The sequence below is a fragment of the Pseudorasbora parva genome, chromosome 25 (assembly GCF_024679245.1).
Source record: "Pseudorasbora parva isolate DD20220531a chromosome 25, ASM2467924v1, whole genome shotgun sequence".
Taxonomy (NCBI): Eukaryota; Metazoa; Chordata; class Actinopteri; order Cypriniformes; family Gobionidae; genus Pseudorasbora; species Pseudorasbora parva.
Window position 1 is genome coordinate 12,832,741 of NC_090196.1, and position 144,179 is coordinate 12,976,919.

At 38.6% G+C, this 144,179-nt stretch overlaps 3 protein-coding genes and 1 long non-coding RNA gene across 7 annotated transcripts; 2 read left to right on the forward strand and 2 right to left on the reverse strand.

Annotated features, from left to right (window-relative positions):
* Nucleotides 1-2,419: 2,419 nt before the first annotated feature.
* LOC137065574 (uncharacterized) lies at nucleotides 2,420-4,325 on the reverse strand. Its single transcript, XR_010901667.1, has 3 exons — nucleotides 4,044-4,325; nucleotides 3,063-3,155; nucleotides 2,420-2,635 (listed from the first exon to the last, which is right to left on the reverse strand). It is a non-coding gene; the product is annotated as an uncharacterized lncRNA (long non-coding RNA).
* Nucleotides 4,326-8,622: 4,297 nt separating this feature from the next.
* gse1a (Gse1 coiled-coil protein a) lies at nucleotides 8,623-85,515 on the forward strand. Of its 3 annotated transcripts, none has more exons than XM_067435763.1 (16): nucleotides 8,623-8,776; nucleotides 32,821-33,018; nucleotides 49,628-49,809; nucleotides 56,167-56,330; nucleotides 56,414-56,614; nucleotides 61,509-61,676; nucleotides 64,762-65,090; nucleotides 69,164-69,479; nucleotides 69,640-70,127; nucleotides 72,205-72,338; nucleotides 72,840-73,113; nucleotides 74,403-74,516; nucleotides 74,608-74,919; nucleotides 76,212-76,475; nucleotides 82,706-82,809; nucleotides 83,130-85,515. In XM_067435763.1, the coding sequence occupies exons 2-16, from the start codon at nucleotides 32,823-32,825 to the stop codon at nucleotides 83,265-83,267; spliced, it is 3,384 nt and encodes a 1,127-aa protein (XP_067291864.1). In that variant the 5' UTR covers nucleotides 8,623-8,776; nucleotides 32,821-32,822; the 3' UTR covers nucleotides 83,268-85,515. The 3 variants fall into 3 exon arrangements, with proteins under 3 accessions (XP_067291864.1, XP_067291866.1, XP_067291865.1); XM_067435765.1 differs by having other exon boundaries at nucleotides 72,205-72,317; XM_067435764.1 differs by lacking the exon at nucleotides 8,623-8,776 and adding an exon at nucleotides 29,582-30,139.
* Nucleotides 85,516-90,847: 5,332 nt separating this feature from the next.
* sigirr (single immunoglobulin and toll-interleukin 1 receptor (TIR) domain) lies at nucleotides 90,848-102,449 on the forward strand. The gene is made up of 9 exons (XM_067436114.1): nucleotides 90,848-91,106; nucleotides 94,489-94,693; nucleotides 97,421-97,548; nucleotides 97,628-97,768; nucleotides 97,857-98,000; nucleotides 99,228-99,330; nucleotides 100,296-100,446; nucleotides 100,527-100,704; nucleotides 102,066-102,449. Exons 1-9 carry the CDS (start codon nucleotides 91,049-91,051, stop codon nucleotides 102,236-102,238), a joined length of 1,281 nt encoding a protein of 426 aa, XP_067292215.1. The 5' UTR covers nucleotides 90,848-91,048; the 3' UTR covers nucleotides 102,239-102,449.
* A 7,679-nt stretch (nucleotides 102,450-110,128) lies between these two features.
* On the reverse strand, nucleotides 110,129-137,888 carry pkp3a (plakophilin 3a). 2 transcript variants are annotated; one of them, XM_067436812.1, is made up of 13 exons: nucleotides 137,795-137,888; nucleotides 132,563-132,669; nucleotides 128,402-129,234; nucleotides 125,567-125,690; nucleotides 125,281-125,485; nucleotides 120,508-120,682; nucleotides 119,226-119,343; nucleotides 118,962-119,126; nucleotides 118,688-118,870; nucleotides 115,148-115,301; nucleotides 114,863-115,058; nucleotides 114,687-114,774; nucleotides 110,129-111,346 (listed from the first exon to the last, which is right to left on the reverse strand). In XM_067436812.1, the coding sequence occupies exons 2-13, from the start codon at nucleotides 132,647-132,649 to the stop codon at nucleotides 111,305-111,307; spliced, it is 2,370 nt and encodes a 789-aa protein (XP_067292913.1). In that variant the 5' UTR covers nucleotides 132,650-132,669; nucleotides 137,795-137,888; the 3' UTR covers nucleotides 110,129-111,304. The 2 variants fall into 2 exon arrangements, with proteins under 2 accessions (XP_067292913.1, XP_067292912.1); XM_067436811.1 differs by lacking the exon at nucleotides 137,795-137,888 and adding an exon at nucleotides 135,485-135,867.
* Nucleotides 137,889-144,179: the final 6,291 nt, after the last annotated feature.

Sequence of the window (144,179 nt, forward strand, 5' to 3'; positions counted from 1 at the left end):
AGAGATGTTTATGATCTTATGCCTAGATCATTATGGAATAATTATTTAAATATGTGACGCTTAGTTATTTAACATAAATAAATAAATGATATAGGGTTATTCCCACACATTAAATTAGTCATATTTTTTCTTTATTAATTTGTACCTGATGTGTGTTTGCTTGTTACATATGCAATGCCCAAAAATGCATATTAGCAGATGTTCAGGACATTTCAGCGAGTGTTATTATGCCAAAACTTACAATGAAGAAAAATGCCACAGGCCGATTTACAGATTTGAACAGGAAACCAATTGGCAAAAGAACAATTGAGACATGAGGGGAGTTCTGGGTTTGATGTTCATCTAGATGACTAAAATGGCTGCAAAAATATTTTTTTCCCCTGTTCAATATGCATCAATATGACCAAAATCAAGATCAAATCTATGTCAGATTAAGTATAATGTATGAAGCTGAAATGAGAGACTGCTAAACGTAATGAAAGGTGATACTTTGACTGACTCAAATGTATTTAAGCAAAATAAAAATAAATAAAAAATGTACAAAAAAATACATGAAGTGTTGCTGTGACACTATATCAAGATATCAAGGAGATTTAAAGATGGTGGATAAATTTGGAACTTTTTGATATTATAAATATGAACTAAAATGGGAAGAACTTTGATGTTTGCTTCACAAAGCATTGCCTGAAAGTTTAAAATAGTTTTGAAAGCTTGAAGTCAAACGGTTTTATAACAGTAGGCGTACAGTCAGCATTAAGGGTTTAATAGATAGACAGACAGAGAGACGATTCAAATTAGACCTTGTCAGATAGATAGATAGATAGATAGATAGATAGATAGATAGATAGATAGATAGATAGATAGATAGATAGATAGATAGATAGATAGATAGATAGATAGATAGATAGATAGATAGATAGATAGATAGGACAGAAAGGACAGACAGATGTAAATGTTGGTAGATGGATGGATGGATGGATGGATGGATGGATGGATGGATGGATGGATGGATGGATGGATGGATGGACGGATAGCTAGATATAGGATGGATGGATGGATAAATGGATGGATGGAATGATGGTTGGACAGACAGATGGAAAAGCGGTTGGACAGATTAGTGGAGGATGGATGGATGGATGGATGGATGGATGGATGGATGGATGGACGGACAGATTGATGGGTGGATGTATGGATGGATGTATGGATGGATGGATGGATGGATGGATGGATGGATGGACGGACAGATGGTAGATTGATGGATGGATGGATAAATGGGTGGATGAATGGACAAATTGATGGATAAAATGGATAGATGGACAGATTGGTAGATGGATGGATGGGTGGATTGATTGATTGATTGGTAGATAGATGGATGGATGGATGGATGGATGGATGGATGGATGGATGGATGGATGGATGGATGGATGGATGGATGGATGGATGGACAGATTGGTAGATGGATGGATAAACAGATTGGTAGATGGATGGATGAATGGATGGATGGATGGATGGATGGATGGATGGATGGATGGATGGATGGATGGATGGATGGATGAACGGACAGATTGGTGGGTGGATGGATGGACGGAAGGATAAATGGACAGACTAGTAGATTGATGGATTGATAAATTGATGGATGAATGGACAAATTGATGGATAAAATGGATGGATGGACAGATTGATAGATGGATGGATGGGTGGATTGATTGATTGATTGGTAGATGGATGGATGGATTGACTGATTGATTGATGGACAGACAGATTGGTGGATGGGCCTATACAGGTTGATTGAACTTAAAACATTTATGGAAACTCGTTGCCCTAAAAAAGTTGATTTTGTCTTGTTGAAAAAACAAAACATTTCCAGTTTAATGTACTTAAGATTTCAACAGCATTTAATTTAATTTAAACTTTTAGTTAATTGAACTAATAATTTTTAATTCAGTGCTATTGAAATTTTACGTACATTAAACTGGATTTTTTTTGTTTTTTCAACAAGACAAAATCAACTTTTTTAGGGCAACGAGTTTCCATAAATGTTTTAAGTTCAATCAACCTGTATATGCTAACATTTATCATGGATGAATGTTGCAGAACCCAAAACTTTAATTTAAATAGCTATTTACGGTCAATGATTTAATAAAGATATCAAACAAGGACAAAGGATAACAATGATTTATTTGGACTTACAATTTATTGGAATTCACTTATCAAAATCAGTTTTCAAAGAGTGACAAAAACAGTAAAATTGCTGAAGTACCAATTACCCAATTGTAAATCTTTACAACAGTATTTCAAAACTTTTCCAAAAATTTTTCTTTACCCTTTTACATGGTAAGCTGATTTGTAACAGCCAGAATCTTGCCCTTCAACTCCTTCTTGCCCAAAGCAAGCAAAACTTGCTGAATGAAAAATGCACTTTGGGTAGTCTAGGTGCAGGGCATAAGTTAAACCAAAAAGAAGACCTGGTCTGGGGTATGTTGTCTAAATTGTCCATTACAACATTCCCCTCCAAAATGATTCCCACTGAGGATGGGTGGAGGCGGAAGGACAGGGGTTGCAGAGCCACATCTTCATTTTCTAAGCTGAGGATTCCAACTGGCACATGCTTGTACGAGTCTCCATCATTAGAAGCCTGGACAAGAACATGAATATTACCAAGATACATGTTAGCACTAGATATTAATTTTATTGATCATGTTTTTATTAGTTGTATGCAGGCATATTTTTTCGTGAATTATGTATAAAAATGTTTCCAGAAGGTCAGTAATATTTAAACATTAAATGTGTGTTTTCGTTTACATTTGTATAAATCTTTGGATGACATTAACTACTGATTACATTAAAAATTATGTAAAATTATGAGATTAACCAGGATTGTATTTTAGAGTTTTATAAGTGTTATGACAGGAATTTAAATTTATCCTTAATGACTTAAAACTAAAACCTCATCCTTACTCCATTCATCATTTAACTAAACTATGACATTGTTTTTTAGTGGGGTTTTAAATGCACATCCAGAAAAATATTACAAAAAGTAAAACTGCATTAAAAATACTTACAAAGCCTGCTTTGAAGAACTCAGTTGGGTCATCGCCAAGGAGTACCGGAAGCCCTCTCATAGCAACACGTCGCATGTCAACGATATCAGTAGCCTGAAGTGTGGTGGTTGAAAAGAAAATATAATTTGTCAACATAAAAGGAAGGCAATTTACATTAATCATAATTTTGTCTGCGTTACTGAACAGTCTTAAAGGGATAGTTCACCCAAAAATTAAAATTATATGTCTATCTGCTTACATCAAAGGACTCCAAGATGTAGGTGTGTTTGTTTCTTCAGCAGAACACAAATTAAGATTTAACTCCAACTGTTGATGTCTGTATAATGTAATCGTATAATGCATGTGAATGGTAGCAGAATCTATGAGAGTAAAAAAAAAAAAAAAAAACATGCATGGACAAATCCTTTTTAAACACAGCGGCTCATGATGGCACGTTGATGTCTTAATACAAAAAACAATCGGTTTGTGGGATAAACCGAAAAGTATATAATTTTTACCACACCACTATGTCCAACAGCCTTCAGCGCGTGATCACTTCCACTGAGCGCCGTCAATGTACACGATCTGGCTTAGCATGTGCCAGAAGTGATCTCTCTCGTGTATCTCTATACCATATTGTGTACATTGACCTCACTCAATGGAAGTGATCACGCGCTTAAGACTGTTGGACATAGTGGTGTATTAGAGGTAAAAATTATATAAATACTGTTCGCTTTCTCGCACAAACTGATCTTTCTGTGTCTTAAGACATCAATGTGTCATCACAAGTCACTGTGTTTAATAAGGATTTGTCTGCGCATGTTTAGACTGCAATGGCTGGAGTTAAAAATTTGTGTTCTGCTGAAGAAACAAACACACCTATATCTTGGATGCCCTTGGTGTAAGCAGATAAATATTACATTTACATTTTTAGGTGAACTATCCCTTTTAAGTAATCTGGCTTTCAAAATTAAACAATGGCATTAACTTAAATTTACAAACCTTGGCTTGATGCAGAAGATCGCTCAAAATCTGCTCAGTGAGACCTCTCTTTGACCTGAAGATCTGAATCAGTTGTGGACAGTGACGATCAAGAGAGCCATACAATTCTTGTTTAAGGTTCTTCCCAACTACCCGGCTGAATTCTTGATACACCTGAAATAGTAAAACAAAAAAGCATGTGTTAACATCAGGGAACTGTGAAGATTTAACAACTGTCAAATAATTATCTAGCCATGATTTGGACAATATGTCACTCTCTGCCACAGTCTCAACTACCTCTTTCACAACTGACTCATCTACATGTCCAAAGTGTTTCTGAAAAACAGCCTTCACATGCTTGTGCAAAAGTGGCTGGGACAACTGGATTATATGGCAAAGCTGTTGAATTACTTCCTGAACAGAGTTCTCTGGTATGCGAAGGAGGGTTTGCATTTTTTTTTTTAAAGAGCTGCTAAATTATATTCCAATTGTTCTCCTAAATCTTATGATAGTGTTTTGTTTGCTTCTGCATTGAAATCATCTTGGCCCAATTAATCTGGAAGCATTTCCTGCACAGCACACTCATGAGTGTCAACTACACTGTCATCATTTTTTATTTTCATTACTCTCTATTCTTACTATTAGCTCTGGTTTTAAACATGTTCTCATTTTGATCTTGGTGATGCTTACTTTTGTGTGCACTGAATGTGGAATATACACTGCTTTCAAAGCTACAGCCTTGAAATGGACATTTAACTTTTTGGTGGTCTTTGAGATGTCTGTGCCGAAGGTGGGCAAAATATTCTGTAATCTTAGAGGGTTCAAGAAAATCACAAAGCTGACAGCGAAACTTAGCTTCAAATTTCCCCACAGATTGTTGTTTTTCAGTCGCTGTATGAAAACGAGATAAGTGTATTTTAAGGCTATTAAAAAAACTAAAAAGTACATAAACATTCCTGATATAAGCATGGAAAAGGCTGGCTTCTTGCATAGCTCCCATGTTTAAGTCTGTAATGTTTTAATAAGTATCCCCTTTTGTCACAAGCATATATGCAATACTTATTGATTGATTGATGGACAGGCAGATTGGTGGATGGATGGATGGATGGATGGATGAACGGGCACATTGATGGATAAAATGGATGGATGGATAAATGAAATAAACTAGTGAAAGTGTGAAAAGTGTTTATTTTCTCCATTGGGTCAAAAGTGCACATAGTTGAAGAAACAGCATATATGTGACAACCACAAAATAGTGTAGTGATATATTATTAACAGAAGGTGATGTGGAAATACTGTACTAATGAATCTGTTCAAGACATTCACACACACACTCTCTCTCTCTCTCTCTCTCTCTCTCTCTCTCTCTCTCTCTCTCTCTCTCTCTCTCTCTCTCTCTCTCTCTCTCTCTCTCTCTCTCTCTCTCTCTCTCTCTCTCTCTCTGTGTGTGTTTGTGTGTGTAAGTAAGTATGTGATCTGAGCTTTTTGGCGAGCACCAAGGTCAAAGCAGTGAGGTGCATAAATGCATTGTGGGATGCTGGGAGATTGTGTTCCCGCTGAGTAGAGATAAATCACGTCAGTTCCACACACACACACACATACACACACACACACACACACACACACACACACACACACACACACACACACACACACACACACACACACACACACACACACACACACACACACACACACACACTCTCTTAAAAGCACCAGGAGCACATGTGCCGCCACACCATCATTCCTTCCTGTTGTCGCTCTCCGTCTTACTCCACTGTGTGTGTGTTTCACAGCTGCAGGTGCCTCGGTAATCAGTTAACTGTCACGCACGCACGCACGCGCGCGTGTACACACACACACGCGCGCGCGCGCAGAGAGAAACAAAAACAGACACAGATTAGGCTGCAGGTACCACACACATAAAAGCATCCTTCTTTCCTCACCATTAGCACTGTGTGTGTCATTTGATCACGCATTAGACACACACACATGCATACTAACTCAAGGATGCCCTGCAGGTGTAGTGTGTGTGTGTGTGTGTGTGTGTGTGTGTGCCCAGAATCAGTTGGAAATTGAGGCTTATATGTGCCAGGTTTTAAACATTTCCTTGTCTTGTCTTTCTGAGAGAGACTATGGTAAAAGCTTATGAGAATACAGACTTACATTTTTTTTAGAACTATAACTGTGATTTAAAGTCAGTGTAATATTTTTTAGGCATGATATTAATTGTGTTTTTAATTTAAGATGTTTCATTATTTAAATATTATTTCATTAAATTAGGTATATATTCAATTTTATGAAGTTATTCTAAAACATTTACTAAAATATAGTTATAATATATAGTTATGTTATATCATTTATGATTTTATCATTCCTAAAGGCAAACACACACACACACACACACACACACACACACACACACACACACACACACACACACACACACACACACACACACACACACACACACACACACACACACACACACACACACACACACACACACACACACACACACACACACACATTTATATAGTTTATAGTAAATATAGGTTATATATATATATTTACAGTATAGGCCTATATGTCTATATATTTATCATTTGTTTTTAATTAATACAATTATATGAATGCTTAATTATTGAAATTATCATTAGTCTATAATTAAAAAATATTATATTTACATATTTAATATAAATTATATATTTAAAATTATATATATGGCTACAATAAGCTTATATATGTGTAGCCTATGTCAAATTAGTTTTTAATTTATAAAATTATATGTATTATATGAATGTTTAACTATTTAAATTATTATGTCTGTATTTTAAATTATTACATTTGATTTGATAATAATAATAATAATAATAATAATAATAATAATAATAATAATAATAATATAGTTCACAGTTCTCTGTCACATGACATGCATGTAAGAAAATAAAAAAATAAAAAATAGAAAGTATTTTACTTTGATTTTTATATAAAAGTGTTGTTTTTTGTTGTTTTTTTTTCACACTTTTACATTTTTATGATTTAATTTAATCAATAAACTTACAAACCCCAAGCAGTTACTTCACCAATCACAATCTGGGAAACCCTTACGTAATTTAATATTTAATACAAAACAAACAATGGACTTTTCGTATTTTATATTTTCATTCTATAGGCTATATTTATAAATATGGTGCGAGATTATCTAAGAGTACTGTAGCCTAATCAAGTGCAATCTATTTTACCTTTAATAATGGAATTGATGAGTAAAGATTACAATTTCAAACTAATTTACCCAGCATTGATTATGATTGTTTTGTTTGTAATGTTTTTTGTTCTTTACCAAACAAACACTAGCGTCAATGAAATATCTAACTGGCAAAACAATTTTTTGCATGTTTTTTATGATACACTGATTTTTTTCAGTTTGTGAATTTACAACATTTACATAGCATTCCTTCGAGATGAACACACACACACACACACACACACACACACACACACACACACACACACACACACACACACACACACACACACACACACACACACACACACACACACACACACACACACACACACACACACACACACGTTGGTCTATGTGGTTTACAGGGACTCTCCATAGGCGTAATGGTTTTTATACTGTACAAACCGTATTTTCTATCCCCTTACACTGCCCCTGCCCCTAAACCTACCCATCACAGGAAACATTCTGCATTTTTACGTTCTCAAAAAAACATCATTTAGTATGTTTTTAAGGCCATTTGAATTATGAGGACATTTGATATGTCCTCATAAACCACATTTATAGTGTAATACCAGTGTAATAACCATGTAGTTATACAAATTTGTGTCCTCATAAACCACATAAACACACACACACACACACACACACACACACACACACACACACACACACACACACACACACACACACACACACACACACACACACACACCAGGGCCCAAGGCAGTAGGGGGCCCTTAGAAGTCAGTTTTCTATACATACATATACATTAATCAGAGTGTGGCTTATTTTGTTTCCGTTTTAAGTGTTTTTTATGATAAAAATGCAATACCCCACCCATTGATATCACTATGGTATTTGGTACGGGGGCTCACGCATCACCCCCCCCCCCCCGCCCCCCGCCCCACACACACACAAACATTGCATAGGCGTAATGGTTTTTATACTGTAAAAAACGTATTTTGTATCCCCTTACACTGCCCCTACCCCTAAACCTACCCATCACAGGAAACATTCTGCATTTTTACTTTCGAAAAAATTTCTTCCTGTAGCCTATGATTTATAAGCATTTTGAAAAGTGGGGACATGGCCAATGTCCTCATATTTCACCCTCTTTTCTTATAATACCTATGTCATACCCATGTCATTATACACATTTGTGTCCTAATATGTCACAAAAACATGCTCAAACACACACACACACACACACACACACACACACACACACACACACACACACACACACACACACACACACACACACACACACGCAGTGTGGCATGACCTCCGTCAGTAGGAGGTCCGTCACCCTTGACTGTGGCTCTGCCTCCGGGGCGGATCAGTGGAGCAGGTGCTGCTGCTGCGAGTCTCTAAGCGCCGCCTTCACTCACTCCACTGCGGCTCACTCAGCGCTCTCGACCGCTGCGCTGCTGCCGCCGGAGAAACGAGATGGATTTACTTCAGCACTAAATACGTGGGAAATACGCTTTTCTTCCGTGTTAAGGTGAGTTCTCGCACGCGGGCTGTGTTTAAAGAGGCTTCGGCTGAAGTGAGCTCTGCTTTTGGGTGCATTTGTTACGGACAACATCGCGTGCCGGATAGAGCTGCGTGATGTGGGGCGCTTTGTTTTCATTCATAGTCGTTCGTGGTCCATCCTGCAAGTGTACAATTAGCTTATTATTTGTCATTTGTATTCAGTTAGTTTGCGACGGTTCTGTTTTAGGATTCTAAGATCTTCCACGAGAGAGATTGATTTTATTGGCTTTGTTATTAAAAAATGATCTGCTTGATGTGACCTTTGGCTTTCGGCTGAGACTCATCAATATTCAAAACTGTTTAACAGTCTTTGAGTAAAATGTTGGGTTTTCAGGCTGTGAGTAAGTGCTTAGGGAGTCACGGTGAGTTATATGACCTTCTGCTTTTCTATCACCTCAAGGTTAATTTCCCATCCATCTCAGATATCTATCCTGGATCTTATGCAAATTAGTTTAATAACACAAAAATGTATGTGGATTTGTCCAGAGGGGGAAAAACGCTTAATGGATAATCCTGATCGCATAGAGCACAGAGAGAACTCACTAAAACATTTTAATGTCGTTTTTTAGACAGACTTTAGTAGCCCACAAAATATGAATTCTAGGTTAGTATATTAATCTTCCATTTTTGGCCAATTTGAGATTTACAGACAGGCTTGCCTATGAATAATAAGTATAGATTTTGTGTAAAATAATCTTTTTGGAAATGTACATCTGATATTGGCCATGCAACTTTGTAAATATCAGTATAGTCCAATTAAAAACCCATATTGTTAAACCAGTAACTGTTGGTTTGGTCACATCCTGTGTGTTTCACACATAGACATGTGAAGTTTCTGAAGTCTCTTGTTTCCTCTTCTGAATTTTCGTGTGGTCAAATAAATGTCAGTGTACCGTAGAGGAAAGTCATATTTACCCAGCAACCTGTCTATATATACCTATGTGTTAGAGCTGCAAATGTCTCACTGAAAGATCATTTTTAAATAACTAACGGCTGAGGTTTTATTTGATTAGGTGCGAAACTGAAATACAACTTGTAGTTTGCGTTAAACTGGAAAGACTGGATTAGTTGGATGTTATGAGAATGAGTTGTTAAATGAGAAGTTACAGTAATTACATTCACACAAAGTCACACATTAAGACTTCATGAAGTCAGTAAAAATTAGACAAGTTCAGAAAAATTCCTATTGCCACTGTTTGAAAATATACTAATGCCAAAGCACAACGTAAGTATGATATTACGGTAAATATGGTTGTTTTGTGGTACAATACAACACTATAGTTTGATTTTTAGTAGGAGAGGATCATGGGGGCGGCAGCGGGGGGGGGGGGGGGGGGGCGTTGTGGTGTAGCTGGCGTGCTATAAAGAAACTTCACATTGACCATCTGACTCCACCCAAATCATATTTGCTCATTAACCAACTTGAGAACAAATATTTTGTTCTTGAATGCTGATTTGAATCGATGATTTGTTATTTGACCTTTTTAAACAGGTAAATTTGCCTGAAAATGCCATGGAGTGTTGTAGGATATGATACATAAAATTATTTTATGTAAAGCATGACTTTTTGATCAGGTGTAAAATATGTGCATATTAATTATATTATATTAATTATATTAATTATGTTTTATTATTATATTATATTAGGGCTGTCAAACGTTTAATCGTGATTAATCGCATCCAAAATGTGAAAATACACATGCACGTATATATTTAAGAAAATTTGTTATATTTACATTTGAAATATGAATATTTATATACAATATAAATTACATAAACTATACATAATAAACACAGTAAACGCACATATATATATATATATATATATATATATATATATATATATATATATATATATATATATATATATATATATATATATATACATGTAAACACAAACTTTTATTTTGGATGCGATTAATTGCGATTAGTAATTTGACAGTCCATATTATATTATATTATATTATATTATATTATATTATATTATATTATATTATATTATATTATATTATATTATATTATATTATATTAATCATAAATTATTTAGCAATCATTTATATAAGGTCCATAAAAAATTTGTCATTATTTTTTGTGGATTTAAAAAAACAAAACTATTTTTTTATTATTTAAAAAAATGTATTCAAATGTAAAGTTTATTTTATTGTTATTTAATGTATTACGACTACACTTTATTGTGAGGTGCAAAGCTACACGATAAATTCAACGGCTTGGTTTTGTGGTTCAATAGCTGGAGTAGTGTTTATGATAATCTCTGGTTTTCCGATTGATTAACAGGATGTTGTGGATGGATTATAAAATGAAAAAACTTGTGCCAAGTGTGTGTGTGTGTGTGTGTGTGTGTGTGTGTGTGTGTGTGTGTGTGTGTGTGTGTGTGTGTGTGTGTGTGTGTGTAGTCAGCAGTGTTAAACCCTCAGAGACCGACTGTATTGGGATTAGCTCAGATTTCTGCTGCTTCTTTAACTGATGTTGGTCAGCTGCTATATGTATTTACACACACACACATCGGGTGTTTGCACTACAGCGGTCCTTATTCTTTTGGACAGTCTGTCTGGCTGAAGTGACAAACGAATGTTTATACTATAAAAAAAACGTTGGCATCTTAAAACCTAAGAAAAAGCCGACATGAATTATTAAAAAAGTTGGAACAGAAAGTTAATGTGGCCTTAGAAGAACCACATGTAATGAGATGCCATGACACAGATAAGAGTGGGAAAGAGAGAGTGGTCGAAAGCCTAAATTGATGACCAAAAACATGTGTCTCCAGTTTTCCAAGAAAGGAAAATGACAAGATGTGAAAAGACGAGAGAAATACCGTCTTTTTTATCCTATGTTGACCTCAGAAACCCTAGATATCCAATATGACCAATCAGCACTGCATACATAGTGACAGTGGGCATATTCCCAAAGCATAAACACTTACCCAGCATACTTTGATGTCTGTCAGCAGTTTTAAGGGCTTACAGATGCCAAGCATCCCTTCAGATGGGGCAGCGTGGGTTGTAACTAAAGCTTTCTCTTTTTTGTTAGACATTTCCTGCTGCCCAAACACACACACAAACCTGTAGGTCAAACTGCTAAGAGTATGTACCGTATGTTGTAATTGTTTACACTATGTCTGTAGGGCTGGGTTTCGATTCAAATTTCAAGAATCGATTCGATTCCGATTCTCAAGATATTGAATCGATTATCATTATTCGATCTGATCTGATCCGATCCGATCTTTTCCGGTTTGTTTACCTACTCTAGTATTCTCTGTCCACGGCGCTTCTTCAGCACGGCGGCGGCGGTATAGTGACGAGAGCTTCGGCTTGAGTTTGTTTACCTACTCTTGTATTCTCTGTCCGCGGCGGTTCTGGAGTTTTCAAAGCTGACATGTTCGTTGTTTTAATGTCCTTCCACCTCGCGCGCATGCGTGAATTCAATGACGCTGCAAATTAAAATTCACGGGGAAAATGTAGGCCTATTATTAAATCGATCCTCTGAGTTACGGATCGATCTTTAGAAATTAATATGAAAATCGATTCAGAATTGGTAAATCGATTTTTTCAACACAGCCCTATATGTCTGATAACAAATGCCCTAACCTGCCAGGTGAAGTTCTAGTAAGTGTAAACTTGGTATCTAAAAGGGATAATTCTGTCATTAATTGCTCACCCTGATGTCGTTCCAAACCCGTAAGACCATCGTTCTAGCCTAGAAATCTATAAGCACTCTAGCGGTAGCAAATGTAATTTGCAACCAGGGTCGTCTAGCAACTCTCCGTTGGCTTGCGAGCTAGTCAGGCCAATCACATCGTGTAGAGAGTCGGTTAGTGAGCTTAACATAATGATGACAGAGCTCCCTGCTACTTGAAAACAAAGAAGATGGCTGCTGCTGGCAAACAGCGGTCTTTCGAATCTGCTTTGGTCGTGATTTTGGAAGACTTTGAGTTTAGCACAAAGAACAAAGAACTGCACTGAAGTCATTTTTAAAAAAGGACTACTCTCTTGACTACGTCACCTTCTTCGTTGCTCTTGTTGGTTGTCGTTCTATGCTATTGCTCTATCCTAAAGATGAACGATTGTCTTACAGGTTGGGAACAACATAAGGGTCAGGAATTAATGACAGAATATTCTTTCTTGGGTGAACTAATACTTTGAATGAACACTCCACCGTTTTTAGAAATAGGGCTTATTCAACCTCTTTCCTACATTTAGATATGTGGGCAAATGCATTTTTGTCTCAGTGCATGCATTGTTTTAGTCTTGCAGGGTCGCCGCTAGCTTAGCGTAATGAATGGAATCCTATGTTAACAGCTAGCATGTCCCGAGTTGATCTCAAAAAACAAAAAAAACACCTAATTACTTCTTGTGGCCTGCATATTTACAATGTTGTGTTACAACGCAGAGATGTAAAACAACACATTGCCATCGCTCAACAGCCAGAGGACGTGAGGATGAGAGCCGTGATATCTCTGCGCCAGAGAAGCAGTGATTTGCCCGTGCTTCCACATAATATAGTCCCAAAACAAATATCTGCCTAGGAAATCGCCTAGTCTTAATCTGCATCGCTATTTGTACTCATTGTGAATACGCAGGCCACAAGAAGTAATTAGGTGGGGGTTTTTTTTGGATCACTTTTACTCGGGACATGCTAACTGGAAACATTCCATTCATTATGCTAAGCTAAGCTAGCGGCGACCCTGCCAAACTAAAACTGAGACAAAAATGCATTTGCCCACATATTTAAATGTAGGAAAGAAGTTGAAGAAGCCCTATTCCTAAAAAAGGTGGAGTGTTCCTTTACGCATGGCATTATAACTTCTGAGTTAATTGTTTGAAGCTGATTTGGATCTCTTGAAAATGAATGCGTTAACCATGAAACTTTGGCAATGCAAACCCTTGTTTGTCATATCAGTGAAGGGTCTATCTAAACATCTTAGAAATGAACTTTTGAAACATTGATGAGCAAGACTTAGTGCCAATGTATTTCTTGGAATAAAAGAAATTTGCATTAGAACACTAGAGTTCTCTACTGTATCTGCATCATGACTGTATCATTGATAGTTTCATGTGGTAACTTTAAGGTACCTTGCATGTTTGATGTGGTTCTGTTCACATAGAAGTTAAGTAAAACCGGCTGAAGATTACTCATTTATACATTTGCTTTTCCTGTTTAAAACAAGGCGAAAGTGTACTACAGACTGCAATGCTTCATTTATGTTCATAACCCTTTCAAAATGACTAACAAGAAAGTACCAGATTACCAGAACAGGAAGATGAGGATATGGGTCAGGTGCTAAGGTTATACCACAAGAGCCTTGATTATCAAGATCTGCAAATGCTACAACGATTGTGTCTATATATAGCTATGCTCAGGTCTAAAGATGAGTCATCTTCTCTTCAAATGAGTCGTCAAATTGCAGTGCCGATGGATTGGTACATAATGAGAAAAAAGGCATGTTAAGTATTCTAGTAGAAAGTCTGCGGTTTAGTTGTACATTATCTTGGGTGTGAGTGTAAGACGTTTAAGAAGTGAAACCTGAAAAGGTGTGTCTCAAGGTTCTAGGTTCAGTGTTTGATTAGAAAGATGTGTAGTGGTCAGGGTACTCCAGAACTAAAAGTAGCTGAGCCCTGGGGGTTTATGCCGTGTTTAAATAATGACTCGTTTCCACGAGCGTTAATCTTTTTTGCTGTTTCCATTGAGAGAAGTTGTAAAAGGTACCATAATTCCGAACCCTACCCTACCACTCTTTTGGCATCCTTCCGTTGGGGTACCTAGCACAGCAGTTCAGTACTAGAATGTGGAGCTAGACTCACTGCAGAACCTTGATTGGTTGACAGAATCGTCCCTTTTTCTGCTGTGATTTTCCTTGCAGCCTTGGCTTTAAACAAAGGGCCGTCTTCTTGTGAGCCACATGCCGAGAAGCAAGAACAAAATCTACTGTATGTCGTCCATTATTGTTTACTTTGTGCGAGAATGATGTCGAATCCTGCAATTCTGCCACAGAAATAAGAAGAGTTAAAAAAACAGAGAAGAAGAGTTGTGGCTAGAAGGGGTATATCAGTGGTAGGAGGTGAGGCAAAATCTCATGATAAAATAACAATAAATACATTTGCTACTTAACAGATGTGTTTTATTACCGTCTACGCCAGGGTTGTCCAATCCTGCTCCTGGTGGGCCACTGTCTTGCAGAGTTTAGCTCCAACCCCAATTAAACACATCTGAACCAGCTAATCAAGGTCTTATTAGGCATAATGGAAACTTCCAGACAGGTGTGTTGAGGCAAGTTGGAGCTAAACTCTGTAGGACAGTGGCCCTCCAGGACCAACTTTGGACACCTCTGGTCTACACATACCCCAACCCTAAACCTACCCTTACAATAATGCAAAATAGGGTAATTAAATGACTCAATTTTGATGTGCGCATGCCCAGTGTATCCCGTAGTTGTATCCCTTTAGTCTTTCACCATGCTGGATATAGTGTGATGACATCACCGTTTTAAAATATACGGATTGGCTGTACACACGAAAACGCAAGAATGTCGTTTTCAGATTTATCCACTCTGGGACCCGTTTTAAGAAAACATCGGATTCATGCTGCCAAAGCGCCATATCCGAGTGGACAAAACGCTGATACGGTACAAAATGTATACGTTTACAGCTAAACGCGTCTTTGTGTGGACGGGGCCTTAGGTCTTGCAATCTTTACTAACAAGCTGTTGAGTTGAGTCAGGTGTGATAAATTAGGGAGACACAAATAATGTGCAGGGCTGGGGTGCCTCGGGTTGCCTTTGAAAACCACTGCCTTAGGCCACACTCCCCAAAACTACCAAAAGAAGGGCCCGAATACAGTGTGAGCAGGCCACAAGGGTCCCCGAGCCTTCTTCACATACAGTACAAGCTGACCACTATGGCCTGTGTGCATCCAATACAAGCAGAATATGTGGTGCAGTCACAAGGGCCCCTCAGAGAGTACAGAGCCGGATAGTCATTCTGCCCGGCAGATGGTATCCTAAATTTGATTGACTTTAGAGACAGAGAAAGAGGCGTAACGTGAAATAATTTCTGTAAATAACAAAATAACATTTTGTCCAACAGTCCCCGGGACCTATATCCCAGAATATTGTCCCTATTTAAAACACCAACAAGCTGATTAATTAAATCAGGTGCCGTTTTAATTAGTGAGACATCTAAAACATTCTAAGAGGTGGTGTCCCCAGGACTGGAGTTGACAAACACAAGACAAGAGTGTGGGTTGTTGAGTAAGTTGCCATAAAAGGCCCATTTGTACTTGTAAAGAAACCTAAAGCTTGGGAGATCTGGTTGTCTAGGACGACATCAAAGGTTTTGTTTACACCTAGAGGGGATGACACTGAGACCGTCACCAGAGATTAATGCCACCTTCACGCGCTTTCGGAAGTTTCCTACTTCCCACTTCAGAAGTCGTGATTATTGAGCTTGTTGTGTTCAGGTGCTTTGTTGTCGGAAAGAATGGAGGACGCCAGATTCTACTTTTGTGTGCTAGGGAAAATGTTATTTTAACACTGAAACCATTAGAGTCATTTCCCGGTCCCAGAAAATCCTAGAATCACTGGCAAACACTAGCACAACAGGAAAGCATATTATTTATAGTCACATTCACAATAAAGGCATGTGGACAAGACAAGGCTGCTTAAAGACTAAAATGGTAATAGTTTTCAGCCATATATCCTTTTGTATAGCTACTTTTACCACACTATCTTGATAGTCAGGTTGCTCAATATTCATGAAGGATGGTCAACTACATGCAATTTTTGATGTGTTTAAAATACACAGTATGCTTCAAATGATTATTATTTATGTAAATATGTACTATAGGGCTGGGCGATATGACGAAATATATCGTCTGGACGATAGAAAATGTCTATCGTTTTATATAAGGCTCTATCGCTTACGCGACGATAAGGCGTTTATGGCAGAATTCAAGATGCACCTCACGCCACGGCATGCCCATGCACGCTGCAATACATAAACAAACGTGGAGGAAGACGGTAGTAGACGGTTCAGACCAGGGTAATTCTCAGAGTAATTATGCCAGAATAGTGGCATAAGCACTCAAAACAAACTTCATACACAGACGCTGCAACGGGCTTTTACGCGTGGCACACCATATAGCCATATATTGAAATATTTTAATGGCAGGTGTAGGGATGACGAAAACTAAACATTTTCTTGACTGACCACCGAGCCTCATTAGCCGGTTGAAACCGGTTAACCGATTAGTTTAAAATATGCTGCGCTATTTGAAATAACAGCCGCGAGCCGCGCTCCCTCTGTCTCTCTCTCGCGCTCTTACTCACACACACACGCGCTGCCGCCTCCCTTCCACTCACGTCACTTTTTTAAAATCCCCCACAGCGCGAAACACGAGTCCCGCAAACGCGCCGCAGAGGAGCTTGTTTGTAATCAGAGGACAAATGGTTCCTTAGTTTCGAAATGGTTTGGGTACAAGGTGATCGCGTTGAAAATAAAGGCGTTTGTCCAGCGTTAGAAGCTCATTTGAATCATTGCCGCGGCTCATTTAAGAATGACCGCTCCGAAGAGACGCCGCTTTAGTTCGAGGTAGTGCTAACAATAATAAAGAAAGACGATCAACACCTTATGTGTTTCCACTGAAAGTTGATGTAATGTATTTACAAATGTAAGCCCATCTTAAGCGAAATGCACGCTTCATACTGTCGTCTGCCCTGGCTCTAACCTCGAGTGTTTACTTTTTGCAAACCTTGTGAGCGCGCAAACCCAAACGCTGTGACCTCGCGCCAAATGTTTTTATTGGTTTATTAAGTACACACAGGCGAGTTATGAAAAATTGAGTGCGAGGGATATGTTCACTTCACACAAAAGATTTTGGAATGAGACGGCCAACTGTAGTGTTTAGTCCACTGTCTATAATAGCCTAATTTAGAGATCACTTTTTTATTTATTTTAACCGACAACTTTGATCGGTTAACGTTGATACGGTCAACCATCGGTCAAACAGTCATCGGTTAACATCCCTAGGCAGGTGTTAACTTTACCAACAGTCTTGCTTTAAAAAAAGGTTCTAAATAAAATAAAAATGTAGTCCATACCTTTATTTGTTTTGTATATCATTTCAAACTGCATTTCCACATTGCAATTTTGTATAGACTATTCATAAACTGAATTAACAGAAAAATTGCTATATCGTTATGTATATCATTATCGGGATATCAAATGAGCTATATCGGGATATTACATTTTTGCCATATCGCCCAGCCCTAATGTACTACTTTAACATAGGGATGTTAACCGAAGACCGTTTGACCGATGGTTGACCGTATCAACGTTAACCGATCAAAGTTGTCGGTTAAAAAAAAACAGTGATCTCTAAATTAGGCTATTATAGACAGTGGACTAAACGCTACTACAATTAGCCATCTCATTCCAAAATCTTTTTGTGTGAAGTGAAAAAATCCCTCGCACTCAATTTTTCATAACTCGCCTGTTTGTACTTAATAAACCAGTAAAAACATTTGGCGCGAGGTCACAGCGTTTGGGTTTGCGCGCTCACAAGGTTTGCAAAAAGTAAACACTCGAGGTTAGAGCCAGGGCAGACGACCGTATGGAGCATCATTCCGCATAAGATGGGCTTACATTTGGAAATATATTACATCTGCATTTCAGTGGTAACACATAAGGTGTTGATAGTCTTAGTTAGCACTACCTCGAACTAAAGCGGCGTCTCTTCGGAGCTGTCATTTTCTTGAATGAGTGGCGGCAATGTTACAAATGAGCTTATTATGCTAGACAAATGCCTTTATTTTCAACGCGATCACCTTGTACCCAAACCATTTCGAAACTAAGGAGCCATTGTCCTCCGATTACAAACAAGCTCCTCGTCGCCCCGTTTGCGGGACTCGTGTTTCACGCTGTGGGGGATTTTAAAAAAGTGACGTGAGTGGAAGGGAGGCGGTGGCGCCAGGACAGTGTGTGTGTGTGTGTGTGTGTGTGTGTGTGTGTGTGTGTGTGTGTGTGTGTGTGTGTGTGTGTGTGTGTGTGTGTGTGTGTGTGTGTGTGTGTGTGTGTGTGTGTGAGAGAGCGGGAGCGCGGCTCGCGGCTGTTCAAATAGCGCAGCATATTTTAAACTAATCGGTTAACCGGTTTCAACCGGCGGTTAATGAGGCTCGGTGGTTGGTCAAGAAAATGTTTTTTTTTCGCCATCCCAACCTTAACGACAAGACAATGAAACCATTGCGGAAAAAAATAAATAAAACTTGTCTCCCATCCGCTATTTTTAACAGTTATACCACGCCCATCTCGGAAACTTGGGTATCAAAATTATTTCCGAACTTCCCAGTGGTAAACACGAAATCAGAGGGTGTTCATGTGCAATTTTTACCTCAGAAACTCGTATTTACGTTAATTCAGATAGAACGTGAAGGCAGCATAAGACCATGACCATTGGAAAGCTCTTGTCTGGGAAAAAGAGTAGCCTAGTCTTGAAATCAAGGTCATTACCAATGAGGTTTATTAGATGTATTCAGACAGCATCACAAAAAGATCAAAATGGGGATGAGGGATGAATGGTCAAGTGTGGTCAGAAAAGCCTTGATTAGAGAGGTATATGACTGGATGCTGGTACAGAGTGATCTGGTCGAAATGGAGAAGTTTAAGGGACTAATTAATGAACCTTGTGGGGCACCAGTGGTTTTGGAGCATGGATAACAGAATGAGCCTTTCAGGGTAACTTGGGAAGCCCTGTTATCCAAGGAAAATACAATCCTAAATGCGCTAAATCAGTTTTGAGATCAACAGGTTGTAGATAACAGTGTACATTTCTGCAGACGGATCCAGAAAAATCAATACAAAGTTCATCAAGGGCATTCAAGGCTAGCGTAAGGGTTTCACTTATGGCAAGTAGAGTTGTTACGGTACTTGAACATCAGTCTAAGGTCTTCAACCTTCAAGCCCTTTGTGACCAGTAGGTCTGTGATCAAGGTTCTCTCTAGTTATCAATCTCAATTGTAGTCGAAACCAATTAGTGCATTTCTCTCTGGAAGTATCAGTACCTTCTTAATCCTCATCCATCTTTAATATTGTCAGTGAAATACGCACACACACGGGTTAATGAGCAGGAGGCAGGTGTGTGTGAGGTGCTTTATCTAGTCTTAATGAATGCCGAGGGTAGCAGATCTCTGTAGTTGCTCATGCATCAATGCTTGTCTGTCATCATTATGGACATGCATGTGTGTGAGTGTGTTCATTTGTGCCCAACAAAGCACTTTGACACATCATCCATCACCCAGTCTTTTATCCCTGCTGTTTCTCCCATTGAATTTACATGAGCCGGTCATGTCGACAAGGGCTGGGTCAATTTGCATTGGCTGTACTGTTTAATGAACAAGCTTATTAGAGAGCCAGTGGGGAGCAAAGGACTGTGGGACTATTTTTGCTGACTCGAACCACAGCTAAAGCCTCTGGGAAAAACAGCACAGCAGGATTTCATCTTTGAGAGAGAGGAGGTCTTCACATAACAAGCCTTGGGTGCTTTTAGAGAGCCATTTTAAAAGATTTGGCCATTCATTCTCAGCCAGCTAGAGATCTGATGATTTTAGTACAATATTTGTGTTTGTGTATGTGACTATACTCAAAGGTGTGAGGTTGATAAGCCACAGACTTTCAGTAAATCCTGCTAGACCAGGGATTAAAACACTTATGTGGTAGTTTGAGGTGTAGGTGTGTAAGTGTGTGAATGGATGTGCAATGGTGTGGGATATTTTGTTAAGCACGCCAGCTGACTAATTAACTCCTTTAATAAGGTTGTAGGTCATGCTAAAAATTGCAACGAAGCAGCAATGTCTTGTGTTGTCAGAGCAATAATATAGTTTAGTGAGATGCTTATCTTCAAACCTCTATCGATTGATTTATCAAACTCTGATTTAGTGGAATCATACCAGACATAGGCTATTTGCTATAAATACTTTTGATATTATTATGTGCTGAAAACAAATAGAATATCATATGACTTATGACTTATATTGTGTTATTTTTGGAGCTTGACAGTTCTACAGTAATTCCCATTTAATTAATTGTAAAAGAGCAGCTTGGACATTTTTGCAAAATTTCTTCTTTTTGTGTTCCACTGAACATGAAAGTCATACAGGTTTGGAATAACATGGCTGATTCAATTTTGAAAGAAGTGTCATTTTTGGGTGGTTGAATCTGTAAAGTATGGTGGCCGAGAGAGTGCAGCGTTGAAACTAAAGAAAACACAATGCAAACTAAAAAGGAACCAAGAAAAATAAGAAAACATCTTTATCACTTTGACAGCACGTGCTAAAAATACCCACAATGCAACCAAATATAAAAGTGCTCTGCAAAAACTCACAACGCAACCAAATACAGAAACATTGCAAATACTCATTAGCAGGTTTCTGTATTTGGTTGCGTTGTGACTAGGGATGAACAGATACCATTTTTTAGAACTTATCCGATCCGATAAATAAAAATTCTGAGTATCAGTTGATACTGATCCGATACCAATGCAATTTTGTTAAAAAATTCTATGTAGAATATCTAAACCTTAGTGTGTTGAATTGAAAATCACTCTTTTGTGATTTAAACACAATCAGCTAAATACAGACTTCATTATAAAGAAAACCAACAAATAAAAAATATATATAAAATCACAATCTATGACAAAAATAGCCTACTACTATAGATGGTGAATAAATAAGATTAGTGAATAATTCAGCAGCAAAAGTTACAAAATCACGAGTGCGCAATAATTGAATAAAATCTAAACATTTAGTGGGGAAAAAATAAAGGAACCCACAAAAGTATATAAGTGTAGCTGTAAATCTGCTAAAATGTTACACAAAATATATTCATGAAAAACAAGTAAATATATTTATAGAAATAGAAATTACATTTATTCTAAATGTATAGTGCATCTTTTTAATGAGGCAGCAACATATTATAGCTATGACAAAGCAAGAAAGGCTATTAATAAGGCTTTCATAGCGCAAAAGTATTATAATATAGAGCGTCACATATGGGATTACTATTCTGCCACAATTCTGCGTGCGCAATATCATATTTTGAGCGCATAAAAGGGCATTTGCACATGTGTGAACTGAGTTTTCGGAGAAATGTTCGTCTCGCAAACAATAAAGTATTTTGAGCCAACGAAAATCCATCTTACATTTAAGGCCATGTCCACACTAATACGTTTTCATTTGAAAACGTATATTTTCTCTCCGTTTTGTCCTTCCATCCACACTGAGACAGCGTTTTAAGTCAATGAAAACGTATCGTCTTGAAAACGCTCTCCAACGCGGATACATTTGAAAACGCCGTCTTCGCGTCATAGTGTGGACTGTGAAAACGGAGGCTTTTTAAAACGATGACGCATTTTTAGCCATGTGATGCAGTCATATGACCAATTCAGCCAAGATGGTGAACGACATTGTACAGCAGTTGTTTTGTATGCTTTCTCTTTTGACAGCCTTGTTAAATATTAATGTCAGTTTGTACATACTGTTAAAAAACTCAGTGCCTTTTCTCGACATTGTCGCAAAATTTCAAAGAGTAAATAAACGAGTATAGCGGAAATGACGCAAGTCGAAGCGTCTTGGATTTCCTCATATGCAGTACAGGGATGTAAGCGTTTTCAGAGGTTTCAGTGTAGATGAACATTTTTTGGAAACCGATTGAAAATGATAGTGTGGATGCGGAGCGTTTTTAGACGAAAACTCCGTTTTTAAATTTATCCAGATTAGTGTAGACGTAGCCTAAAATAGGCTTATTTGGATGTGCGCCGACTTTATATTTCACATGTGCAACGTCTCGTTTGCTTGCGCTCCGATACCCGCTCTGACTGCTCGACGGCTCGCATAATTCCAGCTGATCAGAAATGAGATTGCTAAATTCTGATAGACTGGCTTAACAACCTATCAAAAGACTCCCTGCATTACTTTACAGCGGACAAGGAAATATACATGGTGGAAATACATGGAAAATCTAATTTAACACTGTTACACTGCTATGTGTGTTTGTCAAATGGTAGACATTTGAACTTGGAAATAAATGTCAAAGACTTTAAACCAGTGTTCAATTTGATTTTCCATGTATTTCCACTATGTATATTTCCTTGTCCGCTGTAGGGAGTCTTGTGAGAGGTTGTTAAAACAGCCTATCAGAATTTAGCAATCTCATCTCTGATCAGCTGGAATTATGTAATATTGTAACATTGAGCTGTGTTGAGCAAGGGAGCCGTCGAGCAGTCAGAGCGGGTATCGGAGCGCAAGCAAACGAGACGTTGCACATGTGAAATATAAAGTCGCCGGACATCCAAATAAGCTTATTTTAAATGCAAAATTGATTTTCGTTCGCTCAAAATACTTTCTCATTTGCGAGACAAACATTTCTCCGCAAAACTCAGTTCACGCGCGTGCGAAATGCCCTTTTGCGCTAAAATATGATTTTGTGCGTGCATAATTGTGGCAGAATAGTAATCCCATAGGCACAAAGCGCGTATGCATATCCCGTGCGCAGGATGATGTGCTTGAAGCAACGCTCTGTCACATGCTCACAGTATCAGTATCGAATTTGTATCGGCTCTGTCTGACCGATACCCGATCCGGCAAATAATGGCGGATCGGTACTGATTCAGATACTGAGTATCGGATCGGTGCATCTCTAGTTGTGACTATTTGCAGCGTGTTTCTGTATTTGGTTGAGTTGTGAGTAAACTCGCATTGCTCGTGAACTGGAGCGCATCTCATCCTAATTTAACGAAACTCAGCATACGCCTCACAGACATGAAATATATCTTAAGAAAGCTTGAAATGTCTTTTAACAATTTAAAACGAAAAGAAATAGGCTACTCTCTGATTAGGTAATCAGAATATTTGCAGTGTTTCTGTATTTGGTTGTGTTGTGAGTATTTGCAGTGTTTCTGTATTTGGTTGTGTTGTGAGTATTTGCAGTGTTTCTGTATTTGGTTGTGTTGTGAGTATTTGCAGTGTTTCTGTATTTGGTTGTGTTGTGAGTATTTGCAGTGTTTCTGTATTTGGTTGATTTCTGAGTATTTGCAGTGTTTCTGTATTTGGTTGTGTTGTGCGTATTTGCAGTGTTTCTGTATTTGGTTGTGTTGTGCGTATTTGCTGTGTTTCTGTATTTGGTTGAGTTGTGCGTATTTGCTGTGTTTCTGTATTTGGTTGAGTTGTGAGTATTTGCAGTGTTTCTGTATTTGTTTGTGTTGTGAGTATTTGCAGTGTTTCTGTATTTGTTTGTGTTGTGAGTATTTGCTGTGTTTCTGTATTTGGTTGAGTTGTGAGTATTTGCAGTGTTTCTGTATTTGGTTGAGTTGTGAGTATTTGCAGTGTGTCTGTATTTGGTTGAGTTGTGAGAATTTGCAGTGTTTCTGTATTTGGTTGAGTTGTGAGTATTTGCAGTGTTTCTGTATTTGGTTGTGTTGTGAGTATTTGCAGTGTTTCTGTATTTGGTTGATTTGTGAGTATTTGCAGTGTTTCTGTATTTGGTTGTGTTGTGCGTATTTGCAGTGTTTCTGTATTTGGTTGTGTTGTGCGTATTTGCTGTGTTTCTGTATTTGGTTGAGTTGTGAGTGTTTGCTGTGTTTCTGTATTTGGTTGAGTTGTGAGTATTTGCTGTCTTTCTGTATTTGGTTGAGTTGTGAGTATTTGCTGTGTTTCTGTATTTGGTTGAGTTGTGAGTATTTGCAGTGTTTCTGTATTTGGTTGAGTTGTGAGTATTTGCAGTGTTTCTGTATTTGGTTGTGTTGTGAGTATTTGCAGTGTTTCTGTATTTGGTTGTGTTGTGAGTATTTGCAGTAGAGCTGCAACTAACGATTATTTTTCTGTCGACTAATCTAACGATTCATTTTTTTACCCTTTGAAATTTTTCAAAATTCTGTGGCACCCCCTCGCATAAGTTACGCTAGAGGTGTAACAGTACAGACTGCTCACAGTTCGCTTTGTATCACGGTTTTTGGTTCACGTTTCAGTACAGTTCGGTATTTGCTATGTTCAGGGGAAAAAGGACTACTGTCAAATGAAAATAAAGAAAATAAGAACAGATAACTTAAATAGAAGCAGCAGCACAAATAAATACTATTGAGCAAAGATGAGAATAAAATAAACAATGCTTTTCAGGATTTTCAGGTAGGTCTAACATTAGTTTTTAGGTAGAGAAATGGAATTAAGTAATCAAAAGTAAAATAACCACACATTTAACTGTTTAAAATTAAAAAATAATCCTTATTAAACTTACAAAAGCTATTCAGTCAGGAGCAGTGAGTGATGTCTTTATCTTTTGTTTGACATTAAACAGACAGCAGTGAATGCTACTGCCCCTTTAAGACCCACGGATAGTCGTCGTATTTTCTGTATAAAGTTCACTTAAGGCATAGAGTAGGCTATGACATTTTGACATACTTTTTGTGAGTTTGTCCGTTTAAGCACAGGATTTGAAAGATAACTCAATATTTGCGCGCTTTGGGACGAGTGCACAAAGACAGATCTTCTCATTCGAGTCTCCTGGCTAACGTTACACGGGGGTGATGACGGTGAAAATGACTGCTCATATTCGGACATACAGCAGCACTCGCATGCGTTTTATAAAGTTTACAAAGAGAGACCGTTTTGCCCACGTTTTACTTTTATTATCGCTGTTGTTGTAGTGTACCTGAGGAGTCAGCACGTGTATCCATCGACAGAAACATACATAACCATTTGGTTGAGTTGTGAGTATTTGCAGTGTTTCTGTATTTGGTTGTGTTGTGAGTATTTGCAGTGTTTCTGTATTTGGTTGTGTTGTGAGTGTTTGCAGTGTTTCTGTATTTGGTTGATTTGTGAGTATTTGCAGTGTTTCTGTATTTGGTTGATTTGTGAGTATTTGCAGTGTTTCTGTATTTGGTTGATTTGTGAGTATTTGCAGTGTTTCTGTATTTGGTTGAGTTGTGAGTATTTGCAGTGTTTCTGTATTTGGTTGAGTTGTGAATGTTTGCAGTGTTTTTTATTTGGTTGATTTGTGAGTATTTGCAGTGTGTCTGTATTTGTTTGTGTTGTGAGTATTTTCAGTGTGTTTCTGTATTTGGTTGCGTTGTGAGTAGGGGTAGGCGGTATAGCCTGAAAATTACAAACCCGATTCCAAAAAAGTTGGGACACTTTACAAATTTTGAATAAAAACACAATGCAATGATCAGGAATTTTCAAATTTCAATATTTTATTCAGAATACAACATAGATGACGTATCACATTTTAAAACTGAGAAAATTTATAATTTTAAGAGAAAAATACGTTTATTTTTTTATCTAAAAAAAGTTGGGACAAGGCCTTGTTTACCACTGTGGTATCCCCTCTTATTTTTATAACAGTCTGCAAATGTCTGGGGACTGAGGAGACAAGTTGCTCAAGTTTAGGAGCTTCTAGTTGCTCAACTGTCTTAGGTCTTCTTTGTCGCATCTTCCTTTTTATGATGCAACAAATGTTTTCTATGGGTGAAAGATCTGGACTGCAGGCTGGCCATTTCACTACCCGGATTCTTCTTCTACACAGCCATGATGTTGTAATTGATGCAGTATGTGGTCTGGCATTGTCATGTTGGAAAATGTAAGGTCTTCCCTGAAAGAGACGACGTCTGGATGGAAGCATATGCTGTTCTATGCTGTTTCCAGATGTGTAAGCTGCCCCATGCCACACGCACTCATGCAACCCCATACCATCAGAGATGCAGGCTTCTGAACTGAGCGCTGATAACAACTCTGGTTGTCCTTGTCCTCTTTAGCCTAGATGACACTCATCTTACCACATAATTGTTTTCCAGTTTGCCACAGTCCATTTTAAATGAGCCTTGGCCCAGAGAAAACACCTGCGGTTGTGGATCATGTTTAGACATGGCTTCTTTTTTGACCTATAGAGTTTTGGCCGGCAACGGCGAATGGCAAGGTGGATTGTGTTCACTGATAATGTTTTCTGGAAGTATTCCTGAGCCCATGTTGTGATTTCCATTACAGTGGCATTCCTGTATGTGATGCAGTGCTGTCTACGGGCTCAAAGATCATGGGCATCCAGTATGATTTTCTGGCCTTGACCCTTACGCAAAGAGATTGTTCCAGATTCTCTGAATCTTTGGATGAAATTTTACACTGTGGATGATAACTTCAAACTCTTTGCAATTTTTTCCTGAAAAAACTCCTTTCTGATACTGCTCCACTATTTTTCGCCGCAGCATTGGGGGAATTGGTGATCCTCTGCCCATCTTGACTTCTGAGACACTGCCACTTTAAGAGGCTCTTTTATACCCAATAATTTTGCCAGTTGACCTAATAAGTTGCGAATTGGTCCTCCAGCTGTTTCTTATATGTACATTTAACTTTTCTAGCCTCTTATTGCTACCTGTCCTAAATTTTTTAAATTGTGTAGCTCACATGAAATCCAAAATGAGCCAATATTTGGCCTGACTATATTATATACTATATTATATATGACATCTATATTATATTGTGAAAAAAATATGTGTTTATGAGATTTGTTAATTATTGCATTACTTTTATATTCACAATTTGTACAGTGTCCAAACTTTTTTGGAATCTGGTTTGTGTATTATATATATTTCAAGAATATTTGCGATAACGATATTTATTATGATATAGAAAAAATATATAGAACACATTTTTTTACTGGTTATTGCAGCTGGTAGGCAGTAGCATTTATTATGGAAAAAAAATGAAGGGCTTTTTCCATCCTTTTCCTACTGTCATTGATGAGAGAAAATTTAGTTCAAAGTATAAATCTATTGTCATAAGGTGGAAGCAGCAGCTTTATAGTCACACACAGCACAAATCAAATGAAAGCAAAACTTGCCTTGGTACAAGTTATTCGTGTTTTTTTATTAATAAACACATCTTCGTTTTTAATCGATACGCTGAACAGACCCAGTCACACAGGTACGAATCTCTCTTTCTCTGTCTCCCTCGACTAATTCATTCAAATGAATGTAATCTTACGCACTACCTTATCTCTGTGTCTGACTTAAAGTAGGCAGAATGCTAGATCTAATGAGCCGTAACTGACAAAAATAACCGCCACTGTTACCTTTCTGGTCAAATATTGCGCTGCAAACATCAATTTTTAAGCTTTAAGTTATCAATGTTTTGTCAGTTGTCAAAAGGGCTGACCTCTTGTAAACAAGTAGGTCACTTTTTATATCGTCATCGGAGGCTGACATGCTGACAGGTGTTGTTGTGTGCGCTAGGGAATGTAAATGCATCATATCATCCCGTTGCTATATCATTGATATCACGATATGACACTTTTATCATGTAAAAATTGATACCGGTATTATCGTGGACTGTGTGATATGGCAAACCCGTAGTTGTGAGTATTTCCAGTGTGTTTCTGGTTGTGTTGTGAGTATTTGCAGTGTGTTTCCGGTTGTGTTGTGAGTATTTCCAGTGTGTTTCTGGTTGTGTTGTGAGTATTTCCAGTGTGTTTCTGGTTGTGTTGTGAGTATTTCCAGTGTGTTTCCGGTTGTGTTGTGAGTATTTCCAGTGTGTTTCCGGTTGTGTTGTGAGTATTTCCAGTGTGTTTCTGGTTGTGTTATGAGTATTTCCAGTGTGTTTCTGGTTGTGTTATGAGTATTTCCAGTGTGTTTCCGGTTGTGTTGTGAGTATTTCCAGTGTGTTTCCCGTTGTGTTGTGAGTATTTCCAGTGTGTTTCCGGTTGTGTTGTGAGTATTTCCAGTGTGTTTCTGGTTGTGTTGTGAGTATTTGCAGTGTGTTTCCGGTTGTGTTGTGAGTATTTCCAGTGTGTTTCTGGTTGTGTTGTGAGTATTTCCAGTGTGTTTCTGGTTGTGTTGTGAGTATTTCCAGTGTGTTTCTGGTTGTGTTATGAGTATTTCCAGTGTGTTTCTGGTTGTGTTATGAGTATTTCCAGTGTGTTTCTGGTTGTGTTATGAGTATTTCCAGTGTGTTTCTGGTTGTGTTGTGAGTATTTCCAGTGTGTTTCCGGTTGTGTTGTGAGTATTTCCAGTGTGTTTCTGGTTGTGTTATGAGTATTTCCAGTGTGTTTCTGGTTCTGTTGTGAGTATTTCCAGTGTGTTTCTGGTTCTGTTGTGAGTATTTCCAGTGTGTTTCTGGTTGTGTTGTGAGTATTTCCAGTGTGTTTCTGGTTGTGTTATGAGTGTTTCCAGTGTGTTTCCGGTTGTGTTGTGAGTATTTCCAGTGTGTTTCCCGTTGTGTTGTGAGTATTTCCAGTGTGTTTCCGGTTGTGTTGTGAGTATTTCCAGTGTGTTTCTGGTTGTGTTGTGAGTATTTGCAGTGTGTTTCCGGTTGTGTTGTGAGTATTTCCAGTGTGTTTCTGGTTGTGTTGTGAGTATTTCCAGTGTGTTTCTGGTTGTGTTGTGAGTATTTCCAGTGTGTTTCTGGTTGTGTTATGAGTATTTCCAGTGTGTTTCTGGTTGTGTTATGAGTATTTCCAGTGTGTTTCTGGTTGTGTTATGAGTATTTCCAGTGTGTTTCTGGTTGTGTTGTGATTATTTCCAGTGTGTTTCTGGTTGTGTTGTGAGTATTTCCAGTGTGTTTCTGGTTGTGTTGTGAGTATTTCCAGTGTGTTTCCGGTTGTGTTGTGAGTATTTCCAGTGTGTTTCTGGTTGTGTTGTGAGTATTTCCAGTGTGTTTCTGGTTGTGTTATGAGTATTTCCAGTGTGTTTCTGGTTGTGTTGTGAGTATTTCCAGTGTGTTTCTGGTTCTGTTGTGAGTATTTCCAGTGTGTTTCTGGTTCTGTTGTGAGTATTTCCAGTGTGTTTCTGGTTGTGTTATGAGTGTTTCCAGTGTGTTTCTGGTTGTGTTGTGAGTATTTCCAGTGTGTTTCTGGTTGTGTTGTGAGTATTTCCAGTGTGTTTCTGGTTGTGTTGTGAGTATTTGGAGTGTGTTTCTGGTAGCCTTGTGAGTATTTGCAGCACATATGTGCTGTGCTGTTTTTTAAATTTGCTGGTATTTTTCCTATTTGCATCCGTTTCCTTCATTTCCAGCGTGTTGAGCTCTCTCGGCCACCTTATTTAAGGCATCCTAAGGAAAATAAATGTTATCTCTCTCCCACTCCTTGAAATTACTGCTAATAAATCACTCTCTGCTCATCTGTGTTGGGTGGGATGTCTCTCCCAGAATGGCTGTGTGTGCCTTAAAATACCTGTGGCTTTTCTCATTTCCACAGCGACCAGAGACTCTTTGTTATCTCTAACTGACACTATCCAGGAGGGAAAGTGTGAGCAGCAGAGGAGAGAGGAAAGGGGGTGGGGTACTCATGTGAGTTCAGCAGCAGAATGATTGAGAATGTTTGTCCAGAAAAGGAGAATGAGGGAGATAAAGAGAAGAGGTCTGTTTGTAGCACGCAAATGAGTGGCCGAGAGACAGCTGTGCTTCAAGAGCACATGATATGATGATTTGATTGATAAGCTCCTAACAGGATTGGAGAGCGACTGAAATGGCGGTTCTCTTTATGACAGGGAGAACAGCAAATTATAATGCTGCACTTGATTATTATCCTATAAATGAGGATTACAGCTAACCTTTTTATGAAGCCTCTTTGCATAATGTATTCTTAAGATACAGATAGATTCTTAAATCATTAATACCGGTTATGTTTTTTACTGTATTTAATTTATATTTTTTATAACAATTTTTGGTTCACTGAAAGCTCTGATGCCACACATTTTGCTAAGCTTTTTTGTTTGTTTTATTTGATTGCATTTTGGGTTTTTATTTAATTTTTAGTTCACTACGAAAGCTTAAGAAGATTTTGTTTTGATTTCTTATGTTTTATTTTATTTTTACTTTCATTGTATTTTGCTATTTTATTTTGTTTAGTTCACCACAAAAGCTTTAAGAGGCCATACATTTTTGTTTGACTTTTATTAGCCTATATATGTATATATGTATATTTATTTTATTTTTTATTTTATTTTTTTATATTTTTTATATATTTTTTTATTTTATTTGATAATTCACTATGAAATCTTAAACTCTTAAGAGGCCATATATTTTGTTTGAATATTGTATTTTGTTTTTTATTTCAGTATGTGTTCACAGTTTTGTTATGTTCTCAAATAATGTGTTAAATTGTGCTATTTTCATTTTATTTGTTAGTTCACTATGAAAACAGGTCATGCACATTTTTTTGTTTTGTTTTTGGTCTTGTTTTTGGGTTTTTTGGTCTTGTTTTGTTTCGTTCTGCTTTTGGTCTTCTTTTATTTCGTTCTGCTTTTGGTCTTGTTTTGTTTCGTTCTGCTTTTGGTCTTGTTTTCTTTTTGTTTTTGGTCTTGTTTTAGTTCTTGCTTTGGTCTTGTTTTTTGTTTTGTTTTGTGGTCTTGTTTTATTTCTTGTTTTTGTTTTTGTTCTTGTTTTTGTTTTGTTTTTGTATTTTTGTATTTTCGTTTTGTGGTCTTGTTTTGTTTTTTTGTTTGTTTTTGTTTTTGGTCTTGTTTTAGTTCTTGTTCTTGTTTTTGGTCTTGTTTTTTATTTTATTTATGCACTTATGGATGGATGTATGGATCCATTTTTGTACAGTTTTGTTTCCTATTTATGTTACATTGTGCCTGAATTATAGCATTTTTTTTATTAATCAGATTAATTTGTTCAGTTGAACAGCAGGACATATTATGCTCTTACTCTTTGGATGTGTAAGGCTCCATTAAGTCGTAATGAAGTTGTGGCTGATGGCAGAGGATGCTGCTGCCAGCTCTCCTAACTGCCCTAAGTTCATTATTAATTGTTTTGCTCGGTTCAGCAGAAGGGCAAGGGGTGAGGCACAGTTTATCACGATAAAGCAAGCTTTTGTTTGTTTCTAGTAGAGACATTGGCAGTAAGTGATAGCTGGAGGTGTGAGAGAGATATACACAGGAAGGAAGCTGTAAAACACTCACAGTTTAGAGTTGGAACTTAACATGTGAAATTCACTTTCAAATGTGTTGGATGTAGTCCAAAAATATAGTCAGGCTGATTCAATCATATTAAATAATGTTTTTTGAGACCAGAGATCGAGCCTAAGGTCAGAGGTTAATGAAGATGTATTTAATGCAAGTTTTTTAGTTTTAGTTTTTTTTTACAGTAAAGCTGAAGGAAGTATTCTCTATTCTCCCCTCCAAACCTTTATTTCAAGAAAAGATGAGCACACACACACACACACACACACTTTTGTTTTGTCAAGCCTACATTTATGAAGCAGCTTGTACTTTTCGTGCCAGTTTGGAACTTTTTTTCTAGCACTTCTAATGTTACTGTCACTTTAGAATGGATCGCTTCTGTTGTAGTATTTCACTTTGGATAAAATTTGGTTAAATCTGTTAAATGAAAAGCTATAAAATGTAATGTTCTTGCTGGTGGTCTGATCTTGTCATATTTGAGTTCTTCAGGTTTTTTAGGCTGGATTTGAATCAGTTCCAAACCACTTAATTAATCAGTACAGGCAATGCATGCAAATTAATGTGATTTATAGTTTGTGTGATTCATTGTTATTGAACTCTTCCTTTAAATGTATTTGAATTTCAACAGAACCTTTTTAAACACACACACACACACACACACACACACACACACACACACACACACACACACACACACACACACACACACACACACGTACACACACACACACACACACACACACACACACACACACACACGTACACACACACACACACACACACACACACACACACGTGTACACACACACGTACACACACACACACGTACACACTGACACACGCACACTAAATCAAAGCATGTGGTTCACTTGCATTGAGGGAAAATAAAAACAGAGTAAGCGATTTGAATTCGGTCTTAAATTCGAAGCAGCATCTCAGACCGGGACCAGGTTCGGCCGGGCTGAATGCCAACCTCTACTCTTTCTCTATGAATATTCATTCAAATCTGAACAGAATCTACAACTGAATGTGTTTGTCTCTGTCTCTATCTTTATCTCCCTGCAGGTATGAGCCATGAGCCAAAGTCCCCAGCATTAGGAATGATCTCCGCGGCACCATGCACCATGGCGACTGTAAGCCCCCTCACTCCGTCCCCCATCAGCGGCGCAATGGTCGCCAACGGAAGCCCGGCGTCCCAGTCTGGACACTCCGGATTCGCCGCCGCCCTCCGCAAGCTAGCCAAACAGGCTGAAGACCCAAGGGGTGAGTGCGCCCTTTCCTCACCTTTTGCCCATCAATCCTTACACTCTTCTCTTTATCATCTCAGCCATGATGCCATGCTGGAAAGGAATATGTTGCTGTGGTCAGCAGATCTTTACTAGGCCGATTCAGACTGTTTCTACCCAGTTGGTTAAAATCATAAGCAATTTTTGTATTATTTAGAGATGGATCTTGGCAGATATTTGTAGGGGCTTATATATATATATATATATATATATATATATATATATATATATATATATATATATATATATATATATATATATATACACACACATATACATACATCTTTTTGCAGAATAGTCGACAATTCGGTCCCTAGATTGTTGATATAGGGCTTCCAGACACTATAAAACTGGTTTAGCTGACCATTACTAGCCAAGTTAAATATTCCAGCAGAACTAGTTCCATCAAAATCTGGTGCCAACCCGATGTATTCGGCGTCTCGTCAGTTATCCACTTCAGTAAAAAAAAAAAATCCTGGCTGCAAAAATGAGGTTATTGCACATTCTTTTTTCTTTTGATGAAATCAAAACTTTATCGGGTATACCAAGGATCAAAAACAAAGGATCCAGTACCTACTCCTTATTAAAGATATTACTCATTTCAGAAACTATCTTGGCCCAATATATAGTTGTACCTGATTACTTGACCAAAGACAATGAGTGAGTGTATCAATTTGTGTTTAGCACTTAAGGCATAGAGGTGAGAAGGTATTATTAAACTCATGCTGTCTACGGTTTGGTGAAATAGGCATCCTATGTACAATTTTGAACTGTATAGCCTTGGCACGATTACATAGATCCGAATAGATTTCACATTTCCAGGTACTTTCCCATTCTTCATCACTAGAAAGGTCTCTCTCCCAAGCATTCTAGTATTCAGATCTACATTTCCCTCAGATCTAGCATTGAGAACCTTGCATAACAGACTCACTGACTTCTTTCCAGATGTCTGAAAGAGTATTTTTTCTATAGGAGACAGACTTTTGTTATTACATAATGAGGTATTTTTCAGAATATAGCTTCTAATCTGTAAAAAAAAAACGGAAAAAAGTCCTGTTTTCTTGATTGATACCGCTGTATCATCTGCTCAAAAGACATCAAGCCTTCTTCCTCAAACAAGTCTATAAGCAGATTAATACCTTGTTTCACCCAAAATATAAACCTCCCATCAGATCTACCTAGAAGAAAGTCTGGAATTGGTGTGAGAGCAGAGGTTAACTTAGTTCTTCCTTCAAACCGACAAACTTGTAATGTGTGTTCATTTGTTTTTCTCTTCTTTTTTCTGTTTTGTGTCGTTTTGTTTTGTAATTGTTTTTTCATTTGTTTTTCTTTTCATTTCTTTCGGTTTGTTGCAGTTTGTTTTGTTTGTCTGATTTGTTTTGTAATTGTGTGTTCCCTTTCGAGAGAGGTTCCTCGTATTACGTATGGGGAAAAACTCCTTTTCTCGAGAATGTGAAGCAAAACTTTTAATAAAGGTATCTATGTAAAGCGCAGTGAGCTGCACGGCCATAGCCCAGCGCGAGGAGCGCTCTGATTGGCCGGGCTGCGGCAACTGCAGGAACCTATGGTGAGGCGGCTGAGAGGAACGAACCAATGGGGGGCGTTCCAGAAGCCCGCCGAAAAAGGTGCTTATATTTGCATACAGGAGGCTATATAAGACCCTAATTCGCCATAGGTGTCAGATTTTATCTCCTTCAGCGATACCTTCGCTGGTCTCCGGAAGAAGCACCGCCGTTGAAAAGGCACCAGCGGAACCTGCAGCTGAGGACGACGGACTCCCTCTCCGCCTTCTCTGCCGTTCCAGCTACGCCATCCGGCGTTATATATCCTTTAAACTGTGTCTATGTTGAGTGTTATATGTGTTTGTGTTGCCGCTGCAACGCCACTTCTAGAGCTTACAGGCTTGTTCTACTCGAGGACTCTCTCGTTCCGCCGCGTCGTTAAGCGCCGCGGAAAGACGGAGCTCTTCTCACTCTCCCTCTGCTCTCGTCCCGTCGCGCTGAATAGCGCCGCGGAAAGAGAGAATGTTAGAGGACATGAGCACACTCAAGCCGAAGCTCTCTTCACTCTGCCGCCGCCGCGGCTCTTCTTCCGCCGCTGCCACAGAGTTGTTCCCACTCTTCTCTCATTCCGTCGCGCTACAGCCGCGGACAGAGAATACTAGAGTGAATAGGCGAACTCGAGCCGAAGCTCTCGCCGTGCTAGAAGCGCCGCGGACAGAGTTTTACCTCACGCTTCCAATTCTCTCGTCCTGTCGCTCTATCGCCGCGGACAGAGAATACTAGAGTGAATAAACAAACTCGAGCCGAAGCTCTCGCCGTGCTAGAAGCCCCGCGGACAGAGTTTTACCTCACGCTTCCAATTCTCTCGTCCTGTCGCTCTATCGCCGCGGACAGAGAATACTAGAGTGAATACACAAACTCGAGCCGAAGCTCTCGCCGTGCTAGAAGCGCCGCGGACAGAGTTTTACCTCACGCTTCCAATTCTCTCGTCCTGTCGCTCTATCGCCGCGGACAGAGAATAATAGAGTGAATAAACTAACTCGAGCCGAAGCTCTCGCCGTGCTAGAAGCGCCGCGGACAGAGTTTTACCTCACGCTTCCAATTCTCTCGTCCTGTCGCTCTATCGCCGCGGACAGAGAATAATAGAGTGAATAAACAAACTCGAGCTGAAGCTCTCGCCGTGCTAGAAGCGCCGCGGACAGAGTTTTACCTCACGCTTCCAATTCTCTCGTCCTGTCGCTCTATCGCCGCGGACAGAGAATACTAGAGTGAATAAACAAACTCGAGCTGAAGCTCTCGCCGTGCTAGAAGCGCCGCGGACAGAGTTTTACCTCACGCTTCCAATTCTCTCGTCCTGTCGCTCTATCGCCGCGGACAGAGAATAATAGAGTGAATAAACAAACTCGAGCCGAAGCTCTCGCCGTGCTAGAAGCGCCGCGGACAGAGTTTTACCTCACGCTTCCAATTCTCTCGTCCTGTCGCTCTATCGCCGCGGACAGAGAATACTAGAGTGAATAAACTAACTCGAGCCGAAGCTCTCGCCGTGCTAGAAGCGCCGCGGACAGAGTTTTTCCTCACACTTCCAATTCTCTCGTCCTGTCGCTCTATCGCCGCGGACAGAGAATAATAGAGTGAATAAACAAACTCGAGCCGAAGCTCTCGCCGTGCTCATTCTACCGCCGCCGTGCTGAAGCGCTGCGGACAGAGTTTTTCCTCACGCTTCCAATTCTCTCGTCCTGTCGCTCTATCGCCGCGGACAGAGAATAATAGAGTGAATAAACAAACTCGAGCCGAAGCTCTCGCCGTGCTAGAAGCGCCGCGGACAGAGTTTTACCTCACGCTTCCAATTCTCTCGTCCTGTCGCTCTATCGCCGCGGACAGAGAATACTAGAGTGAATAAACTAACTCGAGCCGAAGCTCTCGCCGTGCTAGAAGCGCCGCGGACAGAGTTTTTCCTCACGCTTCCAATTCTCTCGTCCTGTCGCTCTATCGCCGCGGACAGAGAATAATAGAGTGAATAAACAAACTCGAGCCGAAGCTCTCGCCGTGCTCATTCTACCGCCGCCGTGCTGAAGCGCTGCGGACAGAGAATACTAGAGTAAGTTAGACGAGCGAGCTCGGGCTGTTGGGTATGTCAAGAACAATGTCGCTGCAGCGCGCGCTTACTGCCAAGGAAGTTGTAATGGCTGCCTTGTCATGATAGCGCGCGCCCCTTCCACAGCGCGTTGCTGACTAGAGCGCGGCTTACGTCATAGCACGCGCTCACTGTCAGAGCATAAGGGCGTCGGAAAATGGCTGCCAAGCTAAGCCCTTTTTTCACTCTATCACTTCCAGTCCCCTTTATTCAGGCGGCTGGAAAGGTTTTTACACTGTAGACAAAGTGTCCACTACACAGTGTGCACCCCTACATAAGCACTGTTAATTCAGCCTCACAATATCACAAATAAATCCCGCCGCGGCCGGATTACACCATATAAAGTCAACTAGCCTTATTGCAGTCAACTAGCCTGTGGTCAAACACGCTTGTCTGCATGCGCGCTTTCAGTCTAGACTAGAGCATAACGGCATTGTGGAATGGCTCACATACCACCCGCACTTCCTTACATTCTCCCAGTTCCCTTAAGTTAAGTGACTGGAGATGAAATATTGCAATCAACTAGCCTGTGTTAAACACGCTCGTCTGCACACTAATGCTGTGTGCGTTTACCCCTGTGGATTTGCTCACTGGTTTGCACCGTGGGTATTCTACGTAGGTTGTGCGCCACTGCACATTGTTTACACTACACACAAAAGAGCTTTCTATGTAGGAAATGTGCCCACTTTACAGTCTGCACTCCTGCACCCAAGCACTTTTCACAAAGTTCACTCTCGCACACACAATATAAATGTGAGGCGTGCGCCCACTGCAAAGCCTGCACCGCCAAAACTAACACTATCCCCACAGTGTTACAAGCAGTGTTACAGCACAAGCAACCCGGCTAACAGGCCCCTATTACTAAGCGGCCAGCCCCCGAATCTAATTCAACCCCTGGCTTTACGAGCCCAGGCCTGGCAGGCCATTCCTGGTATATAATATTGGGTGTTGAACATATAAAACGAGGTTCCCGCTACAGTTTTGCTCGCAGACCCCGCGATTCAAGCCGTGGTCGAGCCCTCTGTAAGAAGCAGTGTCAGTCACGTGCTTCTCGCTGAGGCATTGAGACTGTTAAAGGAGAGAGCGGCGAAAACAGTACACCCGACGCTAGCGAGTCAGGTTTTTACTGTCGCTAATTCCTCATGCCGAAAATGGGTGGCGGTCTCAGGCCCATTTTCCAGGCATCTGAACAAAGCACTTATGACACGCTCGTTTCAAGGTGCTGACGGTGAAACAAATCCTCGCGCACATTCGCCCCGGGGATTGGGTTTTCTCAATAGATCTGAAAAACGCATACTTCACGTTACGATAACCCCCCACCCCCACTACAGGCCATTCTTGAGATTCGCCTTCGAGGGGCAGGCTTATCAGTACAGTCATTGTCATAGACTCAAGACTTACGGCATAAGAACCACCACGTCTTGATAATGTACATAAAATCGCTAGGGCAGCCGAGATCAGACTCTGTTCACTGCATGGCTAAGCATCTCCTTTTATGGGCAGAGCACAATCTGAGCTCCCTAAGGGCGGCTTACGTGCCAGGTATTCTGAATCAGGGTCCGGACATGTTATCCAGAGGACCCATGTCCCCAGGGGGATGGTCCCTTTACCCGCAAACAATTCAGCTTGCACAGCACACGCTGCCCAATATTTTTTCTGCAAACGCAGGGATGCCCTGGCCCATGTTGGCCCAGACTCCCTCTATATGTTCCCTCCGATCGCGATCCAGCTGCAGCCTGTGCTTTTTAATAGCCCCACTTTGGAAGAACCGCACATGGTTCTCCATACTGTTTCAGCTGTCAGACACAGCCCCATGCCTATTCTGCCAATGAAAGGGAAGGTCTGGCATCCCAATCCCGAGCTGTGGGCCCTCCACGTATGGCCCATCAGCGGTATCCCGGAACCTCTCTGACAAGTTATGAACACTATTTCGGAAGCTAGAGCCCCTGCTATCTGGCAGCTCTGCTTGAAGTGGTCAGTGGTTTTCTAACCAATGTGCTACGCGAAACATCGACGCACACTCATGCGAACTGGCGGAACCGCTCGCTTTCTCTAAGAGCTAATGGACGCGGGTCGTCCCCCCTCCATACTCGGGGTGTGTGTCTCCGCCATAGCAGCTAGCCACGCTCCTATCGCGGCACATTCACTAGGGAAAAGTGATCTTATTGTGTGTTTTCTTAAAGGGGCCAGGAGATTCAGCTCGCCTTGCCCCTACCTCGGTCCCTATTTGGGACCTCGCCATGGTTTTGGAGGCCGTGAAGGGTTCCCCCTCCTAACCACTTCAGAACACGAGCTTGAAGCACATATCACTCAAAACCGTTTTTCTGCTGGCTGTGGCCTCGGTTAACCGAGTGGGTGGCTTACCTGCACTCTCCGTGAGCCCTTCCTGTCTTGAGTTTGGGTCCAGCAACTTCAAGGTTGTGCTCAAACCGAGGCATGGTTTTATGCTGAAAGTGCTTTCAACCCCTTCAGTATGCAGGTCTTTGCACTGCTTAACCCGCGTCTCAGAGAGAATAAGACGCAAACCTATTCTGCCCAGTCAGAGCATTGAGATTGTATCTAGAGCGCTCCGCCCCCTTCAGGCAGTCGGATCAGCTCTTCATTGCTTCGGTGGCCGCACTAAAGTTTGTGCTGTCATGAAACAGTCTCTCACACTGGATAGTGGATGCAGTCCCACTAGCATATAGGTCCAGGACCTAACCTGTCCTACAGGCATTTAAGCCCACTCCTCTAGAGGCATGGCCTCATCTTGGGCTTGGTCGTGTGACATTTCTTTGGAAGATATCTGTGCGGCGGCAGGCTGGGCCTCTCCGTCCACTTTTATCAGATTCTACAAGTTGGAGGTTCCAGCTCTACAAGCAGGGCTTCTCTCCATCTAGGCTCTATCTTGACCCTGGCAAACAGATTGCCTTACATTTTGGCCTGTACACATTAGTCCTTAAGCACTATTCATTCATCATAAGATCCGACTATGTCCGATCAGCTGTTCAAACGAACCGACTCTTCCGGTTCTTCATTCCCCTTATAAGCCGCCTCTGTCGGTGTCTCGGGGGTTTATAACATGTGCTTTGGGTATACTGGGTCAGTCAGCACACACGGCGCTTTACATTGTGTTCCCATACGTAATACGAGGAACCTCTCTCGAAAGGGAACGTACTCGGTTACTTTCGTAACCTCGGTTCCCTGAGAGAGAGGAACGAGTATTACGTTCCGTGCCGTGTTTATGCTTCTCAGGTATCGCTTCAGTCGATCTTAAAACCTGACACCTATGGCGAATTAGGGTCTTATATAGCCTCCTGTATGCAAATATAAGCACCTTTTTCGGCGGGCTTCTGGAACGCCCCCCATTGGTTCGTTCCTCTCAGCCGCCTCACCATAGGTTCCTGCAGTTGCCGCAGCCCGGCCAATCAGAGCGCTCCTCGCGCTGGGCTATGGCCGTGCAGCTCACTGCGCTTTACATAGATACCTTTATTAAAAGTTTTGCTTCACATTCTCGAGAAAAGGAGTTTTTCCCCATACGTAATACTCGTTCCTCTCTCTCAGGGAACCGAGGTTACGAAAGTAACCGAGTACGTTTTCATTTGTTTTTCTTTTGTCTGATTTGTTTTATAATTTTGTTTAGCTGTTTTGTTTGTCTGATGTGTTTTGTACTTCTGTGTTTTCATTTGTTTTTCTTTCGTCTGTTTTGTTTCGCTTGTTTTGCTTGTTACTTTGCTTTGTTTTTTTGTTTCTGTGTTTTGCTTCTTTGAACAAAAGCGACATTAATATTAGCCACCACTTACGTGGTCACTGATCTATTATGCATTGTAGAGTAATTACCATTAGCGTAGTTGCACTCTTTTAAGTCTTTTAATGCAGAATGTAAACAAGCACACCGCCATATGTATGCTTGTAATATGGACAGCCATTCTTTGCTCAGCGTGTGTATGAGTGTGGGTGGCGTTTTCTGACAACAAATTGTGAATAGATTTGAATAATATTTGCATATGGGTTTTCAGCATTTCAGATGGCTGGCACAACATTTAGCTGCCCATCTGTCTGTGTAATTGTTGTAGTCATCGCCAAAAAAACCTGAACACTCACACAAAAACTCTGATAATGCTCTGTACATACAATATCAGGTTCTCAGACAATGTTTTCTACTGTTGTCTTGGCGTGAAAGATCTACAAAATTGTTGTCTGTCAGTTTTTCCCCCTTACATTAAACAAAAACAACATGAGTTGCAACTGAAAGAAGCTATTCAATTGCATTATGTTGTGGAGAAAAACAAGCAGTTTAACAAGCATCTTGAATGATCTAGCACTGTCTAATGCTTTCTCGAGAATACATGGTTTGGCCATGTGTTTATCGACATGATCCATTGTGAGTGATCATTATATTCTTCTCTCTAAAGCTTCGAGACGGAGAGAAAGGGATTATATTGATTGGTTAAGAGCTTGTATGCCAGTAATTTCTATAGACCTTCTCTAAGTGTCTTTTTACTGCTGTCTCTGTGAGTTTATCACACTGTGCATACTGCTTTGCCATTGCTTGTCACTTTATGCGTTCATACAGTCTTTGACTAGGGTAATTCAATGACAGTCAATGCTCAGTCTCAGATTGCTAAGCCTGTTTGGGAAAGCTGTCTTTTGTTTAAGGCTTTAGTGGCTTTGGGGCTTTTGGTGTGTGTGTGTGTGCTTCTCCGAATGCACACATGCTTTTGTGAATGTGTCCTTGTTGATGCTTGTAGTAGTACATAACTGACGTCTTCCCCGCCCCCCACCCACCCAAATACACACATGTATGCACAACTTTCTCTCACTTTCTTTGTTCCCTCGAGAGTTTGACTGATAGCATGACTGTAAACAATTAATATACTTCTAGGGCATTCAGATGCAAGTAAAACTAGATGTTAAATTTTCTTATTAGCATCTCACCGAGATGCTCTAGGTTGTTCAGGGTGGTTGTGACTGTGAGTGTTTTTTGTTTTTTTTTAATGTTTTTATTACCTTAGAATGAGCATTTCTATCTCAATACACCGCGGGTCCCCTTACAGTGAAGTCGCCATTTTGCGTCACCGTGTTTAGTAGCCCTAACCGGACAAACTGCTCTAGAGAGGGCTAGCTACTCTCTGCTGTCTGCGTGCTTTGAACTTTTCCGTCCGCTAGAGGGCGCCTATTCAAAACAAAGGCGTAGTTTGATGATGCCAAGATTTTGAGAAGAGTTTGAGCGAATCTTGGGGCATGTGGTCTTCATCATCATCATCAACTTTTATTTATAAAGCGCTTTTACAATCACGATTGTGTCAAAGTAGCTTCACAGTGTCAAACAGGATAATATTGCAACAAAATTAGATTTGGCTGTACAGTCGTACTGGAGAAAACAGTGATGTTATCAGCTTATTTTAATTTATCATATACCAACAATGTTGGCATATCAGTATTATAGTTTATAGAATTAAATAAAACCTAATTAATAAATTCAAAACATGCAGAAATGGCTCCCTCTGCTGGCTGTAGTCTTTAGCCTTTGGCCAAACATTCCTCCTATGATGCAAATATCGTCAATTTGCATCATAGGAGGAAATTTTCCAGAAATAAAATGCATAAATCTCTTGTCTCAGGGGGATATGAGGGGGGAAAGCACAATCATTTGAATATACTCCAGGGTTTCTACTGATACAAAGCCATATGCTAATCGCTGAAGTAACCCTTTAAGTACAGTCCCTGACAAAAGTCTTGTCGCTTGTGTACAAATTGACCTAAAGTGCCGCTGAAATATATTTGTAAAAATATTTTTTTACAAGAAATGGCTCATTTTAATCCCACCAGCTTTTGTGATAATGTTTCAGTGAAAAACTAAACTTTCAAAAAGTATTCTAATATTCACAGCTTGGTAAAGCCCATTGAGTCAATTTTTGCAAAGACATAAGTGTTGTCACCTTGTCAAATGAGCTTCACCTGTGACTGATAATGGATCAATTAGGTCTCAAGTGTGTATAAAAAGAACCCCAGTACGCTAGACCTTCACATCAACTGCAACTAGACCTCTGCAAACATGCCTAAGATTCACCCTGAGACTAAAGTTTTGATTATCAAGGGGCTGAAGACCAGATCCACTGCTGATGCGGCAGACACCTTCAATGTGTCTCAGCGTCAAGTACAGAGGATAAAAAAAAGATTTGAAGAGACTGGAGACGTTTTTGACAAGCCCAGGTCAGGCAGACCCTGCAAGACAACTGCTCGAGAGGACCGTTTGTTGGCTCGAAAATCCAAGGCCAGCCCATTTTCCACTGCAGAAGAGCTCCACGAGACCTGGTCACCTGAAGTCCCTGTGTCAACCAGAACAGTTTGTCGGATTCTGTCTCGAAATGGCCTCCATGGTCGAATCAGTGCCCAGAAGCCAGCACTAAACAAAAGACAATTGAAAAACCGTGTGGCATTTGCCAAGGCCCACAGCCTGCTAAAAGGATGGACGCTGGAAAAGTGGCAGAAGGTGGATTTTTCAGATGAATCTTCTGTTGAATTACACCACAGTCGCCGCAAATATTGCAGGAGACCTACTGGTGCCCGAATGGATCCGAGATTCACCCAGAAAACAGTGAAGTTTGGTGGCGGAAAAATCATGGTCTGGGGTTACATCCAGTATGGGGGTGTGCGAGAGATCTGCAGGGTGGAAGGCAACATCAATAGTCTAAAATACCAAGAAATCTTAGCTACCTCTTATTCCCAACCATAAAAGAGGCCAAATTCTGCAGCAGGACGGTGCTCCATCGCATACTTCCATCTCCACATCAAAGTTCCTCAAGGCGAAGAAGATCAAGATGCTCCAGGATTGGCCAGCCCAGTCACCAGACATGAACATTATTGAGCATATGTGGGGTAGGATGAAAGAGGATGCATGGAAGACGAAACCAAAGAATATTGATGAACTCTGGGAGGCATGCAAGACTGCTTTCTTAGCTATTCCTGATGACTTCATCAATAAATTGTATGAATCCTTGCCAAACCGCATGGATGCAGTCCTTCAAGCTCATGGATGTCCTGCAAGATATTAAATTTGGATCTCACAGCGCCACAACTGAATTTGCTGACATATTTTTGTATTTGCAGTAAATTTGTTCAATTTCTGGATAGGCGACAAAACTTTTGTCTTGCCAAAATTTGACCTTTCTGTCTTGATTAAATGATAAATATTTTTTCTGTGAAAATTATTTATTTCAGTGCATTAAACATCATTTGGGAGGGTTTTAGCTTTTCATATGAGCTTTTTCTAACACCAATGAATTAATTAAAAGTCAGGTTAATATCAGGTATTTCTAGAAAATAGATAAGCGACAAGACTTTTGTCAGGGACTGTACACCTGAATGTGAAATTTCTTAATTACCTCAGGAAATATAGTTAATGGCTTCTTTTGAATGTTGTGGCAAGCTATGAAAACTATGGTCATATAAACAGTAATCAATCACAAAATCATCATGGTTAATTTTCCAAAGTGGCGATGAACAGTCTTACAAAAGCAAGGCTTACAAATGCTACAGTAAACACTACATCAATACTGTAATGTTAGTTAACAGGCTAGCAGAGGCAAAGCTTTGTCCTTCATTTACATGATAGCAACAACATAAAACATAATTGGAACTGTTGATATAAAACACGGCTACAAATAGTAAGACGAGTTGTGATACACAAACAACAGATTGTCCCGACAATGTGGGAACTCCGTTTCAGGAGAAGTTTTTGTGCGTAGCCTGCATTGTACTCTCTGTTCTCTGTAAAATGTGCAGATAAACATTGGGTTTATATTGTTCAGGAACAGTTTTTAAAATAAATTAATAAATCAAATAAATAATGCATTATCCTTCTGAAAAAATCTACAACTGTTTCCATGAATGTGTGTTCATGGTCTGCAACAATGCTTAGGTAGGAGGTACGTGTCAAAGTAACATCCAGATGGATGGCAGGACCCAAGGTGTCCCAGCAGAACATTAACCAAAGCATCACAGTAGGTGTTTCTCAATGTCAAGGATGCTTCCTTGGAAGGACTGATCCTTCCAAGTCACTTCCTTCAGAGGCTAGGCGAGGCTCCTCTTGAGCATTCGGAGAACACGTAAATGGAACAGGCTAGCAAGTGCACGTCATTTGCATTACGTCAGTGAAAAGGTATGAACGCATCCATTTGTTGCTTGGTCCCTGTTAAAAAAGACGAGAAAGCTATTAATAATGCTGTGAATGGTATAATATTAACGTTAAATTAATTTGTAGGCCTACAACTTAACTAGATATTTATAAAAGAAATGCCGTTGACGGCAACCAAGCTTAGTTAAATGACAGGTCTGTTGGCCATCAATAACGTTATGTGTGACGTTATTTGAATATTTTTTTTAAATATCTATACAATAGTAATTTATACCGGCATTTAAACGTTAAACTTTACTTATATTTACTACGGTTATAACAAATGTTTGGTAACGTAAATATACTTAAATGTAAAAGCATTGTGGCTAGCAGCGAGGCGAGGGACCGTGAGAGCGGGCCGGTGGAGTGATGATGAGCGCCGGCTGCACCACACCGGTCTCGTCTCACGGTACAGTGACTGGAGTATAAAAAGAGGAGCGTGGAAGATGAGAGAGGACCAGGCCTGGACTTTGTGTTATGGTTTGTTTATGTTTTATTATGTGCGTACAGTCGTCCGTGAGAAGCTACCCGCGTTACTTTTGTTTTGTTTGTTATTTATTATAAAGTTGAACGTTCGCCGGTGCCCGCCTCCTTCCTTCCCATCTACAAACCCTGTTACAAGCATATTTCCCCCGTTAACGCTCCGACTCCGCCAACGTCTGAAGATAGCAAAGCTGCGCGCATAGGATTGTGGGTGATTTAAGAGCGCAAAGGCTACTCATATGCATCCTTTCCTGTATATGGCATATTTTTGGAACGAAGGACTTTGGCTGAAATTCCGAGGATCCTCGACATTGGAACAGTCCTTCGACGGATGTCGGATGTTCGACGGAATTCTGGCTTCCGAGGATCCTTCCTTGACATTGAGAAACGCCTACTGCCTCTGCCGGCTTGCCTTCTTCCCAAAGTGCATCCTGGTGCCATGTGTTCCCCTAAGCTACGCACACGCACCCGGCCATCCACGTGATGTAAAAGAGAACCAGATTCATCAAACCAGGCCACCTTCTTCAATTGCTCTGTGGTCCAGTTCTGATGCTCAAGTGCCCACTGTTGGCGCTTTCGGCGGTGGACAGGGGTCAGTATGGGCCTCCTGACTGGCCTGCGGCTATGCAGCTCCATACACAACAAACTGTGATGCACTGTGTATTCTGACATCTTTCTGACAGAAAAAACGACATTTACGTCCTGAGCGATTTGAGCTTGAGTAGCTCGTCTGTTTGATCAGACCACATGAGCCAGCCTTCACTCCCCACGTGCATCAATGAGCCTTGGCCGCCCATGACCCTGTCACCGGTTCTCCACTGTTCCTTCCTTGGAGTACTTTAAAAGATACTGACCACTGCAGACCGGGAACACCCCACAAAAGCTGCAGTTTTGGAGACGCTCTGACCCAGTCGTCCAGCCATCACAATTTGGCCTTTGTGTAACTCACTCAAATTCTTGCTCTTGCCCATTTTTCCTTCTTCTAACACATCAAATTGAGGGCAAAATGTTCACTTGTTAACATATCCCACTCACTAACAGGTGCCGTGATGAAGAAATAATCAGTGTTATTCACTTCACCAGTCATAATGTTATGCCTAATCGTTGTACAATACAGTTAAGTTAAGCACTTAAGTTACGAGTCTAAGTTTTAGGTATTTTTCACTTGTTTTATATGGCTTAGAAAGCAAACGATGTGGATTTGAACTACAAGAAGTCCACGATATTAGGTATCCATATATCTCTGTAGCATAAACCGTGTAGGATGAGTTTATTTCTCTTCCGAAAAAACCTATCCATAAGTTTTGGTAATAGTTATAGCAGCACTTCCCTTAGTATAAGCCATTTGGTATTTGTTGTCAGTTCTTTCTAGGTAGAAATCTAGAAGGTATTTAAAAGAGTAAAGTAAATTTAACACAAAAGGAGCGAAGTACTACAAAACCCAGAGTATTGACTTCTTATCAGCTCTGTGGCAGACACAAGCGCTCTGAGGAGGGCTGACCTACTTTACTCTTTGTGTTGGGTGTCTTATATAGATACTGCTTTTAGCGGCAATGGGTTCTTTTCTGTGCTTGTGTGGTTTCAAGCCTTGTGTAGGTTTCTGTCTTAATGAGGGGAAAGTCATTTCTCACACACACTCGCTGCAGTCGAAAACCACAAGAAGTGCATATTATGGAAGGGATCATGTACAGTCAGCCATTCATTATTGCAAGGGTGACCAGATCTTTTATCTTACTGTACATTATGTATTATTATCCTGCTTATTAGACTGCTACAGTTGCCAAATATATAGAAACACATTTATTTGAACTATTGAGCTAGGCTTAAATTATTTAATTATCTTCCTCCTCACTTTTAAAATCCCAATTTAACCATCAATACAATGCAGGAAGTAATCTGCCTAGCAACAAGAACACTGTTACAATATTAAAAGATTATGTATTATATACATTTTTAATCTGAAATTCAAGCTCGTATATTTACATGTCTTCCTCACTCATCCTGGTCTTCGTGCCTTGTTCTTTCAAGTGACATTTTTGTTTGATTGCTTCTAGTCATCTCTCAAAAGTTCATCTCATGAAATAAACACAGAAGTCCTCCAGGGCTGTTTTTACTGCAGTTGATAGCATTTATTTATATAACTTGATTTGTTATGGAAATAGACTGTAGATTGATATGAGAGATATTAAAGTAAACGTACCATGCAGTATGTTGCCACACTGTAAACATTTTTTGTTGGTTTTTGTTGGTTTAACTTAAAAAAAGGTAAGTAACCTGGTTGCCTTAAAATTTTGAGTTTATTGAAATTAAAAATTTGAGTTGATACAATGAAGGAAATTTGTTTAATAAATAGAAACTCAAAATATTATTGTATCTGAACCACATAAAAAATTTAATAAATCATAGCACTATTTGGCATGTTTCACTGCGTCATCAGAAATAAAACACACACAATTACCCAATATGCTTACAAAATCTTTTAATAATATTTGAATAAAGGTTGTCAAATCTCAAAAAATGTTCATTTCAATGAACTCAAAATTTTAAGGCAACCAGGTAACTTTTTTTCTAAATATTTTTTTACAGTGCATTGAAACACTATGGAAATACTATTTAGCAGACATTATACAAACAATTGATTGCTAAGTGCTGATATTGACCAATCAGAATGAAATATTCCAGGGCTTAGAAATAACGTTGATATAATGTTGATAACTGTAGAAATAAAGTTTCTCGCTTTATGCATTTTGTTGTGAGACACAAAGAATGTCTTTGTTTTGGATTTTGGAGTGACACACACACACACACACACACACACACACACACACACACACACACACACACACACACACACACACACACACACACACACACACACACACACACACACACACACACACACACACTCAAATTGTCTTTGATCACAGTAAAGCGCTGCATTACCACGGTGGGGGTTTAGAGGAATGAGTGCGTGTTCATGTGTGTTTACCGCAGGGAGATGGCAGTGTTTGTTTCTTTATCTCTTTAAACTGGCATCTGATCTGACAGCCCAACGGGACTTTGATAGCGGCGAGGTTGGCACTCAGGGAAGTGATGATGTATGTTCACTTCATCTGACAAGTTGTTAGTTCTGTCTGGCATGCACACACATACAAATACATCCCCCTTTCTTCGCCTCTTCTACTAGTCTAGATAGCCTGTTGTTGCCTCTGATGTTATTATACAGTACGTCTCTCTCAGAACGGCGCACTTTTGTCAGAAACTTGCATTATTTAGCTGTGGAAGATTCAGGATTGTTGAGTCTAATTTATTAAAGTAATTTATTTATGTAATGCATTTAATTTTATTTTATAATGTAGCAATATAAAGTGTGTTTTTTGTGCGGGTGTGTGTGTACATTTACAAACTAGTAATATATAATTACACCTAACATTAAAAGTTTGTATACACACACGCACACACACACACACACACACACACACACACACACACACACACACACACACACACACACACACACACTCACACACACACACACACACACACACACACACACACACACACACACACACACACACACACACACACACACACACACACACACACACACACACACACACTATATATATATTTACAAACTTTTATGTTAGATGCAATTAATCAGGATTAATATTTTTGACGGCACTAATATATAATCATAACTAACAATTTATACACACACATTTTTATGTAAATAAAATACATTTTATACATAACACGTGCGCGCACACACACACACACACACACACACACACACACACACACACACACACACACACACTATATATATATATATATATATATATATATATTTACAATCTTTTATGTTAGATGCAATTCATTGTGATTAATCTTTTTGACACACTAATATATAATCATAACTAACATAATTTATACACACACATTTTAATGTAAGTAAAATACATTTTTATACATACACACACACATACACACTATATATATTTGCAAACTTGTATGTGAGATGCGATTTATCTTTTTGACGGCACTAATATATAATCATAACTAACATTATTTATACACACACATTTTCATGTAAATAAAATACATTTTATACTTAAAACATACACACACTATATATTTACAAACTTTTAGGTTAGATGCGATTAATTGATTTGACTAATGCATAATCACACCTAACATAAAAGTATATATTCAAATATTTAAATCAAGTATTCAAATTATATCAAAATAAGATATCACGATATGTAATATATTTAATGATATATCTCATCTGCCTTTTTTTTTTCAGGCTCCATTAGTAGTGAGTCATCACATGTTTCCTCCCCGGTGACCAATCACATTTCTCCGGTCAGTACGCCTAAGCGGGTTGCCATGGGTACCAATCTGGGCCCGCCCACAGGCACTCCGCCTGTGGTCACCATCGCCCCAACTAAAACAGTCAATGGATTTTGGAGGTCTGAAGGACGTCAGGTATGACACAATTGATTTTTTTGCAAAAAAATATGTCTATTAGCTCTATATATGCCAGTATATTCCTAAAAGTTGACAAAACAAACTGAAAAGCCCTTGAAAATTTCACACAGAACCCCGAAAATTATGCAGTTATAACATATATAAAAGTTTTGTTGGGATATGCAAAAAAAAAAGAGGTAGAGCTATGAAATTGTCCGACAAGTCCATTTTATTTCGACCAAAGCTGATGATTAAAAAAGCTGCCATACTTATTTAAATCTTCTGAGATGTTCAGTTGTCCAAAAATCTTAGAACTTAGGTTCTTTGTGCTTTATTCATGTTTTATATTCATTCCAATAAACTATTATCTGAAATGAGCATAAAAGAGCTGTAACTAGTCCAACAAGTGTGAGGTCACTCATTTGGTTGAGAAAATTAAAAGCGTATGTTTATGACGGCGTCTTTTCTTTCCCTTCTTTCCCTTTATCCTTGCCAATCAATACAAACAGAAAGATCTCTCCAGACCGCTGATATTATGTTTGTGTGGTCAGGAGGGCTTGACCGCAGGCTTCCGCTCTGCACAGGGATTGAGGTCCTGATGGGGTCGCAGGGTTTAAATTGGGCTGGATTAGTGCAAATGGGCTGATCTGTGGGTGTCCTGCATGTCCATTATTTGGGTGACTCTCAGGCGCAACCACAAGATCAGGCCAGAATTTGTGTGTGTGCGGATTCGGATGGATGGTTTGTTCAGCTCTCGTTCTGTGTGGCTTTGAGTTTATTTAGCACTGCAGTCAGGGGACATCAGGAGAGACAATAGGCACTTTCCCCTGATCAAACTACCCTCTCTCTGTTTACACAAAGAGTCTTCTGTAGCTCTGCCCAGAGAGAGAGAGAGAGAGAGAGAGAGAGAGAGAGAGAGAGAGAGAGAGAGAGAGAGAGAGAGAGAGAGAGAGAGAGAGAGAGAGAGAGAGAGGGAGAGAGAGGGAGAGAGAGGGAGAGAGAGGGAGAGAGAGAGAGAGGGAGAGAGACAGGATAGAGGGACCAAAGCTCTGGATTCTCAGTCAGCTTTAAGCCAGGCTGTCTCTCTTCTTTGTGCCTGTCTCGACCACACACACTTGCTGTTTCATCTATAGATTCTATATTTGGCACTATTTGAAATGTAATTGAGTTGCCTATAAAGTAAAAGTATGTTTATATATTTTTATGTTCACACAGCAGCCGAATACTTAAAAGGTAAAGTGACTCGAAGGCCAAGTATAGTAACCCATACTCAAAATGTGTCCTTTGCATTGTGTTGTCAAAAGAACCTGATTCTTATAGACATCTGATTGGCTGTTGTGTTCACATGCTCAACATGCACTATTTTACCCAATATTTTGGGATGCCTGCCTTTACATGCAAATTAACTATATAATGACATCTCATTTTGAATCTGTAGGCTTTAAAGGGTTAGTTCACCCAAACATAAAATTTATGTCATTAATGACTCACCCTAATGTCGTTCCACACCCCTAAGACCTCCGTTCATCTTCGGAACACGGTTTAAAGGTCCCGTTCTTCACGTGTTTTCAAAGCTTTGATTGTGTTTACAGTGTGCAATATAACATGAGTTCATGTTTTGCGTGTAAAAAACACAATTTACTTATCTGAACACCGCTGTTTCCTCTGTCCTAAAAACGGCCTGATGATTTCCTTGTTTGATGAAGTCCCTCCTTCAGAAGCACGTAACAAGTTCTGATTGGGCCAGCGCTTCCTGTGTTGTGATTGGACAGCAGCTTAGCGCACTTTGCCCGGAAAGGTCCCGCCTCTTACCATAACGGGGAGATGCAAGCGCTGAATGCGCGCTCTTCTCCACGTGGGAGAGCAACAAGACCACGCCCCCTATTTTGCGTGTTCTTGTGGGCGGAGGGTTAGTCAACAAACGGTTCTAGTGACGTCATTACATCCCTGCACTTCCTGCTGGAGTCCAAACCGGCCGTTCGCTGTAGGCTTTGAAAGGGAACTTCTGTTAAATAAAATATCTCGCTTGGCATTGAACTTTGAGCTTTGAAATTTTACAGGTATTATTTATGCTCTAACAGCAACATTACACACTAACTAAAGTTTGAAAGATGGAATCGCGACCTTTAAGATATTTTATATTTATGCAGAGAGCTTTTCTGCTCCTTTAATGAAAGTGTATGCACACTATACTGTCCATGTCCAGAAAGGGAATAAAAACATCATCAAAGTAGTCCATATGTGACCTCCAGTAGAAGGCGATGTGATGTTGCAGGTAGAGGTAAAGTGATTATCTGGCAATGTCTGCAGGTCTGTTTAGACACAACAGAACTGTATGTAAACTCTAATCCCATCACAAGATGCACATTTGTTCTTTTCTTATTGTTGTCATTATTTTAATTTCTTTGAATTCAAGAGGTTGAATTCACTCACTCCCTTCTTCACTCACTCCCTTCTTCACTCACTCACTCACTCACTCACTCACTACGCACTCACTACGCACTCACCCACTCACTCACTCACTACACACTCACTCACACTCACTCACTCACACTCACTCACTCACTACGCACTCACTCACACTCACTCACTCACTCCCTTCTTAACTCACTCCCTTCTTGACTCACTCACTCACTCACTCACTCACTCACTCACTCACTCACTCACACACTACTCACTCACTCACTCACTCACTCACTACGCACTCACTACGCACTCACCCACTCACTCACTCACTACGCACTCACTCACTACGCACTCACTCACACTCACTCACTCCCTTACTCACTACTCACTCACTCACACTCACTCACTCACACTCACTCACTCACTCACTCACTCACTCACTCACTCACTCACTCACTCACTCACTCACTCACTCTCACTCACACTCACTCACTCCCTTACTTACTGACTCACTCACTTACTATGCACTCACTCACTCACTCACTCACTTACTCACTCACTTACTATGCACTCACTCACTCCCTTATTCACCCACTCACTCACTACGCACTAACTCACTCCCTTATTCACTCACTCACTCACTACGCACTAACTCACTCCCTTATTCACTCACTCACTCACTTCGCACTAACTCACTCTCTTATTCACTCACTCACTCACTACGCACTAACTCACTGCCTTATTCACTCAATCACTCACTTCGCACTAACTCACTCCCTTATTAAATCACTCACTACGCACTCACTCACTCCCTTATTCACTCAATCACTCACTTCGCACTAACTCACTCCCTTATTCACTCAATCACTCACTTCGCACTAACTTACTCCCTTATTCACTCACTCACTCACTCACTCACTCACTCACTCACTCACTCACTCACTTACTATGCACTCACTCACTCCCTTATTCACCCACTCACTCACTACCCACTCACTCCCTTATTCACCCACTCACTCACTTCGCACTCACTCCCTTATTCACTCACTCACTCACTACGCACTAACTCACTCCCTTATTCACTCACTCACTCACTCACTTCGCACTAACTCACTCTCTTATTCACTCACTCATACTCACTCACTCACTCACTCACTCACTCACTCACTCACTTACTATGCACTCACTCACTTACTCACTCACTTACTATGCACTCACTCACTCCCTTATTCACCCACTCACTCACTACCCACTCACTCCCTTATTCACCCACTCACTCACTTCGCACTCACTCCCTTATTCACTCACTCACTCACTACGCACTAACTCACTCCCTTATTCACTCACTCACTCACTCACTTCGCACTAACTCACTCTCTTATTCACTCACTCATACTCACTCACTCACTCACTCACTCACTCACTCACTCACTCACTTACTATGCACTCACTCACTTACTCACTCACTTACTATGCACTCACTCACTCCCTTATTCACCCACTCACTCACTACCCACTCACTCCCTTATTCACCCACTCACTCACTTCGCACTCACTCCCTTATTCACTCACTCACTCACTACGCACTAACTCACTCCCTTATTCACTCATTCACTCACTCACTTCGCACTAACTCACTCTCTTATTCAATCACTCACTCACTACGCACTAACTCACTGCCTTATTCACTCAATCACTCACTTCGCACTAGACATGTGCCGATTTTCGATAATGCGATTTATCATGATAATGAATATGCACAATATTGTTATCGTGGGCACTTTAAAATATCGTAAATAATAATTTATTAACAATTTATAATTTTTTTATAATGCACTCAAGAATACTTTGCCCATCAACCGTATAAATGCTCAACACCGCTGTATTCTGCATCGAAAGGGACACGCGCTCAGATATAAACAAGCCCAACGTGCTTTTGCACATGACTGAACCAGACGCGCTGCTGAAGTGCCGCTCAGTGACAGCAGAGGGCGCTGATGAACTGCAGAATGCTGCAGTTACCCCGGAAACCAGCAAACAAACAAAAAACGCGTGTAGTTTTTGTAATCTCAATGTTGTTCATCACAGCACCAAATACTTAATACTTAAAGACTTAATAGGCTATTTATTTTCAAACTTAAACATTTTTATGTTTTAATCTGGACTACAACATGCCCTAATAATTAGAACTGTTCTGATTATTTGTTGTTGTTCAGTAAAACTTTGAGACATAAGACTTCATTAGTTAACATGTTAATTCATTATTACCAAACTGACAATGAAAAATACTTTTAAAGAATTAATCATTCTATGTTAATTTCTTAGTTACTGTTTAATAACATTACAATCAAAATCAAAATAACTTTTTTAATGGACCTAAGATAAAACTAACAATGATCAGTATTTCTTAACTAACATTAACAAAAACATTATACTTTCTGTACCAAATGTAGCTATTGCTCAATCTTAGTTAATGCATTAAATAAGGAGACATTATTGTAATGTGTAAGCCTACCTGTTGTTCTTTATAGCCTAATTCTTTTGCAATTTAATCTGTTTGAAAATTGTACTTTTACAGCTCTGAAAAATATCAAGAGACCACATAACATTGATTTCTCAATGAGGGGTCTCTTAATTTTTTTCCGGAGCTGTATATATTTTTGGTGCATTATTGTATTTAATACATAAAATAGTTCTTAAAGCTGTTATGCTATGGCAACACTTTTTTTTAGCAACTTATTTCAATATTGTGATAATATCGTATATCGTGATAAAACTTCATCAATTAATCGCAACATGAAAAATTGATATCGGCACATGCCTACTTCGCACTAACTCACTCCCTTATTAACTCACTCACTAAGCACTCACTCACTCCCTTATTCACTCAATCACTCACTTCGCACTCACTCACTTATTCACTCAATCACTCACTTCGCACTCACTCACTCCCTTATTCACTCACTCACTCACTCACTCACTCAGTCACTCACTTCGCATTAACTCACTCCCTTATTCACTCCCTCATTCACTCACTCACTCACTTCGCACTAACTCACTCCCTTATTCACTCAATCACTCACTTCGCACTAACTCACTCCCTTATTAACTCACTTACTCACTCCCTTATTCACTCAATCACTCACTTCGCACTCACTCACTCCCTTATTCACTCACTCACTCACTCCCTTATTAACTCACTTACTCACTCCCTTATTCACTCAATCACTCACTTCGCACTCACTCACTCCCTTATTCACTCACTAACTCACTCCCTTATTAACTCACTTACTCACTCCCTTATTCACTCAATCACTCACTTCGCACTCACTCACTTATTCACTCACTCACTCCCTTATTCACTCACTCACTCCCTTATTCACTCACTCACTCACTCACTCACTCAATCACTCACTTCGCATTAACTCACTCCCTTATTCACTCCCTCATTCACTCACTCACTCACTTCGCACTAACTCACTCCCTTATTCACTCAATCACTCACTTCGCACTAACTCACTCCCTTATTAACTCACTTACTCACTCCCTTATTCACTCAATCACTCACTTCGCACTTACTCACTCCCTTATTCACTTACTCATTCACTCACTCACTTTGCACTAACTCACTCCCTTATTCACTCACTCACTTACTCATTCACTTCGCACTAATTCCCTCCCTTATTCACTCACTTACTCACTCACTCACTCACTCACTCACTCACTCACTCACTCACTCACTCACTCACTCACTCACTCACTCACTCACTCACTCACTCAATATTCTCATTCTTCTGTTCAGTGAGGGTGGAAATTTGTCATATACCTTTACATTATACAGCATAAACATATGCATAAAATAAAATAATTGAAATTACCTTATATAATACACACAGGTTTGTGTACAATGGTATTAATATATCTGCAAGAAAATTATGCCTTAACCATTAATGTTTTTTCCCCCTTTAGGCTGATGCAGCATTGAGAGTATCCGGCCAAGAGCGTTTGGCCCCAGATCGGCCTTTACCAGCCCAGGAGAAGACCTCCCTCTCTCTCCCTCCATACCTCGGTCCATCTCACCCTTTCAGCATGAACCCGAGTGCTCTCATTCAAGACCCTCGTCTTCAAACGCAGTGAGTACCTCACACATTCTCACACACCTGCACATCTTACTGCTTTCAGTCTTTTTTCTCATTTTCTGTTTTCTCTCTCTCAGCCTGTCCAGGCAGGTTCCTAATATGCTGCTGGCAGGGTCTCCACAGGAGGAGTATCTTCGCGATGGCTTTCGTCCGTACGCCTCCGCTGAAGAGTTGCGCATGCCTTTGCTCCCTCTAGGGCTCAGTCCAGGAACCGCAGCCGACACTCTCGCGTACTTTCACTCAGGATATTTGCACCACCCCTCACTTGCTTCATACAGGTGTGTGGTGTGGTTTTGGTGGTTCTTCTGAATCTATAGTACCTTCCTATATTAGCCCCGAAAAACCTTGCTGATCAAGTTTTTCATTAGTTCTTAGGGTTAGTTCACCCAAAAAGGAAAATTGTCACCATTTATTCATTCTCATGTCGTTCCAAACCCGTAAGATTTTGTTAATCTTCGAAACACAAATGACAATATTTTTTATGAAATCTGAGAGCTTTCTGTCCCTCCACTGAAACACTTCAAAATGTTCATAAAGAGATCATAAAATAAATCCACATAAATTAAAAGGAGTAATCCATGTCTTCTGAAGAATGTGTTGACTTTCAATGGAGGGACAAAAATCTCTCAGATTTCATTAAAAATATTGTCAATTGTGTTTTGAAGATGACGTCTCATGGGTTTGGAATTACATGAAGGTGAGTAATTTATGACAGAATTTAAATTTTGGGGAGAACTAACCCTTTAAGCTCAATTTTGATGCATATGTGTACCAAATATTCATACTATGCTAATGAGGAAATTTACGTTTTGTCCACTGTATGCATACCCATGCCAAATATAATTTTGCTTTAGCTGGGTCAGGGGCTTAAATGTCACCTCATATAGGCCCTTTTTTTGTCCAGAATCCAGTTTATGCTGATTTAATGACCAATATTACTCTAAATTCACACAAATAAATGTTTAAACAATGAAGTGCACCTCAAAAACATACAGTATTTGGCTGCTGACAGTTCGCTAAGCTCATTCCCAGAGTTAAAAATGTGTACATTGAGTGCAATATAAGTCACAGCACAATTATTACAGCACTGATAGATGATTTAAATGTTTGGTTACAAGCCCAGGTTTTTTTTTATTCATCTCCTCTCAGCACAAAGTTTATTTGAACCACCAGATTATAAAGAAATTGCATTACGTATTTATGTATATATATAGTATATATATACGTATATATATATATATATAGGTCCTTCTCAAAAAATTAGCATATGTGATAAAAGTTCATTATTTTCCATAATGTAATGACAAAAATTAAACTTTCATATATTTCAGATTCATTGCACACCAACTGAAATATTTCAGGTCTTTTATTGTTTTAATATTGATGATTTTGGCATACAGCTCATGAAAACCCAAAATTCTCAATCTCAAAAAATTAGCATATCATGAAAAGGTTCTCTAAACGAGCTATTAACCTAATCATCTGAATCAACTAATGAACTCTAAACTGCAAAAGATTCCTGAGGCTTTTAAAAACTCCCAGCCTGGTTCATTACTCAAAACCGCAATCATGGGTAAGACTGCCGACCCGACCCTGTCCAGAAGGCCTTCATTGACACCCTCAAGCGAGAGGGTAAGACACAGAAAGAAATTTCTGAACGAATAGGCTGTTCCCAGAGTGCTGTATCAAGGCACCTCAGTGGGAAGTCTGTGGGAAGGAAAAAGTGTGGCAAAAAACGCTGCACAACGAGAAGAGGCGACCGGACCCTGAGGAAGATTGTGGAGAAGGACCGATTCCAGACCTTGGGGGACCTGTGGAAGCAGTGGACTGAGTCTGGAGTAGAAACATCCAGAGCCACCGTGCACAGGCGTGTGCAGGAAATGGGCTACAGGTGCTGCATTCCACAGGTCAAGCCACTGCAGCACTGGACTGTTGCTCAGTGGTCCAAAGTACTTTTTTCGGATGAAAGCAAATTTTGCATGTCATTCGGAAATCAAGGTGCCAGAGTCTGGAGGAAGACTGGGGAGAAGGAAATGCTGGTGATGTCAGTGATGGTCTGGGGTGCCATGTCAGCTGCTGTTGTTGGTCCACTGTGTTTTATCAAGGGCAGGCTCAATGCAGCTAGCTATCAGGAGATTTTGGAGCACTTCATGCTTCCATCTGCTGAAAAGCTTTATGGAGATGAAGATTTCGTTTTTTAGCACGACCTGGCACCTGCTCACAGTGCCAAAACCACTGGAAAATGGTTTACTGACCATGGTATTACTGTGCTCAATTGGCCTGCCAACTCTCCTGACCTGAACCCCATAGAGAATCTGTGGGATATTGTGAAGAGAAAGTTGAGAGACGCAAGACCCAACACTCTGGATGAGCTTAAGGCCGCTATCGAAGCATCCTGGGCCTCCATAACACCTCAGGAGTAGAGGTTAGATCGGGCTCAAAAAATCAAGCCCGACCCTACCCGAGCCCGTGAACGTTGTGTCCGAGCCCGGCCCGGCCCGACACATTAACTGTAATTATGAGCCCAAGCCCGATTTAAACCCGACCATTGTTCAATGCGTGGGCGTTTTGACGAGAACGAGCCTGTAATGAGCAAAGCGCAGCGAAGCGGACTGGTGAGGCTCATGATAAAACTACATTTAGTTTTCAGTTTTCTCCACAGCGACTGTACAGCGGAATAACATTTTGTTGCAATATTTTCATGTTTAACACTTTGAAGCTGCTTTGAAACAATCGTCATTGTAAAAGCGCTATAGGCTATAAATAAAGTTGACTTGACTCCGCTCAATAATCCGCAGGCGCGCGCTCATGATCCGCTCACCGGTAAACTGATGTTTGCTCAAATCCAGCTCAGACATTTATCTGTAGCTTACTTTGTTGTAGCCATTAAACAATGTGTTTTTTCCTTCATATTTATGTTTAAATATTATAATATTATTTTTACATTTCATCTGATTATGATGAGTGAAAAGATGTGAGTGGGTCAGAATCAGAAATGATTTTGGTGGTTATATTTAGTTTAATATTAAGTTTTGTTTTGTAGAAAGCATTTATTTTGTTTTGTTTAAATTGTATCTTAATTTTAAAAAAGGTTTCTTAGGCCAATTGCCGGGATTTAATAAATAAAAAGCAAATAGCAGACTATCGTGAGGTGAAGTCGTGGGAGTGATTGCTTTCATTGCAGTGGAGTGCGCGTCTCATAAATAAACCGAAACTCAGCAGGCTTCTCGCCTCACAGACATGAGAAAAATGCGTATAGAAAGCTTGAAATGTCCACTTTTAAACGAAACGATTCGAAGATATTTAATTAAGCAAAGTGCAGTGTTCACGCGAGCAGCTCTTGACACAGAGCGTTTCTGTTTATAATGCTGCGCTCCATCACTGCTCGAGCTGTGAGTTTAACACGCGTTTTTACACTAATCCTGACTTGTGCAACTTTGTAGCTTACACATTTGTTTCTTAGTTGTTGTATTAGTTCTTACTTTGCTAAATATAGGCTACATATAATTTCTGATTATAGCATAGCTTTCTGCCCACTCAATTAGACTAGTAAAGTAGGCTAATGATTAAAAAAACAAACGCTTGATCACGGGCCCGGCCCTACCCGACCCGAGGATAGTGCAGGGAAATCTCAGCCCGACCCGGCCCGTGGGTCGGTTCGGGTCAGGTTCGGGCTCGGGCTCGGGCAGAGAATCTAAACTCTACTCAGCAGTGCCACAGGCTGATCGCCTCCATGCCACGCCGCATTGAAGCAGTCATTTCTGCAAAAGGATTCCAGACCAAGTTTTGAGTGCATAACTGAACATAATTATTTGAAGGTTGACTTTTTTTGTATTAAAAACACTTTTCTTTTATTGGTCGGATGAAATATGCTAATTTTTTTAGATTTTTGAGATTTTAAAATGCTGGGTTTTCATGAGCTGTATGCCAAAATCATCAGTATTAAAACAATAAAAGACCTGAAATATTTCAGTTGGTGTGCAATGAATCTAAAATATATGAAAGTTAAATTTTTATCATAACATTATGGAAAATAATGAACTTTTATCACATATCCTAATAAAGGACCTGGATATATATTGGATATATATATATATATATATATATATATATATATATATATATATATATATATATATATATATATATATATATATATATATATATATATATATATATATATATATATATATTACTATTTGTAAAGTTTTTGAAAGAAGGTTCTTCCACTCATCAAGCCTGCATTTATTTGATCAAAATACAGATTTTTTTTATATTGTGATATATTACAATTTAAAATAATTGGTTTTCAGTTTATTATACTTTAAATGATCATTTATTTCTGTGATCAAAGCTGAATTTTCAGGATCATTCCTCCAGTCTTCAGTGTCACATGATCCTTCAGAAATCGTTGTAATGATGATGATTCATTTTCAAAGTTGGAAAAAGTTCTGCTGCTTAAAGCCGCACTTGGCTACTTTTGCTCTCGGGGTCCCCCTACAGTTTGGAAAAAATAATGTCCTCAACTACTGTCGTAAGATCTGTCATCCTACATCAGGGGATGCCATCGCACGTGCATTTGTTGACATGACAATCCTGATAGCCCTGAACTAGTGATGCGCGGATCGTCTCATAACCCGCGGTCCCCGTATGTCTCCGTAGAGAAGTAGCTCCGGCTGCAATGCTCTTCCTCAAGACGCATGCAGTTCTGTTTATTAACCGCTAGAGTGCAAACAGTTACGTATATGTTAACCTATTAAGTAGCTGATTATAGTGTTCCTTTAAATCTCTAAAGCATAAATAGACATTGATATGTAAAAGTTGGCAGTCATATGTTAATGTTTAATTTTGCAGTTTCGTTTCCATATTTGAACTGGATGGATTGGTCTTTGTTTGTTAGTCTGGATAGAGCAAGGCATATCCTGTTCTCACACATTCCACAGGGACACATTCTCGGTTTGATCCTCTTTTGTCATCTCTCTCTCATTCTGTATAAATAACCCCCTCAGCATGTCTCTTTGCGGGACTGAGCGGAGGTGAGACAGCAGTGACAGAAATAGGCAGTGATGTTCATGTCGGAGGGCCAGAGAGCAGAGGTTAATGAACAAGCCAGTTATTTCTAGAGGCACTAATTAGCTGCTGTCTCTGTCTCTGCTTCCTGTGGCTGATCAGGATGGAGGATTACTACAATCTGTCCGCCTTGCGCTCGCATTACTACCCGCTTCCAGAGGGGGGAGCTCTGCCGGCCCTCCACCCATCTGCTGTTCATCTGCCCATGCCGGGCGTCTTTTACCCTCCTGACATCACACACCAGTCTCTGTCAGCGCTGCACTCTGAGAGGTACACACACACACACACACACACACTACACTACACTACACTACACATAAAATGGATGTTCAAGATGGAATTAATAATTAAAATGGTTGCATGGCAAGCACTGAATTGAAATGTCATATGATTTGTTCAGTCATTTGTCATTTTCTCCAGACTTCATTCAGACTTTGTTTTGTGAATACTTTTTAGTTTATATTAATTTAATTAAATTCTATTACATTTTATTTATGTATTTATGCATTTGTTTATAATATTTTATAAAATACTTATATATTACATAAATATATCTTGAATAACATTTAAACTTAAATATTACATAGATAACATTGAATAACATTTTAATATTAAATCATTTAATATACATTTTATTTTATTATACTATTTTGTTAGATATGAATTATATGTTGTCATTGTAAATAGATTAATTATATTAAATTAACTACATATAATTATTAAATATTCATTTTAATATATTCATGTGATGATTAAACATTTCCCATCCTCTCAGTGAATCTAATTGGCTGTTTTAGATATGGCACCTTTTATTAAATATAATAAATATAATATATTTATTCTGTATTCATACCAGTTTTATTTATTTATTAATTTTGATTAATTTTGATAATTATATATAATTATGCAGATGAATTAAATTTGATTATATATAATGTTTTAGATGGAATTAATAATTATACTGGTTGCAAGGTGAGTAAGGCATTGAAATATAATTTATTATATTAAATAAATAAAATATAATTCTTTATCATTTCTTCTGTTATTCGCTGTCTTCACATTCAAACTTTTTGTAGATCATTTTATTGCCTTGAATTTTTATTATGAATTTTTATTATGAATTTTTATTCTTTTACATTTTTATTTATTTTTATGTAATATTAAAAACATTTTAATATTACATTTTACATAATAATATTTTACCTAAATGTATACATTTATAGAAAATAATAATAAAATACTTTAAAGCAGCACTTGGTAACTTTTGCTCTCGGGGTCCCCCTAAAGTTGGGAAAAAATAATGTCCTCAACTACTGTCGTAAGATCTGTCATCCTACATCAGGGGATGCCATCGCGCGTGCATTTGTTGACATGACAACCCTGATAGCCCTGAACTAGTGATGCGCGGGCCGTCTCATAACCCGCGGTCCCCGTATGTCTATTTAATGGTCGCGGGTGCGTGGCGGATTGCTTTCCTGCAACAAAACCTTTTCTTTCTTATTTGTCTCTGCTGCTTCGGACATGACTATATTATCCGCCGAAAAAAGTTGGGCTCGCACGTCCGAATTTAAGGAAGTGTGGGTGTTGGTGGAAGTGACGTATATGCCGTAAAGCAGTCGAATTTTGTTCTCGGGTTACTACCCGAAACCCGAAGTTTAAAAGTACGATTAAAAACGATACAGACCCCATCAGGCTATGGCAGACGTGTCATTCAACCTATTGTAAGTCGATGTATCATCACAAGAGTCTTGAAAATATATTATGAAGGTTGAAAAGTTACCTAGTGCTGCTTTAATATAGTTTATTGTAATTACTGATAGCAATTCTTACTGTAGTAATATTTTTTAAATCAGTAGTTTTCAACTTTTCTGAAAAGTGCATTAGCGCGTTATGAAGCTAGACTTTTAACTTGGAAATTCATTTTTACAAACAGTAACTTTTATTTTTAACAAACATGGATGAACATGCAATGTACAAGTGAATCAAATGTTCTATATTGGTATGATTATGAAACATTTGCAATAATCTGCTGGTGGCAAGCATTCATTTTTCAAATGTTCCTTCATTCATCGTCTAGCCTGTTGAAAACCAGCCTAAGCTAGTTTACCGGTCTTAGCTGGTCTCTCAGCCGGCTCACACTGCCTCAGAGAACCTTTGGACACTTTTCAGCTTCTCAGGGTAAAGAGACCAGCGGAAAACACACTTGCCAAGGAGAAACCAGCGTGAACTAGATAAGACCGGCAAACCTTCTTAGACTGGTTTTTCTTTGAAAGTTAAAGATATCATAAATCTGACACACGCCAGAAATGTTGATATCCGAAATCTAACTGACCACAATGATATCTCTGTGAAAATCTATATCTATTTTTCCATCTATATTGAATGTTGTTATATATCTGCTGTCTTTCTTTTCCCCTTATTATCTATATTTGAAACTTTTTTTAACCAACATTTTACTACAAACCTCATCACAATTTGGTTACTGCTTTGAAAGCGCACATATATGCAAATCTAGTGATATATACTGCATTATATATGCAAATCAGGTGAATGCACTCCTATTGGCAGTTGCCATGTCACAGAGGTGCTCATTTGCATACCGTTAAAGAGATAGTTCACCCAAAAAATGAAAATGACCCAATGATTTACTCACCCTCAAGCCATCCTAGGTGTACATTTCTACTTTCAGACGAACACAACTGGAGTTATATTAAAAGATGTCCTAGCTAATCCAAGCTTTATAATGGCAGTGAACGGGCACTACAAATTTGAAGTCCGAAAAAGTGCATCCATCCATTATAAAAGTGCTCCACACGGCTCCAGGGGTTAAAAAAGACCGTATGAAGCGAATCGATGGGTTTGTGTAAGAAAAATACCCATATTTACAATGTTATAAAGTAAAATATCTAGCTTCCGTTGGACTCCCTTCCGTACGGAATATATCCGTATATTCAAAAGCCTGGATTAGCCAGGACATTTTTAATATAACTCGGATCATGTTCGTCTGAAAGAAGAATGTCATATACACCTAGGATGGCTTGAGGGTGAGTAAATCATGGGATCATTTTCTTTTTTGGATGAACTATCCCCTTTAAACCGAATATTCCAGGTGTTTTTTGTGTAAATACGATCCTTCCGTCATCAACACAAGATATTCTCCCATGTATGTATCTCACGCACGTGTCACCTTGACACACACAAACACGCTCTCGCCATCTTCCCCGTAGTCTGAAGCACATCATCAACACTCTCCCGTGTTCCCGCGGCCTCTCGCTGGCTGTATTCTTCTTGTTCCTGTTGAGAGTGTTGCATCTCACACCATTTGCGCGCGCGCGTGTGTTTCGACCCTCCGCAGGCTGCAGATGGAAGAGGAACTTCGCCAGCAGGAGAGGGAACGCGAACGAGAGAAAGAGAGAGCGCGTGAAATCGAACGAGAGAGGCAGTGGGAACAGGAGGTGCGGAGGGAGAAGGACAGAGAGCGAGAGAAGGAGAGAGAGGTCGAGATTAAGAAAGAGAGAGGGAGAGAGATCCAGGCGGTCAAGGCCATGGAGAAACGCCACCTGAGCCACGAGCCGCCGGCGAACCAACACTTGATCTCTCACTCGCAGTCTCATCCGTATGCACACCGGCAGCCCATGAAGGAGAGAGCCAAGCTGGAGGAAAGACTCGCTGCTAACAGACTGGGTATGATAACCTGACCCAACAACACAATATTAACAAAAGAAGACACATTATGCCCTTTTACGAAGTCTTGGGCTCTACTAGAATAGGTTTTCATGCTTGAATGTTCATAAACACATTATTTTAGTAGTATCACTCTGTTTAGATCCTGTCTCTATGAAGCCCCGCCTTCTGAAAAGCACAATGCGCTCTGATTGGCCAGCTCCATCAGTGTGTTGTGATTGGTCATCCGCTTCGAGCGTGTTTAGGAAATGTCCCGCCTCTGATCATAACCACAAGTTTCAGCACTACTAGCTCAACCAGGCCCTGCCCCTTTATTTTGGATATGCTGGAATTATTTAAAGAGTTAGTTCACCCTAAGATTTCTTTCATTGACTTACATAGGAGGAAAAAATACTATGGAAGTCAATGGCTACCATCAGCTGCCATTCTTCAAAATCTTCTTTTGTGTTCAACAGAAGAAAGAAACCCGTAAAGATTTGGAACAACTGTAAATGAAGACAATTTTCAGTTTTGCGTGTACTGTCCCTTTAAATGTGGAATATTGCTGACATTTTTCGCGCAAACGGCAGCTTTACCCACTAAAGAAAGCTGAAGACTTAAAGGGAAAAAGGTCCTATTTAAAGCGACGTTCACCCAAAAAGTAAAATTTTAACATCATTTCATGTCTTTCTTCTTCTGTAAAACACTAATTAGAATATTTTGAAGAATATTTCGGCTGTTTTTGTCAATGAAAGTCAATGGGGTCCAATATTTTCATGCTCCAAAACGGACATAAAAGTAGTTCATATATGACCTGTGTACTATATTCCAAGTCAAATGAATTTATTTTTATGAGAACAGATTCAAATGTTAGCCATTCAAATGAAGAAGAACAAAGTGAGTAAATAATTATTTTTTATAAAATTATTTTAATTAAAAAAAAGATTTTACCATCTGTACTTTTATTCCTATATCCTCCAATGAGGATGTAAATGTAATTGTGCAATTACATTATAATAATACCAAAGCCTAGAAATGTTTTAAATATTATTATTAGATATTAATATTAGGGCTGTCAAATCGATTAATCACAACCAAAATAAAAGTTTCTGTTTACATAATATATGTGTGTACTGTGTGTGTGTGTATATATATATATATATATATATATATATATATATATATATATATATATATATATATATATATATATATTTAAAATATCAATATAATTCTTTCCTTAAATATATACAGTACATACATGAGTGTGTATTTATATATACATAATTCTAGATAGTCCACACATGTTATGTAAACACAAACTTTTATTTTGGATGTGATTAATCAATTTGAGAGTGCACAAATAATATTCAAATTATAGTATAATGGAAAATGTACAATACCGTTCCAAATATGTGGTCCCTAATATTTTTGAATGTTTTGAAGTCTCTTTTGCTCACAAAGGCTGCATTCAAAAATCAAAATGAGTGAAAACAGTAATATTGTAAAATAGTATTTCTATTTAATATGACTCTTTTCTATTTTAATCAACTTTGTTATTTGTTCCTGTGATCAGAGCCGAATTTTCAGCAGCATTACTCCGGTCTTCAGTGTCACTTTATTTGATGTTTAAAGAACAGCGTTTATTTGAAACAGAAATCTTTTGCAACATATTTTCTGTCACATTTGATGAATTTATTACATCCTTGCAGAATAAAAGCCTCCAAACTGACCCCAGGCCTTTGAACGGTAGTGTATAGGCCGATGTATAATGTATTTTTTATGACATCATCCACATTATTTGCTTCTCAAATTAAGTTTCTTATTGTAATGCAGCTGGCTTCATGAATATTCAGAATTTAAATTATGATTGATAGTTCACTGTGAGAAATATTACCTGCCGAGACACCAGAGACTGAAATGGGCCTTTTTGCATTGCTCATAAGTTATCATGGGTAATCATAAATTAATATAGTCGGATGAATCTGGATACCTGTTTGGAGAAACCCAAAGGATGCCTTCAGTGCTTTTTGTCCTCTGCCAGCTGTTAAACATGGTGTGGCGGCAATCTCGTAGAAGTCAGAAGGTTTTATGGTTGCTCTCCATAATTGTATAATAGCAAATGAATGAGAGCATTGATGTGAATCCCATGATCCATGATGAAAACAACCTCACGCTCACAGATAAATCACTTAAAGTGGCTTGAGGATCCATTAAGATGGTCTCTTTCCAAAGCCTTTATCTCTCGAACACCTGGAGAACTTCTCTTCTGACTACAGATCAGAACTCAGTGTCTCAGCAGAGCTCAAGCATTTCAGGAGACTTTTCTTATTGTTCACCAAAACCAAAAATTATATTAAAAATTGTATTCGTTTAGTGAACTTTTCAGTTAATACTAATTCAGAATACTTTTCAGTTAAGAACTAATATTACTGAAATAAAAGTAAGTTAAAGCTAAATAGAAATATTAAAAAAAGAAACAAAAACTAATACAAATTACAAATGTTGAACATAAAATATATTTATCTTTATCTTTATTTTAAATTTTAGTATTAATAGGTAAATATAAATAAATACTTTTGAAATAAAAAAAAATAATAATAAACTAATATAAAAATGACAATTAGCCAACCTTTTTAATAAAATAAGTTGTTGCCAATAAAGCTGAAATAAATTAACTTAATGTACTAAAATTACTAAAACTGATTTTTTTTTATAGCTAAATATGAATATTAATAAAGAAACAAAAACTAATAAAATTACAAAAGTTAAAAACTTTAAAATAAGTTGTAAGTTGCCTTGGAAACTAACTGAAATAAATGAGCTTAAGTTAATGTACTTTATTTTAAATGTTACTTTATTTTAAAAAAAATGTAAAAAGCAAAATAAAAAAGCAACCCTTTAGCAAGCCTATTTAATTCATTTAGTTGTCATGTCAAGGCAACTAATAAGTTTTATTCTTTAAAAAAGTTGTCAACTTTTTTCTTTCTATTTAGCTTTAATTTATTTTTATTTCAGTTTTATAGTAATTTTAGTATTTTAATTTAAGCTTATTTATTTCAAAGGCAACCAACAACTTATTTTTAACAACTTATTGTTTATTTTAAAAAATGTTTATTTTTAGCTTTTATTTATTTATTTATTTTGTTTTTGTTTTAGTAAAGCTAAATATAAATATTTAAAAATTAACTAAAAAATGAAAATAATGTTGCCTTAACAACTAACTGATTTAAATAGCTTGTAAAAGTACTCAAATTCATTTATTTTTATTTCAGTTCTAATTTTTATTTAAAAAATATTTATCTTTAGCTTTAATTTTATTTATTTAAGTTTTATTGTTAGTAAAGCTAAATAGTAATATGTTAAAAATAAATAAATAAACACATGGAAATTAAAAATAAGTTTAAATACTAAAAGGACTTAAAAATATATATAAAATATATTATATATATATATATATATATATATATATATATATATATATATATATATATATATATATATATATATATATATATATATATATATATATAAATGTATTAAATGGAAATATTTTTTATGATTTTAAAATGTTGTTAAAATAAGTTATTAAATGCTAAGAACAGTTATTAAATTACTAACAACTTATTTTATTAAGCAACTTATTTTTCTTTTAAAATATTTATATTTATCTTTAATAAATAAGCTTAATTTTTAAACAAAAATGTATGTATTTTTAGTTATAGTAATTTTAGTACTTTAATTTAAGCTTATTTATTACAATGGCAACCAACTTTTTATTTATTATTTTTATTAAAAATATATATTTATTTTAGCTTTATTTTAATTTTAGTATACATAGCTAAATATAAATAAATATATTTTTTAAAAGAAACAAAAAAATTGAAGCTAAATAGAAATGTAATAAAAGAAAAACGAATAAAAAACCCAGCAAAATTACTAAAACTTCAAATGAAAACTGAAATATAAAATAAAAGCTAATAGTAATAGAAAATAAGATTGTTTGTGAAGATAAAATATGTTCCTCTATCACTATATCATGTAGATATTAATGAGATATTTACAGTTGGTCTACATCACATCTCTCAATTCAGACAAAACCAAAGAAGCGTCGCTGCTCATGCCACAGTCTGGTCCGTACTCGTCCTCCGGAGGTCCTTCCTCCATCTCCACCTCAGGCCTTGGCCTCCCTTCAAGCGTCCAGTTTGGGAAAAGCCACAGGCCCATGGTAACTCCCATGATGCTCCAGCGGCAGGAGGAGGACGACAGATGGCTTGCCAGACAGAGAGCAGCGCTGAAGGTGGAGAAAGCGGACCGACACGGCCAGGAGTTTCAACAGAGAGAACAAGAGAAGCAGCAGGATGCCGGTCGGACCGCAGAACCCACAGACCCACAGAGGGAGACGCACAGGTGGGACAAATATTTGTCATTGTCATCACAGATATATTATTCTAATTAAATGTACTGATTAAATGGAAGAATTTGACAACAGATGATGCATACATGGAGTCAGGGTTAGAAAATACTGCCCTCTTGTGGTGCATTCTAGAAATGCTTTCTGGTGTTTTAGGTACAGCGCACACCATAATGATGTGGGTGTCAGAGACTTACCTCAACCCTTGGGGGCGCCACCTCCTCTCATCACCCCCAAACCCCTTCCCCGGGACCTTCACCCCTCTCCCTCCACTCCCAGCAGTCTGTGGAACCCCGTCTCTCTCCTCTGCTCGCCCTCCGACCAGCATCTATCCCACATCCATCCTTTCTCAGGCCACACCAGACCGAAAGCTCCTGAAGATGAAGTCAGGCGGGGGAACAGCCATCCGGAGGCTGGGAAATACCTGGCGGATCTGGAGAAATCCACCCGGAGCTTCCTGAGCCAGCAGAGGGCCGCCTTCTCCCAGTCTGGAGCGGTGGACAGCAGGCAGGCTCCGGCTCCGGCTCCGGCTCTGGAGAGGACAGACCCCATGATGGTGTACGATCAGGCCCTGCAGCAGCACAGGAGACTCGTCAGCAAACTAGACCTGGAGGAGAAGAAACGCAGAGAAGCCAGAGAGAAAGGTGTGAAGCTATCTATCTATCTATCTATCTATCTATCTATCTATCTATCTATCTATCTATCTATCTATCTATCTATCTATCTATCTATCTATCTATCTATCTATCTATCTATCTATCTATCTATCTATTAGTGTTGTAGTCAAGACCACCTAAACCGAGACCAAGACAAGACCAAGACTTTGAAGGGCCGAGACCGAGTCAAGACCAAGACCAAGACAGGCCGAGACCGAGTCAAGACCGAGACCAATGCATGTCCCCACACTTATGATAAAATGTGGAATATGCTTATGATTGGCACTTCTCTCTTATGTGTGGGTGTGTAAGTGTACCATGAGAGAAGTTTTGATCAAATAATCAAAAGGCATTGCAGCTTTGTGGGAATTAATCTTTTTCTTCTATAAGCAAATAACACTTAACTTTTCGTCAATGGAAGGCACTGAAGACGACGTGTTCATATTGTTTACAGTCTATGGTGGACACAAACACCAACCTGACACTGACAGAGTTTTGTGTTTTGTTTTGTGAAAAGTGCTCAATCCCATTTTAAAACTCAAAGTTCCCTAAGAATGCTAATCTGGATGAGGTATTAATCTCAGACACAGTCCATTATGTCTTAAATGAATGTGAATAACAGGAGGTGGAATATGTATCATACAGATATGCATTAGTATGCTGCTTAAGCAAATTATTTTATATATGTACATATTTTTCATTTACAAATTGAAAATGTTACTGTGCAGCTTTATTGTGCAACAACAAGGAAAAGAAACCCTGTACTTGCATTATTATGTATGATCTCTTATCTTGATGTTTCTTTTGTTCCAACAGGTTGAATTGTGTTGGTATATAATCATATCAATATTAGAAATAGCATTAACAGTTAACAAATAGCCACATTTTCTGCCATATACAATTTAATAAAATGATCAGCTAGCTAACAAACAACTTTGTTCTGTTTTCACCTCACTCCAGTCTAAACTAAATGATTTTAGACTATTTATTTTACTACACATTCAACATACATAAGCTAAAATACTGTGGATAGTTAAAACTAATAATTCTTACTCTCCACTCTTGCTAAATTGGGTAAGCACACTTGCGTTCTCATTTCTGAGGTGTTCTGAGTAAATGATTAAACTGATTCGTTCAGTTCATTGTTGAACAGATCAGTTCTTATTACCGTCGTTAAAATGATTCGGTTCAAATGAGTCATTTGGTCCGTTGTGTGTGAATCACGGCTGTCAGAACATCGCGGAAGGTTTGTCACACAGAAAACACTTCATAACTGGATAGAAATTGTTTCCTGTTTATTTAATGTATGATTTATGTCAGCTGTTTAGCTGGTCAAACGTTTTTTGAGCGCAATTCACACCGAGCGGTACTTCAAAACAGTTGTCCGAACGCGCAACGTTCAACATGGATTCGGTTTTCTTAACTTTTAATGTAGCTTAATATGTGACGTGTCAGAGAGAGCTTATCTGCTTATTTTGAAGACAGAGAGAGTGAGCGCAGGGTGGAGTTCTCTGCTCTTTATATGCCTTCAGCTGTGGTCTTGACCGGTCTTGAGACAAAATCCCGAGTCATCTTCGCCCGAGACCGAGACGAGACCGAGTAAAAATGCAGTCGATACCGAGACGAGACCAAGACCTTTAAAAAGTGGTCTCGAGACCGGTCTCGATCTCGAGTACTACAACACTACTATCTATCTATCTATCTATCTATCTATCTATCTATCTATCTATCTATCTATCTATCTATCTATCTATCTATCTAGTTTTCCTGCCATCCATCCATCCATCCATCCATCCATCCATCCATCCATCCATCCATATCTATCTATCTATCTATCTATCTATCTATCTATCTATCTATCTATCTATCTATCTATCTATCTATCTATCTATCTATCTATCCATCCATCCATCCATCCATTCATCCATCCATCCATCCATCCATCTATAAACTAATGTCAACCATCGACCAATGTTTCTTTATATAAATGTATATGCATGCAGTCAGGTTCTTCTTTCATCCATCCATATCATGTCTTTCACTTATGATCTTCTGCCTGTTTCAGGTCATTACTATGAATTGGATGACTCTTATGATGAGAGCGATGAGGAGGAAGTTCGAGCTCATCTGAGAAGAGTCGCTCAGCAGCCTCCTCTCAAACTAGATGCGTCTCCAGAGGTACAGCAGTGGTCCTCAAATGTCAGTGTCAACTTGATACAAAAATCATGAAAAGAGCAGCAAACACAACTAAATCAACAATTACAGTGGTCATAATGCAACCATACTGGGAACACCAACACAGAAACGCTAGTGTTTTATACTGCTAGCTGGTTAGTGCCGCGGACATCGCATCACGTCAATTAAATCTCTCACAGTAGCTGTTTCCATTCAAAGTTGCGAATTCTAACTTTAACTTGGAATATAGCATTTGCGAATAATGCAACATTTTCTTCACGTGTTGAAGAAGAATTTTTTTTTTGCATTTCAGAACGACCAAACTAAAATTTCAGACACTGTAACACATTCTGTAAATGTGTTTCCATAGTAGTTTATGCACGCAATCTTCATCGGATATAAAAATGCTTCCGAATTTTATAATTTATGCGCATTTTTGTTTGTTTGCATGATATCCCGAAATGCGCACACAAATGGGTGAATGGAAACGTAGCTAGTTACTGTCTGATGCTTTTCTCTCTGCAGAAGACCGAGTTTCTGGGTTTGTTTGGACTGTCCACTCTCTCTAAGCGAGATGAGCTTGTGGAGATGAAGAGGAGGAAGAGGAGGAGGATGCTGCAGGAGAGAAACCCTTCCCCCTCGGCGATGCAGAGTAAACGGAAGACTCCCTCTCCTCCCCAGCCTCCCCTCACCACACGCTTCACCCCAGAGGAGATGGACCGCACCGCTGAACTCGACGACAAGAAACACTTCCTCAGCATGTTCAGCCTGAACCACGTCAGTCTGGATGAAAGAAGAAGTACGTACATTACAAACACCAACACACCGAAGTTAGGACAAATACTGTCAAAAGCCCTATTCGGAGGGGATTAGTTTTACAAGGGTAGATGGAGTAATGTAATTCGACTACAAGACATCGCAGAACACAGAAACCACCTAGAACGCAGACTGCACTATTGGCACTATTACCTGAGGTCATTTTTTGGACGTTGTCCGTAATGATGACTGAGATGGAACAGTCAAACAGGACTAAAATCACTGAGAAGCTCTGGGAATAATTACTTTACCCAACCTCTTTATGTAAAACTAATCCCGTCCAAATAGGGCTAAAGTCACAATTATCTAATCATTTGTACATAAATATTAATAAATGCAAAAATTGAATGCAAATATTATTTTAATTAATTGTAATAATATACACTACCAAGGTCAGTAATTGTTTTCTTGGATTTTATTGAAATAAATTAATACTTTTATTTAGCAAGGATATGTTAAATTGATAATTTCTAGTAAAGATTTATATTGCTAGAAAAGATTTCTATCTTGAATAAATGCTGCTCTTTTTAACTTTTTATACATCAATAAATCTTGAAAAAAAGTGTAACAGGTTATGAAAACTATTTCCAACATTGATAAAAAATCATCATGAGAATTATGTGACCCTGAAGACTGGAGGAATGATGCGGAAAATTCAACTTTAATCACAGGAATTAATTGTATTTAAATTATATATATTATTTATAAATCATAATAATATTTCACAATATTACTGTTTTTTCTGTATTTTTGATCAAATAAATGTAGCCTATAACATAAAATACTTCTTTCAAAAACATTAAAATGATAATGTTTTCAAACTTTTGACTGGTAAAAAAACATAAGTTACACTGCTTTTTATTAATATCATACATATCTTTTTGCTTATACAATTTTATATTTACAAAATATAAGTGTGTGTGTGTGTGTGTGTGTATATATATATATATATATATATATATATATATATATATATATATATATGTGAAATCTCTTTCCAATTAATGTTTAGCAAATCACACACACACACACACACACACACACACACACACACACACACACACACACACACACACACACACACACACACACACACACACACACACACACACACACACACATATATATGATTTGCTACACATTAATTGGAAGGAGAAGATTTTTGACAAGAAAGATTATTTGTACTATTCAGATTCAGATTTTTAAAGGCTAAGTGCATCCAAAAACAGCGATGGTCTTAGTCATTTATTTTTTCTTCTCTTTTCTCCTCAGAGAATAAGAAGATTGAGGACTTGCTGGAAGCCATCAAACAGAAAACTGTTACTTTGGACACCCTCAGATACGCCTCAGATACACGCTTTTCTAGCCCATCTGCTTCAGTGTCTGGTAAGATCGACAGCAGATACAACATTAACCTAACTATCAAGTTTTGTAATTTTTTGGGGATTTCATGTTCTATGCTTTTCCCATCATACAGCTGTCTCACATCTCAATCAGTCAGTTCACCCTGAACTCCAAAACCACTCACCCGAAAACTCTCCGCCTCAAGACCCCCCACCGCTGGCTCCTCTCCAGGCTCAAGGCCAGCCCAAGATGACCTCCCCGAGCAGAAGAGCTCCAAGCCTGCAGGCCAGCGCCCGGCAGCTCCTCGCCCGCCCGAAGGACCAGCCTCCTGGGCTAAATGGAGTAAAACTTAAGGCCTGGGAGCGAAGAAACACTGAGGAGTTCGCACAGCACTTCCATCAGTCTGTGCTGCAGTCTACTCAAATATCCCAGCAGAAACAGAAAGGTGACAATGGCTACCCTATACTTATATTTGAGATAATGTATGTATGTACATACATATGGGCGGTATGTATGTATGGGTGGTATGTATGTATGGGCGGCAGTGGCTCAGTGGTTCATGTAGTTTGTCTACAAACCGAAAGGTTGGTGGTTCAATCCCCGGTTCCACCTGACCAAGTGTCGAAGTGTCCATGAGCAAGACACCTAACTGGCGCCTTACATGGCCGACACCGGCGTCGGTGTATGAATGAGTATATGTGAGGCAAAAATTTAAAGCACTTTGGATGGCCATAGGGTCTGTTAAAAGCGCTATATAAATGCAGTCCATTTACATATTAGATTGGTATAGATATTTTTTTTTAATCTAGATTAATCTAGATTATTAATCTAGGTTCAGTTTGTATCACGGTTTTAGGTCCACGGTTTCGGTACGGTTCGGTATTTGCTATGTTCAGGGAAAAAAGGACCACTGTCAAATAAAATTAAAGAAAATAAAAACAAATAACTTCAATACAAGCAGCAGCACAAATAAATACTATTGAGCAAAGATACTAATAAAATAAACAATGCTTTTCAGGTTTTTCAGGTGGGTCTAACATTAGTTTTTAGGTAGAGAAATTGAATAAAGTAATCAAATGTAAAATAATTGCATATTTCACTGTTTAAATTAAAGATTTATCCTTATTAACAAGCTATTAGCAGTGAGTGATGTCCTTATCTTTTGTTTGACATTAAACAGACAGCAGTAGCGGCTACTGCCCCTTTAAGACCTAATGCAAGGATATGCGTCGTCTTTCTCAACTGTATGAAGTTCACTTAAGGCATATTCAGACTATGTCTGCTTGGATACTTATCAAGATGGACATGTTGAGATACTTTTTGTGTGAGTTTGTCTGTTCAAGTGCAAGAGTTGAAAGATAACTCAATATTTGCGCGCTGTGAGACGTTTGCGCGCTTTGGGACGAGTCCACATAGACAGATCTTCTCTAAGTGCGCGCGAGTTCTCATTCGCGTCTTCTGGCTCTACACCCAGCTGAAGACGAAGGAATGACTGGTCATATTCAAAATACGGCACCACTCGCATGCGCTGACCAATGCATTCCGATTGGGAAACGCTGGTATAGACCCAGCTCCCAACCCAACTTTGAGAATAGATTACCGGCTTTATTTATTTTTTTATCGACCGATAAGAGTCTCACATTAACGCAGCACGTTAACGCCGATAACGGCCCACCACTATTACATATATACATATTACCAGTATAGCCTGCTTGACATTGTGTGTATTTCCAACAGGTGCCGCTATTGGAGCGAATGAGCAGTTTGACCCCCCTGCACATCCACCTCCAGGCCTCCAGAGGGCGGTCAACAAACTCCCTAATGGACAGACTAATGGTCACAACTGCCATATATCAGCACACCACGACTCTCCAGGGGTGAGGAATGACCTTTCAGCTGGGGAAGGCATCAGTTCAGATGAAGATGAGGAAGAGGAGTCGTTTAGTCCTAGGTGGAAAGGGATTGAATCTATTTTTGAGGCGTACACGGAGTACCTGGAGGGTGAGTTTACAGCATATTGAGATTCAAACTTACATTGTTTGGATAAATATGTGAACATGAGGAGGTTTTAGCAAGTTAAAGAAGGAGCTGAGCAGATAATTGAATTTGTTGTGTTTAAGTGGGGTAAAAATTTCTGGGAATTTTTACAGTCAAAAATTATTGAAATGACTGGATTTCGTCTTGAAAATGGCCAAACAACAGTAAATCTGAAAGTGCCTTTAGATTATGGCTGTGCAATAAATCACATTTAGATTATGATTTAGGTTTCCAGTGATTATGATAATTGGGGTAAAATAATTATTGTGCTGCTGCCGCATTCCATTCAGCACACCTTCCTTCCCTTCACATCGGTGTGCTTTCGTTCCTCCCTAAGTAAAACGTAACATCCAAATCAGCCGAATAATTCAGTGATGTAAAAAGCAGTCTACTGTTGCTAAACTACAGGACGTGCTTGATATTAAACGGTGTTATTAAAAGTGCTTTAAGCTGCCGAAAAAGACGCTACTCCGTAGGCGATTTCCTGTGAGTCGTATTTCGAATCAGGAATCAGGTGATCTAAATTTCTGAAGAAAGGGTTTAAAAGTTATAACATTTAGAAAAGTTAATTTTATAGTTGGTCTGAGATGGGACAGAACGTGCATAAGTGAAGTATACTATGGGCTTCGAATACATGCCTAAATGGTCAAATAGCCTACACACAACTATGTCAAAATGCCGTTTCGGTAACTATCCTTGTATAACAGTATATGGGATCCGTGCAGCTCTTAAAGTGACAGCAGCCTAATAATTCTGCTGCAGTCATTAGTGTTCACATCAAACAATAAAAGACAAAGAGAAAATCACTGCTCTTGAATGAATAACTTTTGTAGTTTTGAATAAGAATTAGTCTATATTTAATGTATACAGCATTGTGAACGGAACATAAGAAAATTATTAAATTTGGCACAAAAGTTATGATGTCGCAAACTTAACGAGGTCGACCCAAAATTGGTTCAAAGCCTGTATCTCGGCCAAACCAAGGTTATTTTCGTAAACGAAAACTGAAACTAAGACTAAAACTATTGGTCAAAAAACATTTTCGTAAACTGAAATAAAATTAAAAAATCTGAATAAATAAAAAACTAAAACTAAACGAAACTAACTTCTCTTACTAAAAAACTAACTGAAATAAAATAATAATTAGCAAAAATAAATATTAGTTTTCGTTATTAATAAGCCCTATTTAATGCGGTGGAGAATCTGACTGTGGCGGTTGAGGGAGTGTCTGTATATTGCACTACTGCGCGTGAAGTGATCTGAGGAGGAGATTAACTGCTGTCCTGTGACGGACACGTGCAGACAGGCAACACATCGCTAGTCCTAAACGGCAGTTCACAATGAATCAATGCGTCCGTGGCAGTGAAATGGGAAATAACACAAGGTAATGCGACGCACGTCGAACTTCTTTTAACTTAAGCTCACTGTTTTAGAATGCCGTTTCTTACGCGACGAGAGACGCAGGCGCAAAAGTCAGCAACTAACGTTAGTAGCAAGTACTAGCCTACTGTGCGTTTGAGATTTCACGTTTGCATAATATTGACAGGCTCAAAGGTGTTATCATAATCATTTACTACTAATAATATTATTGTCTGTGTGGAGACATTTCCCTACAAAGTAGGGAATACCAGGACACACACACACACACACACACACGTTTGATTCACTATATAAGTGAGGACATTGCATGGACTTCCATTGATTTTATATCAGGTTAATGATATTTTATAGCCCCTAACCCAACCCCTATCCCTAAAACTACCCATCCCAAGAACGTGCAAAACATTAGATTTAAATAAAAACATGTTTTGGCCGATTTATAAGCCTTTTTTAACTATTGAGGACCAGTCAAATGTCCTCACTAGTCAGTTATCATAATATTTTACTAGATAAGAGGACATTGGTCCCCTTTACAATTCTGGCACAACAAACACACACACACACACACACACACACACACACACACACACACACACACACACACACACACACACACACACACAGCACAACAGTGTGTGTTGGCTGTATTCAGATGACTTAAGCTAGCCTACATTGTACTACTGAAGAAATTAAAATAAGCTTTTAATTGTTTAACAATATTTCATCTTTGTTATGAATGAGTTTGTCTGGAATTTATAATTTTTACTTTTATATTTTACGTTGCATTTATTTTGTTCTTTAAGATAGATCCTCTGAGTATTAGCCTATGTCAAAAATATCAAATATAATTTTTTAATATCAAAATATTATTTATTTAATTTTTAATCTCCAGATCGTTGTTTGTATAGGTCATAGTTTGACTCAAGCTTTTTTCCTCAAAGGTGAAGACCCAACTTTATGCATGTTTTGTAAGACCTTCCTGGGTTTAAACAATAATGCTCGTTTATCAAGTTATTTCACTTAAGGATGTTTAGTAAGATTAAACTATACACTTCATTATGGTAACTCTGCTAAACTATAATTACTAAAACTAAAACTGAAACTAAATAAATAAAAACTAAATAGAAATGTATTTGCAAAATAAAAACTAAACTAGAACTAGCAAAACCATTTGTAAAACTAACTAAAACTAAACTGAAATTAGTAGCAAAATTGAAAACGATACTGAAATAAAAACTAACTTCAAAAAGCAAAACTATAATAACCTTGGGCCAAACTTTGATCAATCAAAATTAAAATATGTACGCTTCATTGGAAACATGATCTGAGGGTCCATTTTCAAATTTGGGAACAATGCCCCCTACAGGTCATGAGTTCATAACTTGGTCATAACTTTTGAACAGTTTATGTCTATGGATTTGTTTTGCTTTCCTGTAGCTCAACCAGTAGAGTGTGGTGCTACCAACACCAAGTTCATGGGTTTGATTCCCAGGGAAAGCAAGACCTGACAATAATGTAAAAATGTGTACCTTGAATGCAATGTAAGTCGCTTAGGATAAAAGCATCTGCCAAATGCAAAAATGTAAAATGTTAATGTAAAAATTTGTTGCGTCATGCCGAAAATACAAGGATACCGATTTTGCCAGGATCATTTTCACTGTCATAAATTTTAATTTTAAAATTTAAGTCTTTTAAAAGATTTAAAAAAGATTAGGTAGGTATCATAATTGGTATGTCCTGAAGGTACCTGAGAAGTTTGAACCCAGCGCCACCTAGTGTTCCAGAGATACAAGTATTTTTTGCAAAAACACGTATTTTTAAAAACATAGTTGATGATTTTTGTGTTATTATTAGGGCTGTCAAACGATTATTATTTTTTAATCGCGATTAATCGCATGATTGTCATGAGTTAACTCGCGATTAATCGCAACATTTAATCGCAGATTTTTATATGTTGTAAATGTATCTTAAATTAAGTTTGAATTAATTTTTTAATACTCTAATCAACATGGTTATATGGACAAATATGCTTTATGCAAATGTACGTTTATTATTAGTGAAACCATACTTATTCAATGATAATCAATAATACAGCATGAAGACTAGATATGTATCAAAGATCACAGATGTTTATCAAAGAACTTGTTCATGTCTCTTAAGCCTAAACTTAAAAATTCAGGATTAAGCAGGGACTTCTCTTATTTCAAGAATATAACTAAAGGTAGTATTACTGGCAGATTAGTTCAGAGCAGGGCACAGTTCGTATGAAAAACTGGTAATGTGAAAGCTGTCATGCGGATCTGTGAGCGCACCAGTACCACACCATACTGGAGGAGGTCCATATTCCACGAGTAGGAATATAGTGCGGCCCCTTTAAGAGACGCATGCTCCCCACTGAACTTCCGGTATTTTGTGTGTGTGCCGAACTGTGCCATTCACAACCATTCACCGAACAGTGTGAGAAACACTGATTCGGGAGCGCTCTTGTTCAGAAAAGTAACCTGTGGATTCGTTTTAGATGATTGTAATGCATTTAGTTCAATATAACACTTGTACTGTAAGTGGTGATGTGTCAATGATTTACCTCAGACATGAGCGAGAGTGAGCTTCAGTGTATTCACACACGTGCTCGAACTGCAGAGAATGTGCTCAATGTAAACAGAATTTTCTTTCGACCTGGTGTCTAATATGGTTAAACAGAAAATATGGTAGCTTATAGGTAATAACTGCTCATAATACTCGGCTTAGAATATAGAATATTAATGTTAAACACTTTCTTTTCCTATTAAAGGTCCCATGTCATGACATTTTATTTTATGAGGTTTTTCAACATTAATATGAGTTCCCCAAACCTGAAGTGGCTAGAAATTTTGATCAGTGTAAAGCGAGTTCAGGCTGTCTTTCTCCGCCTTTGAGAAAATGAGAGCTCAGACGAGCAGATCTTGAATTCTCCTGTTATGACATCATCAGGAAAGGTTACCGCCCCTTCCTCTGCTTTGCCCGCCCAGAGAATTAGTAGAGAAAGGATTGAGTTTATCAGTCGCGATGTCAGCAGAACAGGCTTTACCATACGGATTCAACAGCACCACACAAACAGTGAGTAACAGTGTTCATTAATGCCTGATCTGGGATCAGTGAGTTCTGATGTGTAGCTAATCATTCAAGTTCACACAGACTTTCTTTCTAAATCGTTTAAAACTGTCAATCCTGCAGCTGGCCATCTTGGCCAGTGACTAAAACGATCAACTTCACATTGTTTCTGTTAGCAGCATGAAACAAATCTGTTATTTAAATGATTACACTACAGAGAGCGATCACAGAACACTATAATGATCGGACCGGTCAATCACACGTTTGAATGACGCTGCTCATTATGCTCAACAGAAGCTCTTACTGATTCATGTCGATGTCGTGTTTGTTGTTAGCTGTGGTGAAAGCATTTTGTGAGGAAAATAACATTGCAAAGTTAACTCGTGTTTATTCAGAGCTCTCCGATAAATAAAATAAACTCACGCTTTAAAAAACTCGGTACAATAACACTTCCTCAGCAATCTTTCCCCAGCTCCGTCTCTCTCTCTGTCTGTCTCTCGACTGGCGCTGCAGCTGCTCCAGCTCGTGCCTGACTAAACCACGCCCCCATCCGCACGTAATCTCATTTCAAATGCAAAGAAGTCAGCCAATCACAACAGTGGGTTTTTTCACTGAAGACTCACAGCAGACACGCCCCTTGAAACAGAGCATTCAAGCCAGAGGGCTAATATCAGTATAGAAAAAAGGCCTTTTATTTCTAAATGATGGCATTTTTCTATGTAAAAACCATACTAGCAATATAAGTACACCCCAGGAAACATTATAAAACAATAAAACAACCCATGCCATGGGACCTTTAATGTTTGCTGCTCCATTACGTCTATGGCCGTCTATATCTCAATTTCTCCAACTATGAGCTACGGCACGGATCAAACAGAAAATGCGCGTTAATCAATTTAGTGCCGTTAAAATTAATTTGCGTTAACGCGTTATTAACAACGATGGTGTGTCGCCGTTGTGTGTACACTCATTGAAAACAATGTGTTCGAATTTTAAAGGTGCAGAATTTTAAAGCGCCGCGCCACGTCTTTAAAATATTGAGCACCCCCATATTGCCAAAATGGTATGATCCTTGTTTCATTACACCCGCGAATCCGGCTCTGCATATCGACTCTAAGTTTTGACATCTGAATGAGTCTTCCCGGTGGCGCAACCAGATAAACAGCAGGCACCAAGACACCGATTGTGGGTTCAAGTCCTGTGTGGGACAATTGTATAAAATTGTGTGTAATGTGTAATGTTGTCATTTCAATTTCTGCTGTTTTTGCACTTCTGGCTCTGCATTGCGCTTCCAGGCTCTTCATGGTATTGGCCCTGTATCACTGCTTGCAGCTATATGTTTGTTTTGTTCGATTTGTTTGTAATTTGTTTCTTTCTTCTTATTGTATTGCTGTTAACTTGTCTTCTGTAACAGATTTAAGAACTTTTTACTTACATTCATTAAATTGTGTAGGTTTTGCGGATGTTTTCACTGGCATTTAAAATTACTCATGTCATATCCCCAATAATAGTTTTAAATAATCGTGATTTCAGTGTTGAACAAAATAACCGCGATTATGATTTTTGCCCTAATTGAACAGCCCTACTTTAGAATGCATTGATTTGTCTATGGTTGCAGGCGTCTGTGAACAGGATATTGTCTTCTCTGAGTGTTTGTTTGTTTTCTGCTGTATGATTATAGTGCATTGCTCAGCTGTCTCTCTCTTTCCCCGTCTGTCTCTCAGAGAGAAGTATAGAGCACCAGGTTCTCCAGAGCGAGTGTAGACGCCTAGAGACGCAGCATTACAATCTCACACTGACCGCCGAACAGCTTTCTCATAGCATGAGGGTAAGAATATATTATTTTGGTATCTATACATTGTATTTTTTTAATTTTCTATAGATTATTCGATTTTTATGTTTTATTATTTTTACACAGAAAACGTTACCAAGTATTTTTCCACACTAAATTTGGACACACGACTTGGTGTGGTGTGATTTCTCAGGGGTGACCGTTATAGATTTCCGTTAAATAGTCTCAAGTTACGTGTGGCAACAACCTACACACACTTCACCAATCTTACATTACAAATAAAGTGGATGGTATGGAAGTAAGTTGGCATATTCGGATGCAGGGCATGACTTTTTTTCTCTTTCCCTCATAATTAGGAGCTGTTGGCACAGAAGCACAATCTGGCGCTGAAGAGAGATCGTATGCAGGCCGAACTGGAGCACTTCAAGAAATGCTTGGCATTGCCGCTGCTACACTGGCACAGAGGATACTACAAGAGGCCTTCGCCGAGGTGACCTCACTCGCCTTTATGATGGACGTGCTGATGAAGAGTGGCTGGTCAGTGGAATAGCTGGGTCAATTAGGCCTCACAAGAGAACTTTAATTACTAAACGTGTGATTTCAGCTTTGGCATGAGAAGATAAAAGCTATCGGTCATTGTCTGGTGCCAATGTCTGACGCTTCACTGTGACTCATTGCACTACAAGTCCAACCACTATTACAGGATCTAATCTCTGAACAAAACAGCCATTCGGCATATCCATTACTTGACTAAAGGACTAAATCTGACGGGACGTTTGAAAGACCGATGCCAAGAGGTGCAGAAAACCAACCCTGTTCACATGCAGATGGCTCCTGGAAACGAGCTAATGCGGAATCTAGTTCAAATGTTTTAATATTTATACAGTTTTTAAAGGAATATGATTATGTAAAATACTGTCAAAATGCATTTTGTATGTTTTTATTATTAATGATTAATTATAAAAAGGACTGTAATTTGAAAAATAATAAATATTTTAATGCTTTTTGCAGGGGAAAAGTGTGTTGATAAGGTACTGCTGGTCAGAAATGTTGGTGAAAGACACAAATGAAGTGGCGGGACTTGATTTCTCATTTCAAAATCTCAAAGGTTTCAGTTTAAAGTGGCCCTATTATGCTATTTTAAATGTTCCTAATGTTATTTTGGAGGTATCCTACAACAGGTTTACATACATCCAAGGTCATTTATTTAGGCCTTTCATTTTCTCATAGTATACATTGAACATCACCACATTTTTCAATGATTCTCAAACGAATCGTCCGAAGATTCAGTCTCTAAATCCCTCCTTTATGACACATACTCTGCTCTTATTGGTCAGATCTACCAGTCTGTTGTGATTGGTTTGCCACTTACGTGTGTCGGGAAGCTAAACGCTAAAATTCTCAAATTCCTGATGACTCATTTAGGCAGTTCAGAGTGAACTTTATCGTGCACTTTTGACTTTATAACTTTGCAGAGCGTTTACATTCACAAACAGCTATATTGCACACTGCATAAAAGGGAATATTTGAGAAACCATAATAGGGGCACTTTAATTGTAATTCTTAGAATGTCATGAAAGTGGTTGTCTAGTACTCTTTTAACAGTGTTCCTGTATGTTTTGTTAATCTCTCTTTGTCACCCGTTAAACAAAAAGTTATATTACCGACCAGTTCATGGCTGTTCGAAAGTGGACGCTAAAATAAACCAATCAAATGTGGGTATTACTTTATAATCACTTTCATTAATGAGTCCTTGATAACAAACAGCAGAGCAGCATTTAATGTACGGTTTACAGTACAATCAAGTATAAATATATATTGAAAATACATGAATCATGATTATGGAGGACCATTTGTGCCAAGTCAAGCTATCGATCACTAATCGATTAAACAAATCTATAAATAAATATAAATAAAAATCACATGATAAGAATAATAAGAATAATCAATTGAATATAGTATTTTCTGTTTAATTCATAAAATATTTGATTTCTGAGTCACTTTATGAAATGGCACAAACGGGCTCCTATAAATGAACATTAGATGATGATCACTTAATACTGTTTGTTACAAACTTATTAAATAATGAAAATAATTATAAAGTGTCACCTAAATGTTTGGTTGTATGACTTGACCATATAATACATTTTTCAACCTAGCTGCCATGAGAACAGTCATTTAGTTTGTGCATTTTATACAGACTTTAGTGCCACAGTTGTGTACAGCAGTGGCTGTTTAAAAATCACAAATGAGCTGTCACTGTTTTATTAATTATGACATGAAACCACACCTCGTGTTGAATTTGAAAGAAATGTCCAATGCTCAAGTCGAGAAGTGGTTGTCTCAAAATGTTTATTCTCTATCTTTTCTTTATGACACTTAAACCACAGATCATTGTATGTTATTTAAAACAAGAATGGCGAATGGAAATCTGTGTATTTGTTTGTTAGAAATGGAATGGCCATTATGGTTATGGCAGAAAAAAAAATTCAATGTTTTTAGTTGTCATTTTTAGTGGAATGAAATGTGAGTTAATATATTATTTGTTGAGGGTAGAAATACTTATTTATGGATATATAGGTGTATATGCTGATAAAAGAGTTTGAAAAAATAATTTTTTTTGCCATATTTTGTTTACAAAAACTCTTAAGAAAGTAATGGACATGATTCATTCACATATGTAACATGATCTTTCAGTTGTTTCTTGACACTCGCAAAATAAACAACTTGATATTTAAATGATTTCTGGTCTTATTCTGGTATATGTATACAATTGTGGTCAGAATTATTGGTATCCCTGGTAAATATGATCAAAGATGGCTGTACAAGTGTTTATCCTTTTGATCTTTCATTTTTAAAAAATGGCAAAAATGGGTACTTGACACTGGACTTCAGGCATTTTGGCATTCCCTTCTCCCCAGTCTTCCTCCAGACTCTGGCACCTTGATTTCCGAATGACATTAAAAAATTTGCTTTCATCCGAAAAAAGTACTTTGGACCACTGAGCAACAGTCCAGTGCTGCTTCTCTGTAGACCAAAGTGGCTTGACCTGGGGAATGCAGCACCTGTAGCCCATTTCCTGCACACGCCTGTGCACGGTGGCTCTGGATGTTTCTACTCCAGACTCCGTCCACTGCTTCACCTCTTCTCGTTGTGCAGCGTTTTTTGCCACACTTTTTCCTTCCCACTGAGATGCCTTGATACAGCACTCTGGGAACAGCCTATTCGTTCAGAAATTTCTTTCTGTGTCTTACCCTCTCGCTTGAGGGTGTCAATGAAGGCCTTCTGGACAGGGTCGGGTCGGCAGTCTTACCCATTATTGCGGTTTTGAGTAATGAACAAGGCTGGGAGTTTTTAAAAGCCTCAGGAATCTTTTGCAGGTGTTTAGAGTTAATTACTTGATTCAGATGATTAGGTTAATAGCTCGTTTAGAGAACCATTTCATGATATGCTAATTTTTTGAGATAGGAATTTTAGGTTTTCATGAGCTATGCCAAAATCATCAGTATTAAAACAATAAAAGACCTGAAATATTTCAGTTGGTGTGCAATGAATCTAAAATATATGAAAGTTTCATTTTTATCAGTACATTATGGAAAATAATGAACTTTATCACAATATGCTAATTTTTTGAGAAGGACCTGTATATACACCGATCAGACTTAACATTATGACCACTGACAGGAGAAGTGAATAACGCTGATTATCTCTTCATCACGGCACCTGTTAGTGGGTGGGATATATTAGGCAGCAAATTAACATTTTTCCCTTGTTGATGTGTTAGAAGCAGGAAAAATGGGCAACCATAAGGATTTGAGCAAGTTTGACAAGGGCCAAATTGTGATGGCTAGATGACTGGGTCAAAGCATCTCTAAAACTGCAGCTCTTGTGGGGTGTTCCCGGTCTGCAGTGGTCAGTATCTGTCAAAAGTGCTCAAAGGAAGGAACAGTGGTGAACCGGTGACAGGGTCATGGGTGGCCAAAGCTTATTGATGCACGTGGGTTGCAAAGGCTGGCCTGTGTGGTCAAATCAAACAGACGAGCAACTGTAGCTCAAATTGCTCAAGAAGTTAATGCTGGGTCTGATAGAAAGGTGTCAGAATAAACAGTGCAACGCAGTTTGTTGTGTATGGGGCTGCATAGCCGTAGACCAGTCAGGAGGCCCATGCTGACCCCTGTGCAACGCTGAGCATCAGGACTGGACCACAGAGCAATGTAAGAAGATGGCCTAGTCTGATGAATATATATTTTTTTTTACATCACGTGTATGGCCAGGTGCATGTGCGTCTCTTATCTGGAGAACACATGGCACCAGGGCAATGTTCTGCTGAAAAACCTTGGGTCCTGCCATCCCTGTGGATGTTACTTTGACACGTACCACCTTCCTAAGCATTGTTGAAGACCATGTACACTCTTTCAAGGAAACGGAATTCCCTGGTGGCTGTGGATCTTTCAGCAGGATAATGCGCCCGCCACAAAGCAAAAATGGTTCTGGAATGGTCTTGTCCTCCAAATACTCCAGATGTGGGATGTGCTAAACAAACAAGTCCGGTCCATGGAGGGCCCACCTTGCAACTTACATGGTCTGCTGCTAACATCTTGGTGCCAGATACCACAGCACACCTTCAGGGATCTAGTGGAGTCCATGCCTCAACAGGTCAGGGCTATTTGGCAGCAAAAGAGGGACCAACACAATATTAGGTCATAAGGTCATAATGTTATGCTTGGTCAATCAGTGTCTACAAAATGAAAAGCAGTTATTAAGAATGATGTGGTTTGGAATTGGTAAAGTGTGCTTATCTTTAAACAGTTGAGTTGGAGTGCAGTGCACTCTCAAAGAAAACGAAAGTAACTTGCAGTCGGTTTGCGTTTGCTGTTAGCTAATGAAGGTTACCAGGCTGTATTTATCTCACTCCTCCCCTGCTTCACATTGTTCTGTTGAAGCCTGCCCTCCAGTTTGTCCCCTGCAGCGTTTTTCATCACAATGCATCTTCTTCAGCATTGCATGTGTTCAGTCCTTCAGTCTCAGACCTGAAGGCCACCTTCATCTTGTTTAGCAGGTCATTCAGGTCCTTTCTGATCCACAGCTTGGAAACAATACGCCGGCTGTGAGGGAAAGAATCAGTCTTTGCAGAGACTTTTGCTTATCAACGTTATTTGCTAGAATGTTTATAGGTCTACGCTTCTAGCACATAATAGGTCTGTTAAACTGCAAGTTGAAGGGATAGACAGTTTACCATTTACCCTCATCTCATTTCCAAACCAATTTAGCTTTCTTTCTTCCACGGAGGGGATTTATGAAGAGCTTATAAGAGTGAATGTGGACTGGGGCGTGAAAAATCGATGGGGCCAAAAAAGTGGTACAAATGACTCAGTATCTATTCCTCTGAAGTCAAATGATTGTGTGAAACAACAAAAATTTTATTATTATTAACTCAAGCCTAACCTTTATGACGTTTTATGAAGTTTTATGAACTCTTGAGGCAAGAGGAGGATGCATTTTCTGTGATCTGGTATTCCGGAAATGAGATTCTACCAAGCCGACCAATCACAGATCTCGCGGTCCATCACGCCGTGTAATAACATTTTTGGGCAGAGGTGTGGCAGCGTACGGCGTAGTGTACACAACTATGCGTAGGCTACACAGAGTAAGGTACCTACTGTGTATACTCAACGCAGAAGTATAAATTGGTGACTTTAAATTGATATTTTACCCCAAAAATTCTTCTTTCAGACGAACACAATCTGAGTTATGTTAAAAAATATAATTGCTCTTTCAAGCTTTATAATGGGAGTGAATGGGGGTCGAGATTTTGAAACCCAAAAAAGTGCATTCATCCATCATAAAGACCCATTCTGGCCGACGGCCTGCACAAGTCGACTTGTTTCAAAAGAGTGACCTCTGAGATGTAGGAGTATTGTAAGCTTTGACGCCTCCTGCGGTTTAAACAAATAGAGCTAGGCAACAAACTCAAGCTCTTCCGACTTTTCTCTTTAAAAATCCTCATTTTAGACTTCTAGTTTGTGACCGGTGTTTTGTTTCGCTCTATCTGTGTTTGTCATTGCATCAGGTCAAAGGTCACTCTTTTGCGGTAAAATTGATGTTAGCGGCAGTCTGAAAGAATCTTTGAAAAATTAACTTTCATAGAGTTTTAAAATATGGATATTTTTCTTACACAAGAAAATTTTAATTTAAATTTGGATTTTTCTTTGCTTCAGAAGGCCTTTATTTACCCCCGGGGCTGTGTGGAGTGTGATGGATGGATGAGTTTTTGGACTTTAAAATCTCAACACTCATTCACTGCTATTATAAAGCTTGGAAGAGCAATTCTATTTTATAATATATTTCCGATTTTTGTATATCTGAAATAAGTCATATAGCCTACACGACTTGAGGGTGAGTAAATCATGGGATAGTTTTCCTTCTCCAAGTATAACTGCAGACCGGAGATCTTCAAAATAGCACATGAACTCCAAAAGTGGGCAGGACATCCAAAAGGGGGCGGAGTCTCCAAGCAAAAATACTTTTGCTATTGGCTCTGGCTTCATCCAATTTGGACTTTTAAAATAAATGTTCGTATATTAAAGGAACTGTATGTAAGAAATGTATTTCAATGAATCATAAAATGGCCCTGATGTCACTAGACATTAAGAAATCATGTTAATTTCAAATACTTATATCACTGACAACCATGGGCGTTGGAACCATTGTGTGTGGGTGGGACAAGACCCACCCACTTTTTAAGACCAATGATATTGGACCCACTCACTTTTATCGTCTCTAATTCAGCACATGTCTGTTTACCTTGACTACCCCTTAACCGAGAAACGTATTAAGAAACTTATTATTAAACACACGTTAAACGCTTTTTTTCCCCTTTTCTAATATTTTCTCTTCTTTTATTGAAAATACATACCTTTCCGATCTGATATGTGATGGGGAAAGGGAGTAGAGTGAGTGTGGCAAAAGGCAGATTCGAACCTATGCTCGATTTGTGTCAAAACTTAATGCCATGCATCTTACCACTACTCTATAGCCACAGCACATAACTCTGTGATTTCTGTAATTTTGTCTGGCCCAATCAATTGTTTAGTAAACGGCACTTTTTCTGTCTGGACACGGAGCATAAAAAACATGCAACTTGTTCATTATCATTATCTGTGAAACTGTTGATTTATAGGCTATGGTAGTTAAATGAATATAGCCTGTTTTATTAGACTATTGGTTTGAGGTCTTTTTTGGTAGGCTATAGGCAAGGGATATGGCCTCAAACGCGCCATAATGCAGGAAATCACATCTATGAAATATATTTTTTTTTTTTCTGGGGGAGAACCCCCAGACCCCCGCAAAACAATTCACCCACCTATCAAATTTTTCCTTTGACGCTACTGACCCACCCACTTTTTATTTGCTTCCGACGCCCATGCTGACAACAGTAGTCCGGCCAGGATATTGTCATTTAAAAGTTGTTGTTGCAGCCCTCAACTGATGTTGATGTTGACATGTTGTGTTTGGGCTTGGTCTGTGCATGTGCAGCCCATCATGCATGTGTGTCATATGCCTGTCTGTCAATGAGATGATGCCACTCCCTATTTTGGAGCTCCCACCCGGTTTTGGATTTGCAGATCTCAAGGCTGCAACTATACCCTCATGACATTTTTGGGTGAACTTTCCTTTAAGAACTCGTTTAATTTCTTTAGGCCAATGCAAGTATTTAATCTGGTCACCCATTTCCACCCCCCAAAAAACTTAAGTGAACTCTCTGCTTCTTGTCAGATAAATAGGTTATACTCACAGTTCACCCCCATGTGCAGCTGAATGCGTTCTTGCGTCCCGTCATTGATATTTTTAATTAGATATTTTTAATATCTGTGTCGTAGATAGGCACCTGTCGCGTCGCGTTGGCTTCATGCGTGTCTGGTTAAAAATAGTTAAACCTTTAAAAACGCATCTCGAGACACTTGTAGCATACTCTGCGTTTGGTTCCATTTCATTGCGCCCCGAACAGCCCGCGTCTGTTTACCTGTTTAAAGAGGCGCGCAGGTGAACAGGATCATGTGACCCTGTATTCCCCGTACAGTGATTCCAGGCGACAGTCAGACTCGGTGCAAACGCTGCGCACCTTCCGCGTTTAGGCTGCTGGTCAGCGAGACATGACATGCGTTGCTGGCAACATCTGCAGTCTTTGTTTCACGGTTAAAGTGCGTTTGTGAACTTCTTGACAGACTGTTTTGCGCGTACACTCTTTCATGACAGGATTTATCAGAGGACTGCAATGTGGCGTTGTCATTTGATCCTGTATCTGACATGTCTCGCGAATACTCAGTTTGCGGGTAAGACTTCACATCTATCTATCTATCTATCTATCTATCTATCTATCTATCTATCTATCTATCTATCTATCTATCTATCTATCTATCTATCTATCTATCTATCTATCTATCTATCTATCTATCTATCTATCTATCTATCTATCTATCTATCTATCTATCTATCTATCTATCATCATCACAGTTTTCTGGTGAATAATAGTGTATTTTAATTTCTAGATACATATTAAAGTTTCTTTCTACACAATTACATTATGTAGGCCTACTTTACTTTTGTAGATTTTGTACTGATATTGTCCCTCATAAAAAATAATAATAGTTTTGTGATTTATTTAACACACTGACCTTTTGTCGGTAAGTTGTCACATTGAAATCTGCCATTGAAAACCTATGGAGGCTTTAGTAGTAAAACAATTAGCCTATATACATGTAGGCTCTAACACTTAAAACATAAAACATGAAAATACTCTCACTCATGAAAACACACGGTTTAACCTTTATGTATATCACTGCAGTGTGTTATTGTCTTCACTTGTTTATGCAACACAAATATGATGATGTCCTGATGACCCCTTACGTTTAAGTTGTTTTTCCGGTTAATATTGTTCATGTTGTACATGCAAGCATTTATCCAGCACCTTGTTTGTCTACCAGAAGAAAAAAAAATGAACTTTGTACCTGGTAATGGCCTGCTTAACACAGCCTGGTTAATGATTGAATGAAGTTACTGGTGCAGTGATGAACAATAATCAGATCTTAATACTGGAGCCATAGTGACTATTCAGGAGGCTATTGACAGATCAATTATTCTAAGGCATTAGTATTCAACCTGAATGAATTAGCAATAAACCTGTTATAACCAATATGATAGTATAATATAACCACTCTTCCGCCTATATGAGCACATACAAGCATGTAGACTTTTGTGTGTGTGTGTGTGTGTGTGTGTGTGTGTGTGTGTGTGTGTGTGTGTGTGTGTGTGTGTGTGTGTGTGTGTGTGTGTGTGTGTGTGTGTGTGAAGCACCTCATGACCATCATATGATTCACCTGCATGGGTAAAACTGGCTATAAAAAGAGCAATCCAGTGTAAATTTGTTCTGGAACAGTCAATATTTGCTCTCATAACAATGTTGTTTTCCCTCGCTGCCATTCTTTTCCTCCCTAACTTTGAATCATTAGTATTTACATTCAGTTTACACACACACACACACACGTCTGGTTCACTATCTTTGTGGGGACTCCATAGGCGTAATAGTTTATATACTGTACAAACCGTATTTTCTATCCCCTTACACTGCCCCTGCCCCTAAACCTACTCATTACAGGAAACATTCTGCATTTTTACTTTCTAAAAAAACTCATCCTGTATGATTTAAAAGCATTTTGAAAAGTGGGGACATGGCCAATGTCCTCATACTTCACCCTCCTTGTAATATATATCTATACGTGTGTGTGTGTGAATTGCCTGGGAATTGAATCCTTGGCAATAGCACTGAGCTCTACCAGTTGAGTTACAGGAACTAGTTATTCCTGACTGCTTTGAATACATGCAAATTGAGTTCTACACTCTTATTTTCATGCTTAGCTGCATGAACTGTTGTACGTCAGCTCTAAGAACTGGTTGAAATTTCACAATGGATGTACAATGGTTTTTACATTTTATGTTCCCTACAGAAACATTTTTTTTTATTAGATTCTTTTAGAAATTGTCACTAAAGGCCTGAAACTCAAGTACACACACAACATATGCAAATGCTGTGTTGGCAAGAGCCGGTCCCATTCTACTTAACCTAGTGTACTATAGGGATACAATGATATTAAAATTCTGGAAGTATTATTTTCATCTTATAACTAATATATGGCTGATATTAAAATTCTATACTATTTGCAGAATGATAAATAGTCAATCATTTTGAGATTTGATAAAGATACATTTAAAGGTGCTGTCACATTTATTGTGTAGCAGTTTTTTGCAGGGGAAATCTAGTCATCCATGTTATTACGGTTTTCAAGTGAAGGTGAAAGATTTCTCGATGTAGATTTTTCTCAAAGGGTCAAAATAACTTTTTTTGCCAGCAAAATTGCAATGAAATTTCACTAATGTGACAGCTTTAATGCGTTACTGTACTATTTACTTAAAAAATATATCTAATTACGTAACTTAAGTTACTTGTAATGCATTACCCCCAACACTGCACATAGCCTACTTGCATATAGTATAACCCAACGTATCCATTTTGACGCAGACTCTTAGTCGAATGCGTACTGCCGAACACATAGCCTTCAACGTATACGGCATATTGAGTTGTGTGCATCTTTAAACCTCTCACTCAAACGCTCATTAGCACTGGTGTCTATTATTGTTGCTTCTCTAGTAGTTTGCTGTTGTTTTTCGGTATATCCAGAAAAATATTTCAGAAAAAAATATTACAACTTAGCGCCTCCGGTGGACGTTTCACCCCAAAAGTGCAGGTAAACGTACCTGGAGGTACATATTTCGGGTGTTGAAAAAAATGTAGGCAGAGTCACATATTTCCAATGAGCCTGGGTTGTTCAAAACAGTGCCTGTGGTGACATCTCTGCAAACTTATATTATATTGCGTCTTGCACAAATCCCCTAAGACTGTATAGTGGACTCCAGAAAATAAAACCAAACCAAATGATCTGACGTAATTATCTTGCTTCTGACCACCACATGTCCAAAGTTTGTTGGTTGAAGGATTTATGGACCTTCTCCCAAACTCTGCCCACATTGGAGTCTTCCAACCATTTTCCCTGGAAATCTACACTTACAATATTTATGTAGGCTGTGATTTCTATTAAACATCAGTGACCCTAATGGACTCGTCACCAGACGAGCTTTTTAAAAATAACTCTTCGTAATAAGGGCACGTTAAATTAACTTTTTATGAACCCGCTTCCATTTTATAGCATAATAACATACCATTTCCATGTAGGCAGAAGAACATTTTACTCAAACATGGGAATATGAAACAGTGCTGATGAGAAACACCCTCACCTGTGCATCTGAATAGAGTTTCACTCATCTCTCTTGAGATTAGATATCCTCCAGAAGACTCAAGCAAGGTTACGCTAATAAAGAAGTCATTGTTTTTAGCTGAGCGCCTTTCAGGTGTGCTCATTCCGTACAGCTCGAACTGTATTAAGAATCTAGCAGTTTAGGTGTGATGCAACTTATAAAAAGTCAAATTTTATTCATGGTAAAGGCCTTTCACACTAAGGACTAGCAGATTGATTTTGTACATTGGTGTGGAGGCAAATATAGTTATTATTATAGCTATCTTTACCGTTCTTGTTCTTGTTATGAACAGGCCTGAACACACTGATGCTCACATATTTCTCATTTTTCTCTCTCAAAACAAAGATCCGCTTTGTAGCAGCGCTCCAGTGTTCAAGCATGATCAAACTCAGGCGGTTTTTGGGGCGCTTGGCCACAGCGTGGTCCTAAAATGCGAAGCCTCCATGGGTTGGATCCGTTCAGATTCAGAATGTGAAGACCACCTGGAGTGGATGAAAAATGGCACACCGCTTACCAACCTCACCATCTACCCTCAAATTACAAAAGACTGGTGGGTATATGATGCAATATAATGCCAAACACTGAGTACTTGTAGTGTATCAATATTTACAATACAAATATGGCACATTAGACTGAAAATATATGAGATTTAGATACTTTATAATGAAATTCATCTCTATGACTGTGTTCTGAATACTAGCATACTGTGTATTATACACTATATAATTCAGTGCATTTAAAAAAAATAATAATATATGAAAGTTTGAAAATTGTGTGCACTTGTACAGTTTTGGGAGTAACACATAACAAGTAACTTAAGTTATGTAATCATGCGCATGATGGTTACATGGACATGATCTGTGTGTCATTACCTGGATGATCCATGACTGTTTTGTTGTTTTGTGATGGTTGTTCTTGAGTCCCTTGTCTGTCCTGAGCATTTGTCCTGCCCAATGTACTTCAGAAAAATCCTTCAGGTTCTGCAAATTCTTAAAGGGGGGGTGAAACACTCAGTTTCAGTCAGTGTCATGTCAATCTTGAGTACCTATAGAGTAGCATTGCATCCTGCATATCTCCGAAAAGTCTTTATTTTTTTAATAATTATATAAGAAAGATGCGCTGTTCCGAGTCTTTCCGAAAAAAGCCGAGCGGGTGGGGGCGTATCGTGTGAGCGGAGCTAAATAATGACGTGTGCAGCAGCGCGCTGCTATTGTGTTGAGTCGAGTGCGTCATCCCTAACAGCGGGAAAAAAACTTTATTCAAAATAAAAATATGGCTTTTAATCAGATACAGCCATACATCTATGATCCGGAATCAGACCCAGAGGCTGCAGTTGAACAGGAGCAGCAGCAAAAACGACTAGAGCAGGACGTCTGTATGTGGTACAAGTTATACACTAACTATATAATATGCTTAGCGGCTTGTGTTATTTACATATTTATACTTGAATTATATCGTCGTATTTTTGTCTTTGAAGGTGTACATGTGGGAAGTGCAGTTGTGCACGTGTGTTTGTGTGTTTACGCGTGGTTTGTGTAGACAGTAAGCGGACTAAAAAAAAAACATTTGAAGCAGTCTCACTCACCCTTCTAACGTTGGGACTGCTCCATCATTCAGCATTAGGCGATTGGGAAAATCCGGTGTCAAGCTGGGCCTTGTTTATGAAACAGTCGGCACCGAAATGCAGCGAACAGATATAAACATTCGCGCAACTCAGTTGCTGATCCGGATAAGCAAATTACATCCACTGTTGCCTTAACGCGGGGTTTTGGCGAATCTGTGCAGGACTGTCTTGGTCTGGCAACCAAAAACGCACTTTTTTGGTGACATTGTTATGTGCACATTACCTGTGCAGCGCAGCCTACAAGCCAGCGCTTTGATGGGCGTAGCCTGTTACTTTCGCTCTCTCCCTCTCTCTCTCTCTCTCACGCGCTTCCGGTAGAATTGTCCGTAAGGCCCATACAAGGAAATTCCGCCCCCATTAACGTCAAAGGGGACGCATGATCTCAAAAAACTTGCCGAAACTTATGACTAACCGGAAGTAGTATTTTTGACAAAGAAATACTCCCATCAAACGTCCACCTTAACTTTTGAAACTTTGTCTATGTTTAGTATGGGATTCCAAGTCTTTAACAGTGTAAAGAGATCAGTATGCATGAAACAGCATTTCACCCCCCCTTTAAGTTTTCCAGATTCTTTTGCAAATGTGAACCCTTTCCAGCAGTGACTGCATGGTTTTGAAATCTAATTTGAATTTGAAGATCAAGGTAAATTGTTCTTAATTTTTCTTCCGGGAAACATGCAAGTATGCTATTTTGCAGTACTAAATTAAAAAAAGAAGCTTTTTAAACAAATAGAGAGTTGTGTTTGAGTCCCTCAGTTGTCCTTAGTGTGAAAAGATAGATGGAAAGGGTTCAAATATGCATAAGATGCTGGAAACCTGAAAAATGTGCAGGACCTGAATTATTTTTTCTGAAGAACATTGGGCAGGACAACTGCTCAGGACAAATAAGGAACTCAAGAACAATCATCACAAGAAGGGACAAAAAAATAAAATAATCTGTCGTGGATCATCCAGGTAACGACACTCAGTAAACTTTTGAGCACAGCTGTTTATGTATATGCTGCTAGCCTGACAAGGCTATTCTTTAGTTGACAAAGTTGTCTTTCAAACTCCCCCTGCACGCAATAGGATAGCGCTACAACCAACCAGAGCAAAGAAGATGAAGCAAAGCTAGTTGACAGATTAAACTTTCGCCGTATCCGGTCAGCAAAACTCAGAACACATCTTCCCTTCTTAAGAATGATTTCAGTGCTGTTCTTTGTTCTTTTCTCAGAGAAAAGCTTAACTCCAAGTCTTCCAGAGTCTTTAACTTCCAGAGTCTTTAACTAACTTTACTAGTAGCAAGCAAGCGCAACTCGGCCGTCATTATGTTAAGCCCCGCCCACCGACTCTATACACGATGTGATTGGCCCGACCAGAGTTTGGTTTTTACAGCTCAGAAGTGTATTGAGAGTTGCTAGACGACACTCGCTGCAGATTAGATTTGCTCCCACTAGGGTGCGTCTAGATTTCTAGGCTAATATGCTGCTGCTACAGAAACTAAATCCCATAGCAGTTCTAGACAGGTGGAGCTGCGGGAGTTGGAGGGTTTCAGAGGAACTGAACTACAGCAAACACTGAACCACATGATTTAAATGTTGAGCAAGCAATCTAATTGGCTGCAGGACCAGCAGAGGCTTGAATTTATGACATGACTATCCAAACACTTGGCAGGTACACTGATGAGAGTCACATCATTAAGAGCAGCGATCTTACACTGACCCTGAGAGATCGGACTGATTTTGGCGTGTATTTCTGCGTGGTGAGGAACAGCACGGCGCAATTCAACGTAAAAGATTACAGTAAGAATGAAGCATATAAAGTGTAATTCTTCTCGGCAGTTCTGTGTATATGATCAATTTATTCCCTTTTTTATCCCAGAATACCCAAGTCACAGCGGAGCAGTGGTTGCATCGGTGGTCATGTTAGTAGTACTCGCTCTTTCAGCGGTGGTCTATTCTAAGTGCCGACTCAACTTTAAACTGTGGTATAAGAACGTGTATGGAGAGTATGAGCTAAATGGTAAGTTTGTATACTCTTCATTAAAGCCTTTTAAAATCTTTCATAACAATGCATTTTCATTTCATAAAGATGTTTCGCTGTTTCTCAGATGGCAAAATGTATGATGCCTACATCTCATATATCAACAATGAGAATGACAGAAAGTTTGTCAATTTTATCCTGAAGCCTCATTTGGAGAACAAGTACAGTCATAAGCTTCTACTCAACGACACAAACATCCTTCCTGGAGCCGGTAAATCTTACAACTATATTCAGATTTATATGACCTTCTAAAATCATTCTAAAATGATGATTTGCTGCTCGAGAAATATCTATTTTTCGGGATTTTTAATAAATAGAATGTTCAAAAGAACAGCAATTATTTGAAACCGAAATCTTTTGTAACATTATAAATGTCTTTACTGTCACTTTTGATCAATTTAGCGTGTCCTTGCTGAAAAATTGTGGCAGACACTTTTATGCAAAGTAACTTACACTGCATTCACGTTGCACATTATTAGTTGCATTCCCAGGGAATTGAACCCATGGCTTAGGCTTTTCTAGCGTAATGCTCTACTGTTTGAGCTACAGGAATACTATTTATTTATGTAAAATAAAATAAAAAACAGATAATTTTATCCGATTTTTTAAAAATAATAATAATAATAGTCTATTAAGAATTCAGATGCAATAATGAATCTTTGTTTTACTCGTGGAAATTTTCATTGAACACTTGACATAATATTGCATATTTAACAGACAGCACTTTATTTATTTATTGTATCAAATTAAATATGGTCTCATCTTTTACTACAATCGTTATTACATATTCGGGTCTTTAGCAACCCATATCTATTTCCAACACGGATGAATCTTTACCTGCCTCAATAAAATAAACCTCTCCTGATATTAGAGTATCAATTACAGAAGAATTATAATAAAGCAGATTTAGTTTCCTTTTGGAGCTTGTAAGGGTTCAGTTTGAGCAGATGTGTTATACCGTCATCACTGTCCTCATCAGAGCTCATTTCCCAGAACATTTAGCATCTGCCTCATATTCACCATCTCAAACATATTCTCAAAACTATCATTTTTAACATCTTCAAAATCAATTTTTTGATCGCTGACAGCTTCTTCACCAGATCCGCCATCAGTGACAGTGACAGTAAATATCTGATTGTATTCAGTTGCTCTGAATAACTGAGTGAAACGGCACTTTATCATTGTGTTTCAGACATTAACACCTTGTTGAATAAAGGTGAACTGCACTTATTCAGTCAGCAAATTCAATGTGACACTAAACACCTAGTTTAGTGCTAGTTTCATTTACGCTCGCAAATTCCGCCATGTAAATAGCGAATCCTCCATGGCTCAATTGGCTAATGTCTAAATGAATGAGGAAGAGGGTAGTATATTATGTCACTAAAGACCCCAGGTATGCATTTATAAAAACACGACGTGTATTGTCTTATTTCCTCAGAGCCGTCTGCAGAGCTGCTGATGAACATCAGCCGCTGTCGACGGCTGGTTGTGGTGCTTTCTCAGGCATACCTGGAGCAGGAGTGGTGCACAACCAACTTTAGGTATCTTTTTACATGTTTCTTGTTTGGACTTCTTTAGATCGATTTAGTTTCCTGTTTCTGTTTTGTAGTCTTTTGTAGTTGGTTTAAATCCCCTCATTAGAAGGATATTTAAGTATATATAAGGACCAAGCTGCGCCTGAGATTTACTTTGCGACCGTTAAAAAAGTATTTTCTATATAGCAGGGGTGTCCATTCCTGAACCTGGAGGGCCACTGTCCTGCAGAGTTATCTTCAACCCCAATTAAACACACCTGTACCAGCTAATCAAGGTCTTATTAGGAATACTAGAAACTTCCAGACAGGTGTGTTGAGGCAAGTTGGAGCTAAAATCTGCAGGACAGTGGCCCTCCAGGACCGACTTTGGACAACCCCGTTATATAGTAGGAATGCGTGAAATATGAGAATACTGTAATATGAAATTAAGACATCCTACATCAGCCATGTTGTCACTGTCATGTGACCTACGTCGCTTCACTTCCATTCATAAATCCCCTCCCGTGGCCTTATGGGATAGTAAAGTGTCCATTGAATGCACACTTCAGAACCTCTCCGGAAGTAGTTGGTCATCGTAGTTGGTTTTATGAATACTATGAATTCAGACATTCTTTTCTCTAAAATATTGTATGGAAGTAGCATATTTTATATGTTTGCTTTGTTAGTTGGTCAGTTGTTTCTCATACTCTTGTATTCCTGCCCTTCGCGGTCCCTGGTTTTCCTGTTTTGTTTTATTAAAATAGACATGGTTAGACTTGCTGCCATAGTCAGTTACATTGCAGTACATCATTTCATTGTTTTAATGTAAAGAAAAACAATTCAATAACTTTTATCAAAATATAACAACTTTCACTGACTCTCTAATATAACTATTATTACGTTGTATTTTTTTGATGTTATTAAGAAAAAGTTCAAAAAACGTTTTGCTTAATGATATGACCTTTACTCTTGGATGCTGTTTCAATGTTCAGACAGGGTCTATGGCACCTGATGGATCTGTCGAGAAAGCCCATTTTCATCATATTTCATTCGCAGCAGAAGCAAATAAGCCAGGACATCAGTCACCAGCTGAGACAACACCAACCGCGAATCACAGTCATCACCTGGGGCGCACATTCCATGGTGAGACCCTCGCAGTGCTCAATAAATCACTGAGATTTAGGACAACCTGAAACCTAATCAATCTCTTTCCCTTCTCACAGACCCCCTCTTCAGGGTTCTGGAAGGAGCTTGCATTGGCAATGCCACGTAAGGTGACATTTCACAGGGAGTCGGCAGGAGATCCGCAGACTTTGTTGCAAGGCGATAAAGATCCGATGCTCACGCAGCAGCCTGATTACCTGGACTGCAGACCGGACCCAGATCCAGCAGGAGACCTGGGTACGAAACGTGCTTCTCGAATCAAAAGAGCTCATCTTCATTTGAGTGTCATTCCAACAATGAAATATAGAATATATAATACAGAAATTATATTTCTGTCGCCATTTATTAATTTACTTTTTTATTCTGTGGAACACAAAATAAGATATATTAAAGAACATTTCTTCTTTTTAAAGAGCTTATTTTTGATTGTACTATCCTTTTAAGACACCTTTACATGTAAGAATAACTTTTAATAATGTTAGTAATATTTTGAGATGAAAACACTTGCTGGACTGAAGCAACATTTTTTTAAATTTATTTTTTAAATCATGTTAACGTGAGTATTTCAAATATAATAAATCAGACTTTTGAGGAATATATATATATATATATATATATATATAATTAAAACTAATTTTATATATATATATATATATATATATATATATATATATATATATATATATATATATATATATATATATATATATACAATTAAAACTAATTCATCACAATTAAATACATCAGAGTTTTTAATATTACAAAGTATACAGTATAGTTACTCTCCAAATTAATGTAGAAACAACTTAAAGACAGTATATTTTAAATATTTGTTGTAATGGCATCTTTTTAAGAATGAAGGCCAGTATCACTGATACTAAAACTGCTACTGATGTCTCTATGAAATATATATTTTTTAAACATTAATGATAGACATTCAGCATTACAGTATAATAATAATAAAATAAAAAAATATAATAATAAAATAAAATAAAAATATATATATATATAAATTTTAGCATTTATTAGTCTATAAAAAATAAAGCTTTTAATTTAAGTGAACTTAAAATAATCTTCATATAAACCCGTTATAATAAATGTCATTGTGGCCTTTCTACCTGTCTAAAAAGAAATATACAGAAATGTAATACTTAGCGAACAGTCTGCACTGCATAAATAATAAATTAAATATTGATTAATCCTAGCTACAATTTTCTGTTACCTTTAATTAACATTAATGACAGACAGCAGCAACTAGTTTATTAGTCTGCTGTCACGTTAAGATCTGCCACTGCAGAACATGAACTGGATCTAGAATCTAAGACAAAGGATGTCATCCATACATTAAGATCATGTAGGTAAGATGTTAAGGAGGAGGAAAAACAGAATTTGGCTGTGCAATAAAATAGATGTGTATATCATTGCTAAACTGTGGAAATTAAGACCGAAGCACTGGATGTTCGACCCAGAGGAAGAGTGTAAATTAGAAATAGTAGTGGACCAAGAACAGATCCTTGAGGCACTCCACAGAAAAAAAGTGACAGAGCGAGATTTATATTTATCAATGCTAATGAACTGTTGCAATGTTTACCTCACAGGTTTGCGTTTGCCCATCTACAAGACCCTTCCCTCCAAAGCTCCGGTGCTTCCTTCAGGTCCAGGTGTGACGGATGAACCCAAACCCTCAGAGATAGATGTATCTGACCTCGGCTCGAGGAACTACGCCGCCCGCACAGATTTTTACTGCCTGGTCTCGGAGGACGATATATGAGACACACACTCCTATTCCTTTTTGCACTATTAAGTCACTTTCCCTCGATGATTTAATGTTACTGTCACTGTTTTGTGTGTTTTTTTTAAATCTACACCTGTAAAGTTTTTCATGTGCACCTCTTTGTTTTTATGCAAAATTTTAATAGCATTTCATGTATAGTCATAGGGACTTTTATTGTATATATATTTTAATAAAGTTGTTGGGTCCATGTTTTATTTAGTATTGACTTCATTCTAACACCATCCCTACATCTGAATATACCTACTCCCCTACTATAGTAGGCATGCAAAAGTAACCTCAGTTTCTCTGAGAGGAGGGAATGAGACATTGCATCAGTAGTGATGCTATGGGGAAACACCTTCTCTCAGAGAATACTGAAGCCCTATGAAATCTCACAGACGAGAATTCTCCTCAATGGTTGTTCCTCCGCTCTATAGGGCGACGCTGAACCTCAATCCCTCAGAATCTTTGGACTGAAGCCTAGTGTAGCTGGCAAAGACTTTGAGGTATGTAACATGGCAGCTTACGTAATGTCTTTTTACCTCTTCTCAGGAAACTGAGGTTACGTGAGGTAACCAGAGACGTTCCTTTTCGAATTCGGTTCTCTTGACATTGACGTTCCCTTTTGAGTTCCGTTCTCTTGACATTGACGTTCCCTTTTGAGTTTGGTTCCCTCGACATTGACGTTCCCTTTTGAGTTGGGTTCTCTCGACATTGACGTTCCCTTTAAAGTTCGGTTCTCTCAATATTGACGTTCCCTTTCGAGTTTGGTTCTCTCCAACTTTAACGTTCCCTTTCGAGTTCGGTTCTCTCGACATTGACGGTCCCTTTTGCGTTCAGTTTTCTCAACATTGACGTTCCCTTTTGAGTTCGCTTCTCTCAACATTGACGTTCCCTTTAAAGTTTGGTTCTCTCGATATTGACGTTCCCTTTGGAGTTTAAATCTCTCGTTATTGACGTTCCCTTTGGAGTTTAAATCTCTCGTTATTGACGTTCCCTTTGGAGTTTGAATCTCTCGACATTGACGTTCCCTTTGGAATTTGAATCTCTCGACATTGACGTTCCCTTTGGAGTTTGAATCTCTCGACATTGACGTTCCCTTTAAAGTTTGGTTCTCTCGACATTGACGTTCCCTTTCAAGTTCGGTTCTCTTGACATTGACGTTCCCTTTCGAGTTTGGTTCTCTCAACATTGACGTTACCTTTCGAGTTTGGTTCTCTCGACATTAACGTTCCCTTTCAAGTTCGGTTCTCTTGACATTGACGTTCCCTTTCGAGTTTGGTTCTCGACATTGACGTTCACTTTCGAGTTTGGTTCTCTCGACATTGACGTTACCTTTCGAGTTTGGTTCTCTCGACATTAACGTTCCCTTTTGAGTTCTGTTCTCTCAACATTGACGTTCCCTTTAAAGTTCGGTTCTCTTGATATTGACGTGCCCTTTAGAGTTTGGTTCTCTCGACATTGACTTTCCTTTTTGAGTTTGGTTCTCTCGACACTGACGTTTCCTTTCGATTTCGGTTCTCTCGACATTGACGTTCCATTTCGACAATGCGCCAGTAGCTGATGCTATGGGGATCTTAGAAAATCTCACCATTTTATTTGCAAGAGTCCAGCTCAGCTGTAAGCAGCGCTATTGACTTTAGTTAAAATTGCTTCATGCAATGGAAGACTTCGTAAGCTCAGTGACATAGCGGCCATACGAGCAAGTTGCACAAACATTAGACTGCTGCAAACACATTGCAGAGTAAAACGACGGCTTCCTTGATTTTAACCGGTGATGTCATACACTGCAAACACCTGACTAATAAAGCTTATCACTTAACTATCCAATTAAATTTTGTTTGTATGTTCATACATTTTTTTTATATGTGTACTGTACTATGTGTACTGCGCACGATTAACTGAGACTTGTTACAGGACTTGCCCTTGTTTTTTTAGTTGCTTCTCTCCTCATTTGTAAGCCTCTTTGGATAAAAGCTTCTGCTAAATGATTAAAAGTAAATGATGTCGGTGCTGTCATGAATATAATGCAAGGGGGATTCATATTAAGTCACTGTATTGGATTGGCGCAAACTACTACTACCAAGAAGACCTCCTAGACATGAAAGGACATGACTGGAGGAAGGCAATTGTTCGATGTCTGGAGATACTCTACCCCTGATCCATTCTACCTTACGGACACAGTGCCCAGCCAGAAACCCACCGACTGCGAGGAGCGGCAGCATGTGCCCACTGTAAATGGAGAGAATGACTCAGCCGCGATATTAGAACCTGCTCTTGGAGGATCGATCAACCCTGACATTACACCGGAACCCAAGTGGAACCCGTCTGACCAGGTGTGCGAGCCGGCTGTCCCAACCATCGCTGAGGGAGTATCTGTGGAAGTCGGTGTTTGGATAGGAGTCCCACCCACTTGCCTAACACTAAGAGTGAGATTCTGGACTATCATTTAGATGTAACCCAGTATCAGCCTAATTGTTCTGTTGGTCCCACCCAGGGGTGTAGTTTATGGGGGAGGTAACCTCCCTAATATTCAAATCCATCAGTTACAACCCCCCACCCCCAGACAAATCAGACAAAAAAATACTCCCCCTCCACTGAACCGATTGGTAACGCCCAACAAGTGAGTCACACTTTCACCAAAACAACGCGAGTGGTGTTTGAATGGGAGAGCACACGGGTAACGTTAGTGCCGAAAATGAAGAGAAGTGCTGCACAGCGGACTATATTTAACTGCTGGTCAGAGAGGGATGCAAAAAATAAATAAAGCATGTATACTGAGAATGAGATACAAGAATATTGTGTAATAGCTACATACCACATATATGAGCTAATCCAATGTATTCTGATGTCCAATGTGATAGCTATAACTATCAGTATAACAAGTTACCAAAGCAGCCGTCTGTTTTGCCAGTTCATTTTTCAATAGTGTCTGTAATTATCAATGACAAAAGTATTCACATTGGTGTTTGTTTTCTTTCTAAATTAATCTGACTTTTGAATGAATTGGATGAATGAATGATTTAGGTGGCTCACTCATTAAAACAGTGCACTGCCGTGGTGCCGCCTAATGGCGATTTCAATACTTAATTTCTGTCTTTTTATAATTATAATCACTATGTTAGAATTTTATGAATGATTATACACAAATTTCATAACGTTATGAGGTGTATAATCTCTTAACATGTTTTTATAACAGATTCAAGGTAAATATAGCAATATAGCACCATGGTAGAAAAGTCAGCAGAGGGAGAGGAGGAGCAGGTGATCAGGTAAAGAAGATGCCATTCAATTTGTAATCAGTTAAAGCAGACAGACAGACAGACAGACAGACAGACAGACAGACAGACAGACAGACAGATAGATAGATAGATAGATAGATAGATAGATAGATAGATAGATAGATAGATAGATAGATAGATAGATAGATAGATAGATAGATAGATAGAAATTATCCAATAACAATGCACATTAAAAGAATAAAATAACAGACAGCATACCAACATTCAATGTGCTCTATGCCTCCATTGCCTTCACTCAGTGATGTGGTTACACTGCGGGCCTACTGGGAGCCGTCTCCTACAGAGCATGGGGATCCTGTGGCTCCGTCTCAAGCTCCACCTTAAAGGTGCACTATGCAACTTTCCGTCCACTAGAGGTCGCCTATTCAAAACAAATGTGTAGTTTGATGACGCAAAGTTTGAGCGCAGCATCTTGGGACATGTGGTCTTACACATGTGGTCCCGAAAATAGGACACAGCAGACATGAATGCGGTTATTAACGTTACTGTAGTATGAAGCAGAGCAGGGCCAAGTGTTGTGGAGCTGAACACGGTAGCTGGAGCGATTGTTACACAAACACCCGCCTCGCGAGCACCGGGACTTTTATCATGACAGGACGGGACACATTCGCCGGGCGCCTGCACTATTTCCGCTCTTCCAGTTATGATTATGAGGTAATGCAGCTCTGTTTGTCATTTAAGTGTAAAATGATGTTATGATGTTACTCCTTGCGTTCACTTGTTCACACTGCTAAGACTAAAGCGCTCCAGCCAAATAAAACCCGAAATCGAGGGTAGCGCAGATATGACGCAATTGACAGGCGACTTCCTCAGACATATTCCTATGCTGAAATGTCCCGGTCCTTAGTTATTAATATTAAAATTCAGTTATAGTATTTACAAATAGTTGGAAACATTTGGGATATTGTATGTACTCAACTGGACAAAATATATTGCAGATATTTTACTGCAAAAATACTACATAGTGCACCTTTAACCCATCACCCTGACTCCTCCACAATGGCTCCTCTCTCCGGCAACGCGCTACATGGGCATCATCTGGTCTTCATCCACACAAACCATTCACACCTGGTTACAACCTCCTCAAGTTACCTGCATAAGAGAGCTGACAGTGCGGCTGAATCTAATGTTTGAGGAGTATGTGTGGCAGTCACCGCACGTACTGTCTTTTGGAATCACAGATTCTATGTCTTGGAAGTACGACCAAAATACGAATTTTCACCAGATAATTACTGCAGATTTAATGTGCTTTCTGCTCATTGAACTGCATACCCTTCTTTCCTGCCATCCTCCCATGTTAGTATTTTCCTGTAAATCTCCCGTATTTTAACCTGCGTTATTAAAGAATAATAATCCCGGAGTAAAAAAAAAAAAAAAAAAACTGAGCTCTGTAACTAGCCTCGCGATAACTGCATCTGCTAGCCTACAGTACTGTAGGTGACTAGCATAGGGTGACTAGTAGGTGACAGTTGTCGCGAGGTTAGTGTGTGAGGTCAGATGACAAGTGACAACGCGGGAAAAAACAAAAAACAAAAAAAGAGACGGATAAAGGACGTAACGATAGAGACGGAAGGGAAGGCACTCCTGCCAAAAAACCAGAACCCTCGTGTAAATACCGTGATCAATGATGGGACAGCGAATTACATTTTTCTGAAGAGGAGCAGGGTGGGGGACAGTCACGCGTTTTGTAAGTTTTGTAACTGCGACTTCAGCATTTCACATCTGCATCATGTGCGACAGCAGATCTTTTAAAGTGACAGTAACCACTTATAATGACAATGTTAAGAACAAAAGTAATTGCTCACTAAATATGCTCTGCTCTTGACTAAATAACTTCAGTATCAGTGTCAACCGTGACATCACAGAAATAGAAAAAAAATATATAATTATAAAAATAATCTCATCATTTTATTAATATTTTAAAATAGCCATAATTCAATGTGAAAAATACTAACTAATTTAAAAAATTTAACTAGGTTTATATTATGTGTTATGCTCAAATGCTTTGAAACAATGCTCATTGTATGCTAAAAAGTGCTATAAAAATAAAGGTGACTTGATTTGATTTTCAGTCATTAAACTCGATCTAGTTTGTCATCAATGTATAAATGAAACTTTGGCTATTGCAAAAAGTGTTTTGAGCTGTTAAAGTAGTAGCAATAGTCACCAAACCCCAGCAGAGAGTGTTTATGGGTTCTATTCTACCAGTAGAGGGCAGCATAACATCAGCCATATTAATATGTGACCTAATGTTCCTAAAACCATAATGTTTAAACTAACACAACCTATAGATCATCATCATCATTTAGATCCACTAATGTATTATCAAAAATGACAAGGAAATGTGCATTGATAAACCCCCTCACTGACCTGCACTGGCACTGTATCATGCACAGTTGCTGTTGTTGGTATAACTACTGTTTCTTCAAGTGTTAAGTTCTGATTGGAATATTAATGACATTTCTGTCCTATTTCTTCAAAAACTGTCAACACTATCAAAGAACACCATGGGTGTGACAAAAACGGGAATGTTTTGTACCCTGCAATTTGCTCTGAGGTAGGTTTATGGGTAGGCTACATATTTGCTCTTGTCATCACCCAGAGCTGTGTGCGTCGTTGAGGTCAAAATTCATACAATGTTGAACACTAAGAAAGGCTTTGGCATGATTCAAATGTCATCAATAAATATTATCACTGTCAGATACTCAGACAGTATTGTACAATCTGTGATTTCGATATGCTGTTGCCAAAATGTGGCGGCTCTTGAGGAAGTCATCGAGTTTGCTGTAGGGTGTGGCAGATGATTGTCATGTTGAAGCAGAGAGAAAGTATGTAAATAGGGGTTGGGTCGATATTAGGAGCGGACAGAAAAGTGTTAGAAACAGAAGCTAAGTGCAAAAGAAAAGGGCGGGTGGGAAACGAGATTTTTAACAATTTTTGCTGACTTGTGAGAAACATAATCTGGGCTGAAATCAGCAGGAATTGGAATTTCGTTTACAAAACGTAAAGGTGTTTTTCTATGCATGCACATTTTTAAATATTTTTTAGTTGACTGTCCCTTTAACTCTCTGGTGCTCCCTATTTAGGGGTCATACTCCTTTTTAAAAGTCAGTATACTTTTGTTCAATTATTTTTGATGTAATATGTTGTATTTTAAGGGAATTTAAAATCAAAATAATATTTTTGCAACAATTAAGATCCATTTCTTTCCAATTTTTACCACACAATAAAAAAATTCTTTATATACAGTGGTGGTCAAAATTGTTGGTACCCCTGGTAAATATGATCAAATATGGCTGTAAAAAATAAATTGAATGAATTTTTAAAATAAAAGATCAAAAGGATAAACAATGCAGATTAGTTTTTTACAGCCATATTTGATCATATTTACCAGGGGTACCAACAATTTTGACCACGACTATATTAGGGATGCAACAGTCCACGGTTCAATACACTGTAAAAAATTATTTAGAAAAAAAGTTACCAGGTTGCCTTAAAATTTTGAGTTCATTGAAATTAAAATTTTGAGTTAATACATTTTTTTTTTTTTTAGATTTGACAACCTTTATTAAAATATTATTCAAAGATTTTGTAAGCCTATTGGGTAATTGTGTGTGTTTTATTTCTGATGACGCAGTGAAACATGCCAAATAGTGCTATTTTCATGATTTATCAGATTTTTTATGTGGTTCAGATACAATAATATTTTGAGTTTCTGTTTATTAAACAAATTTCCTTCATTGTATCAACTCAAATTTTTAATTTGAATAAACTCAAAATTTTAAGGCAACCAGGTTACTTACTTTTTTAAGTTAAACCAACAAAAACCAAAAAAAATTTTTTACAGTGTACATACCTCGGTTTTTTACCAAGGTTTTTGGTTCGTTTTTTTTTTTTTTTTGCTATTCTATTCTTAGGTGAGAGGAACAGAAAATGGTTAAGGAGAAAATGTTTTTATTGCAATACTCTTTCTTTATTTTACTTAAAAGACTTACTTAAACTTAAAACCCTTACTTAAACTTAAAACTTTACTTAAAAAACACATTCCAAATGTATTGTACAATATAAAGTAAATATATATATAAAGATGGGTCAAATGTCTAAATCTTCTAAACAAAATATTTACATCAAATTTGACACGCATGTATGGGCAGACTCGGACTCCTAAAAAAAGTAGTGGAGATCGGGCAAGAGGTACGGTTATAACTGTATATAAAAACATAAAAAATAAAAAACGTATTTTTCCTTAGTAAATTCCCTGTAAATGGTCTTCTCCATCTATGTTCTTAGTGGTTACAGGCTTGTGAAATAAAACATATCTTTTTACAAATACTTAAATGCCTTAAATGCTAGAACCCTGATTATTGCTGTTCGTTGCTATATTTATTATTATTATTAATATTTCCCATTCATTTCTATGCCAGTCATTTTTGACTTCGGAATACAAGTGTGACTTTTTTTTTAGACCCATTTAAACGTTTTTAATCATGTTTATGACTTTTTTTCTGTGTTCACGTAGAAAGTGCTTTAAAGTCCTCAAGCGTTGTACCATTCCAATGAATTCCAACAAAAACAAACTCACTTTATTTTCTTTTTATTGTGTTTTTTTTTCATCAACATAGATCTATGACACTCGCGCACATGCATTTAACAAGGACATTTATGCTGAAAAATGAAATATACTAGACATTCAATCATCAAAGGCTTTGGAAAGAGAACATTCCATGCATTCTTAAAGGTCAGAAAGTCCAAGACCTCTGCAGGAACAACTCTCGATCCAATACAAGAAAGTGTCCGATATTTAAAGATTGCAAATCACTCATAACAGTCTCCTGCTTTGCATATGCAGCAGATTAAATAGAAATTGAAAACACAGCAACCCAAACCAAACATTTAATGTTTGGCAACCATAATAAAAAGTTTATACAAAAAAAAAAAAAAAAAAAATGAACACTACATGTGAGTAAAGTTGCGTACTGTCAAACATAATGCACATATTGCACCATATACAATTGCGAAAAATAAGAACATTTGTAAGTGAACGGTAGTTTTTTATATGGCATATTTTAGTGATCTTTTTGAGAATCTTTCTGATCCCTGCGGCATCAACCATTACTCAATTTTTTTAAATGCAACATTTCCATTCAAACATTCAGATGCGTCCTCATATAATTATAGACATTATTAAACTTCCTATAATTTGTACAGATAATAATACACAATTCCTGTGTACACATAAAACACCACAAAAAAAAGAAAAGAAAAAAAGAAAGAAAACCCACTACAATTGAATCTGCCTAGTAAGAAATAAGCAACTCTATTATGATGAGCAAGCTGATGAACAGCCTGAATCTGTCCGGCCTGTGTTTACAATATTTATGTGTATTATAAAACATATGACAGTCTTCTCAGATCATCTATAATCTTACAATTCCAATTTTTCAATATACATATATTTTTCTACAAAAATTAAATGCAACTATTTTAAAAAAGAGTGATTAAATTCCCAGGATATAATTATTATATCATGGATATTTTGTGGTCCTATAATAATAATAAAAAGAAAAAATACAGGCAACAGCCAGTAAAAAAAGACAAATATTGCAATAAATCCCTGAGGATTTTTTTGGGGAAAGGCTAAATGCGTAATCCACATTTTCATGTTTCAAAATACAGTGTTGCAGGTGTTCCGGCAGTATTTTGTATTTTTCTTTATCCATTGTCCTTATTAAATATCTTCCTATTTCAAAATCTAGCTGGTTCAGTAGCCCATGTCTGAAAAGTCTTCTTTCTGATATCCTTTCTGTAAAACACAAGCAGAAAACACCACAGGAGTGAGTGACGCTGAGTCTTAACAGGCACATAGTTGTACCAGAGTGCAACTCTGGCTACCATCCCAGAATTGAAGTTAGAAGAAAGAACATGTTTTGTGTTTTTTCCCCAGCCGTGGCGTCCTATGATGGTGTGTTTGGACATGCTCACAAGGAAATCACCTGAAATCAACATCTCAGGGTGTGTCTGAACATCTACCTCCCATATCAACACTCTTTAAGTGTGCTAGTGTGTTTTGGAAAAAAAGCAACTCAAATATAACTGCAAAATAAGCAGGCTGTTGCTTTTGATTATTCAGTATGATATGTGTTTGTTGTGTTTGTTGGAAAAGCAAATAACTGGGAAATGACTTGAGGGCAGGGCGGAATAACAGTTACTGTGACTACTAGTTCATAACGCACAAAACACAAAAAGAAACAGACACATTCTGGGTCTGGGTGGGTCTTTCTGGGCGGGTCTTTCTAAGCTGACTGAAAATAACGAAAGAAATCGGTTTTGTTTTTTTAAATTCCGTGTTTTCCCATTAACAATTTTCTGGATTGTGTTGTTGTCCCTTTGGACTCAAATTTAAATGATTAAATAAAAATGTAGTCATCAAAACAAAACAAAAAACAAAAAAGTAATTAATTGAAATCATAAAACGTATAAAGTTGAATGCTAGCCTGGATGCCAGCCAAACTCAGCCCCGCCCACAACATTTGAGCTAGGGCAGTTCGGTCTGGACTCGCTCCATAGAGGAGTAATTATCCCCGAACAGAAACTTTTCGGACCAATGAAATCATCACAGTGGGCTTTAGACGATGACGGACAGATAATAAACATTAACGTAATCATGCACGTCATCAACGGCGCTTGGTTAAATTTGTTCTAAATCCTAAACGGAGAGCTTGTTTGTATATGCATTCACCTTCACCATTTCTCTCTGAAATGATGATCATGTTGGGTAAGTACTCTGTGTATCATTAAAATCTTTTTTTTTTTACTTTTTTTTTTGTTGTAGGTCTATCCATTTGATGTTTTTCCTGGTTCGGTAGAAACACGCGCAATAATTATAGCCCGATGGAGCAGTTTCAGACTCATATTCTGACTAGAATTCAGTATGATGACGTCAGGATAGTTTAATGTTAAAATTTACCTAAAATTACACTTTTAGGCCCTATATACATTACTCTTTTCACAAATTCAAACATTTTTCATTAAAGCCTTATTAATTGAATTCATAAAAAATAAAAATCATAATTCAGTCCCCAAAAAGAAAATGTGTGGCAATCAATTAAGGCATAATTGGGCGTTCACACCAGATGCGAATGAAGCGAATAAATCGCGCTATTCGCGCCAAGTTGGACACATGAACATTTTGAATCCATTCGTGCGTGAAATTCGCTTCATTCTCGTGTGACGTTCACTACACAACAGACATTGGGAGGGGCTTCTGCAAGCAGCGGCAGACGTCAGAAGCACAAGCCGAGTTAAGGCTGCTCTCTCCGGGGTTAATGAGTGCCGACCGCTGCTGATCGCCTGGATCTCACACCTCCGAAAACGTCAGATTAAATTTAAAAACAGGCGCTCTCTTAATAAATAAACCACAGATTTGAGCTTTAAACAACTACAGTCTCGCCTGAAAAACTCTTAAAAATACATTTAACATACAGTATTTTTTAATTACTCTGGCCTCGAGTATCACATCTGTCACTTCACCACGTGACATCACAAGCAGTCTCCTGATTGGTTAACGCGGCGCGAATATTCGTTAAAGTAGGCGTGACAAACGCTCAATTCGCCTAATTCGCGATTCACCCTGCAGAATGACTATTCGCGTCTTTGCATCGACTTAACATGTAAATCATTTGCACTTATTGCTTCATTCGCGTCTAGTGTGAACGCACCATAAAACTATTTCATTTATCTAAATCAAACAAAATTAAACGTTTTTGTCAAGCAAAATGCTGTACAACAGAGCTTTGCTGTTCAATTTAAAACAAGGAATAATTATTCCTTAAAAGCAATTACATTTTAATAATGATTTATTATTTGTATTATTACTACATTGAGACATAGCTCAATTTTACAGTACAACAGTAATATATTTCCATCACAATTTCTTCAAGTTAAAGCTGCACTATGTAATTTTTCCGTCTGCTAGAGGGCGCCTATTCAAAACAAAGGCGTATTTTGATGACGCCACGTTTGAGTGCAGAATCTTGGGACATGTGGTTTTCACCTCACAGGTGGAAAATAGGACTCGGGCAGAAATCATGTTCATGAATGCGGTTATTAACGTTACTGTAGTGTGAAACAGAGCAGGACCGACTGTTGTGGGGCAGAGCACGGCCGCTGGAGCGATTGTTACACAAACACACTTTTTATTATGATGACGGGACACAGTCGTCTGCGCCATTTCTGCTTTTCCGGTCATGAGTATGGGGTAAAGCAGCTCTGTTTATCATATTAGATTAATTTAAGTGTGTTTAAAATGATGTTATGATGGCATTTGGAAACCGAGGGTAACGCAGATATGACGCAATTGACAGGCGACTCCCTCAAATGTCCCGGTTCATTGGTTAAAATAGCAATTTTCCCACAATTTACAAATAGTTGGACACATTGGGGATATTGTAAGAACTCACCTGAACAAAATATATAACACTGGCCTAGTGGTTTTTGGATATTTTACTGCAAAAATACTACAAAGTGCACCTTTAAACAGAACTTTTATTTTGAAATATATTAAACACAATTATGAACTTTGATTATATGTTTAAAAACAATATATTTTAAGTTTATCGCAAATGCAAAAAATGCCTACATTTAAATATTTTTAGATCGCAGGGAGATCGACTCAATTATGTAATTTGCAGCGCTTCATGGGAGTGGGCGGAGCTAAAGAGCTATTTTGGAGAGTATTGCTTTTTTCGACTTTCTGATTGGTGTCATTTTCTGTTGGGTGTTTAATGGGTAATGTAGTTTTTCAGCAGGTGTTCCATTGCTAATCACCATTATATAAATGGATTAACAGCCTCGTTCAGCTCACAGTAGGGCTGCCTTTAAAGGTTTATTAGTTATCGCTCAACATCAAATTTCCTTATGGAGAATTTTAATGGAGTTTTTTCTTTCGGAACCAACTATTACACTCTATTTACAGGTGTATTTGTTGCACAAGACTAAAAATATCTGATAATAGTAATAATATGCAATGATTTTTATTCGGCTGGTTGTGTGAGCTCAGAATGTCAACCACCATGAGGGGGAGACCTGGTCCATATAGAATATGCATGTCTCGAGCGAGTGTATAATAAGATCATAGCACTTACGTTTCTGTAATCTTTGTGTAGTTTCTTGTACTGGAACATGTTGCTTAGCACTGTCGCCGCTGCTTTGGCAGCTTTTATTTTGGCAGGACTGGGTAAAAATATTGAAATTGAAACATTAGTATGGAAAAAAATATATTATTTTGAGTTTGTTGTATAGTTGGATGACTTAGTTTTACCTGCTGTCATGGTTGGTCTTGATGCCCACCAGTTTGGACAGGCCATCGAAGTAGGTGATGTCCCGTGCAGCCAACATGCTGCTGGTCACCAGATTGTTGAGGGCTCCACAGATGTTAATCACCACCTCATTTGACGGCTCCTTCTGGCGGCCGTCGGAGGGCAGTTTTCTGACCAAGGGATCTACCACCTTAGTAGCTGAAGTAAAAAAAATTGAGCAATGAGCTTCTCTAATGCTACAGAGGTGTGACCGACTCTAGTTTTGTGGCTAGAGAAGGAAGCCTCACCCATGTCGTTCTTGTCCTTGGCATGGCGAGAGAGGTTTCTGAGGAAGCCGGTGAGAGAACGGAGCTCTGTATCTTTGTCGGTCCGTAAGAGATCCAGAATGACAGGCACCATCCTATTCTGCTCTATTGCCACACGACTCAAGATGGACGCCCACTGAGATATAAAAAAGAAAAAGAGAAGTTTAATCATTGAAATTAATTTGTCCGTTTCTAATGTGTTAGTACTAGTTAGACCAAGATGTTGAGAATTTGTTGCTAAGCTGTTCTGGGTTGTTTCTTAAGAGTTTTCTGAGCGGTTCCTGTAGTGTTCATAGGGTGTTTTGAGAGGTTGCTAGTAGGGGGTTGCAATTGCACCGTGGTTAATCTCAAATCTGACAAGGCTTCTTTAACAGTTTGTTGAAGACAAAAAAAATCAACGTGCATGGTAGGCTGCTAACCTATTTTCTGTCGATGGATATGCTCTGCATTTCGCAAGTAGCTGTCCTATCAACTGTTGGTATGTAAATCTGTTGCTGATATCAGTTCCTCACGTGTTGGTGTGTCGTAGTTTAGCATGGCAAGTGAAGACAAGCTACTTCCTGCATCATATAAATCTCTAGTCTGTGAACATTGTGGCTTTCCAATACATTATAGCGATGGTAAAAAAAAAAAAGTCGACAAAACAGTCACTTTTTTTAAACGTAGTTCGATGCGAGTGCTGTATGCTCTAATATGACCAGTCATTTACACCGTCATTACCAAGATGTTTATAGCTCGAAACAAAACACTTTGCCTTCTGTGCTAAAACAGACACTGATTCGTACAGGCACAAAACAATAACGAAGGTTCTGAGCGGGAATCAACAATAAAGACGGACTGGGGCCTGATGGACTAGGGCAAAGACTATAGATTTAGAAAGACGGTTCACTCCTATGACTTATGAATGGGAGAAACTGCAATGCGCAATGTGATGGAATACATCCCGTCTTCTACAGTATATATCGCTGATTGGTAAAGTCATTGCACAGCTGCTGTTAGAAGCTCCGGTTCCCATAGAAACCTGATACTTGTGCTTAGGACTGTAATTGGGCATTGGCTGGTCTGGCCTGAAAAAAAGAGCTTTTTTTCAATGATATCTGAGCATAAGAAACAACATTTAGTGGACAGCTCATGTCAGATTTTGTTGCTGATTTGAAATATGTTTTTTCACTATGAGTTCGGCAAGCAGTTTTGACATTTCAGGATTTCCCTATTCAAATAGACAGGATTGGGTTTTGGATGTCCGAAAAAGCTGGTCGTCGAGTGAACAGTTTTTCCTTGAAAAGGACTTTGCCTGGGGTCAGTGTGAAAGACACCGATGAAAGTGTGAAAGTCCCGATCGGCCAGTGCTGCATCGTCACAAGAGATGATAATTTCTGCATGTTTTTAAGGCTTGCCAATTTAAACTCAAGCGCAAGAAGGCGCAAAACTGTCGACGGGGTAAACCCAGTCTGATCTGCCGGTGATTTGATTTCACCTGGCAGCTCAGGCTGGAAACCTCTACATTCATTTATCCTGCTTCTATTACGCATTTGCGGGAACCAATCACAGACTAGATTATTTATCCGGCACGCTATTGGTAGGTTTAACCTAATGATGTATAGAGAAGGATAAATCGATGATCACGCCTCTTGTGGTCTGATTGGTTGAAGGACTATCCAATTGCATACAGTCATTTGAATTACCGTATTTCCTCAAATAAATGCCGGGGGGCAAATAAGTGTCCTGGGCTGGGGGGAAATGAGTGGATAATCTCCTAAATGCCGTTAATTTAATGCGAAACCATCCCGATGCCACGCGCCCCGATGCGAGTCATGCCAGTGTGACACACACTAATCCTGGTCTCTTCTATAGTTAACCTAAACACTTTACAGGGATTGCTTTGTAAATTAAATTGAGAATATAACGGATGCATGTGCCATTTTAAATAGGCTACTGTAGTCGATGAGAGATGCGACGTCTGTGAAAATACCGTGTCAGGCAGGCTACAAATATCGATCTTCACAATGCGTGCGCCTCAATCTGCTCCGTCAGTAGTCAGTGCACTGATCAGGGAGTCAGCCCATTGACTTACCGGTATGTCCTGATCAGTGCCCTGACTACTGAACTAGGGAGCTGATTAAGACGCACCTAATATTAGCCTCTCGTCTCTTTTATGTCTTAAGGGGGTCGCACCCAAGCCTTGAAGCTCAGCTGTGCGCAGCGCCGCGTCTCAAGCCTTGTTTATACTTTTGCCTGTCTCCGCTGACAGCGCGCTGCGCGCTCCTCCCCAAACGGACGAGGCCGCGCTCGCGCATGTGCTATTCTTTGAAACGACAGAGGGCGATTCGGAGTAATTGTTCAATAAATATAACATTTCACCAAAAACAACACTGCAAAGGAATCATGTAAAACTCTGTAAACCTTGGCTTGATATTATTACTTGTGACATAAGAACAAAATATGCACTAAATTAACGATCTCGTAAATATTTCCTAATTTGACTAAACTTTAATGTCGTGATTTATTTATTTATTTGATTAAACATGGATCTTTATTTAAAATGGTTTATTTTTCCTTTTTTTTAGGCTCATTCAGTAAATATAAGCACCTAATTTGTATGTGCAAACTGGGGGCCGGTGTGATGAGACGTCATGCTCGGCTAGATTCGCTGAGAACTCGTTCATCTTCGGATGCGGAGCTGCGCGCGGAATTACAAAAAATGCGTATTATGTTGTATGGTGATATTTTTGCAAATGTTTCTTTAAAAAAATCAATGATATTTGTCCACTGGAACGATCACTTTAAATTGAAAACGGTTTACATAAAGCAATTATATTTCAAACAGATGGAATTAGAAATACAGGCCTGCCCCTAATAAAAGCCTGCTTCAAATAAAAGCCGGTTCCCATCGGCAGTTCAGGTAAATAAAGGCCCCGGCCTTTATTTGAGGAATTACGGTATGCTTGTTAATCATGTCTCTTGTGGTCTGATTGGTTGAAGGACTATCTAATTGCGTACAGAGTCATTTGAACTATGCCTGTTGATTACGCCTCTAGTGCAGTAGAAAATACAGAGTAGACTCCCCAGACCAATGTTCATTCTTAAAAGATTGAGCTTGGTCTGGTGATAGCCAGACAAACAAAAGTGTGCACACTCATCCAAAGCGTGCACACATCTCAGACAGCACATGCACGCTGAACTGATTCATTTATTAATATAAATTATAGGTAAAGATTATATGAAGTGTTATTTTACATTTAAATACTACTGTTAAATACCTAGAAAACTCTATTTATTTATTTTATTTGTATTTGTGCTATTCCTTTTAGTTTGATTATACGTTCTTATTTTATTTGACAGTAGTCCTTTTATCCACTTAACATAGCAAATACCGAACCATACTGAAACTGTGAGCCTAAAACGGTGATACAAACCGAACAGTGAGTAATTTGAACCGTTACTCCCCTAGGTGACAGACTCTCAGATGTTTTGGGTAGGTGCTAAGGCATTTCTAATAAGTTTCTAATGTAAATATTTTACCCTCTTATCTCCGGCAGTGATGTTCTGCAGGGCTCCGGCCGCGGCCTCTCGTGTGGTGGAGTTGATCTCACAGCGCTGCAGCACCTGGTTGTACAAATCCACTATCCTAGGGTGCCAGAGCCACTCGATGTCTCTGGGTATCCGCGACACTTCTGTAAATGTAGTGAGGTCCTGGTTTTGTCTCTGGAAGTAAAAATTAAATCTGACATTAAGCTGTAATTTGAGCATGAAATTAGTATATTGAAAAAAGAATTTGAAAGCAACTTCTCCTTACGTCTTTGGCCTTCTTGCTATTAGGTGTGAAGCAGCCGATAGGTTCTCCTTTTGAAGAGCCCTGAGCTCGGCTTGGACCATCCAATCGTAACTGTGCCGAGGTGGGAATCTCACTGTACAGTTGAAAGGACAGATTCCTCAACACACACACCGCATTCTCGACACCCTGAAAGAGGAACACACACATTAATGGCTACATAAACACTCAGTTTGCAAGCATAGTCAACAACAGAGGCAGGAAATAAAGTGTGTGTACCACAAGTACCTTCTCCTCCACTCTAGAGTCCAGCATGCGTTTCTGAATATAGCCAACCAAAGCTTCTATAAGGGATGGGGTCTCTCTCATCTGTTGTCTGGTCTTCTCGTTCACTGAGCTCAAGTTCCTGTACAAGGAAGCAGAAGCTTATATTAAAGGCAGAATCTTGTGAAAAACACCACGACTCCATTCCCACGGCTATCAGCCTCACCCTGCTTGCTACATGTATATTTTATTTTTTAAATACATTTATTTGTAGTCACCAATATTTCTTTGTGGCGAGTCATATTTTCTCAACTGAAGTAGATTTCGAAAATACACTTTTTTTAAAAATTAATTTTAACTGTTATGAAAATGCTAAATAAATAGTTCTAAAAATAGGCTTTATTTTTAAATTTTCTAAAATATCCTAAAAAAAAAAAAAAAAAAAAAAAAAAAAAAAAAAAATTATATATATATATATATATATATATATATATATATATATATATATATATATATATATTAACACTTTATTTTAAGGTGACGTAGTTACACATTACTACATGCACTTACTATAGTAGTAACAGTAAATTATGCATATTTACCAAACCCTAACTCTAACGCATGCTAAAAATTTGTAAAAAATGTTCTATAATTGTCTAAAAATAACAATCCTTAATACAGCCTTCATTTTCTATCATAAAAAAAATAACGGTCCAAAAAATAGGATTCATTTTCTATAATAATAATAAAAACAGTCGAAAAAAATATCTTTCCTTTTCTATAATTTTCAAAAAAAGAAGCTTTTTTTGTTTTCAAGATTTACAAAAATTATATAATGAGAATTTACAACATGAATCCATTTTCCAAACCGTGTTTTTTTTCTTACCCTGAATCATTATGGTACACTAATAATAAGTGTTTATATTGGGACTATTTTAGGCCAGACTGGTAGGAACCGCTGCGGAGGAGCACAGTACGTGTGTGACTTGCCATAGACATAAACAGAGAGAAGTAGCTGCAATGTTCTTCCACAAGACGCATGCAGTTCTGTTTATTAACCGCTAGAGTGCAAAAAAAAAACTGTTACGGATGTCCTAAAATACCAGTCCTAAAATCATTTCCTAAAAGAATAATTTCTTTGGGCTGGGTTTTGGATTGAAACATGACTCTTAAGTGTTTTTGTTCTCAGGTTTCCTAGCAGTGATATGCCTAGAGGGGATTTGCATTCGCCGTAGTTTAATGAAGTTCCTATAGGAACAGGAAGAAGTAAAGGGGAACTCAAAAAAGTGTGTCTGTCTGTGTGTACCTGAGACAGCCAGTGGTGTTGTTGAAGATGTCGGATTCTGAGGGGCTCAGCTCAATGATTTCCTCCTCCCCCGTGCCAGAGAGGGGAATCAAAATCTTCTCCGTCAATTCGGGAAGAGCTGCTCGTGCCAACTTTTCTTTCAGGCTATCCTTAGAGGACAGATTCCACAGAATGCCTGAAGGGAGTGAGTTCAGGAGGGAGACAGATAAAGAGAATGAGGAAAAGAGCATGGGAGAGTGGCATGGGAAATAGATAAAAAATTGATAAGGAAACAAACAAAGGAGAAAAAACGGTGAAAGTAAAACAGGGGAAAGGCATCAGAAACCCCAAATTGAAATTCCTTGCTGAAGATTTACATCCTCCTTGACTTTCGTTATGATGTCATCCTCTTAACCCCCCTGTTTAGCAGTGTTCTCATAGATGAATGTTTATTGGAGATCCTGCACATCCAGACATGCACAGAGCCGTGAGCACTGACATAAACTTGACTCACAAACTTTCGCTACAGCAGTCCGCTCATTTCACTGCACATGTTGAGACAACGCTGAGCAATAATTAATGCAGCTTGATGCAATACTGTGAGATCGGTCAACGCCCTATGCGTACATACACACACACACACACACATCTAGACTTTAAAAACCTGTCATTTAATGACGTAAAAGGGTGCTGAATCTCACTATTATGAATGAAAAAGTCTTTGAGTTAAAGATAAATGTTTAAAAAGGAGTTGTATCTATATTTTTCACAATTTTTAGACATACTATATAACAACAATGGCAATCTCAGGATCAATTGCGATGAAAAATCCTAAAATCCAATTATATTTCATCCTGTACTACTAATTATCAATAAAACTGTTTAAACTGATTAAAATTAAATGTTTTAGAGATATTGTTGTGCTATTTATGCTAATTAGAATTTTGAGTCGTTAGCTTAGCAACATGCTAACACCAAACTTCACTGGAATAAACTGTGAATCAATTTTCTGTGGCACACAAGTCGCTTCTTACGTAGAGCGTTCCACATCAGTCAATAATGGGTACGTTATCATCATGCAGCCTTAAGATGTGGTCGGATTAACAGTTATTTTGTTAATTTTTTCCCCGGGTGAAATCCAGTCGTATCAATAGGAAAAGGGAATTTTCAAATTCGGGATCAAAGCAAAAGCAGGTTAAACCACTGGAGTCACATGGATGGAAGGACAGAAATCTTTTAGATTTAATCAAAAAGATCCTCATTTGTGCTCCAAAGATGAACATAGGTCGAATTGGTTTGGAACCACATGAGTGTGATTAAATGATGACAGAAATTCATTTTTGAGTGAACTGTCCCTTTGAGGCTCAGCTAGAATCTAGAGTATTTGGCCACACTTTAGTTTAGGTCCAATTCTCACTATTAACTATGACTCAATTAACTCCTAATTACTGCTTATTATTGGTTAGTAAGGTAGTTATGTTTATTGGGTATTGAGGGAGAACATGGTCATACAGAATAAGGCATTAATGTGCTTTATAAGTATGGACCCACTTCATATTAGGTGGCCTTAACTACTATGTACTAACATTTAAATCATAAATTTAATCATTTACATCTGTAATTAATTTCTGTAAATACATTTATAATTACAATACACTGTAAAAATAATTAGGCCCCAATTAAAACATTTCTAGTGACTGATCACATCTAAATCACATTAAATTGCATCAATTCACATAAATTCAATTTGGCCAACTGCAAATTTTAGATGTGATCAGTCACTAGACATGTTTTAATTTGAGAAATTATATATATTTTTTGTACAGTGTATTGACACTTCCCTTACTCCTAACCCTAGCCTTAAACTGACCCACACCACCACACCTGACCCTAACTTTACCCTTAAACTGACCCACACCACCACACCTGTCCCTAACTTTACCCTTAAACTGACCCACACCACCACACCTGTCCCTAACTTTACCCTTAAACTGACCCACACCACCACACCTGTCCCTAACTTTACCCTTAAACTGACCCACACCACCACACCTGTCCCTAACTTTACCCTTAAACTGACCCACACCACCACACCTGACCCTAACTTTACCCTTAAACTGACCCACACCACCACACCTGTCCCTAACTTTACCCTTAAACTGACCCACACCACCACACCTGTCCCTAACTTTACCCTTAAACTTACCCACACCACCACACCTGTCCCTAACTTTACCATTAAACTGACCCACACCACCACACCTGTCCCTAACTTTACCCTTAAACTGACCCACACCACCACACCTGTCCCTAACTTTACCCTTAAACTTACCCACCACCACACCTGACCCTAACTTTACCCTTAAACTGACCCACACCACCACACCTGTCCCTAACTTTACCCTTAAACTTACCCACACCACACCTGACCCTAACTTTACCCTTAAACTGACCCACACCACCACACCTGTCCCTAACTTTACCCTTAAACTTACCCACCACCACACCTGACCCTAACTTTACCCTTAAACTGACCCACACCACCACACCTGACCCTAACTTTACCCTTAAACTGACCCACACCACCACACCTGTCCCTAACTTTACCCTTAAACTTACCCACCACCACACCTGACCCTAACTTTACCCTTAAACTGACCCACACCATCACACCTGACCCTAACTTTACCCTTAAACTGACCCACACCACCACACCTGTCCCTAACTTTACCCTTAAACTGACCCACACCACCACACCTGTCCCTAACTTTACCCTTAAACTTACCCACACCCCCACACCTGACCCTAACTTTACCCTTAAACTGACCCACACCACCACACCTGTCCCTAACTTTACCCTTAAACGTACCCACACCACCACACCTGTCCCTAACTTTACCCCTTAAACGTACCCACACCCCCACACCTGTCCCTAACTTTACCCTTAAACTGACCCACACCACCACACCTGTCCCTAACTTTACCCTTAAACGTACCCACACCACCACACCTGTCCCTAACTTTACCCTTAAACTGACCCACACCAGCACACCTGTCCCTAACTTTACCCTTAAACTGACCCATACCACCACACCTGTCCCTAACTTTACCCTTAAACTGACCCACACCACCACACCTGTCCCTAACTTTACCCTTAAACTGACCCACACCACCACACCTGACCCTAACTTTACCCTTAAACTGACCCACACCACCACACCTGTCCCTAACTTTACCCTTAAACTGACCCACACCACCACACCTGACCCTAACTTTACCCTTAAACTGACCCACACCACCACACCTGTCCCTAACTTTACCCTTAAACTGACCCACACCACCACACCTGTCCCTAACTTTACCCTTAAACTGACCCACACCACCACACCTGTCCCTAACTTTACCCTTAAACTTACCCACACCACCACACCTGACCCTAACTTTACCCTTAAACTTACCCACACCACCACACCTGACCCTAACTTTACCATTAAACTTACCCACACCACCACACCTGACCCTAACTTTACCCTTAAACTGACCCACACCACCACACCTGTCCCTAACTTTACCCTTAAACTGACCCACACCACCACACCTGACCCTAACTTTACCCTTAAACTGACCCACACCACCACACCTGTCCCTAACTTTACCCTTAAACTGACCCACACCACCACACCTGACCCTAACTTTACCCTTAAACTGACCCACACCACCACACCTGTCCCTAACTTTACCCTTAAACTGACCCACACCACCACACCTGTCCCTAACTTTACCCTTAAACTGACCCACACCACCACACCTGTCCCTAACTTTACCCTTAAACTTACCCACACCACACCTGACCCTAACTTTACCCTTAAACTGACCCACACCACCACACCTGTCCCTAACTTTACCCTTAAACTTACCCACCACCACACCTGACCCTAACTTTACCCTTAAACTGACCCACACCACCACACCTGACCCTAACTTTACCCTTAAACTGACCCACACCACCACACCTGACCCTAACTTTACCCTTAAACTGACCCACACCCCCACACCTGACCCTAACTTTACCCTTAAACTGACCCACACCACCACACCTGTCCCTAACTTTACCCTTAAACTGACCCACACCACCACACCTGTCCCTAACTTTACCCTTAAACTTACCCACACCACCACACCTGACCCTAACTTTACCCTTAAACTTACCCACACCATCACACCTGTCCCTAACTTTACCCTTAAACTTACCCACACCATCACACCTGTCCCTAACTTTACCCTTAAACTGACCCACACCATCACACCTGTCCCTAACTTTACCCTTAAACTTACCCACACCACCACACCTGTCCCTAACTTTACCCTTAAACTTACCCACACCACCACACCTGACCCTAACTTTACCCTTAAACTGACCCACACCCCCACACCTGTCCCTAACTATTAAGGCTGATTGGATCTCAAGTGGATGGTTAAATGGGGTCTAAAAAAGTTCTGAGCTTGTCCACTTTTGACCACTTCCAGAGTTAGTGGAAAATGCATTTGACTAGATTGCTTTCATACTGTTAACGCTCATGTGGTCGGATACATTGGGACGGCAACAAAAGACACAGCTCCGTCTACTGATCTAATGTGTGAACATTATGGGATGTGCGCTAGCCAGACAGAATTTAAACGGTCGGCTGGAGACCCAAGATTGGTTTGAAGATGAAAAACGTACCAAACTCAATGTTCTCTCGGCATTCCTGATTTGTAATTTTTAAACTAGAGCAACATGACTGAAATGCCCACCTGTGATGTTCTTGCGGAGTTCATCGTCGTCTTCTTTCAGGGCCTCCATGAGCTTGGGGATCCCGTCGGCTTTAATAAGGCCCACTTTGTTCTCCATGTTCTCATAGATGAGGTTCCTGGTGGCGCCGGTGGCGTAGCGCTGAACCTCCTGATTGTCACTGTTGAACAGCTTCACCAAGCGAGGAATTCCCTGCATTTGGTTCACCTGAAAGACGCACAGGCGTTCAACTCAAATCGAAAACACACAATTACACATTTCGGCTTCAGATGAAAAGCAACTGCATACCTGTTTCTTTGATTCATTGTTATGGTAACAATCATGTTGGATGAAGGCAGCTCCCAACATCTGAAGTTCATAATCGGACTGATCAAGATAGTTAATGGCAGTAGGTATGTCCAAGGAGTTGAGTCTATACAACAAAATGAAAATGTATTTAGTAAAGTTCTGTAAAGAGTGATATTGCTCTTTTTTTAAGGACTTTCAAAATTGTACTCAGCTAACAAGGAAGGTTTGGCTAACGTTCTGCCAAGGTTCTCTCAAAGTTATGAACAAACCTTCCAGTAATGTTAAGAGAATGTTTGTTCAAAGTAATCTAGTCTTTAAAAATGTTCTCAAAACATTAGCACAAAAACATTGTTTATACATTGTTCATATTTTAAATGTTTTCATTGTAATTTTTGTTACTACTTGTTTCCGAATTTTCAGAAATGTTCTCATAATTTGAAAAATTATAAAATGTTCTGTTAATTTTTGTATAACAAGGAAATGTTTTCATTTTTATTTATTTTTTAATAATAAGACTTAATGGGAATGTTAGCAAAATAAAGCTGGTAACGGTTAGCACTTTAGCAATGAGCTCTGGAACTTATGTAGGAAATTTGGGTTCTCATCTCTTCTACTCATAATTGCTGGTCAACAACACGCTTCTCAATTTTTCCAAATATTGTTAAAATAAACATGGAGTGGAGTGGAGCTTGAAGAAAAAGGTTGTTCCGTTGTCAAGTAATTGATAAACTAGCCTAATCTTAGCTTCTTAAGTACTACTTCCATTTTAAGAGTCAGCATTATTTGAAAAAGTTCTGCTTAACAGACATTCCTCCATGTGTGTTTCTGTGTGCGCTGGTGCATACCGCCGGAGTGCTAGAAAGTGTGTGTTTTTTTCCCAGGGTGTGTGAAGTGTGAGGTGGCTGGACTGGTTTGGGTGTGCCTGCACAACAGACTCACTCTTCACTTTTTACACACATATAGGCAGGGCTGGGCAACATCAAATACACACATACATACACACATACATACACACACACACACACACACACACACACACTGTTAGCGCAACAAGGACAGATAAGCTAAGTGTGGGTGTACTGACAGGCTATTAAAGCAAAGTATAAATCATTTCTTGCTTCAAAGGTCAGCTGCACTCACTGTGGGTAATGACTGTTAGCCATACTTGCACACCAAGTATTTTAATGAGAATAGCTAATAGGCTAATTTGTAAACAGTAATATGTAGTTTGCATGGTTCAAATAGCTATGGTACATAATTATTGGAATTTTTGACCGAAAATAATAAGAAAGCGTTTGGTAAGACATGTTATTTGTGCATTTTAAGTGTGCATTTTTAATTAGGCCTACTTCTGAGTGGGTCTACGCTAATGGGGCTAGCAAATTACTTTTCCTGAAATCTTTAAAGTATTTTAATAATTTAAGCAAGTCAATTTCCTAATGTTTTGATACCAGACATCCTTAGTTAATAGTTAAAAATCCTAAATTATTTGGTGTGTGTGTGTGTTTATATATATATTAACTATGCTACAATTACTTTTTTTGAAAAATCCAGTAAATTAAATACTTGAGTTTTTAATTAGATTAGTTTCTCGTAATCATTAACTTGATGGACTCAAACCAAAAGATAAGACTGTTCATAATGAAGTCTTGTGTGAAAAACTTTATGAGCCTTATGTAACACCTGGGTGGGGAAAAAAATCCAAACAATAAAACCATTCAACATCATTCTACCTTCAATTCGGCAAGTTTTGATGGATCTCAGGCAGCAACTGTAAAAAAACTAAACTAAACTAAACTCTGCTTTGTGCCTAACGAAAACCCTTAGACAACCCCACTGTCCATGTCCAGAAAGGGAATAAAAACATCATCAAAGTAGTCCATATGTGACATCTGTTTGTTGATTAGAATCTCTTGAAGCATCGAAAATTAAATTAATTGATCAATGATTCGGGTCGCCAATGTCACGTGACTTCAGTAGTTTGACACGAGATCCAAACCGCCAAACTGCTGAAATCCCGTGACATTGGCGATCCGAATCACTGATCGATTCACTGATTCATTAACCGTTCGAATCTTTTTTGAGGAACACGGAAGAGAAGACAATGCTGAATAAAGTCATAGTTTTTGACATTTTTGGACCAAAATGTATTTTCGATGCTTCAAGATATTCTAATCAACCAACTGATGTCACATATGGACTACTTTGATGATGTTTGTATTCCCTTTTTGGACATTGACAGTAAAGTCTGCCTAGCATATGCTTTGGGACTAAAATATAAAATATCTTAAACTGTGTCTGAAGATGAACGGGGGTCCTACGGGTGTGGAACGACATTAGGGTGAGTCATTAATGACATCAATTTCATTTTTGGGTGAACCAACCCCCCAAATTCGGCATGAAAGACAAATTCACCCTATTCAGCTTCTAAATGCATGTTATTAATCTTGTTGTGAATGATTTATACATGTCTCAATTTTTAAATACTGTAATTTTGAAACAAAATGTTGTTACATGATCTTCTAGTGAATCGACATACTTTTTTTTGGTGACGTATACCAGACTTCTCCAATCATTTAGTCAGCTTATCTCCACCTCTTTCTTTCAATTGACTGCAAGCTTGCCTTCAGATCTGCCTCCATCCAATCAACAACTAAAGGACTGAACCAAGTCTCACCCTACATAAGCCATTTTACTGTATGTTACTGAGTAAAACTACATGTTGCAATATGGAAGAAAACATGCTATTTGCTTCTCATTGCAACTTCAATAATTAATTCCTTGCCTTGATCTGTTTGGGATGCGTTTTGCTATTTTTCACACACGTGTTCTTACCCGCTCAGATTGCCCATGCTGTCAGTGAAATCCATGCCGTCAAACACATCCTTGCCTCTCCCGACACTATGCATACTCCTTACGGAGCCGGCACGTGACAGTCTTCCCTGCTGCACCATCGCCAGGTTGCCCTGGGAGCCACTGAATCCTCCAGCACTTCCATACATGCCAGATGAGACATTGGACATGCGACTCGTTTGCCGATTGTTGATTCGGCTGATGGTGCGGTGGGCAGGGCCTTTGAAGGACTGCTTGCTAATGTAGACTTCCTGGTCCATGCCGCCTCCACCGGCCGAGCCGATCGTTCCGCTGAGGGAGCGTTTCATGGCTGGTAGCGTCATGGAACTGACCTGCTGCTCTCCTCTTTCAAATCCGTTCACTCTAGATGTGGAATACATGGCCGGTCGTGGGAAGGTTTTGGCAGCGTAGCCATTGCTCATGCTCTGCATGGAAGACTGTTGTGCATAAGTAGCATCCCGATCTGAAACTAGACTGCCGCCGTCGCTGTCATCTTGTATGGCATAAGGAGGCATAACCGGGCGTGGCATGGATGCCACACACATGGAATGCACCGACAATGCCTCCGGGTCGGCCCCCATTTGGCTGAAGGAACGAGTCATTGAGCCGACCTGCCGCATTTGAACTTGGCCACCGGCAGCTTGGTATCTGCCACCATGGTAACCGCCACCCATGGCCTCTTCCTGGTAATAAGCCCTGCCTCCTCCGCCACCACCTCCTCCTCCTGCTGTGTAACTGATTTTGGTACTTGGGCCGAAATCAACGGCGGAGCGGGAAGAGTAACCAGTAGTAGAGTACTGGGATGGACGCTGGGCCTAGCAGAAACAAGAAAAAGTTTAATATTGAATATCTATAACAATATGAAAAATAGCTATCGATTGATTTATGTTATCAAATTACATATGTTGATTCATTAATCAATACAATTGATATTAAAGTGTTAGAACGACCTCATGTCATTCAAAACCCTTAAGACTTTCATTTATCTTCAGAACACAAATACGCTCCATTGACAGTATACTCTACACAACTACCACTTTTAAGCCCCAAAAAGGTATTAAAGACATCACTAAAGTAATCCATGTGACTCCAGTGGTTTTATCTCAATTTTATGAATCAATGAAACGATGCAAATTATTAATATTTTGTAAATAAAGGCCTGGTTTTACAGACAGGGTTTAGATTAAGCCATGATTAGATTTTAGTTTAATTTGGACATTTCAGGGTTAATTTCACACACTGAGGCGCGTTTAGCTGTATACGTAAACATTTGGTATCATATCGGCGTTTTATCCAGACGGATCCAATATTTTGGGAGCCTGATACTGCTTTTTTTTTTTAAACTGGGTCCCGGGTTACATGGTCCCATTCATTCTTTCCTTTACACGGATCAGTTACCCTGGTCCCTTTAGAGGAAAACAATCCCCAAAGCATGATGTTTCCACCCCCATGCTTGACAGTAGATATGGTGCAACTCAGCATTCTTTCTTCTCCAAACATGGCAAGTGGAGTTTTTACCAAAAAGTTAGATTTTGGTTTCATCTGACCATATGAAATTCTCCCAATCCTCTTCTGGATCATCCAAATGCTCTCTAGCAAACTTCAGACGGGCCCGGACATGTACTGGCTTAAGCAGGGGGACACGTCTGGCACTGCAGGATTTGAGTCCCTGGTGGCATAGTGTATTACTGATGGTAGCCTTTGTTACTTTGGTCCCAGCTCTCTGCAGGTTATTCACTAGGTCCCTCTGTGTGGTTCTGGGATTTTTGCTCACCGTTTTTGTAATCCTTTTGACCCCATGGTGTGAGATCTTGTGTGGAGCTCAAGATCGAGGGAGATTATCAGTGGTCTTGTATGTCTTTAGCCTGACAAGCTAGACCCACATTAAGATGTTTGGTCTGGAAACTCCCCATTGACAGGGCTCAATCCGAGGGGCGGGATAAACGGTTGTCTTTCAAACTCCCTCTGGACGGGTGCATGCAATTGCATAGTGCTACAACCAACCAGAGCAACGAAGGTGAAGCAGAGCTGGCTGACAGATTAAACTTTCGTTGTATCCAATCGGCAAAACTCCAAACACATCTTCCCTTTTTAAGAATGACTTCAGTGGCGTTCTTTTCTCAGAGAAAAGCTTAACTCCAAGTCTTCCAGAGTCGCGGTCAAAGCTGATTCGAAAGACCGCCGTTCTCCAGCTTCTGTGTAGAAGCACGCAAGCGCAACTCGGCCGTCATTATGTTAAGCCCCGCCCACCGACGCTATACACGATGTGATTGGCATGACCAGAGTTTGGCGTTTACAGCTCAGAAGTGTATTGAGAGTTGCTAGATGACCCTCGCGGCAGATTAGATTTGCTGCCGTTAGGGTGCGTCTAGATTTCTAGGCTAGTATGTCTTCCATTTTCTAATAATTGTTCCCACAGTTGATTGCTTCACACCAAGCTGCTTACCTATTGCAGATTCAGTTTTCCCAGCCTGAGGCAGTTCTACAATTTTGTTTCTGGTGTCCTTTGACAGCTCTTTGGTCTTGGCCATAGTGGAGTTTGGAGTCTGACAGTTTGAGGTTTTGAACAGGGGTTTTTTATACTGATAACGAGTTCAAACAGGTGCTATTAATTCAGGTAACGAGTGGAGGACAGAGAGCCTCTTAAAAAAGAAGTTACAGGTCTGTGAGAGCCCGAAATCTTTTTGTTGTTGTTGACCGAATACTTATTTTCCACCATAATTTGCAAATAAATTCTTTAAAAATCAGACAATGTGATTTTGTGGATTTTTTTCATAGTTAAAGTGTACCTATGATAAAAAATTACAGGACTCTCTCATCTTTTTAAGTGGGAGAACTTACATAATTGGTGACTGACTAAATACTTTTTTGCCCCACTGTATATGATTGTATTTTGACCAGCTGAGAACTTGTGAAGAGCTTATAAAATGTGTGAAGAAGTCAAAACAGCGGCTGGAATCCCTCCATCACACACACAAATGAAGATCTGCTGCGAGGAGACGCGGTTCTGACTCCTACTGTGATGGACAACATCGCGACTGAAAAAAAACAGGTATGCTTGAGGATTCGGTCATTTTTTGGGTCACATCTTGTGGCATCATGTCCTGTTTTTGGTTCGTTTAAATGTCTTTGGTCTGTGTTGTGTTGATATCATTTAAATGAATCATTCGAACCGCACCAGAGTTCGTTTGGAAGCAGACAGAGACCCATCTTTTCAGGAGTCCCAGTCCGTTTGCACATCTTCAGACAAAACAATGGCAGTGACATTTAAGATATGTCAGTGCAAGTTGCTTTTAGTTACAACAGCTCAGACATGTATTTTATGCAAATTATGTTTTTTTGTGAAAAAAAAAGAACTCTGTTGCTTCATAAAACTGTGGTTGAACCACTGGAGTCAGATGGATTACATTAATTATGTTTTTACTACCTATCTGGTGCTTGAAAGCGGTAGTTGCATAGCTGTCGATGGAGGGACATATTACATTTAAAATATCTTAATTTGTTTTCCGAAGATGAACAGGTTTGACGGGTTTAAAACAACATGATTTGAATTTTGGTGTAAACTAACCCTTTAGCCAATATTTTACTAACCCTTTAGCCAATACATCAATATTTTTGGAGAAAGGCCCCCAAATTGATATAATGCAAATACATGATAAGTGCAAAAACTTTAGTATGATAATTTAAGTTTGAATTATTGATGGTTGACCCTTCCCTTACACCGGCTTAACCCATCCTTAAACCGAACCATACCACCACACCTTTCCCGTATCCCTCAATAGCAGCAATAGCAGTGTTTTGCAATACAACATGAACACAATAAGTACATTTTAACAAACACAGTACATAACATATGAAGTGTGATCCATACATGAATACATGTTTAATACATTAAATCGACAGCCCAAATGAAACATAGTATTACTCAATAGGAAAATAACTGAAAGGGAAGCTTAGAGATTTGTAAGTGTGTGACTTTTCATGTAGGGTTGTTAAATAGAGCTTTCCTGTGAAATATCACGCCTAACTAACAATCTCTATTACTCATTTCAAGATACATGTCCATACAGTCACACACTAAAAATATTTTAAACAAGCAAACCACAATTAAATATTTTTGTTTATAAGTTGAATGAATCTTACCACCATTGGTCTTCCGGCAGAATAGGCATAGGATTTAGAGCTGAAATTTGGGGTGAAATTCTGGCTCATTGTTGAATATTTTGTCATGGCTGTATAATCCCCAGATTCTAAGAGAAGAAAAATACAGATATTAATAGAAATGTTCATCTGAGTGGAAATTTGTGACTGTGAAAAATACTATAGACTAGTTATCCTCCCAGTGAACTTTCTCAAAGTGTTATCACATTCTACAAGTTTCTGAACACAAGAGTCACACCTAACAGCTCAGCTACAGCGTATTTTAAGCAAGAAAATAAAACTCTTTCTTAAATTGGCATTAAATTACCCTTTAGTTGGTGTAGACTGAAACTATTAGCAATAACCAACTAAAATTAAACCACATCCTCATTCTAATAATATGGCCTTTGATTAGCAATTCTTGCACTTTTTTTAATCCCTTAATGTTTTGCTATTTGTTTTCCTTTAGTTAAAAAACTAAGACAAAAAGATAATCAGCTAGATTCAATAATGAAATGCTTTAATTTCACAAACCTTTGCACACATCTGTGAACAATTTGTAAGCATTGAGTATTGTAAACCTGCATGGACATTCTTTAATACAAGTAAACAAATAACTTTGATGTTTTGTTTCACATTAGTCATGTTTAAGATGTCTTTGTACACAAGTTTGTCCACAAACATGCATGTTTTTCCTTTGATGGAACAATTAATCAAACAAACGCATTTTGTTTAACCTAAGTCATGTTTACGATAGTTTTTTTTTCATGCAAGTTTTTTATATAAAGATGTTTTTTTTGCTTTGATGGAACAATTAATCAAACAAATGCATTTTGTTTCACTTTTGTCTCGTTTACGATAGCTTTAACATGCAAGTTTTTTATGTAAACAAGCATGCTTTTTCTTAAATTAAACAATTAATCAAACAGACACGTTTTGATTTACTTTCGGCATGTTTATGATAGCGTTTGCACACAAGTTTGTATGAAAACATGCATGTCAGATTTAATTATTTAAACAACTTTGCTTTGTTTCATGTTTGTGATACCCATGTATATCCGTTTGTACATCTACTTTGTAAACTTGCACATCAGTTTTGTTTTTTTGATAGTTGGTTTGTTTCTTTGTAGTCAGGTTTATGACGCCATTGTATGCGAGTTTGTATGTCTTGTATAAATGTAATCAAGTGGCTGAATGGAGAGCATAAAAGTCTGCCTATATTGATCACAATAAGTTGTAGACGTTCAAATGTAAAGCCGAAGATTTACTGCCCTGTAAAAAAACAACCCAAAAAACCTCAAGCCTGTAACTTTACAGCTGAGTCAGTATAATCAGCATATGCCCTTGATGACACTGCAATTTCAATATGAGGCAAAAGTGTAGAGTTACACAAAATATACTGTGGTGCAAGTTTACAACAGTTTTACAGCATTTTTTGTTCTGGCTCAGCAACAGATGGAGTTGCATCTATGGGCATGCATGTACATGCGCTTGAGAAGGTGAATAAGGGAGTGGTATAAGCGTTCGATAAGTGAGTAAGTGTAGAGTGAGTTGTAGACAACAGACAGAAAAGACAGAACCGGTCTGATGGGACACTCCCGATGTCCCTACCCAAAAAAAAACACACGCCCTTTTCCTTGCCTCGCCCTGCCATAGTGCATTGCTTAGCCGAACTAAACTCAGATAACTATACAACAACTAAATAATTTTTCATCAGAAATTAAAGTTTGAATGTTTTTGTTTTAAAACGATCCATTTGACCTACATCTCTAAGAAATTGCTTATCTCAAACTCGTAACATATGCTTGGTATTTCACCATTGTCAGATCTAGTTTTCAGACATTTTCAAGACGTCCTCCAGGAAGCCTAGGGCCAGTAACAGGAATATTTAAGGCTGTTTGAACTTGTCAAATGCAGGTAACCTCATAAACCAGGGGTCAGGTTAACGTATCCACTAAGCACCAGCAGTTTTACCCTGAAAATATCTGGGGCAGACCCTCATAAAGCCAGGAATTCAACCCCACAACCACAAATTCTTAAATGTGTTTGATGGACCATACACACACAAATGTACAATGAATTATATTGTACTATAAGTTTCACTTGTGGGCACTGGAGGTAGTGGACTGAAACTAAAGGTTTGTCTTTCTACAATGAGAAAGTAAAACTCTTCGGCTTTCCGTCACGCCAATTGATATTCAAGCCATTATGATTGACGGCACCAAATTACATTCCTTTTGTGCATGATAAGCACTTTTTTGTTTAGAGAGGGTAGGGTTTTTTCAAAGGAGAGCTTTGAAACTTTCACTCTCACTTAGTCTTGTAACAGGAACTGAGATTACACTTGAACCTTGCTCAACTCGCCCCTGTAAATGATTAACACCAAACCAGAAGTCGCATAGTATTTCTGTCTGTTATGCAAGTGCTAATTATTTAGCTTAGCTTATCTCTAGTCTAAATGCCCCAAAAAACAAAACAAAAAAAATCATGACGTAATTATATATATATATATATATATATATATATATATATATATATATATATATATATATATATATATATATATATATATATATATATAGTTTTGTCTTGCTGTATTATATCCAAATAACAGAAACCATGTGACGTGACCACAGTTTTGCTACAGGCAGTTTTACAAATATTTAATAATTTGCATACTTAAGTGTAAACAACACAGTACAGACTGTACCTGTAAATTTAATTAAAATGCATGTGAAATCAAACTAACTTTCTCCAAAAGTTAACAAAGGTGTAATTCAACTCCACTGTTAAATGAAACAGCATCCTGCATAAAAGCACAGGGCAAAGCCTTTTATGTAGTCAGATGATGAGCAGATTAATAATTCAAAGGCTATTGTGTTATTACAGGTGTATTACAATAGTTCAAAGCGCGCAGTGACACACCTGAGGCTGCGTATTGTGACGAGGAGCCGTTCTGGCGCGGGAGCGTGGACTTCTCCGCCAGTCTCATGGTCACCTGCTGGTGCACGCGCTTAAATCTCGCCTCATCCTTGGCGTGAGACCCTCCATGCGCGAGGTCGTTTTCGGACGGGACCGCGTAAGTACTGACCGTCGAATTGGGCTGCAACGCCGTCAGAAAGACGTTCTCCGTGGTCACACTCACACTCATTTTGAAGCGACGATGGAACCGAGCTGAACCACCAAGACCGAGAAGTTACAGTCCCACCACAGAGAGTGGGAAAAGAGATAGTTCCCCGCGGTGAAGAAAAAAATCACGCGTCTTCGGTTAGACAGCTTGTGTTTCTCTGCGCTAGTGATGAAAATGAGAAGACGCACTGACGTTTGATCAGAAATCTGTGGCTTTTCCGTGGGAGTTAAAGTAGGCGGGGTTTAGATAGGCGAGTCATCGGTTACCTGAGCCAGGTAAACTCATCAGCGATGATGATTTAATCGTGTTTTAAGCAAAATGGAAATATATGTTCAATAATTTTTATCTCCCAAAGTAAGATATCTATATACAAATGCATAGCCTACTGTTCATATTATACCATAGTCCTAGCTATGTATAATTAAACATAATGTCAATTAATTTGGTTTCCTATTACATTAACTATCCTTTTTAATTATTATTTGTTATTATTATTACGGTACTTAGAAATAATAAGGTCTTACAAATGTTTTTAAATCATGAAAACTATTTTAAGGTTACCTCACTCTTAACAAAGTTTTTAAAATGGTTTTGGTTCCCAAAGACCATTTCAGTGATCAGTTTTTAAAATGTCCCTTTTTTTCTTAGTGGTAAGAACATTTTAAACATCTTTAAAGAACCATCTTTAAGGAAATATTCCATGGATGTTAAAGGAAGGGAGCCTTCAATGCCAACACAACCTTTATTTTTAAACATTGTTTTAAGTATAAATATGAACAGCCGCATGAAATTAAATAATATGACACGTTTTTCGTGAATAGTACAGCCTATTCTTCCATTACAATTAATAATACTTAAATAAATCGTTCTTCTAGCGTTTTGTCGTCACTGCAGCTACTCTGAAGAGAACGCGCTCTGGCATGCAGGTGACGTGTGCTTCAGTTTCAACAGGTTATTGTTGTTGTATCGTCGCCTAGCAACGGGTGGAGCCGTAAAGACGCGGGAGATCATGATCAATTCGATGCTTCACCTTCATCTAACCTAATGTGGGCTTTTTGCTTTCCATATATAAATTATTGAATGAAAAATGACCATAGGATACTTTTCAACTGAATTTTTACCGATGGCATAAACTTAATAGCTTTAGATTTGAAATTACATTTGGGTTTATAAAATAAACTCAATATAATTATATGCCGTTTTATATTATTTAACACAAAATTCAATTCAAACCTTGAATTAGCCTTTGTTCTTAGTGCAGACTGGTCCTCACAGGAAACTTCGTTGGAAATAAGCAAATCAGCATCTTCCTCACAAAGTTATCAAGCGTTTGCAGCCACTGAGTCACTCACTGATACTTGTTCACAAAACTGAATCATGCTTGTTCATAAGATGATAATATAAAACGGATACTTCACCCAAAAATGAGAATTAGCCCATGATTTGCTCACCCTCAAGTCATTCTAGGTAAATGTAAAAAAAAAAATTCAGATGAACACAATCAGAGTTATATTAAAAATGTCCTGGCAAATCCAATTTTATAGCAGTATTGTTGCTCTGTTTTTTTAAGTCAAATAACTCCACATGGCTCTGGGGTTTAATAAAGGCCTTCGGAAGAGAATATATTCCTTTGTGTCAGAAAAATATCCATATTTTAAAACTTGATAAAGTAAAGTTCCGGCCGAACGCCTTCCTTGGAAAAAGTGTTGAAAGTGCTTTCTCGCCGTTCAAAATGCCAATGCTACGTCTGACGAGCGCAACTGGTAGCGTAAAGCATTTTAAACTGCGGAGGCACTTTCAACACTTTTTCCAAAAATGTAATAGCCTACGGAAGGTGATCAGCTGAAACTTTAGTTTATAAAGTTTAAAATATTTTTATATTTTTCTGACACAAACAAATCGATTCACTGCCATTATAAAGCTTGGATTAGCCAGGACTTTTAAAAATATAATTCTGAATTCTATTCGTCTGAAAGAAGAGTGTCATACCTAGGATGACTTGAGGGTAAGTAAATCATGAGCTAATTTTCCTTTTTGGACATACTTTCCCTTTAAGCTATTATTGAGAGCTCACATAGAAAGTGTTTGCTTTTATTTGTACTCACCAATCTTTGTTCTCGCCAATCAGCAGGATTTAGCGAATAGTTCCAGTGCTGAGAAAATGTTGTTGGGCTGTTAGTGTGCTGTCTCTCAGTTAGCTTGATAAAATCTGATAGCTGTCACAGCATGGCAAGAAGATATAGAATCTGCTTTGGCAACGCCCTAAATCACAATAAAAAACAGTACATCTGTGTCTTCATGATCACCTTTCTGGTTACCAATCCCCTGAAATAAAGGAGGTGTCTGTGTGTGTGTGTGTGTGTGTGTGTGTGTGTGTGTGTGTGTGTGTGTGTGTGTGTGTGTGTGTGTGTGTGTGTGTGTGTGTGTGTGTGTGTGTGTGTGTGTGTGTGTGTGTGTGTGTGTGTGTGTGTGTGTGTGTGTGATTAGGTGACCGACAGTTATAGTGGAGAAAGAGACTAAATGGGTGAGTCGGCATGTAGGTGTGATTCAGACGTCAGGCAAGGAGTGAGCAAGGTAAAACAACATAAATAAAATACAGCTGTTACAGAAAGAAAGAAAAAGTGTCAGCTGGGGGTTAATTCTGTAAAAATAAAGTAAAAATTATAGAAGAACCTATACATTTTGGAATTTAAACCTGCAATTTACATGGGGAAAAAAATCACAGCCCTTTTCTGCTGCATTAGCAAGCCATTTTGTAATACACTTAGACTTCCACCATAATAACACTGTAAAATATTGTTGGTTTAACTTTAAAAAGTAAGTTGACCTGCCTTAAAATTTTGAGTTCATTGAAATTAAAAATGTAAATCAAAGTTCAACAAGTTGATTTTTAATTATTTTTTGTAATATAAATATAGATATGTCATATTAATACAACACACTAAAGAACTGCTGGATTATCCTTTTAGTGTTTGAGTCAAATATGGACAAACCCTTTGGTTTAAATTAATCTAGGTTAATTTAAAAGAATGTTTGGGTTTGACTGCCTTTGACCGAAACTTGGGTTGAAATAACCCAGAAGTTTTAGAGTGGGATGTAACATAAAACCCTAATGTAGCCTAACTGACCAACCCTATCTCACGGCGAGTTTATTTGCACATTTCATACACAATGGCAATTCCTTTACATAGAAATGAATTAAAATAGGGATAACAAATGCATACGAAAAAGAATACAATGTGTAAAAATAAAAATAGAAACAGTTGTTAACAGAATAAAAATAAATACATTTAAAAAAGATTCCAGATAGATTCCTATCTGCCTGATTCTAAATTCGGGGACTGAGATGGAAAAGACAGAGCAGGTTCGCAATGTCTCCTGGACCTTACCAGTCGGTCCAAGATGGGCTCTTGTAGGGGACGTGACCGATGCCCCGCAGGGCCTCCTCTTTCTTGAGTCCGCTTCTTTACACTCTCTGCTACCACAAGCAGAAAGAAGCGAAGTACTGCTGTCCTTTTCCAATCCATTTCCTTGATCGGTGTACATGGGGAAAATATTGTATAGGTCTAATACATTTCATATAATAGTTGTAATGAATTTTTTTTTAGAAATTGTTCAAATAAGTAGAAACATAATTATTAATATTAAAAACCATCAAATGTAAAGTGTCACACAGGGAATTCTGTGTATGTCAGTGTACGGCTTTTCACTAAATCATTGTTTTATTTTACTTTCAAAATGTTACATTTAACAGTACTTTATTATGAAACCCCTACAATCATTACAACCATTATATGAAATGTATTAGACCTATTCAATTCTTTTCCCCATTTATACACCGATCAAGTGGTCCAAAGGAAATGGTCCCAGGAAGGAGGAGTGGTGAATTGGCAACAGGGTCATGGACGGCCAAGGCTCCTTGATGCACGTGGGGAGCAAAGGCTGGCTAGTGTGTTCTGATCAGACATACGAGCTGCTGTAGCTTAAATTGCTCAAGAAGTTAATGCTGGTTCTGATAGAAAGGTGTCAGAATACACAGTGCATTGCAGTTTGTGGCGTATAGCCTCAGAGCAGTCAGGACACCCATGAAAGCACCAACAGAACGTGAGCTTCAGAACTGGACCATGGAGAAATGGAAGAAAGTGGTCTCGTCAGATGAATCCAGTTTTCTTTTACATCACGTGAATGGCCGGGCGTGTGTGCGTCGCTTACCTAGGGAACTTATGGCACCATGGATACACTTGGGATGCTAGATAATTTCCTTTATAAAGTTTTAAATATGGATATTTTTCTTACACAAACGCACCACTTTCCTTCAGAAGACCTTTATTAAACCCCCCCCCCCCCCCCCCGGAGCTGTGTGGAGCAGTTATATGATGGCTAGATGCACTTTTATGGGCTTCAAAAATGACCCAACAGTAATTGCCATTATATTGCTTGGAAGAGCCAGAACATTTTTAATGTATCAGATTTTATTCATCTAAAAGAAGAATGTCATACACCTTGACTTGAGGGTGAGTAAATCATGGGTTCATTTTCATTTTTGGCTGAACTAACCCTTTAAAGGATCTGCTGCTAACATCTTAGTGCCATACTACAGCACACCTTCAGGGGTCTAGTGGAGTCCATGCCTCGGAAGGTGGTTCAGCAATGCAATCCTATGCCAAATGCTTTTCATGCTGTGACCATCCAAGATAAATCTCTAAGGACAATTTTAAACCTGCCTTTAAATATCTCCACGTTTGTTTAATTATTGTAATGGTGGTTAATATTGTTGAGGAAATCGGATGTGTTTATTTTTCAGGATTTTTTGATGAAAGTTCGAAATCAACAGAATTTATTTTAAATAGATTTTTGTTTTGTTTTGTTACATTACATGTCTTTAGTGTCACTTTTGTTCAATTTAATGCTAAATAAAATTAAGAAACAAAAATGACCCCCACATTTTGACAACCTATAATAATAATAATCTTATACAACTTCAAACTAACCTGTGAACTTTAATACTTCTGCTTGATAGTGTGATCACTGACATTATTACTGCTGAAATTGGTTAATTTGGACACAGTGAAATGTTTTAATTAAAACCTTGCAATGGTCATGCGATCATTTAATCACTTTTATAAGACAAGCCCGTGTGTCAGTGGGGTGGCATCTCTAATGATTACAGTATCCAGAACTGAACTTCAATGCTACACCTGAGTCACTTTGAGAAATAAAGGTGCATATTTTATAGAGATTTCCTCAGGCCAGGGCTGGTGTCAGAAGTGTCATTCAGTCAAAGACAGAATCACTTGCCCTTCCCTATGAGAAATCATTTTCAACTTTGTACCACCTTAATCCACCTTAAACGTGGAGTCTGGCAACTCTCAAGTATGAATAGCATGAAATGCCCTGTGAAACGAGCTGTAGATTCATTATGCTAATGTAAACTACTGTCACGAGGCATAAATGCACTATTGGAAACGTATAAACCACTTATATGGTTTAACAAACTGATAATCTGCCACTGTGATTGAAAGTAACATACAGTAGTGTAGGTTTATGTTAATTAAGCTATTTGTTTTATTGTTTTGTTGTTGCTTTGCATTGTTGTGTTTTGTTTTTTGCTTTTATTTGGTTTGGCTTTGGTGTTTTTTGTGGTGGTGGTGGTGGTGGGGGGGGGTCAGTTTTTTATTTGCTTTGCTGTGTTTATTTTTGTTTGTTTTTTTGTTTCATCCTTGCCTTGCTTTGTTGTGTGTTGTATTTTGTGTTTGTTTTGCATTTGTTTTTTTGTTTGCTTTGCTTTTTTGTGTTTTGAGTTTTTTTGTTTGTTTTGCTTTGTTGTTGTTGTTGTTGCGTATTTATGTTGTGTTTGTTTTGCTTTGTTGTGTTGTTGCGATTTTGTGTTTGTTTTGCTTTGCTTTTGTTTAATTGTGTTGTTTAATTTGTATGTGTTATTTTGTTTGTTTGTTTGTTTTATATCCTTGCTTTGCTTTGTTGTGTGTTGTTTTGTTTTTTATTTGTTTGAGTTTTTTGTTTGTTTTGTTTTGCTTTTGTTTTATTTATTGTTTTCTATTTTGAGTTTTTGCTTTGCTTTGTTGTGTTGTTTCATTTTGTGTGTTTTGATGCTTTGGTTTGGTATTTGCTTTGTTGTGTTCTGTGTTTTATTAATGTAATGTTACTTATTTTGTGGACAATACTGAAATAACGAGTTTCTTCAGAACTACCAACAGAATTCCATCACCATCCCAGTTATGGCACACAGTTATTGTGGTTACAGTAACTGAAAAATTAGATGTTAGAAATTTTGACATCATAAAGACAAGGTGTTAGGTTCAAGAAATCATGGACAACACAAGCTACCTTGAAAATGGATAATAAATAAATCAAAATAAATGCAGATTTTCATTCACATGTGCATTTGCAATTGTGATGGGCACATTATTGATGGGTCTGACAAAGAGTTGTCAGTTTTGCTGTGGAGAACATAATCTGTTTGTTTTGGCTAAAGACTCCGAGCACAGATGATATGGCAGTGTCGACTTTCGAGAAGAACAAACATAAAACTACTAGGCCAGAGATCCTGACCAAGATTTTATGATCTTGAGTAATGTGAGCAATGATTGGCAATATGTCATAAAGACAAAAGCAGTAAAACTACAGTAAACAGACCATCTGACCAGGCTTAAAGTAACATATTGACAAATTACAAGTGGATATAGAATGAAGCAGGATTTTTCATAAATTCTGAAAACAGAAAGTAGTCATTTGGAAACTAAGATAAATATGGGTGAGCACAAGTTCCCCACCAAAAAAAAAAACAAACAAAAAAAAACACCTTAAACAGACAAGTGAAACTTCCTAAGACTCACATCTTTTCTTTTTCAGAGAGATTTATCAGATAATAATAATAATTATCAACACACACCTAGCTTGAGGAGTTTAACAGTGATTTAACCTGAAATTAATTCTCGATAACTGTACTTACAAAGTTTAACTGGGTGTGGTTCTGTTAAAATGCTACTAAAACACAAGAATTATAATGGAAAGACATTGCAGTATCATAACATAAAAATTATTACAAATGTTGAGGCAAAATCTTTTATTAGGGAAGCCATTCATCTTTAAATTACAATATTTATCAATTGATAAAGTACATAGATATCAAAAGTTATTCCCGCTCATCGAGAAATCTTAAGCATTATGAATTCTCAAAGCATGAAATGGTAAGGGCTTCGAAAACATTTGAATGACTCATACTTAGTTATTGTGACTACAGTATGGCATTTGGAGCAGAACAGTATGGCATTTCCGGCCAATGACATTCAGAGAACTGGAACAGGGAGTAGACGACGGTTGTGACATGAAGTTCCCTTGATTCTGCGTAAAGATGAGCCGTAACACAGGGAGGGGTTTCCAGAAAGGGAAGGGGGTGTGTGTGTGTGTGTGTGTGTGTATGTTGCAACACAGTTCGTTGTCATGGGAAGAAGGAGGCAGGAACCGGTGAACATTCAAAATACTTTAATCAAATATCTAAACAAAACCAAAGTAACGCGGGCAGCCCCTCATGGATGACTCACACACATAATAAAACAAACGTAAAGTACAGGCCTGGTCCTCTCTCGTCCTCCACAGGTGTCGCTCGTCCTTATGCCTCCGAGCTCCCTCATGAGAGAACTTTAGACCGGTGTGGTGACCCTCATCTTCAATCACGCACCGGTCTCACTCGCTCCTGCCACAAATCTTGCTCGACAACCTCGCCACGTGTGTGTATGTGTTAACTAAGGAACCTAAATCCACCGTAACCCAAACAACCAGCCATACAATAAACCACTCTTAAAAATAAAAGGGGGGTTCTCAGTGATTTCCCAGAAGAACCGTTGTTTTGTTCCCCAAAGGATCTTCAATAATAGTTCTTAAAAGAACCCTTTTATTATTAGGCCTACTGTGAAGAACAATTTAAAGTTCTAATGGAATGGAAACATTCCAAGGTTCTCCATGAACCATAGATGCCAATAAAGTACATTTAATTTTTATGTGTACAACATCTTTATTATAATTGGTCTTATTTCATGAAAGTAGATGGGGATAATGATAAAAATTAGCCTGACAAGCCAGACCCACATCAAGATGTTTGGTCTGGAAACTCACCATAGACAGGGCTCAATCCGAGGGGCGGGATAAACGGTTGTCTTTCAAACTCCCGCTGCACGCGATAGGATAGCGCTACACCAACCAGAGCAACGAAGGTGAAACAGAGCTTGTTGATAGATAAAACATTCACCGTATCCGGTCGGCTAAACTCCGAACACATCTTCCCTTTTTAAGAATGACTTCAGTGCCGTTCTTTGTTCTTTTCTCAGAGAAAAGCTCAACTCCAAGTCTTCCAGAGTCACGGTCAAAGCTGATTCGAAAGACCGCCGCCGTTCGCCAGTTTCTGTGTTTACTAGAAGCACGCAAACGCAACTCGGCCGTCGTTATTATTGCACCGCCCACCGACTCTATACA

What these genes read in the sequence shown, in the direction of transcription:
- gse1a (XM_067435763.1), top strand. Translation starts at nt 32,823, where the DNA reads ATGAGCCATGAGCCAAAGTCCCCAGCATTAGGAATGATCTCCGCGGCA. An exon ending in CAGTCTGGATGAAAGAAGAA is followed by an intron (nt 73,114 to 74,402) that starts GTACGTACATTA and finishes TTTTCTCCTCAG; the next exon opens with AGAATAAGAAGATTGAGGAC. An exon ending in GTACACGGAGTACCTGGAGG is followed by an intron (nt 76,476 to 82,705) that starts GTGAGTTTACAG and finishes TCTGTCTCTCAG; the next exon opens with AGAGAAGTATAGAGCACCAG.
- sigirr (XM_067436114.1), top strand. Translation starts at nt 91,049, where the DNA reads ATGTGGCGTTGTCATTTGATCCTGTATCTGACATGTCTCGCGAATACT. An exon ending in AAACATCCTTCCTGGAGCCG is followed by an intron (nt 98,001 to 99,227) that starts GTAAATCTTACA and finishes TTATTTCCTCAG; the next exon opens with AGCCGTCTGCAGAGCTGCTG. An exon ending in AGATCCAGCAGGAGACCTGG is followed by an intron (nt 100,705 to 102,065) that starts GTACGAAACGTG and finishes TTTACCTCACAG; the next exon opens with GTTTGCGTTTGCCCATCTAC.
- pkp3a (XM_067436811.1), bottom strand. Translation starts at nt 135,710, where the DNA reads ATGAGTGTGAGTGTGACCACGGAGAACGTCTTTCTGACGGCGTTGCAG. An exon ending in ATAGCAAGAAGGCCAAAGAC is followed by an intron (nt 118,871 to 118,961) that starts GTAAGGAGAAGT and finishes TTTTACTTCCAG; the next exon opens with AGACAAAACCAGGACCTCAC. An exon ending in AAGACCAACCATGACAGCAG is followed by an intron (nt 114,775 to 114,862) that starts GTAAAACTAAGT and finishes ATTTTTACCCAG; the next exon opens with TCCTGCCAAAATAAAAGCTG.